This window comes from Cavia porcellus, unplaced genomic scaffold, assembly GCF_034190915.1.
Source record: "Cavia porcellus strain 051 isolate PalLab524CR breed Dunkin Hartley unplaced genomic scaffold, mCavPor4.1 scaffold_9, whole genome shotgun sequence".
NCBI lineage: Eukaryota > Metazoa > Chordata > Mammalia > Rodentia > Caviidae > Cavia > Cavia porcellus.
In genome coordinates, this window is record NW_026947492.1 from 41,292,502 (window position 1) to 41,398,425 (window position 105,924).

The 105,924-nt window shown below is 39.2% G+C and overlaps 1 long non-coding RNA gene across 1 annotated transcript; it reads right to left on the minus strand.

The window, feature by feature from the left end:
* Positions 1 to 16,396: 16,396 nt before the first annotated feature.
* On the minus strand, positions 16,397 to 62,309 carry LOC134477556 (uncharacterized). The gene is made up of 3 exons (XR_010049571.1): positions 62,138 to 62,309; positions 17,385 to 17,461; positions 16,397 to 16,580 (listed from the first exon to the last, which is right to left on the minus strand). It is a non-coding gene; the product is annotated as an uncharacterized LOC134477556 (long non-coding RNA).
* Positions 62,310 to 105,924: the final 43,615 nt, after the last annotated feature.

A 105,924-nucleotide genomic window follows, 5' to 3' on the forward strand; every position in this document is an offset into this window, starting at 1 on the left:
GCTTTTTCTTGGGTGGTGCTTAGCATTTCTCTAACTATTCTGCATACTTCTAGCTTCAGGTCATTGATAACTTCATTCCTGAACTCATCTATGAGGCTCTGGAGATAGTGCTTTATGTCTATTGGTGCTGTGTCTGCTATTGCCTGTTTCTCAGGATTGGGGACTGAGGAGCCTTTCTTGTTGCTCCCTCTTCCCATATTCTTTGTTCATTATATGCAAGCATATATAGGAGGCCCAGCTTCCTTCCCTGTCAGCCACAGTCTGATTGAATTGCGTCGGCTAGGTGTTCCTGCCCACCACAGCACACCAGGGAGTTACAGACCCGGCAGCCTATGCGGGGCCTGCCCCTCCAGGTCAGCCTACCTAAGGCTTTACCGCTAGGGTGCACCTCTAGGCGCTGGACCTGGGCTGTGCTAGCCTCCTGGGTCTCAGCCAGCAATGTCACATAGGCTAGGCAGTGCTCACCAATCCCACTTGTGAGGAGGATATGTGACTGAAGTCACTACAGCGCCCTGTTCTGGCAAGTTTTCCCGGTCCCAGAATGTCCTCTGTTGGAGCTTCCTAGACTGTGGAAGAGTCCCAGTTTCCCTCACTCACTGCAGGTCAATGCATGGCTCCCTGCCCGTCCAGCTCTCAACTCCGTTCACCGATGCCTGTTCTCAGAGCTTTTGTGTGTCTCTCTCCCTGCAGCACTGGTGGCAGGAAACCCAAATCGCAGCTTCCAATGGTGCGGGCTCCAGCTTCCACGCTGAGGCTTTATCTGTTCCTGTTATAGCACCAGGGTTGCATTCCCAGTTGGTTTCTCTCAGCCCAGTTCATTCTTGGGTCAGCAGGGTATATCTCCTCTAGCTTAGGATTCCTCACTCCGCACCATTCCTGGATTCTAAGCTGGGTCTTGCAGAGAGCCTCCGTAGCTGCTGCTATCTGTCCATCATGTTCTCCCGGAACAAGATTCTTGATCTTACCATTGTCCTCTCATGGAGCAGTGGTCAGTGCTCGCTGCACAAGTAAGGGGATGAGATTTGAAATCACAGTTTTAAATAGCTATGCAGCAATTTTCTGCATTTGTTGAGGACATTAATCACAACACAAGGAAAGAAGGAACAGGGTGGATGAAGGGCTGAATGTTGAATCAGGAGTGGGGATATAGCTAAATGGTACAGCTTGCCTAGCAAGCATGAGGTCATGAGTTTGATTACCAGTATGGGATGGTGGGGGAAGGAATCTGGGAGGAAATACTCACCCCTCATTAGCCTGCTTTTTTAAACCCCAAAATCCATTTTATTTCAAGAAGAAAAAGAAAAAAGAACTGAAACAAAATTTCAAAACACGTCAATCAAGAGGCAACAATGGTACATACATTGTGCATTGTCATCCCCAAATGATTCACCCAGAGCACAAAACACCTGCATTCAGTTGTCCAAACAGTACTGAGAAATCAGTAATATAATATCTCAATTCTTTTTTAATATACATATAGTCTGCTTTTCAGAATCTTTGCTCAGAATTCTCTAACTAATGCCAGGAAGACATGCAGAAACTCTGAAATTAGGTACATGTCCATGGCCTCTCTATGGAATTTTTTTTTTTTGTCTTTTTTATTTTTATCGGTACCAGGGATCGAACTCACGACTGCCTGCTTTCAATGCAGGTGCTTATGCCGCTGAGCTAAATCCCCGGCCCCTATGGCCTCTCTATGATTAGATATTGACGATTACTAGAAGGTGAACCTCAATTTGTCAGATTAGACAAATATGTGTGTTCTGAGAAAGCTGAAAAGAGTCCATGATAAACTGAAGTAGTTTCCTCAAGTCAATTATCTAACTATACAAGTACTTACTATGGAATGATAGGAAGAAAAGAAATAAAGAAGAAAGGAAGAAAGAAAGAGAGAGAGAAAGAGAAAGAAAGAAAGAAAAAAAGAAAGAAAGAAAGAAAGAAAGAAAGAAAGAAAGAAAGAAAGAAAGAAGGAAAGAGGCAGTAGGACCATATTGCTTTCACAGAACCATAAAGGAGGTTTCCTTTTAAGGCACAAAGATCTCATCTTTATTCTCTCTCTGTGAAGAAAAAAATGAACCTCTTTCCTCTGGTTTTTAGTGTATCAAGATAAGCACAATTCTGGTTAGAAAATTCTTCCCTGGTGCTCATTCCCAGCTACCACCACCAGACAAGCTTCCAACCTAAGCTGTCTAATATGATAAGCACTGGACATATGAGCATATAGAACACTTAAAACATAGCCAATAAAAATGGGGAAACAATTTTAAGGATCAATGAATTTAAATTTAGTAACCAATTCAGTCCTTGTGAAATTCTTAAACATATTCAGAACAATTTATGTATGTGAGTATGCTGTTTCACCTGTAAACTTTACAAAATCTAAGCACCAATTAACTATTTCCAGTGAAAACTTAAAATTTAAATTAAGATATGTCACAAATATAAAGACATACTAGAACTCAAAGGCTTAGTATGTATCTTGAATAACTATTTGTAAGAGGACAATCTATAATCATCCACTAGTGATTTCTGTTTATTTTTTTCTTTGAAAGTATGTATTATTTTTACCCATTTTCTGTTTTGTTTAGTCTTTCTTTAAATAAAGTTCAAAAAAAAAAGACATTACAGTACCCAGTGCTGAGCCCAGAGTGTCATGATGTGAAATCCAGCAATACTATTATTCTTTGTTCAGAATGACTTTAGCCTGCTTTAGTTTGTTTAATCTCAACATAAATGAAGATACAGATAACTGCATGTATGTTTAAGTGTATAAGATTGATAACCATATTACTAAGTTTTTGTTGGATAGTTGAACAGAACTGTTTGCAGTCTCACTGTTTGAACTCCCACTTTATATGTTGCACTTTTGTGTCTTGAACAACTATTTGTAAAAGGACAGTATGTAAACATCAACTAGTGATTTCTTTTTTTATTTAAAGAGAAAGAAACAAAAAATGGAGAAAAAGGGTAGAAATAACACAGAATTACAGAAAAATAAACAGTAAGAAATCACCAGTTGATAAGTTACATATAGTCATCTTAGAAATAGTTGCTCGGGTTACAAAATTAAAGTATGTAAAGTGACATTCAAATAGTGACACTGCCAACAGTTCTGCTCAATGATCCAACAAAAACTTAGTAATATGGTTATCAGTCCTACACACTTCTTTTTTATCTTAAAGAAGGTAAGATTAAACATATCAAAACAGAACAAAACAGTTCATAAAGAAAGAATTTAAAGAAATACAGATTTCAAAGCAAGCCCACTGGAGATCTTCACTGTCTATCTTATTGTCTCTAGTTTTCTTCCAAATAGTTGGCCCATCTTCACACACATTGAATACATACTGCATGTTATAGAACTAATCAAATCATTACAGGATGATGAAGGCTTTTTAGGTTTTCAAGATCTGACATTGGGGAAGATAATAATGACTACTATAATGTCTCTCATTCTCTTTGTAGTAGCTGTCCTTATCTTTACATATGCTGAAATTGAACTTAAGAGACTAGACTAATATCACTCTGAACAGTGAATAATAAATAGTATTGCTAGATTTTATATCATAATGCTATAGAATTAGCATTGGGTTTCTTAGTGTCTCTTCTACAGAGTATCTGTTCATTACATCTTGCATTATAGAATCTGTTCCCATAAATACTTTAAAAAATTCTTCCCATGTGTGAATTTCTACATGTATATCTATCCTCTCTGTATTATAGGGAAAAACAAATAATCATAACAAGACAGCAAAATAAATTCCTAGAAAAACATGCAATGAAAAAGACACATAAAACCACACTATTAGGTGATCTACCGTAGATCCTATGCTTTCTCTTGTTATTTTCAATAGACTTGTCCACATCATCAGGCTTAATATAGTTAAGCATAGTATTACATACATATTTTTATAAAAACACAACTTTGAAAACATTGTAGGACTTGAGAGTGGTTAATAATCATATCTTTTACATCTTGTCATCTTCAGAGTAGTTGCTGCTACTTTTAGACTTGATATTATCAAGCATACCAAATTCGAATAAAATCAGTCAAGGCAAAATAGCAGTCTAACAAACCAGATTCAAATAAGATCAGTCATAGTAAGACAATTTAAGTAGCACAGGGTTTCAGTTTAAGTTAATAGAAAATTAAGGATAGTTACCATGGTATAACCTGCTATTTTTGGGTTAGATGTCTGTGCCCTCAAATCTAATATGACTGGAACAAAATAAATTCAAACTAAAGAGAGCGATAAGACTACTGTGACTTTTAAATCCAGATACACCATTAACAATGACCTCTGATTTCCCTTTTTAGGGTATTTTTCATCTTTCTCCTTCTCAGGATGCTTTGTATGTTTTGGGTCTCACTAGACTCTTTAATTTTTAGATTAGGGTGCAAAGCCCATTGTCTATCTGAGTGTTGCTGAACCTTTCTACCCCTGAGCTTGATCTTGAGCTGTACTCCTTTACTCACTAAAGTTATAGGGTTTTCCTTCCTTCCAGCTGTGTAGATCTACACTGTCCAAAAGTGTCATAGCTTTCCAATCTATCTGTGGCTGCTGGATGAGTTATCTCTATTTCTCTCTGGTTTCCTGTCGCATATAGCTTTGCTTTCTCATCTTTGATTTTCAGTTTATTAACCCTCCTTCGGGTTGAGTGTATTTCCCATTCAGAGCATCTCAATGGAGCCTGTCTCCTAACCTACTGTGCATGTTTTTTTTATTTTAGTGTATCAAGGCTATCTATATTAAAGATTATAGCTTACTGTCTCTGCCTCATGTCTGCTACTCCACTTTATTGCTATAATTTGTCCACCTTACTCCTTCATTCCACTGTCTGCCCTGTTTATTGAGGCCTCTCTGCCACTGTTGCTGGAATCCTGGTTTCCCTTCCTCTCTCTCTCTCTCTCTGGAATGTCCTTCAGCACCCTCTATAGGGTTGCGTTGGTGGCCATGAACTCCCACAGTTCCTCCTTGGAAACATCTTATTTCTCCATTAATTTTGAGTGAGAGTTTTTTGGGTACATCAGTCTTGGTTGCAAATTTTCTTTCAGGGCTTGGATTATTTCCCCCCAGGCTCTTCTCAATTTGAGAGTTTGTGTTGATAAGTCTGTTGTTATTTTGATAATTTTTCCATTGTAGGTAATCTGCTTCTTTTCCCTGGCTGCTTTTAGTATTCTGTTCTTTTGGTGGATTTCTGGAATCTCGATTATTATATGTCTGGGTGTAGATCTGTTTTGGTTGTACGTGGCTAGAGTTCTGTATGCCTCATTTATCTGGATACCATTTCTTTTTCCTATGTTTGGGAAGTTTTCCTTTAATATATCTGTGAATATTCTTTTTAGTTCATTTTTGGTTACTCCTGCTTCCTCACTCACGTGCTTTATTCTGAAGTTATATATCCTTTTTTCGTCTTTGAATAGCCTTTGAATTGTTTCTTTCTGGTTTCTTATTATTTTTAAGAGGTCTTTTCTTTCACAATCATACATCATAAATCTCTCTTCAAGTTTCAAAAGGCTAACTTTAGTTTCTGTCAACCCATTTTTGCCAGTTTTCAATAGAGTTTTTAGTTTCCTGGTAATCTCTTTGGATCTGTTTCATGTATTCTAGGTTATATTTAAATTCTGCATCAGTGGTTTCTCTTTCTTTTATGATTTCCTCCATTCTTCCATCTATATTCTTTTGGGAGGGGCTTATCATTTCTTTAATTAATCTCTTTATATCTTGGATCTGAAGTACCATTTTAAATTCATCTATGAGGTCATGAAGGTATTCCTTTATACCTGCTGATAGTGTGTCTAGTATTGGATGGTTACTGTGCTGGTTCTCTTCTGTATTTACTTCTCCTGGGCTTATTTTCCCAGGTTCGGCAGCTGGAGATTTTTTTTTTCTATGTCTTGTCATGATTCTGGTTTCTTTCAGACTGGTGTATCCTGGGTGTCTCTGGCCCTCTCCATATTGCTTACGGTCTTTTCGAAGCATGCTGACTGGAGTTTTTGCTGCCCTCCCCAATTTGCTATTATCTGAGGTACAGGCAGGGATGCAGGGATGGTGCAGGCTAGCCTTCAGCCTCTGTGCCAGTCAATGTACCTTGACTGTACATTACAATGTACTCTAGGTTGTACCTTGTGGATGTCACAGTCACGACAATTTTGTATCTGCTTATTGGGTCCCAACCAGAGGCGTAGTTCAGTCCCAGTAGGCCCTGCCAGCTCTCTCTGCACCAGGGGCAGCCCAAATCCAAGCTTCCCTCCACCAGACTTTTCTGCACTAGGGGCAACTATCTGACCTCACTGCAGCGTGGGGCTCTGCCCAAGTCCAAGATGCCCTCCACCAATCCTCTCTGTATCACTGACACCACTGTGGCACCAAGCTCTGCCCAATTCCAAGATGTCCTCCAGCCAGCGACAGCAGCCACAAGACCCAGTCCCTAGCACTCACTGGGAATCAATGTAGATCTTCCTCTTGGGTCCACTGCACACTGCACCGCGTGTATTCACTGCATTCCCAGCACAATGTGGATCAGTCAGAAAACTGCACGGTGTCCAGCTTCGGAGCCCAGGAGCTTCTCCCAGTCTCCTCCGGCATGGCCAGGTGGCTCTGGCTGCTTCACGGGGCCTCGGGTCTCAATTCCCAGCAGTCACCAAGAGCCAATATAGCTTTTCCCCTTGGATCCATTGCTCACTGCGCCGCATCCTCCCATTAAGGGTCCAGGATTCGCTGACTCCGGTTATCGGCAGTCACAGTCTCAGTGCAACTTTGGATGTCCAGGCATGCCTAGTACAGTGTGGAATGGGGCTCAGTGATGTCGGGCTTCAGCTCTCCACCCACGTTTTTCCTTCGTCTTCCTAGTTTTATTTTTCCCTTTGGTTACCGCCTTGGGGTTAATAAGTCATTATCCATTTGTCTGGCCCTCTCCATGTTGTCATATTCTAGCATCTGATCTGATTTCTCTGCAGAAACTCTGCACCCAGTCCCCTAGCAAGCCACCATTTTTTTCTCCTATGAAAAAACTAGTGATTTCTTACTGTTTATTTTTTCTCTGAATGTATGTATTATTTCTACCCATTTTCTGTTTTGTTTAATCTTTCTTTAAATAAATTTTTTTAAAAAAACAAAGGCTTAATATGAAAAAACCTTAAATATTTTATTAATAATTTATATATGTATTACATTTATTGTCATATTTTTATGTATCAAGATAAATTGGGATTTAATAATACATATTTATATTAATTTTCTTTTTTTACTTTTTCAATGCAACTACAACAAAATTTACAACTACGTAGATGGCTTGTGTAATATTTTTATTGGGCTGTGTTGTGCTAAAAAGACAGTAACTTCCAAGTTGGTCTCTAACGTCCAGTGATTCCAAATTTTCTCTGTCATCTCTTTTGCTAGAAATTCTCCCTCAAACTACTCCTCATAGGATAACTTTCCACTTCATGTCTCCTGGTTCCCCGTTTTATTCAATCCAAACTTTCCAGCTCATAGTTACGATTTTCTAACTTTAACTTAGCTCCATACAACCCATATATCCTCAGAGCCTCACTGGCCTCATCAGTGCCTCTCACAATCATGCCATAGTCAGCCTCCCTGTGCCCAAGACTCCTGTGCCCAGCTTTCTAGAAAGCTCCTGAAACAGATGCCGAGCCTCCTCAGTGTTTTACATCCCTCAGTGACACCTCTGCTGTGCTTCATAAATGCCTGTGAACAAGCAGCCGATACTATAATAAACCCTAATGAAAGAGGTATGAGGACAGACAATACAACTCTCAGGCATTGATACTTCTTCCTACAAATGTTTTTCATGTGGTAAGCAACCACATATGGCATGTCATCTTATGTCATTTGTGGAAAAGACACACCTTAATTAAAGGCTTCATTTACCAAAAGCGTTTGTACAATAAAGTTTCCTTTATGGGGGCGGGGGGTTAAAGCAGTCACTTTTACAGGCAAAGTTATTATCACTCTATCTAAAATAACACTTAGCATTGTCAAGGACAAAAGCAATCCTTACTAAGTACCATTAATATTCCCTCAAAACGTTTTGTCTCCACTATTGAGATTTTTCAGTAATTTGCTTTGTAATGCAAGTGTTGAGCTAATATGTTTTCAGAATAAATCTCCTTATAAATTTGTCTAAAAGAGTTTCTCTCAACCTCTAATACATACACAGTCCTCCGTTCATTTTATTAGAAAAAGAGGTACTGAATCCTAAAAATGTGACAGATTCTGTGCTAAGAGCAGGGATAGAACCAGCAGATTGATGTGCTCCCTACCCCAGAACCCTTTTTTTAATGAGTAACAATAGCACATATGGCATTCAGTTTGAGAAGCATAATTATAAGAGAAATACAGGATACTCTGGGCAAAGAGGCCTCTTGAAGAAAGGCACAGAGCCTCAAAACTCTGCATTCTATGTTTTAGAATTGTGCATGCTAGAGGTCTGCTGTCCAAATCACACCTATAGTTCACAATACTGTATTGTGCATTTAAACTTTTGTTTAGAGGATAGACCTCGTGTTATATGAAGACTAATACAGAGAATAAGATTAAAGGATAGACTAATTATACTTCTCCTAGCTACTTCAAGTACAAATGGTGTCCCACAAAACGAAGAACATAATTTAACTTGCAACTCAAATAATTATGCAAGTAGTTTTCTTTGAGTCAACCATCAGAATTTGACATGCAACAGAAGTACTTTATGTATGCATTCCATTTTGCCAAAAAAAACATTATGAAAATGAATAGTAAAATGTTGTGATTTTTAAAAATTGATAACATTACAGCTTAATCTATATCCAGGATATTTTTGAGTAAAGTCAATTTGAGTTTTTGGTGGTGGTGGTGGGGATAGTGGTGGTCCTAGTGGGTTGTGTTTTTTAACAGGGAAAGCATAGCTACAGGATTTGGTACTATTTGCAGTTTCAGGACCATTTCATTTTTTAGTTGAAGCTTTACCTGTTCTGTTGTAGAAGATAACTCTAGGAGCAAGACCTCCCTCTTAGGCAAATTCAAATGACATTGTGAAAGGCCACAGAATGTTTGGGATAGAAGAATCAGGATCTTCAGGTGAATTCCAAGGAGACAATTAGATCCTCCCAGGATAAGCCCTTTCAACACCACTTTTCTAAGTGTGGCTCCACAACCAGGGATGTTAGGCAGCAATATGGTTTGATCATTATGGGGACAGAAAAAAAGCAATGAATTCCACTGGTTTCTTTGTTTCTTCATTTACATAATTTTGCAGTTTAGGGAATGAAGGATTGATTTTTTATTGTATAGAAATCTCTAATAATACTTATTTTGAGGTTTTAGATTGTACAAGAAATAGTCTGGCCTGTTCTAACCAGGATTCAGTTAGTTCAATGGAAAGTGGTTTGTCCTGACTGAATTATCTTACATAGCACATAGTTGTTAAATTAAAACTTTAATTATGGCATTAGATCCCCAATTTTAAAATTAGACTGAGATTTCAAATATCATTGAAACCCCCATGGAGGGTTCAGGTCTCCTGCCCAGAAATATGGCATGACAAAAGACAAAGAGAGAGAGAGCTGCAGTTGAAGGGGCTCTGGGATGACCAATTGTTTCCAGTGGAACGAAGGGCCAAGAGTCAGAGTGCCCAAGGCTTTTATGGTCATCACAGCAGTACACAAGGGAAGAGACACTTTGCAGGCATGGCATGTAAGGAAAAACAGAACAGTCATGTACCAGGTACAGAGGCCCCCTAATTAGTGGTTTAACTGATAATGCCTGAAAGGCAGACACCTTTGCTACCAGGAAGATATAATTCTTTCAGTCTCATGGCCTCAGCTGAAATGCTATCTCATATCTTATTCTTGGAATTTCGTAAGCTCTTGCTTGAGCCTCCATTCCAGCAGTTAGTTGCGGGGGGGGGGGGGGGGGGGATTCTGACCTACTTTGTTACAATGAAACACGTCTGTGCCTCAGCTGGACTCAATCACATTCTTTTGACCAATTAAGGGAGCATCTGCTTCTCTATAGCTAGCCCTGCATATCTCAGTAAATAAGGTTGAAGTAAAGGTCAGGAAAAGATAGAGGCATGGGGCTTCATTTCTCAGAGTAATGCAGCTTGACAGTCTCCCATTAAATATAATACACTGAAGTATAAAAATCATGATTAAAGTAGTAATAAAAATACTACATTTCAAAATGAAATTATAAATAGTGAAAAAGGATGCCAATATAAGTACAGACTGTGGATATGTACTGGGTAAGTAAATCTCTAAATATGATGATATTCCACAGCAGATGAAAGAGAACATTACTCAGTGAAATACCACCATTGCTGCCTGGGAAGTTGGCCTCACGGCTGAGCAATCCATTCAACTGCAACATCCAGTGCTCTGTGTTCCACATAACTTCTCAACACAAGAGCAGTCAATGCTCTTGTCCCACATTCAAACAAAGCCCAATGACTTTGTGTTAAAGAAACTGATTAATCTAATCATTCAAAAAGATTAACAATGTCTACATATTCATGGCTCAAATTGTTTCATGGCAAAATAATCAGTCAAATATTTCCAAAGTTTATACAACTAACCCCTTCAGGAAGGTAGCCGTGCACTGTAGATAAAAATGGTTACATATATGCAATTTGGGGAGGCATTCAGTATACATGGTTATTGTCAAAAGTGTGAAAGTAATCATAGGTGACTTTGGAAAATTACTCATACAGAGGACACCTAAAAACTATAAAATTATTGCTATCAACATATGTTCATAGATTTTTTTTGAAAACACCCTCAAACACAGTTATCCTAAAATGTTTTTGTTTCTTTTTTTATAAATCACACATAAATATCTGATTTATTTTTCTGTAGTCTTAATAAAAATACAAATTTTAAGGAAAAATGGTTATGTACTATAATCAGCCTCTCTAGTCCTCAGTTTCCTTATACGTTATGCTGAAATAATGTGATGACACCTCCTGCCACAAAGTATTGAAGTTTTAAAATGATCACTTAGCAGAGTTCTTCGTGTATGAAAAACACTCAATAGATATAAGTTATTATTACAATTGTTAGATTACAGTTATATTATTATTACTATCCTCATCATCTCCTTCCTTCTGAGATAAATCAGCAATGAGAACAGATTGTATAAAGAAACAAATTGAGGCAGGAAGTGAAAGTGAAACTAATTATATATCATAGCATCTTTTCGGAAAAAAAACCAGGTCTGGTTGTGGCTTGCTTTCAAATAAGGAAACTGAGGCAACGAGCCATGGAATTTTAGACCAACGTGCATTCAATGTGAGTCAGTAATACAACCTGGAACCAAGCCCAGAAATAGAGTTTCTGCGGATTATTATTATGAGTTCTCAAATTTCATCAGGTCATATGAAGTTTCCCAATAATAAAGTGTCCTACTTTCTCTTCCTAAAATCAGCTTGGAGAGGCTCAACCAAAGAAAGGCACATCTACTCGCGACAGAGGGTTTTAAAATAAAATACATTTAAATATCATAATTCTTGATGAACAATTCTCTGAAATATGTTTGTCATCCCAAATTGCTGTCATGGAGCCTCAGAGTCTTGGTTAACATATTGAACCTTCAGTGGTAGAGTCATGCTTGAAGTCCTGGATTCAACCCCCAATAAATAATAATAATAATAAGTAATGATAATAATTACTAATAATAATAGTACTAAGTTGGGCCTAATTCACCCTCTCACAACAAAAGTACAGGTCATGGGCAAGTGTTATGTGATAATCTACTTGGATAATCTACTTGAAACTACAGCAATCACTAACCTTAAACACCTTCACTTGAGATTTGTTTTTAATGTGATTGGTCCTTATCCTCTCTGATATCTAAGATACATAATAGATGCTAACGAAATACTAACTTAAGTTCATACTGCTTTTTTCTATTCTCCACTATTAAATTACTAGATTTAAATTAATTGAATGCAACTGTGCTCCTATTACCATAGATATTTAAAATCAAAACTCAGTCTTTAACCTAGTGTGTTAACCTTTGCTGCTTTAGTTCCTCCTGTTCTTCCCATTGTATCATCCCATCCCGTTCTCATCCCATGTAGTCTGGCTGATACTGACACTCTCAGATGAAAAAGCGGGTACATGATGCTGGGCTAGATTATCAGAGTACATTTTTCTAACTCAGTAATTGACTCAGAAGATATTTCAAATGTGGTCAGTGAAAAACAAAGAATTTTCTTTCCTGAAGCTGCTAAAAAAAGAAAGGACACTTTTCTACTGGGTTTAAACCCAGAACATGTGACCCTATGACTGAGCCTGTGAATAAAGACAACACAGTACAGCACAGCTCTGAGAAATGGAAAGAAAACCCATCTTGTGATATTGCTTGGTCATTTAGCAGTGTTCAAAGCTGGCTCTTCCAATCTTAATAGTTAATCAGTTTTCCTTATTAAAAGTTGCCAATTTGAGCTTCTTTATTTGCATATTTGTTGTTGGGCTTGACCAAGGTATCAGTTTGCTAGGGCAGAAATACCAAAATATTGCAGACTGGACGACTTAGGCAATATAAAGTCATTTTCTCATCAGTCTGAAAGTCCTAGATCAAGGCGTTGGCAGGTTTGGCTTCTCTTGAGGCCCCTTTCTTTGATGAGCACCTTCTTGCTATGTCCTCATGGGTCACTTTTCTATATATACATATCTGGCATCTCTCTCTTTTTATTTTAAAGATAGTAAAATCCAACAAAACAAAACAGAACAAAAACAATCAAAAACTAAACAGCAAAACTGGTACAGGACTTCAAAGCAGGATACTAGGAAAACAACAATAGCTACCTTAGTATATCTTGTTATCTTCACAATAGCTGTCCATTTCTGGGGTCTCTCTTCATGTATACAAATTTCTTCTTCTTATCAGAGCATCAATCAGATTTTATTAGGTTTCATCATAATAGCTTGATTTTAACTTAATCACCATATTTTGAAGTATTGGGGATTAGGCCTCCAACACACGGATTTTGAGGGGACATGATCCACACAAAATAATTACTAAGAATTAAAAAAACATTTCAGAAATACAAAAGAAATAAAATTATCAAAGAAAATAAATGAAACAATTTGCGAGGCATCAAAAATATGCATTTCTAAATCAAAAAGAGTCCATTAAATTTGCAGCGTAATGTAACAAACCCTCATCTAAATACATGATTGTAAAATCAAAACAATAAAGAAAATGAAAGACCTAAAAGTGACTCACAAAGGAACAAGAATCATACAGACTTCTTCAAGCTCTAGACTTCTCACAGAAACACTGAAAGCTGGAAGACAATTGGATATCTTCAGCAGTCAAAGAAAAAAAGATGTACAATTATGAATTCTCGACCCAAATCATTACATAAGTTAAACACATGATAAAAATTTTTCCGAGCATTCAAAATTCAGAATTAGTTTTTCATCTGAATTTTTGTGAGCTGTTGAGGCTATGGCCAATAAAACAAAGGAATAAACCAAGCACAAGGAAGATACAGCCTTCAAACTTTTAAAGCAGAGAGAAAGTTTGAGAATAATGATAGTCTGGCACCCTAAGAACCATCAAGAGTTTTGACCAAGTCTTCAAAAATGAATTAGTGTGTGACACAAGCAAACAATTCCAGAACAAAAGGGAGTGAAAGCTTTACAAGACAGAAAATATAATGACAATTCAAAACCTGGCTCTGTCCTAGTTAAAATAATCTTCATTTTTAGACTAATCCCATAAGCAAAGCACAGAAGGCAGTTATACTTTCAAAACAAAATGTAAACTTTACCAGTCTTGACAATGCAGAAGTTTAAGTGATGACAGTCTGGATGTAGAAGCAGGAAAAAGAGCTGAAAGGCACAGCAGGGACACGCACGCTCCATCCCACAAGGCAGAGGATGACACAAGGCCTTCTCGTGTTGAATAAGGAATATAGTATTTAAACTTATAACTTAAAGTTTCAAAGGAAACTGACAAAGAGCAATAAATTAAATAGTTGAAGGAGTGGGAGTGTAGGCTGGTTAAACAATAGTTCAGTGGCAGAAATTCAACAGCTAATATCTTAAACTCATCAGTCAAACTAGAAATACAAACATAATATTTAGAGATATGGGAATTAATATCCAAAGAAAGAATAAAAAGATAAGAAATGGGTGTCCTTGGAGAAAGGACAGAAATTACGATAGGGTGCTATAAGAGATCATGGTTTTGTTTTGTTTTTGATACTGGGAATTGAACTTATGACCTTACACTTGCTAAGTGGGTGTTGGGCCACTGAGCTATGCTCCCAGCCCCATGGCTTCTTATTATGAAAACTTTGTACTATTTTTATTTATTAACAGAAGTAAATTAGTTTGTACATTTGTTTTAAATTTGGCAAAGCATTTTAAAGTTTTCTCTGGAACCACTGCTGAATTTAAGTCTCTGTTTCAAGAATAGATCCTGATCCTCATGGGCTTCTCCTAGCTCCCAGTGTCAGAAAATCCTTGGGTACAATCTCAGTCTTTATCCGTGAACACCATAAGCCATGAAGTCTTCACGATCACCCAAAGGTCAAGGGCATTTAATAACAGTGGGTGCTTATATGGTAGCTTTCATCTGAAGACTGCAAGGATGTTACAACATTCCTTCCCCATGTTTCGGTAGAGGAAGTAGGAGCCAGGTGCTATTAACCCCATTACACATATGGGAAAACTGAACCAAAGAGCTCTTATAACCAACTTGCTAGGTAGGTTCTGTCACTCAGAAATAAGGGGATGACTGCTGGGCCTCAAGACTCTTGTGATTCTGGGAGATTTAACCTTGTTTTGTGTGGTTTGTTGTTTTATTTTGTTTCATTTCATTTCATTTCATTTCGTTTTGTGTTCAAGACCTGAAAATGGATCTATCTAAAGACAACTGTGAGTAGTTTTCATTGTGAGCTTCACCTTTTTCCTCTTCTAGTGATCCAGGGCCGTAAGAAAGGCATAGTTCATGTGGGCAGACACCTACTGATTCACTAAATTGAAGAGAAAGGACTTGTGAAGTCCCCTATAAGCTTCTAGTTCTATGCTCAATGTCAAGGAGAATTCAAGAAAGAATAGAATTAGTGCTCATTTATCAATATCTTATACTTTCTTTGGACTTGTAAAGTACATACATTGAACTATTGTTCAATGAAAACCAAGGTGCACTGGAAGAGAGAAACAGAACAGTAAGTGTAGTAAGATTTTGAGGAAAGATAGGTGAGTAAGAGCTTAAATAGGTATTTTTTAAGCATTCCTCTCGGCCTTCTCTTGTCTTTCCTACCTTTAACAATGTCACTGATAGTATGCCCAATATCTGAAAAATCTTTCAACTTTTTGGTATTCATTTTTAAAAAGTATCCTTAATTGCCAATATAGACACTTTTGCCAGTGAAATCCTCCTCTCTCTACAAAGTTTCATCTGGAATATGACAAAGCAGAAGTGCAAGTCCACCCCAGATGGAATACCAGCCAAGCCAGCTGGGGAGCAGTGGGCCATCAAACTGACCACCAGAGAGCAAGAGCCCACGTGGCCTTGGATCTTACTAAGGAAGGAGGATATTACATTCTCCACCCTCCTGTCCCCAGGACGGAAAGCCAAGACACAGAGAGTCAGGACAAACACTCAGCTTCATTACTGAGAAGCAGGAATACTTCTTGGCCCACCTCCAACTAGCACTCTGGACCAGGAAAAAGGAAATTACATGGATTAACACATATCACCACTACAACACATCTTATCCATACATCAAAAGAAGTGGCGGGGGAGGGGGAATATGCAGAACATAATACAGCACAACGCACTAGTTTCAGTGTGCTGAGCCAGTCCTACAAGCTTTAGACTCTCCCAGCTTCTCGACACCTTCCCTGTACCAACCTCGTCTTCCTGTTGCTTGCTCATTCACCTAAGTGTAAATATTCAAACTCTGGAACACTATTTCCTCTCAAGACAAGACTGACTATGCAAAATCAGGGAAATCCCCGTCATCATCCTCCTCAGAACCAGCAACAGCGCTGGGAGGGAAGGCTATGGCACCTGGATGGCTCAGATTTTTGGGACCTTCTCTGGGCAGCAGCACACATCCTAAGCATGTTAAATTCTCCTGGTGTTTCCAGACACAACCTGTTACACATACCTTTGTGATATCCTAGCAATAGATGACTGGTGTTATCACTAACAACAAGGTGCTAGTAGTAAATACTTTACTAGTTGTGACTAATATCAAAAGCGTCATAACTACATTATCATTATTAGTAACGATATTAAATTTGACTACTTGTTTCCTAAGAACCCTTAAAAATTATGAATTTCTCATGACCTCTCTGGAAATAAAAATAAAGTGTCCCAGACATGATATTTTTGTCATTAATAAAATTTAAAACTGAGGTTCTACTCTGCTGCTCTTGTAGACGGTTCTTACAGCTCCAGAGTTTCATGGTCTCACAAGATCTGGGCTCCCTCTAATGGTCATTTTGGTTACAGCGAAATTTCTCAAACAGCCAGAAATCCAGTGTTTGCTGTCTCCTCTTAGAACATAAATAGGGTATATTCTCTTGGACATGGCATCTTCTTTCGATCTAATCACTGGAAAAGAAGTGAAACAAATTTTAAGAACATATGTGAACACTGTTTCAGTAACTTCTTTAGGGAGTTATCACTTCGGTGATAAGAATTTCATTCTAACGGGCAAAATTACAGGTGAACATTAGACAGATCTGGAGCACCACAAGTATGAAAGAACCTGTACTTCATCTAATTCTGTGGTGAACCTGATCTTCTGTTCTTTCTATGCGTCTTGCCAGGGCACACGCTACCTTCTTGAGCCTGGCTCAGCCATGAGTCAACTGAAGTTGAAAGTGAGCAACACATCTCCTGCTCCTGGGTCAGAACTGGAGAGGAGGTCTCATCATCCTTTTCCAAGGCATTGTGTATTCTTAATTTCCTACTCAATTAATTATTCAGTTTACTGAAAGCAGATGAATTACACATGTGTAATTTGTCCCTAAAAATCTAAATGATAACAAAAAAGAAAAAGTCACTATCTTTAAGCTTACTTTAAGTATTGAATTTCTACTGTTGATTCTGAAAATGATTCAACCAACAGGTCTGCTGTTTAAGTATGGATTGTATCCATTTGACTCTGTCCCTCCTGAAAACTGCTTCCAGAAGCACATTAAAAGTATTTGAAAGGACAAAAGAAGGGAAGATAAGATCAGAGGTCAATGTCAACATATTTAGGGAAGACAGAAAACATATGGAAGTGTCAGGAGTGTGAGACTTAGGAGGGAGAAAACCGAACTCTAAATCACCTGCATTAGCAGAGGATGCTAATTTGAATTTCACAAAGTTTCAGCCACAGACCCTGCAAAGGCTCAATGATACAGTTACCTGGTTTGAAAGATAAGGTTGAAGATAAAGTTGAAAACATTTGGTGGCTCCAGCATCTCCTAGGATATTTCCAGCAGCTGGAAGATAAAAGAAAAAACAGGTAGAGACTCACACTTGAGGAGCTGTTATTAGCCAGGCTGGAAGGAGCATGCATCATGTCAGACTGAGTTCCACTGGCCAGAATTTAATCACATGGCATGGCTTCTTGCAAAGGAGGCTTGGAAAAGCAGTCAAGCTTTTTGTCCAGGAGGAAAAGAAAATTCTAATTGCTAGAGTAAATTATAGTTCATCAATGACTGCATCACCTGCATGTTCATATGCCTTCTCAGTATCTTAGCATGGGATGTTCAATGAATTATAGAATTAGAAAGGCTTATTCCTTAGGGAACTTACTCTATGTGTTTAATCATAATACTATCTGGGGGGCTTATTCTGCATCAACCATGCATTTAATTACTTTACATTCATAAATTATTTAATCCTCACAATAACCATGTAATATATGTATTATGACTATTTCACAGATAAGAAAACTGAGGACCAATGAGGTTATATAATTAATCCTGGTCAGATAGAAACCAAATAGCAGAGCTGAGATGAGAAGCCGTCAACCAGTTCCAGAGCCTATCCCGAAGAATGTCCCCTAAGTTATCTCAAGATTGGAAAAAGCAAATACCTATCCTTTTTGTCAGGAGCTGCCCTGATACAGTGTTTGCAGTTCTAGATAGTGCAGTAGCCTCTGCAGTGTGAATCTTAACTTTCTCCATCCCCAAAGCGTTTCATACTCTTTTCTAGAGCAGCAGTGATTGTAACCATCAAGAAAACTATTCAGATTAAAAAGCTACCTTCCTGGACCACAGTCAGGCTCCAATAGTATGCAGGGCACAGTAGGGGGAAGCTGACCACCTTGGAAATCCATTGGATAAAAACAACTGAAAACAAGTCCTCAAAGAACACTATTAATGACAGCAGTCAGAACAATGGAGCATGATACAAGTGGGTAGCATTTATTGATTGTTTCATTTACATCTATCATTGTTTGTTGGTTAGCACCGTTCTACTAATAAATATGATTAATGCTTACTACAATCTTGTGACTTATGACATAATCCTACCATTATTATGACTATCATTTTAGAGATAAGGAAACTGAGACTCAAAGACATTAACTTAAGTAAAAACATACAGCTAGTGACAAACCAAGGACGTTACTATGGAGAGGTATGGTATTTGGCACATGAAACATGAATAGCATGGGAATTCAGAAGAAAATTAATAGTGTCTGGGAAAAGAGAAAACAGTTTGGACTCCACTGAGACCTTTTCCCTGGTTGTGTATTTGTGCCACTTCTGGAATGAAATCGAAACGGAAATGCAGAATTATCTATATATATACCAACACATATACTAGCATTTGTGTTCATAATTATATTATTTCAATCTTTCTGTCATCCTTCCAGGTATCATGATCCCTCCAGGTATTATGATCAACATCTGGACAGAAAGAACCTAGACCTCTGAAGTCAGGAAGAAGCAGCCCTGATAAGCACATCAACCCTCCCAGGATGTTTTAACAAGTTGAATATTTGTGGTTGCGCCTTACCTCATATGTCGATATATACCATGTACATACGTGTGTACAATGCTTGTATGTGATTGAGAAAACATATAAACTTGGGTTAGGTCACCATATTCTATTAACTGTCAGACCTAAGGCAAATTGTTTATTCTTTCTGAAGCTTAGCCTTCTTCTCTGTAAGAGAATAACTGACTAGACTAGATTGTTATATTAAATGCATTTGAAATTTCTTCATAAATTAGAGAATTTGATTCATAAAAATAAGGTCAGTGTATATATAGATGTACAGAATGCATCCTTTAATGACTTCCCTGAAATTTTGTCTCGTTATCTAGGCTTGTGTTCTTTATCTCTCTTTGTTGGCTCATGGAAGCACATTCAAAGAAATAATATTAATGCTGCCTTTTAGATGTGCATAATTTTCAATCCTTAGAAACTGTGAGCTCTTAGGTGAGTCATCAGACAATACAAAGAGATATGTGGCACATTAGTCATTGATAAGTCATGGGGTATCAATCATAAACACTGATTCAAAGCTACCAAATACCAGCCTAATTCAGTGGGGCCAGCAACCTGATGTGCCCGAGATGGACCTGAACATATGCTGTATTCATTCTCTATAATGTACCACCATGATGGGGTATATTACAGCTGTCTCTATGGCTTTACTCAGAATGACTTCCAGGGAAAGATACATGGCAGGAAGAGAGACCTAGAACACTCCAGCAGAGGAAACCACAGCCCCGCTGAGGGACTTGTGCTTTCTGATCCATTCATTAAGAGCTCACAACACGAAAGAACCAATGTCCTCTAGGAAAAAAAAAACTGCTCACTAATGGATGAACAATACACTTTTTTCTATTTTGTGGACAAAAAAGCTGCAGCCAAGAGGAGTTAAATAACATGGATGAAGTGTCTAGGACAGCACTCTATACTTGCCATTGTGGCCATGACTTACCAACAAATAATCACAGCTCAAAATAATCACAGAAGAAGTGTCCCTGAAAAATTTGAGAAGAGTCTGTGATTCTGTTGGCAAAACCACACCCAGATAGACCACGCAAGTGTACCAAAGACTAGCAACTGTAGCTAGAGATAAGCAGACCTGCCTCTTCCTCGTCATCTCTTCCTCACCACTCGTGCTGCTCACTGCCTGCAGCTGCCACTGGTCCCAAGCTTCACTAATGAACACAGTGAACTGCAGACTGAGAGATGGGACCCAGAAGATTGAGAAGAGATGGCCAAAAAGTGAAGAGGTCTCGAGGGAAAAGAATGAAAAAGAGAAGCCATTTGCTTTGCTTATCCTAGTAGAACATGTTGACAGTGTCACAACAGAAAAACTAAAGAGATCTGTAGCACTGATATTTTGCAGAAGAAAACACTTCAGTATAAAATTTAAAATTATGATACAGTTAGACCTCTGAAACAAGTATCTTACAATAGAATTATATGGTTCCACTTCCCCAAAGGTTTTAGCAACATAATGCTCACCTCCATGTAGGATAAAGTAAACATGGCAGATTATTAAAAAGAAATGAATTCTCTAGAGCAAGAAGGGACTGCAGCAACATAAGATACTGAAGGTATTCTCTCAGTGGTTGGAGGGAGCAGAGCTACCTGAGACTCATCCTACTATGTGATCCAGTGACCAAATTACTGACACCACATCCCCTGTAGCTGCTCTTCCTCTCCCTCCTGTGACAGCACTGCCACAGGTTAAGGGCCCAGAGTGCTGAGTGAATCTATCTCTCTTTCTTGGCCTGCAGAGACCAAGTTCCATGAAAAAATCTAAACACATTGCCCAGCAGTGTGAAAGGCCCTACTTCCTGGCAGTGGCATGGGATGAGATGTGACTTTGTTGCAGAAATCAGTTAGCAAACCAAATGGAGGAGCCTTTGCTCTGAGAAGTTGGAAGGCAACTGTTTATTATGCTAGCAGGCTGGTGGAACTAAATCAAAATTACCAGCTCTAACTGAAAGTGAACCCGAAATATATGTACATTTTGTAAGCAGGAAATACAAAAGCTGACAGCAGGTTATCACATAATTGGTTACATGAATCAAGTTTTATGTGACTAGGCAGGTTTGTTCTAGGCAAATGGTCAGAGGAGTCACAAGATAAGAGAAATAGGGAGTGACCTTCAGCCAATGGAGTGGTTGAAACTAAGCATGTCCTTGACTAGCTTATCTCAGTTAGACAGTCTTTGAAAATAAAATATATTTATATGTGAGATAGTACAGGCAGTCCGTGTGGATGTGGTCAGACTGAATCAGGTTGGATATCTCAAATTGTAGCTGACATCACCATTCAAGGCTAACTGAGTCTAATGGTCTGATTATGTGGTGGGCTGAGTGAGCATATCTTGTCTTAACAGAGCATCAGGCTGTTGATTTTTAACTTCTGTCACAAATTCTTGCAGTCATTACATCTCTGATGGCAAGGCCAGCTGGAAGACAGTGAGTTCACACTCTGCACCCCTCCATTACATTCTGGGCAGGGAAGCCAGCTGGAAGACAGTGAGTTCATGCTCCTAGCCTCCTCCATTACCCATTGAACAGCAAGGACAGGGCTGGGGAAAATGGCGGCGAGCTAGGGGATCGAGCGAAGAATCTCTCCAGAGAATTCAAACTCAAAAATAAAAAAAGACAGCATGGAGAGGACCAGACAAATCGATAGCGATTCTTATTAACCAAGACAGTACAACTGGAGGATTTAAAGTCGTGCTGAGACCGGAGGCTACAAATCCCGCGCCCTTAAATCAACAAAGACTCGTGGACCCAGCACGAAAAGCTGAGTTGCTTTTGGAGACCGCGGGAAACTGAGACCCAGATCGAGACTCCAAGTAGCAGCCAGTTCTGCACCGCTGCACCAGAGCGGATGTACAAAGCTCTGGCGATTCATATCTAAACGGTGCACAGAAATCTGACCAGTCAGCGCTGAGCCGCGAGTGGAGGAAAAGTGGACAGCTTGGTGTGCGGCAGTCCCGGAACGAGGACTTGCACCGGACCCTGGTGAGTACAGAAAACCCCGCCGCTGCTGGGTTTGACCAGAGAACAGCTGGCCCGCCACCACGGGGAAATCAATAACACAGAATCTGGTGCAGACATATTAGCCTGGCGGCAGATATCGCAGCTTAGTGACATCACCAGGTCGCCCTGTAGGGAGGGCTGGTGGAAGACATCTTAAGTCCTGGCAGAGCCTGATTACTTGTTGGCTTCAGCTCCACACAGAGAACTTAGTGGGAGCCATCTTTGTTTTGGGCAGATCTGCTTTTCTGGTGCACCTATCACAGAGAGGTTTGGAAGAGAACGGCTGGGACCTGGGCAGAATCCTGTGCCATTACCCAGCTGCTTCTGATTCAAAGAGAACTGGCAGGAGCTACTGGGGCTAAACCAAGCCTCTGCTTGGGGCCCAATAAGCAGATACAAAATAGTCACAACTCAGTGACAACCAGAAAGTACAGCCTAATTTATGAACTAACTGACACAGAGGCTAGAGTCTAGACTGTACTGCCCCTACATCCCAGCCTTCCCCAGATAACAGCAAATTGGGGAGGACAGCAAAAACTCAAGCCAGCACGCTTCTGAAAGGCCCTAAGCAATTCGGAGAGGGCCAGAGAACTCCAGGACAGTCTGAAAGAAACCAGAAACATGACAAGAGATAAAAATAAAAAAAAACCTCCAGCTGTTCAACAGGAGAAATTAAACCCAAGAGAACTAAACACTGAAGAGAACAAGCACAGTAACCATCCTCTACTCGACACAGCATCAGCCGAAATTAAAAAGTACTTACATGATCTCATAGAGGAATTTAAAGATGTACTCCTGATCCAAGTGAGGCAAGATATAAAGAGATTAATTAAAGAAATGACAAGCCCTGCCCAAGAGAACACAGATGGAAGAACTGAGGAAATCAGAAAAGAAAGAGAAGCATCTGAAGAAGAATTTAAGCATGACTTAGAATACATGAAACAGATCCAAAGAGAATATCAGGAAACTCAGAACTCCATTGAATATTGGCAAAATGCCTTGACAGAAACTAAAGACAACCTTCTGAAACTTGAAGAGAGATTTAGGGCTTATGAACGTGAAAGAAAAAGCCTCTTAAAAATAACAAGGAACCAGAAAGAAGCAATTCTAAAACTGGAAGATGATAAAAAGATACATAACCTAAGGATAAAGAATGTGAGTGAGGAAGCAGGAACATCCAAAAATGAAATACAAAAAATATTCACAGAGATATTAAAGCAAAATTTCCCACGTATAGCAAAAAGAAATGATATCCAGATAAAAGAAGCATACAGAACGCCAGCTACCTACAACCAAAACAGATCTACACCTAGGCATATAATAATCGAGATCCCAGAAATCCACCAAAAAAACAGAATATTAAAAGCAGCCAGAGAAAGGATGCAGGTTACCTATAACGGGAAATCTATCAAAATAACAGCAGACTTATCATCACAAACTCTTAAGTCAAGAAGGGAGTGGGGAGAAATATTCCAAGTCCTGAAGGAAAAAAATATGCAACCTAAGTTCATATATCCGTCAAAACTCTCTCTAAAAATTAATGAAGAAATAAGATACTTTCAAGACAAGGAGGAACTGTGGGAGTTCGTGGCCACCAATCCAACCCTACAGAGAGCGCTGAAGGACATTACAGAGAAAGAGAGGAAGAGATATCAGGATTACAGCTACAGTGGCAGAGAAGCCTCAGTGAACGGGGCAGACGATGGAATGAGGGAATAAGGTGGACAAATTATAGCAGAAAAGTGGAGTAGCAGACATGAGGCAGAGACGGTAAGCTAGTCTTTAGTAGCGACAGCTCTGAAACTATATTAAAAAAAAAAGCAGAGGTCATTGCTAATGGTGTATAACGATTTAAAAGACACAGTAGTCCTAGTGACATATTTAGATTGAATTAAATTTGTTCTGGTCTGTCCACTCATATCAGATTTGAGGACACAGACCTCTAGAACCAAAAATAGCAGGTTATACCACGGCAACTATCCTTACTTTCCTATTGACTTAGGCTGAAATTCTGTATTACTTACATTGTCTTACTATGACTGATCTTAATTGTATCTGAATCATAAGACTATTGGTTGGCCTTGACTGATCCTATTAGAAATCGGTATGCGTGTTAGAATCAACCCCAAAAGTAGAGGAAACTACTCTGAGCATGACAAGATGTAAAGGATATCCATACTGGTATGAATCAGTAACAGCTCTCAAATACTACAATGCAGTCAAAGATAAGTTTTTATAAAAATAGGTGATAGTATGTTTAACTATAATAAGCCAGTGTTGTCGACAAATCTATTGAAAATAACAAGAGAAAACATAGTAGCTACGGAAGATCATTTATATTATAGTTTTATAAGTCCTATCCATTGCATGATTATCTAGGAAATTGTTTCATTGTCTTGTTATGACTTGGTTTTCCCTATAATACAGAGAGGATAGGAACAAATACTCTGAGGAAGAAACCTGAAAAACCCGAGGCTTATTTTGTAGCATTATAATATAAATTCTAGCAATCTATTGCTTGCTGATTAAAATGACTATGGACTGGTTTCTTCAGCTCAACTTCAGCATATGCAGAGATGGGGACGGCTATCACAAAGAGAATGAGAGATGCGATGGTAGTTGGTATTGTCTTCCCTAATTTGGAACTTGAGGACCTAAAAAGACTCCATCATCCTGTAATGATTTGATTAGTTCTATAATATGCAATAAGTATAGAAAGTGGGTGAAGTTAGGGACAACTATTTGTAAGAAGCTAGAGACAGTTAGATAAGGTAGATCTCCAGTGGACTTGCTTTGAAATCTGTACTACTTTAAATTGTTTTTTATTTTTTTTTTAAATGTTCTGTTCTGTTTTGATATGGTTAACCTTATCCTCTTAGAGATGTAAAACAAATAGGTGGGACTGATAATCATATTACGGAGCTTTTGTTCGGCCATAGAGCAGAATGGTTTGTAGGATCATTTTTTTTTTTGAATGTCATTCTATATACTTTAATTCTATAACCTGAACAGCCATTTCGAAGATGACAATTTGTAACTTATCAACTGGCAATTTCTTACCTTTTGTTTGTCTGTAATTTAGAATTATTTCTACCCTTTTTTTTTAATCTCCATGTATTTTTTTTTTCGTTTCCTTTTCTTTAAATAAAAAAAAAAAAAGAAGGACAGCTGGAAGAATTTAAGATTGATAGGAACCCCAAATCCTAGGACAACAGTCAGTGCACAGATGCACACATCTTTGGAGGACAAAGTAATCAGCAAGGCCAGTAATTTGGAAGCATCTGAAACAGTGGCAAGGAGACAGGAATTGGACTCTGGAGAACTCTACCAACAGAAGACCAGTCCCAGCCCCCACATCTAGGTCCAAGATGGGCTCCATTCCCAGCACATCTCTGGGATGTAACATGGACAATATCACAGAACTATAAACACCAGAAGAAGATAGGTTCTTGGGATAGCTATAAAGAACCAACTGCATTTGGAGACATCCCTGAGGAATGGACATTTTCTTTCCCCCTTTGCAAGAGGCCTCGGTGTTAGTGGTAGAGTTATATGTCATAGGAGGTTGGCAGGCATCAACATAGACAACAAATAAAAGAAATAAGAGAAGGTGGAGAATGGCAATATACAGAGGTGAGGTGTGGCCCCAAACCCCCAACCCACCCAGGACAGGTCTGGCAAGCAATCGGCTGGTTCAAAGGACAGGCTGAATTGATAGCAATTGAGGTACAAAAAGAAACTGAAAACTTGTATCATTTGGATGACTATTCAGGTCTGGGGTCAGTGGTCTGAGCATCTATGGAGAAGATAACAGTATACTATGTGGCAAATATGGGGGATTTCCTTCTGTCTTGGTTTTGAAATCCAGTATTATTCTCACTGTTTTGTTTGTTCCAATTTGTTGTTTTTCTTTATTCAATGTTCTGTTTTGACTGGTTTTATTCTGTTTTGTTTGGTTTGACTTTGCTATGTCTGATAGAATGAACAACTATTGTGAAGATATCAAGAAAAACTATGGTAAACATTATTGATTTCCTATATGCTGCTTCAAGGTTCTGTATCAATTCTATTGCTTTGCTTTGATTGGCTTTATTCTGTTTTGTTTTGTTCTATTTTGTTTTGTTTTGCTGGGCTTTACTACCTTCAAAATAAATTAAATTTTTAAAAATAAAGGTATTAGAAAAGATACACATACACAAAAAGAATAGAAGAGCTAGGAAAAGATGGAAACAAAAAATGCCCGACATAGGAAAAAAAGGTAATCCATGAAACAGATCCAAACAAATATCCAGAAGATTACAACCTCCATTGAAAGTATATGCAACAATGCACTTTGCTGTTTGCAGTGGCCTTGAATAGCCACCCTGCCATGCCATGCTGCTGCTTGGAGCCAGCTGAGCAGGGACTAAAACTTCCAAGAATTATCTGAAAATCTGGTGAAGTTTCTTTTGACCTTTCATGTAAAGAGTTATCATCTACACAAAGGAACAAGTCTCACTGGGGGTCCTGAGAAGATGGTGGATCAATAAGTAGCAAGGTAAAGAGCCTATCTGAGAGAAACAGCTTAGACACTAGAATTACCACCATTGAGAAGACCAGATGAAAGGAGAGGGATTCTCAATACCCAGGAAGAAACTAAGGAAAAAGAAAAAGAAAGAAAACAAAAACGTGGCAGAAGGCTGGAGCCAGACATGCTCTCACCCAGAGCCAGTCCAACTCGAGGTCATGGCACTCTCACCAATGCTGATCTGACTTTCAATTGAGGCACCCTCACCAGAGCCACAGTTGTGCTGAAGTTGGGGGTTGGCAAGCTCAAGGGAGAAAAGAATTGGCGTGGAGACCTTCACTAAGTTGTGGTGAGTGCTCAGAATTTGGTCGTCCCACAGGAGGAGGGAGACCGGCTGGATGACATATTGGAATTGGGCAAGGCGGGCCTGAACAAGGAATGGCAGTGACTTCAGTTGGCTGCTACCTGCCTAGATCAGATTGGTGGGATCTGCTTGGGCTGGATCATGCCCCCAGGACCCAATAGCCAGGGATGAACTCCCCGAAGTTGTCCCCAACTGGTTGCATCCATGTGACACACACTAACATGGTGAAGGTCCCTACTGCTTGGCTGGCTCAGAGAAGAGGGGCCAGCTGATACACCTCAGTGACCAACAACACACTGGAGAGGGCAGCAATCCCTAGCCAGCATGCTTCACAATAACGATAACCAGGGGTTGGAAAGGGGTTGGGACGTCCACCATACACCTGAATGGAAGAAACCAGAAACATGACAAGAGAAAGCCTCCCCCCAACCCAGGGAATATGGGTCCAGGAGAGGTAAATACAGAAGAGATCGAGGGCAGCAAATATGCAATATCCAACACAGCATCAGCTGATAAAGAAATATCTTCATGACATTATAGATGAACTCAAAACTGAAATGCTAATGCAAGTAAAGCAAGATATAAGAAGATTAATAAAAGAAATGCTAAGCACTTCTCAAGAAGACCCTGAGGAAGAATGGAGGAACACAGGAAAAGGAGAGAAACCTTTGATGAAGAATATAAAAAAAAAAAAAACCGTAGAATACATGAAACAGATTCAAAGAGATTACCATTAAAAGCTGGAAGAAACTAGAGATAGATTAACAAAACTTGAAAACAGGTTTACAATGTATGACCACGAAAGGAAAGAAATCTTAAAAATAACAAGGAAACAGATAGTAACAATGCAAAGGCTAGAAGACAAGGAGAATCTATAACTTAAGAATAAAAATGTGAGTGAAGAAACAAGGGTAAACACAAAGGAAATATAAAGGCTATTCACAGAAATAATTAAAGAAAACTTTCCAAGCATAGGAAAAGGAAATGAGATTCAGATATATGAGGCATACAGAACTCCAACCAGCTACAACCAAAAACAGATCTACACCCAGACATAATAATGAAGATCCCAGAAATTTATCACAAGAACAGAATATTAAAAGCCATCAGAGAAAAGAAACCGATCACCTATAAAGGAAAGTCCATCAAAATCATTACAGACTTATCAACACAAGCTATTAAATAAAGACAAGCTTGAACCAAAATATTCCAAACCCTGAAAATAACCTCCAACCCAGATTGATGTACCCTGAAAAACTGTCTCTAGAAATTAATGGAGAGCCAGATAGCTGGGAAGATGGCATCTTGATAGGTAGCCGGGTAGTGATCCTCTCTGAGAAAAACAACTCAGACACCACAATTTAACACCATAGAGAAGACCAGATGAAAGGAGAGGGATTCTCACAACCCAGGAAGAAACTGAGGAAGAAGAAAAAGAAAAAAAAGAAAGAAGGAAGGAATGAAAAACGTGGACTAAAGGCTGGAACCAGATGCACTCTCAGCGGGGCCATTCCCACACAGTGCTGTGCGTGCCTTGAAGTCTGATGACTCACAGTCATGCTGAAGTCACAGTTGCCAAAATCAGGGGTTGGTGAGCCCAGGACCCTTGGTGGGAGGCTGTGATGCAATGGAGAGTGGAACCAATGTCCGGAGCTACATTAACCCATGGTGAGTGCTAGGAATTGGGTCCTGTGGAGAGAGGTGGCTGGCTGGAGGACACATTGGAGTTGGGCAGGACAGGCCTGAACCCAGAACCACAGTGCCATCAGTCAGCCACTCATGTCCCAAAGAAGACTGGTGGGATCTGCTTGGGCTGGGTCACGCACCTGGTCAGGACTCAATTGCCAGGAATGAAACTGTCCCAAACCTGTGACATCTGCATGGCAGAGATTAATGTGCTGAAGGCACTCACTGGTTGACTGACTCAGAAGAGAGGGGCCAACCCATAGCATCCCTGTGTGCACCTCACAGATTAACAGTAAACTGGAGATGGCAGCAATCCCCTAGCCAGCACACTTCACAAAAACCATAAGCAATATGGAAAAGGCCTGAGACCTCCACCATACACCTGTCTGAAAGAAACCAGGAACAGGACAAGAGAAAGAAACAAGAAAAAGCCTCCAGTTTCTGACCCAGGGAAAATCAGTCCAGGTGAGATAAATACAGAAGAGACAGAGGGCAGCAATCATGCAACACCGGACACAGCATCAGCGGACATAAAGAAATACTTTTGTGACCTCTAAAATGGAAACTCTAATTCAAGTGAGGCAAGATATAAAAAGATTAATAAAAGAAATGCTAAGCACCTCTCAAGAAGACACAGATGGAATAGAGGAACCCAGAAAAAGAAGAGAAACCTTTGGTGAATAATATAAACAAAATCTAGAATACATAAAACAGATTCAAAGAGATTATCAGGAAATTAAAAACTCCATTAAAAGTTGGCAAAATTCCTTGACAGAAACTAAAATTAGACTTTCAAAACTTGAAGATAGATTTGCAATGTGTGATAGTGAAAGAAAAGATTTCTTAAAAATAGCAAGGAACCAGGAAGTAACAATACAAAGGCTAGAAGATGACAAGAGGATCTATATCTTAAGAATAAAAAATGTGAGCAAATAAGCAGGAGTAAACACAAATGAATTATATAAAGGCTATTCACAGAAATAATTAAAGAAAACTTCCCAAGCATAGGACAAGGAAATGATATCCCCATAACTGAGGTATACAGAACTCTAGCCAGCTACAACCAAAACAGATCTATACTCAGACATATAATAATCAAGATCCCAGAAATTCATTACAAGAACAGAATATTAAAAGCCATCAAAGAAACAGATCACCTATAAAGGAAAGCCCATCAAAATCACTACAGATTTCTCAACACAAACTATCAAATTAAGAACAGCTTGAAGCAAAGTATTCCAAACCCTGAAAGAAAATAACCTCCAACCCAGATTGATATATCCTGAAAAATTGTCTCTCAAAATTAATGGAGAAACAAGATGCTTCCATGACAAAGAGGAACTGGGGGAGTTCATGACTACCAATCCAGCCATACAAAAAATACTGAAGGACATTCTAGAGAGAAAAAAATAACAGAATTCCAGCAACAGTGGCAGAGAGGCCTCAAAGAATGGGGCAGATGGAGAAAAGTAGACAATCAATAGCAGAAAAATAGCATAGCAGAGATGAGGCAGAGAAGACTGGCTAGAATCTCTAACACAGATGGCCTTGATACACTAACAAAAAGAAACACAGGCAGAGTAGATCAGGAGATAGGGTCCATCAAGACGCTCTGAATAGGAAAGGTAATCAACCTGAAAGAGGGTTAATGAACTGAAAGTCAAAGATGAGAAAACAATGCTCTATGTGATGAGGAGCCAGAGAGAAATAGGGTCAGCTCATCCAGCAGCTGCAGATAGGTTGGAAAGTCATGACACTTCTGTGCAGGAGAGAACAACTCAGCCATGAGGAGGGAAACCTTGAGGTTTTGGTAGGTAAAGGAATACAGCTCAAGATCAAGGTCAGGGGTAAAAAGATTTGGCATCACTTGGGTAGATAATGGGTTGCACCCCTAATCTAAAATCTGGGGGAGTCAGTGGAACCCAAAATGTACAAAGCACCTTGAGAAAGGGAAAGTGGAGGAACTGTCTAAAAAAGGAAGGCAGAGGACATTGTTAATAGTATATCAGGATTTAAAAGCCACATTAGTCTCTTGTTCAGTTTAATTTGATTTTATTCTGTTCTAGTCCGTCTACTTGTACTACATTAGAGGGGACAATTGTTTACACAATTTTATTAGGTTTGGCTTTGTTCTCTCTTTTGTTAGATTTTATGCTTTCAGATAGCAAGGGCAGCTATTTTGAATATAATTGGAAATATTATGATAATCATGGTTTCCTACTGTATTGTTTTGAAGTATTATAAGTCATTCATTGGTCTGATTTTATTTTGTTTTGTTTGATTTTATTATGTGAGATGATATGAACGCTATTTTGAAGAAAACAAGACATTATAGTAGCTATTGCTGATTTACTATCATCTTGTTTTGCAGTCCTACCATGCTTTTGTTCTTCTGTTTTGATTGGTTCTATCCTGTTGTGTTTTATTTGATTTTATTACGTGTGATGTTATAGACAAATTTTTTGAGGAAAATGAGGTATTATAGTAGCCATTGTTCATTTCCTGTTATTTGGTTTTGAAGTCCTGTAACGCTTTCATACTTTTGAATGTTTTTTACTATATTGTTATGTTTGATATTATTGTGTGTGAAGGTATGCTCAACTTTTTCAAAGAAAAAAGACATTATGTTAGCTAATGTTGATGTCCAGTTGTTTTGTAGTGAAGTGCTGTGTTGCTTTCATTTTCCAATTCTGATTTGCTTTGTTTCATTCTGTTTTATTTTGTTCTCTTTAAAATAAAAAAACTAAAAAAAAAAAAGATTTGAGGGCACAGACAGCTATCCCAAAAATAGCAAGATATACTATAGTAACTATCCTTAACTTAAACTGAATCTTTTCTATTAACTTAACTTATCCTTTCTATTAACTTAAACTGAAGCCCTGTATTACTTACTCTGTCTTATGACTGATCTTATTTCAATCTGGTTTGTTAGATCGCTATTTTGTCTTGACTGATTTTATTCGAATTTGGTATGCTTGATAGTATCAAGTCTAAGAGTAGAGGCAACTACTCTGAAGACAACAAAATGCAATAGGATGCCTATTCCAGTTTATTTATTAACTGCTTTTGAAGTTCTGTAATTCTCCAATGTTGTGTTTTTATTAATATTGCTATATAGTGCTATGTTCAATTATATTATGCCTGATGATATAGACAATTCTATTAAAAATAATGAGACATCATAATAACTACTATAGATCACCTAGTATTATGGTTTTGTATGTCTTTTTCATTTCATGTTTTTCTAGGAATTTGTTTTGTTGTCTTGTTTTGATCTGTTTTTCCCTATAATACAGAAAGGATAGGTATAAATGTAGAGATTCACGCATGTGTAGAACTTCTAAACAGTTTACGAGAATAGGTTATATAATGTACAATGTAATAAACAGATACTCTGAAGAAAAAGAACACTAAGATACCCGAGCTAATTCTATAGTGTTATGATATAAAATCTAGCAATACTATTATTCTCTGTCCAAAGTGATATTAGTCTATTCTGTTTTGTTTAATTTCAACATATGTAAAGATATGGACAGCTATTTTGAAGAGAATGAGAAATATTATGACAGCCATTGCTGACTCCCCTATTGTCGGTCTTGAAGACCTAAAATGCCTTCATCATCCTGCTCTGATCTGTTTAGTACTATTTTGTTCAGTATGTATTCACTGTGTGTGAAGATATGATCAACTATTTGGAAGAAAACAAGAGACAATATGATAGACGGTGAAGATCTCCAGTGGTCTTGTTTTGAAATCTGTGTTTCTTACATTTTTTTTTCTTATGATCTGTTTTGTCCTATTTTGTTATGTTTAATTTTACCCCCTTTAAAATAAAAAAAAAAGTTAATGGAGAAACAAGATGTTCCCATGACAAAGAGGAACTGGGGGAGTTTGTGACCACCAATCCAACCCTACAAAAAATACTGAAAGATATTCTAGAGAGAGAGGGAAAAAATACCAGGATTTTAGGAACAGTAGCAGAGAGGCCTCAATGAATGGAGCAAACGGTGGAATGAAGGAGAAAAGTAGACAACAAATGGCAGAAAAATAGCATAGCAGAGATGAGGCAGAGAAGGTTGGCTATAATCTCTAACATAGATGGCCTTAATACACTAACAAAAAGAAACACAGGCACAGTAGATCAGGAGATAGGATCCACTGAGATGCTCTGTATAAGAAATATAATTAACCTGAAAGAGTATTTATGGACCAAAAGTCAAATATGAAAAAATAATGCTCTATGTGTCAGGGAACCAGAGAGAAATAGGGGCAGCTCATCTGGCAGCTGCAGATAGGTTGGAAAGACAAGATGCTTATGTGCAGTGGAGAACTACTCAGCTGTAAGGAAGGAAAATCTGGAGGCTTTATAGGTAAAGGAATATAACTTAAGATCAAGCCCAGGGGTAAAAAGGTTCAGAACCACTTACGTAAATAGCAGGTTGCCCCATAATCTAAAAACTACCAGACGTTAGTGGGACCCAAAATGTACAATGCACTCTGTGAAAGTGAAACTGGAGAAACTGTCTAAAAAAGAAGGCAGAGGACATTGTTAATAGTGTATTAGGATTTAAAATTCACATTATTTTCACCACTCTGTTTAGTTTGATTATATTCTGTTCCAGTCTGTCTACTTGTACTAGATTTGAAGGTATAGACAGCTATTCCAAAAATAGCAGTATATACTATGGTACCCATCCTTTTCCTATTAACTTATTCTGAAGCCCTGTATAACTTACACTGTCTTAGTATGACTGATCTTATTTGAATCTGGTTTGTTAGATTGCTTTTTTGTCTTGACTGATTTTATTCAAATCTGTTATGATTGATAGTATCAAGTCTGAGAGTACAGACAAATACTCTGAAGACAACAAGATTCACTAGGATACTCTGGTTTGATTATTACCTGCTTTTGAAGTCCTATAATGTCTCCAATGTTTCGTTTTTATTAATATTGTTTTGTACTGCTATGTTCAATTATACTACACCTGATAATATAGACAATTCTATTGAAGATAATAAGAGACATCATAGTAACCACTGTAGTTCACCTTGTATTGTGGTTTTATATGACTTTTTTGTTTCATGTTTTTCTAGGAATTTGTTTTGCTTTTGTTTTTCCCTGTAAGACAAAAAGGATAGATATACATGTAGACTTATGCATGCATAGAACTTCTAAACAGTTTATGAGAACTGATTGTATAATGCACAATAAAATGAATGACTACTTTGAAGAAAAAGAGACACTAAGGTACCCAGTGCTGATTCTGTAGAATCATGATGTGAAATACTATTATTCTTTGTTCAGAGTGATTTTACACTGTTTTGCTTAATTTCAACATACATGAAGGTATGGACAGCTATTTTGAAGAGAATGGAAAACACTATGACAGCCATTGTTGACTTCCTTATTTTCTGGTCTTGAAGACCTAAAACGCCTTCATAATCCTGTTCTGATCAGTTTTATACTATGTTATTTTGTATGCATTTACCATATGTGAAGATACGGACAACTATTTGGAAGAAAACAAGAGCCAATATGATAGATAGTGAAGATCTCCAGTTGTCTGGCTTTGAAATCTGCGTCTTTTACATTGTTTTCTTATGTTCTTTTTGTTCTGTTTAATTTTACCCTCTTTAAAATAAAATTTAAAAAAAAGAAAGTATATGCAACAGATTGAACAAAGAAAAGGGCAGAATTTCAGGTCTGGAAGATAGAATTGCAGTTAGTGAACATGAAAAGAAAAATATCTCAAAAATAGAAAGAGACCACACAAAACAATTCTACAAGTGGAAGCAGAGAAGAATAACAGAAGACTGACTGGGATCAATGAGAAATCTGGAGACACCACAAATGCCATCTCAATCATAAATATATATACGTCTAATACAGGAGTACCCAACCATGTAAGACAGTTATTAGTAGACATGGAAAATCAAATAAGCAATAACACAGTTGTAATGGGAGACATCAATATCCCATTGTCACAGACAGACAGATCAACTAGACAGAAAATCAGCAAAGAAATATCAGAGCTGAATCAAACCTATGAACAAATGAACTTAATAGGAAGAGGCCACACCCCAAGGCCCTGCTCCCACTGAGTGAGCATTGGTGAACCACAGCCTCATCCTTCTCCGCCATTCCAGGAGCAGTGGATTGGAAGAACCCAGGTGCCTAGTCCAAACCACTACACCAAGGGACTGGCAGCCTGTGCAGGAAGCACCTGGAATGCGGCAATGTGCTGAATCAGAGGAACGCGGGAAAATGTCAAGGTGAAGAAGCAAAATACAATGTCAGGCCTCCAGCCTGCACAGAACCATTCAGAAGACACAGACATAGTAGAATTAGAAGTCACACACCTGAAATTCTCAAGAGAAGTAAACAACTGAAGTAAAGAAACAAGTTAGTTCTTGTACTGTTCGGTTAATTTTGCATGCCTACATCTGACGGTCTAGACAGCTAGCTTGAAGATAACAAGAGGCATTATGGTAGCCATTGTTAATTTCCTATGATTTTATTTTGAAGTTTTGTATGTTTTTATTGTTTTGTTTGGTCTGGTTTTATTCTTGTTATCTATTTTGAAGATAACAAGATATATTTACAGTAGGCATGGTTGATTTCCTATTATCTTGTTTTGAAATTCTGTACTGCATTCATTGTTTTGTTTTGACTTTACTCCATTTTATTTTGTCTGGTTTTATTCTCTTTAAAATTTAAAAAAAAAAAAACTGTCTTAGTCCTAGGGCCTCCAGCAAGAGAGCTGTGAGATAAAGTGAAGAAGATAAGATCCCAGATTTCCCACACAATTTGACAGTGCTGGGCTGTCCTATCCTTGCATCAGGGAAGCTTCTCAGGAGTGGCTCACACTGAGGGAATCAGAGCCAGGTGGAAGAGGGGAGTCCTGGACCTCAAAAGACAAAAATAGCATCACATGGAAGGGCTTCCAAAGATGCTGTCAACCCCTTGACCTTCAGCTCTAAACTGACATGAGACTTCCTCTCCCAGGAAGCAGCAGTTAGAAGAGATTAAGATCTAGGGTGGTTCCATTAATTACTTTTTAATCTTTATCCTTTTAATTAAAGGAAAAAAAATAGCAGGATATGTTATAGTAACCCACTTTGACTTTTCATTACCTTGATTTAAAGCCCTGTATTACTCTCACCATCTGGTTTTTAACTGATGTTCCCCTATTCTGTTTTGCTGGATAGTATCAGGTTCGAAAGTGTAGGCATCAGCTGTGAAGATAATGAGATTCATTATGACGTCCATTCTTGTTGACTTTTATCTACTTTTGAAGACCTACAATGTCTCCAATGTTTTGGTTTTGTCGGTTTTATTCTTTATTGTTTTGTTCAATTGTATTATAACTAACGATATAGGCAATTCTATTAGAGATAGCGGGAGGCATTATGGTAACCATTGTTGATCACCTTGTATTATGTTTTTGCATTATCTATTATGTCCACCCTTTTGACTTGACCGATTCTGTTCTGTTATGTCACATTTGGTTTTACTCTCTTCCAAAAAAGTAATAAGAACCGTGGGAGCAATGAAACCCAAAATGTGTAATAGTCATTGTACAAAACAGAGGAAAAGAAAGTGCTCCAAACTATATAACTGCATGTATATTTAAGTGTATAAGATAGAAAATGATATCACAGAGTTTTATTGGATCAATGAACAGAACTGTTTGCAGTATCATTGATGGAATGTCCACTTTACAAGCTTTAATTTTGTGACTTCAACAATTATTTCTAAGATGACAATATGTAATCCATTAACTAGTGATTTCCTACTGTTCATTTTTTTTCTGTAAATCTGTATAACTTGTACCCTTTCCCTGCTTTTTTTTCTTTTCTCCTTAAATAAAATTTAAAAAAAAATTAAAAAAAAAAAAAAAAGATCTAGGGTGGTCCTGTAAAGCAGATGCCAATAACTTGGGACTTTCAGCTATGAAGGTCTATTAAGTGTTCCTTTTGCCTTCTAAAAGGAAACCATGGCACAGAAACTCCAAGACATGCCTAACCTGGACAACTCTGGGCCTACCTGCCAGCCCACAGGGTAGCTTTACTGCTCTGGTGGTCCGTGCTAGGGTGTAACATCTCCAGCCTCTGCTGACCAGCCATGGAGATGTGTATGTGCTTCAGTTTAAGGAGCTGCAAATTTGTTGTGAGAAGCAAGTCTCCACAGCCTGGTGATGCACAGGTCTACAATCTTCAGTGTTTCAGCCATCGCCATAACTGACATAAACATGAACATGGATATAAGAGAACATGGGACAGACTGTGTGAAATGAAGTCTGTAATTAAGGAATTCAGAGGCTGTGATTGTCTTATCTGTTAGGCATGTTGAGGCCATAAGGTATAGGAATTGGATAGATCCTATCGACTTGCTGCCCATTATACTTTGTGTGGCCTAAGTTTCCTTTCTGAGCCTCAGACTGTTCCACAACAAATGGATAATGTAAATATATTGATGATGTCTCTGTGGCCACACTATTGAGGAATCAGTTGAGATAATGTCTGTCTGTCTGCGTAGCTGCTACTATTTTTGCTGTTATTTCCAAATTTAGCTGGATATTTTTGAACAATTAATTTCATTTCTCTGGGGCTACGTTGTCTAGAAAATAAACAAACTGAATTTCCAGGACTTCGCACAGCTCTAACATCCTGCCATGCCCCAAGAGAGCAGTTATTTGTCCATGGTCATCTTAATCATCAACTTTGGGCACTGCATAGTTCTGTTTTCCAAGTGTGGCCTCAGTTTCCCTCACACTTCCTTTCCTGTTAAAAAGAGCTGAAGTTTTCTGGAAGGTGAGCACAACTACATTTACTGGCACAGTAGCTGTGACATCCAGATGTTGAGAAGCAATAACAGGCCGTTGGCTTTGCAACTGGTGCCACAGCACATCCCTGAAATGTGAGAAAAGACCCCATTTCTTCATAGAGTTACAGACCTACAGACCTTTCTATGGATTAAATGGAATAGTCTCTATCTTGTTCCCACTTCCCTGCTTTTTCCTCTTTTTTGCTTGTTCATTCATTCTTTCCCATCCATCCTATGCCTGTGCCCAACTAAAGCAGTGTAAGGCAGAGCCATGGAGTTGGAGACAAGAAGGTGAATCTGAGTGATTTTAAGAGATAATCTTGTCAGGAACTAAGTCTGATGGGGTGTGGAGGAGGGGAACAATCCGGGCTGGCTCCAGCATTCCTGCCTGTGGATCTGGGGAGCTGAGAGTAGCATTCTTGGAGACGAGACCTCAGGAGCTTGGGAGGAATAACAGGAGCTTGGGGTCTGGTCTCTGGTTTGCATCCACACTGAAGGATCGGAACATGGCTGCTCTGGAACCGGAAACCGGGAGAGAGCCAAGATTGAGAAGCACTGAAAAGAGGTGATGTGGGAGTGGTGGTATGCAGGGCTGTTGAATAGAATGAGAAAAGGAAGAATCTCAGATGAAAACCTCAGGGAACACCAGAAATTGGAAGCATGCAAAGGAAGAGAAACCTATGAACAAGACTGAGAAACACTGAAAAATCAAAGAAAGCAGAAAAGACAAAGGCTGAGGGAAGAGAAAGTTTCAAGAAATGAGGAATTGCCATGTCAAGTGCAATTGTAACTGGGATGTGAAAAAAGCTTTCAGTGTACAGCAAGGTGCCCTGGAGCTCTTGGCTGGAGCAGTCCTGGGGAAGTGACTGGGGACCTGAGACTACAGAGGGCTGAAAAATGAGTGGAGAAGTGGCACTGGAGGCAGTGTGGTGCCAATCTCCACAGAAGATCAGCTTCAAATGCAAGAAGAGCAGCAGGTTGAGCTGCCCTTGTTGATGTAAGGAAGATCACAAGTTTCCCAAGAGCCAGAGGGGTGTTTTGGAGATATGAACAAGTGTCAGCTGTGTATGGTGTCACAAGTCTGTAATCCCCGCAGTGGGGAAGCTGAGGCAGGATGATCACTATAAATTTGAGGCCAACCTGAACTACAGAGCAAAACACTGTCTCAATTAAAAAAAAAAAAAAACAGCAAGCATCTGATATTTACCATTAGCTCCAAGATTACTACTTCTTAAATATACAAACGCTAAAACCAAAATTCACAGTTGCTGCCTTTTGATAATATTAGTTATAGATATTTGCACAAAGATTCAGATTATATTAAATATTTGCATACATATTTTTTCACCAGCTTCCTATTACAATTTGCAATGTTAGTATTATTATCTCCATCTGATGACTGTGGTTGAAACAGATTGACTCACTTGACCATGGGCACACAGCTGATGCAAGACAGAACTGGGACCACGTCCTATCTGACTCCAAAGCCTGTTGCCCCTCCGTTTCTCACCACTTGATACACATGTGCACACATGAGGCAGGAATCAGAGGAAGATGGCATTTGTGAAGTTCATGCCAACAGAGGTCCTGCTGAGTACCTGTTGCTCTGCAGAATACCACTGAGTAGTTTCAAGGGTACTCCTGACACTGCTGCTTTCAATGAGACAAAAACCAAGACTACGTGAGTCACCACCTCCCATCCCTTCTCAGACAGTTACTAGGAGAGAGTCCTCTAGCAGTCGTCACCATGATGCATGTATAGCAGCACAACACCTCAGGAGGGAAGTCTCCCGTGCCCTCCATTGTTTCTAAAAGGTGACCTTGTGACATCAGTAAGATAATTTTTTCAGCTCAGCCAAAACCAAGAATATAAATTTTATTTTTCTGAAACCACAGGCCAAATCAGAACTCCTGGCAGTTTTCCATGGGTAAGTCTTATATAAATTGAATTGGGTACCCTATGGACTGAGAAATATAGCCTTAAAGTATATTAATGCTCAAAGAGAAAGCAGTGTATATATATACGAGGATGTAGCAGTGTGTTATACATGTAACAATATTGCAATTGTTAATACGTGACAGCAATATCAGGCACAAATTCAGCAAGGCCATCAGAATAGACAATTTAAGGTTAGACTGTAGTGTGGTTCAACACCACCGAGGGGCCTGACTAGGGGGTGCAGCAACCGCAGTAACCGGCAGTTCACCAGATTTCTACTAATTTTTCTGGGATTATGCAGCATCCTGCCCTAATCCTACTGCAGGTTTGCTGGGATCATCCAGCATGAATCTGGGCTCTGTTTCCTTTATCTACCAGTAACAGAAGAGTCACACCCTGAATTGAACACTTCCACCAAACTCTAGACCTCAGAAGATAATTGGATAATCACAGGCTTGAAATTACAAATCAATCTCTTTTTCTCTCTCTCTCTCAATTGTTTGTTTTTCTGTCTTCGTGAGTGTGAAAAATTGTTTGCAGCTTTTTTTGTTTTGCTTTGTTCATGTTTTTGCTTTTTCTTTCTTTCTTTTCCTCCTGTCCTCTTCAGCAGTTTCCTGAAACTTGAGAAATTTACCTCTATCCTTCAGCCTTATTTCTAACCTCTTTATTTTCTTTTGTTTCTCCATTTTTTTTTTTATCCCTTTTAAATTTTCTTTCTGGGGCCAGGGATTTAGCTCAGTGGTGTAAGTACCTGCCTGGCAAGCACGAGGTCATAATTTTCTTTCTAGAGGATAAAGTCATTCTGTTGGGTGAATATTTATGGCATATAATTTTCTGATTTGTTATAGAACTATAGATTTTGTCATATAACTGTCAGATCTTGATCTGTGTTATTATGTATGATTCAATTAAATGTGGCAAATTAGAAAGGCAGGAGAGGAAAAGAAAAAGAATAGAAGGGAAAAATGGAAATAAAATTATTGTAAATAGGAAGGGGAAGAAAGGTTGAATGGAAAAGAGGGATTGTCTCAAAAAAGAAGAATCGAGACATATCATGTACAGATACAAATTTTGTATAATGAATGTTATTCTTAAGTATACCTAAAATGTATCAATAAAATTAATCTTTTTTAAAAGGTGGAAAACTAGTAATAGTCACAGTTTGTCATTTTCTAGACTGTGATTGATGCTGTTGTTATTATTAATTGTACTACTTCAACCATGGTGACACAGTTGTGAGCAGTTGTTCTTCCTTTCATGCCAGTACCAAGACTGAAATAAACAGTCCCACAGGGGGTCATACACAATACCACAGGTCAGTTCCAAAGAAAGAGTGAGCAACAACTCCACCCTAATAAAATGAAGAGGCATGATCTTGGGACAGCTCAGAAGTCAAAGTTCAGTTATGCCTAGAACGCATCTTTGAAAAGTGGTCGTTTCCTAAAAAGGTCATACCAGTAATATAGCTATTGACCATAAGGAATTTACAAGCATCAACAAAGAAAACAAATTTTAAAAATACAGTGAGAAAATATGAAAAAAAGATACAGTCTCAGACCTCCAGCTCACCTAAGGCAAATCCAGGGGGTATTGAGATGGAAGAAATCAAAGCCACTCACCTGAACTCTTTACAATGGTTATAGCAAAAGCAACAAAGCAGATGATGAGATTCTAGAAAAAATTCAAATCAGAAATAATTAAACAGTTAACCAAAGAAATGATGACTGTAATGAAGGACATGGTTAGTTAATCTAGAGTTGAAACAGATTAAAATAAAATAGGGAAGCTTATTATTTTATTTTATTAAAAATAAAGCAGGAAAGTAATGGAAAGCATGAATGTCCAACCTAGGAAAGAACTCGATTCCATAAAACAGATTCAAAAAGACTTCCAGGAGATTAAAAATTCTATTATACATAGCAGAATCAACCAAAATGAAGATTGAATGTCAGATCTAGAAGACAGATTGGTGGTTATGATCACCAAATGGAAGACTTCTTAAAAATATCACAGGACTATGAAAAATCACTCCAGTAGCTGCTAGCTGATGTGAAGAACAATATAAGATTAATCTGAATCAATGAAAAAGCAGAAGACAGTAAGGTTTTGAAGTCTTGTATCCCTTATACTGGTTTGTTTTGATTGGTTTTATTCTGTTTTATTTTCCTTGGTTTTATCATTTTTAAAATAAAATAAATAAATAAATAAATACAAACGATGGGCCTTGGTGACCACCTGATGAGGTGGTGCTCTTTATGTTCATGTTTATCTGCAGGAAGGTGTAGGACACTCCTATCCCTTTTCTTTCTTATTCCCCCTATGGATTCATACATCATAGAGCCAGTTTGCAAGCAAGAGGAAGGGTAGCAGATTGTACTCTGAAAAGCAGATTTACAGTTGCTCTGTAGCATTGGCCTCTCAATGACAAAAATGCCAACACTCAACAAGTTTATGTTATGTATTTATTTCTTGATTCTGCTGAATGTCCCTATCCTATGTAACATGGTTTCCTACCATTTGGCAATACTAAAAGAAACCTGTGAAAATGTCTCCACAAACTCTATAAACTTGTTCCCATTGACAAACAAGGAAGGAAAAGCAGAGCAGCTGAGTAGCTTCTAAATTCACAAAGTTGTAAACTCAAAGATAAAGCACTTTTAGCAAACCTTGCCCCAACCCAGGTAGATTCCAAGTATGCCATATTTTGGCAGAAGGTCCTTATCATCTATGGTCTCAGGGCTGTCCATGGTGCCTGGTATATGGTTCACTTCAAAGACAAGATTGGCAAGCATGGTAGGTGGAGACCCAAGATCATGCTCTTTCCCACATATAAAACTGCTTTGTAGTATTCCTGATCAGTATAAAATATCCACTGTTCTTATATGTCTTTCCTTTCCTTAAGAATTGACAAATGGCCAGAGACCATCTTATTCCAAAGGCCCCTATCCTAACCCTGGCAGTCCCCACACAGAACCTCTCCAGGGGATCTTTGATTCCTTGTTACTGAAGACTGTCCCTAAAAGAGCTCCTTGACTCATTCTATCCAGATCCTTGGCCTCTCTGTGGGTTAAAAAAAAAAGACATAATATGGATGATGTGTCAGGTATTAAAATTTATGCTTTGAAGCAAACAAGTCCCAGACTTTGCCCCAACTCAGCAACACATTAACATGTTAGATTACTGGTTTTCCCAGGGAGCCTGCTGCACACTTACTCACCCACAAAGTCAAAAAATATTTATGGAGTTTGTACACAATACAGCAACCCATGTTGGTCACTGACTCAGGCATTTGGGAAAACGATTATTCATTTACTCATCCAATCACTCCACGCGTCTACTAACCACTCACTGCCAGGATAACAAATAAGCTTCATTTCAGTCCAATACCAGTTGATCAGTTTCTCTGCTCTGAGAGGGACTGTGAGGTCTTGTGCAGGCTTGGTGGGGATACCTATGGTGAGTTCAGAGGAGGTCACTGTTTACTTCCATGTGCCTGGCACACAAAAATAGTGTAAACATTCCAGTGGTAGATAAGCCTTATTCCTGGTCATAGGTTTACAGCAAGTAATTTTATTCTTTAAAATTGAAATCAAGACAAATGAATGGACAAAAACTTTCTCAACCATAGTATCCCCATTTTTTGTGTACTTCAGGAGCAAACCAAGGACATTTACCTGACCTGGCACATGCAAGTGAAGATTTGGATCCTCATTAATTTACCAGAAATCTCAGAGAATGCATCTTTAAAATGTGTTTCCATCTCTTTTATCATCCTTTGCTCTGTTCCATTTCAGATGGTGTTTCCTGTGCTTCTGGCCTTCCATGGCTTTACAGGGGACACATACAGAGTCATTTTTTCTTCACTGAGTTTGTTCAGTTGTCTCAGTTGTAAAACAGGAAATAGAAACTATAATTGCCCTTTCAGAAATGACACCAGGGATATAGGTCAGTGGCACAAGCATCTACCTGGCAAGTACAAAGTTGTGAGTTCAATTCCCAGTACCAAAAAAAAAAAAAAAAAAAAAAAAGGAGAAAAAATGACACCCTGGAGTGAGCAGCATTCTTGTGATTCACCATCTCAGAACTAACAAGGATACAGCTGATGACTACAAAGAGGCAGAGCTCTCGGTACTGACTGTCCACTCATAGCTAAGTGAGTCCACTCATAGCTAGGGTCTTGTTCCTCTCTCCCTATTTACTTCCAAATCTGTATTTGAGAGATGATGGACAAAGGGAAGAAGCCATGAACTAATTAGCCCATTAAAGGCATTCAGCCAATTACCTTGACTTCCTTAATTTCAAATGGTAAACTCAAACGTATGCTGAAGATCTGACTAGTATGGCTAAGTCTACATTGGGAAAAGAAGGATGAGATAACTTTCCTATTTACAAGAAGCTCACAGTCTAATTGGAGACACATTGCGACCATACTTGTATAAATGTCCTGACATGGCTGGTCACTGCTGTGCACACTTGTTTTACAAAGAGGTATATAGAAAGAAACCCACTGAGTGAAAAAGGGTGTCTTCTAATCTCTAATCTCTAATCTCTATTCTCTATTCTCTATTCTCTAATACAGATCCTGGCCAGATCTCGACCATTCTCTTGGCTTTCAGAATCCATCTGTCCATATATGTACATACTCTCAGAGCCTATTTCAGCTTGGGTATTTCTTCTGCATTCCTAACTCAAATAACTAATTGCCTCCCTGGTATTTCCTCTTGAATGTCTGACACCATTTTAGAATTCATATGCCTAAAACACCCCTAATCTTCCCCCACAAATCCTTATACATTAGGTGACATCTAAACCAGAGTCATTTTTCATTCTTCTCCCTGCTCACTTCCCACATTCAACCCACCATCAAACCACCTCACCTATATATGTATCTGACTACAGTTCTTCATCTAATCTCTTGGTACCCTCTCCCAAATCTCTATCATCCTTTAAGTCCTACTACAATTCTCCAGTAAGGATCCCAGTCCCATTTTTTTGAATATTTTCCCTATTGATCAGCAAAAGGTGAGACTGAAATCTTTAAGGAATCTAAAATCTCAATAGAAACTCAATAGATAGAGATGAAGATAGGGACAAAGTTGTCAAGTAACAGACCTATGAAATGTAGCCTGAAAACCTGTCTCACCTTGTCTTTGTTCATCTTGTCCCTCTTTGGGTTTTTGTTACAGGCTGTTCCTCTGTAGCCAGGCTCCATGAAAGCTGGGTGGCTCTGGCTCACCAATGACATTTTCTCCAGCTACTCTAGTTCTCTCCTTTGTGTGATAATAGCTATATTGTTGGAAGATATTAGGTCCTCTATGGCAGAAACTATTAAGTCTTATCTTTCCTAGTGTTGTACTTCCCCAAAAAGGCTCCTGAGATGAAAAATGGGGCAAAACCCCTGAGATGGAAAAGATGGGGCAGAACGACGTCGTTTTTAGGAAGAAGTGCTTTTATTTTAGCTGGCCCAGCGACACAGTGCAGATGGAATTTGCAAAGCTGTGCAACTGAGTTAGAATTTTGACTGATTTTTATAGCTCATTTATGATTAGCTCATTGATCATTAAGTACATAGTGATGAGAAACAGAAATAAGGTGAGCCTTTGTTTTCCTTTGCTTGAGGTCAGAGGCATTTCACAGTGGGTGGTTACCCAATTCATGGCCCTTGGTCTGCCAATTCCAGGAACATTTGTCTCTCATAAAGGGAACAATGGTTGATACAGCATCATTTGTCTCTTACAAGGGGAACAAAAGTTGACATAGCACACAGGTCACTAAGGTGGGGGGGAATGACGCATTACAGAACAGCATAACGCCGCGGTCAGTTAATTTATAACTATGTGGTTGGTGCTTGGTTACTAGGGTAACGAGCTCAGTACAGAATGACAATATTGCTAATAGATATCTTTTTAAGTAACTATTTGTTAATTATCTTTTAATCAATTATTTTAATTTTTCAGCATCTTAGTATAACACCTAGTTCTCACCACTCGTTTATGTTGTTGATACTATTTCAAACATAAAAAATCTGACATATGGAGTTACTTAGGAAATTTATCCAGAGAGAAAATTAGGATATGGGTTCTGTGCAGTTTTTAAGCTCTAGTTCTTAACTACTTCTTACTTTCTCTGAGATTCCAATGGTAGTTAAAATCTTGTACTAATCTGGGGATTTAGCTCAGTGGCATAAGTGCCTGCCTGGCAAGCCCTAGATCATGGGTTCAATTCCTGGTACAAAAAAAAAAAAATCTTGTACTTGTGTGACTTTCCACTTTCTTGTATCCCCCCCCCTTTTTTTTTAACCAGAAATCAAACTCAGGATCTTGCATGTGCCAGGCAAGTGCTTATGCTGCTGGACAGCTATGCTTGTCCCCCTAATGCCTTGCTGAGAAGTTGTGCTACTGGGGGGAAATGATGTTTATCTCTCCTACCTATGGGCACATAACAGATCTGCACTCTGTGAAGATGAAACCAGTGAAGACTCTTAACCTTTTTGTTTTGGTTTGGTTTGTTTGGAGTTTTTGTTCATTTGTTTTGCTTTGTTTTGTTCTGTTTTTGTTTTGGTACCAGGGATCAAACTCATGACCTTGTGCTTTTCAGGCAGGAGCTTATGCCGTAGAGCTAAATCCCCAGCCTAACTCTTAACATTTGTGGTCTGCTATATTAAACTAGAGTTTTGCAGCTGGGATATAGCAGTTCCCTTTCTTTAGTGTTTCTATTAAAGTTTTCTGTCCTGGCAGGCACAGTGACTTATTCAACCAGCTCACCTGCGCCACTTGCCAAGGGCTCAAGCACCTCAGTCTCTGGAACATGGCCTTGTTCTTCCTCCTCCTGGGGACTGGTGCTGTGGTACCTGTGCTCTCCCTTACCCAAGTCATCAACAGACTGTGACATCTATGGGACATGCTATGGAAAGGACAGTTCAGTGCTTCTAGGGCCAGAAATTTTCAAGACATTTCCCCTTTTGCCATGTATTCCACACTGTGTTTCTGCTGGTTTACTCTGTACTCCCAGATGCCAACCAGTGACTATACAATGCCCTTCAAAATGGGGATCTGAATTTGACACTTTGAGCTTCATTGTTTTTCTGATAAACGCAACTATCATATAATTAACCTGAAGAAATCACAATCAACTGACAGATGCAAAAATGTTCCCCAGGTTCTCTAGGACCAAACTTAGAGAACATTAATTCCCCAAATTCTTAAACACTCAGAAAAAATTCTCAACTTTCTTATCAAAGTTGGTTTTTATAAAGGTCAACAGACCTTTTATAAAGGTCTGAAAATGTTACTTTCTTTGTTAGAATTAAGTTATCATTTCTCTCAAATGTCTCTAAAATGGGGATAAGGAGTCATAGGTTGTATGTTAATGAAAATAATCATGATGACAGATACTCACATTTATTGAATTGTAAGGCTATGTCCCAGGCCCTGTGCTGAGCATTTTATATTATTTCATAAGCATATTATATTATTTCAACTAATTCTATAAAGTAAATAACATTATCATGCCATCTTACAGATGACTCAAAGGCTCAGTCACTTGTCAAAAGGCAACAAATCTAAATTCTGGACTTGAACCTTATTCTAACATTTATATTCTTTTTTAGTTTCTTAATGCGTATGCATAGTACAGTACATTATGTTTACATTCCTTGTGGGAAGATGGTACATGTACATAACACATTTTAATTCCTTTTTTAAATTCCCTTTCCCTTCCCACCCTCTCCCTTCCACCCATCTCTTGATCCCTTCTCTTTCTTTTTTTCTTTGTCTTTTTTTTTTTACATGTTTGCAGTCATAGTGCTTAAATTCCTTATGTGGACATTCTTGACAGCTCTCTAGTAGTTTTTAACATGTTTTGCTTACATACTAGTTTCATAGTGTGTAATACATATTAATCATTTACCAAAAAAAGGAGGGGGATATGTAATCAAATTAAATTGGCATACATTGAATCTTTTTTAAATGTAATAGATTTTTCTACTGTAGGATTTGTCAAAAATTTTACAAAATCAATGTGTGTTGTTAGTCTTTATGAAGAGAATGACAAGTACACCACTCCCTAGCCTTATTTGACCACAGAGCCTGGTTCTCCTGAAACAATTTTCATCAATCTAATGTTCTGCAGAGCAAAAGATTGCATGACTCACAGCTCCTTCCACATTTAACCCTTGCAAAACCAGCAGACTTTTCCAAATTACCAGCACAGAGATTCATGGAATGATACAATCTGGGGAGTGCTCACCTGTGCTTACAATAAGTAACTTTTGCTTAAGACCTGGAATCAGAAGGGCCTGTCCCAGTTTTCTTGTCATAATTGTCTCCTATCACTGCAACAAACATTTTGAGAATTCCACATGTAGGAAACAGCTATGGCAGTTCCCAAAGAGATATCAGAGATGGTCCCTGTCTCAGGAAGCTTATAAACTAATGGATCTTCCATAGCTGGCAGCTTCCACAATACAAGCCCTTTCTCGCCCATGTGTTCAAATTAGAAAAAAGCAAAGGACCCAACCTGGAAAGTGGACAGAACCATGGGCATTTTAAAACACATACTGTCCTCCCACTTGATGCAGTCAATACCATGAATAGTTTTCCCTGAAGGTTCCGTCAACCAGACCATCAATATGTGACCCTATTTGGAAATAGGGTCTTCTGGATCTTATTAGTTAACACGAGGTCATACAGGATTGAAGTTGGCTCTAAATTTAATATAACCAGTGCTTATACACACACACACACACACACACACACACACACACACACACATACACACACACACCACAGAAAAGGATGAATGTCATGTGAAAATAGCAGCACAGTTTGAGGTCATGGTGCCCTAGGAATGCAAAAGATTACTGACCATCCCAGAAACTGGGAACAGATCCTCCCATGAGCTTCCAAGACTCAGCCATCATTTAATTTCATCACCTTCTTAGTCTCCTGAGTTGTGGGAGAATAAATTTCTGCTGTTTTAAGCTGCTGATTGGTAGGAATTTGTTACAGCAGTCATAGGTAACTAATACACAAACACACACAGAGATGCACAAAGACACACATGCATACTCTCACCCCAGGACACTGCCATCCTTGTACAGAAAATATCTACTCAAGTACACAGGGTGGCCCGCCAATTTGAGATGCTTCTTTAGCTTCCACTTAGTTCTCCCACTGACTCAAAGCCACACAGAGAAGCAGGCAGAAGAAGACTGATTGCCCTGCAGTGTACCAGCAGTGTCAACACCTGAGATTGCCCCATCAGCCCTAATCAAACTGAGACAAGAGACCGCCCTTTTTAAAGAGGAATTTTGTATTCTTGATCATCTTCAATCTTTACCTCCCTTTTCTCTTTCCCATGATCATTTCCACATCTCTGAAAAGTCTGTCTCCATCTTCTACCATCTCTTCATTTTACTCTTTAAATGAATTTATAGTTTGGGTTACTTAATAAGAGAAATTATGGCATATCCAGCTTTATGTATCTGACTTATTTAATTAACACTGTAGTCTTAAAAGCCATCCATTAAAAATGTAAACATTTATAAGCTTTTCCTCATTAAAACACCATCTTTATAAAGTGATGGATTTAAAACAAGGAAGGAGAAAGGTTTTCTATCTTGGAACAAAGCCTCATTTGTGGTTTTTCCTTTGGTGAGTAAAAGAAAATCATTGTTGAAGACACAAAAGCACAAGCATTCTGTGGCCAATAAAGTGGGGGGAGCGGCACAGTGACGCTCTTGGGAGGAGCCCCAGCTCATAAAGGCTGGCAGAGATTTGCTATAGTACTCCGCAAAGGACTTTGGAGGCCAGACAAGGCCACCAACATTTTAAAAGTAAGGCCAGCTGTAGGGCAATTCACAAACCACTAAAAGTGTTTATTGCCAAATAAAACCCAGATCTCCAAAAACAAATAGAAACAGGTGACTCTCAAGGCTGGGTTTACTCTTCAGTCACTAAACAAGTACTTTCTGAATACCTACTGTGAGCAAAATAAAAATGCTTAGAGAAAGGAGGGATAGGGTAACTCTCAGTTCATCAGGAAAGAGTTTAAGAAGAGGGGAAAATCTCAGTGCTTACACACCTAGATGTGGGGAGTAATTTCCACTTCAATCTGTGAGTCGTCAAGCATGTCTAATATCCTTTAAAAGTCTCAAGAGAAACTACACATTTTCCAAACTAGGTGACTGACCACAGTATTAAAAAATTCCATGTCTTCCAGAATAACCAGTGTGACTTTCAAAATGGTAAGTCATATGAGATAAATTATTTTACAGTTTTACCAAAACCATGTAAGACTCTTCTGCATGCCATGACTGGAGAAATGCCTTTGAAGTCCTGACTTGACTTCAGAGAAAGTTCATGGCTCGAAGGCCCATTGACAAATCAACATCCAGTATTTCTCCCAAGTCCAGTGAGCAGAAAATAACTTTAGAGGAGGCAGATGCACTGTAAGGAATGGAGGAAATAAACAAGGCTAACCGTAAGTAGCTTTCGAAAAGTTGTAAAGTTTTGTAAAATATGGGAAGTTACAAGGCTGGAGAAATAGAATTGTACAAAATGTGTGCTAAAGTTGTTTCTTACATACCAATTAAGAACTGTGAAACAGCTATGCATGAATACTGGAGTGGAAGAGTGCATAGTGGGAGCTATGTTTCTAATTTTTGGAGGAAGAATTTGTGGGTAAACAGAGAGAAGGCTAGAATGAGTCCATGTGGCGATGGACTATATTAGGTCCCTAACTCAGAATGAGTTTTGTTCTGGAAGAACATTCAAAAGTCAAATTCATACTTAAGTCCAACAAAGTGAGTCTTACACAATTTGACACAAATCTACAGTATAAAACATAAAAAATGCACAAATACAGTGTCTCCAACTGTACTGTACTGCAGTATACCACCACACTACGGAAGCACACAATAAGCACACACAACTGTGACAATGTCTAGTAAACGTGTGAGTTACTGTTACAATTTGTTTGCATCTACAAATGTTCATAATGCAAGGTCCTTCTCATCTGTGAAAGCTCATAACTTGGATGATTGTAAGGCATGGACTTACTATAGTTAGACACATGAGTTAAAACTCAGGCTTAGCTTAATACAAATATAGCTGGAGAGATACAGAAATATGCATTATGGATGGGCTATTATATGTAGACACATTTTTAAAAATCTCTGTGAAGACAGTGAGAAGCAGTGACAGTAATAACGAGCACATCCACTGATAAGACCCATGGTTTCTAGTACCATTCTGTAATAGATTTCTTAGAAATGGCTAATTGTAAGGACGGTGTGATATTGTGATATAACAAGAGACACACACATTTATTTTATATATTTAATTATTTGGTCTACATTCTTGTTTCTGACATAGAGTTTCTGTAATTCCTGGGTCACAGGGGTAAGAAGAATCTTTTGTGATAATTTTCTGTCTTTTCTTCTGGTTCCTGACACAAGAGTTTCTAAAACCCTTAGATCTCCTAAGTGATGGACGGGATGAGAGGAACATCATATCCATTATGAGCCCTTTTTAACCATACTTAAGTTCATAAAAATGAGGTGACTCCTGGTGGGCTTCAGCATGGGATCTGGTTACCAGAGGAACCAATTGTAGGATTAAAATCCTACAATTTTCTGTCCCACCCCCTACTTCTGGGTGAATAAATTCTGGAGATTAGCTAATCAGGCCAATGTGTTAATCAATCATGCCTATACCCTAGAGCCTCCATAAAATTGCAAAAATCAGGGTTCAGAGAACCTCTTGGTTGGGGGATCAGCCAGGTGCTGAGAGAGTAGAAGCCTGGGAAGGACACGGAAGCTCCACACCCCTTCTGTGCCTTGACCTCTGTGTCTCGTCTCTCTTGCTATTCCTGAGTTGGATACCTTATGATAAGCTGATAACAGCAAGCAAACGTTTTCCTGAGTTCTGCAAAGCATTTTAGCAAGTTAGCAACTCTGAGGAAGGGTAGTAGAAACCCTCGATTTATAGCCAGTCAGAAGTATTTGAGAACTGGGCTTGTGATTGCTGTTTGAACTTGGGCAGTCTTGTGACTCTGACCCTTTAATCTACAAGTAGGTGCTGTCAGAATTGAATTTTGTGGTAGAATGTTCAACTGGTATGAGAAAATTAAATTGCATGGAGGGAAACTCCACACATTTGATGCTGGGAATACTGGAGTAGTTGAAAAAAATAAATTAAAGAAAAGGTCTTGATAGTTGGGGATGGAAATGCAGCCCAAGTTAAGAATGGAACAGCTTGTGTTAGAAAGGTTAGAAGCACTCAAAAAACAAAACACACTAAGATTTACAGGTTTCACCTAAAAAGTCCTTACTGACCTAAACCTGAACTAACAGAAGCAAGAAAATTAATAGCATATTGTTTTATACCCAAGTATAAAACAAATATCATGAGTCCATACTGATAAAAGTAAATGGCTAAATAAACAAATAGGGGAGACTCAAATGTTTCTCTTTTTTTCCAAGGTCCACACATAATATTTTACCATGATAAACACAATTACATTATTTTTCTAACACACTTAAATGTCCTTCTCATTATAAAATGGAGTGGCACATATAACATATGTATCATATAAGTTATATGTATACATAATTTACTGGTATATTTTAGATCTACATAATGATCATATTCATCATAGGGAATTTATATTTGTATATGAGATATTTTGATTTCTCTGTCTTTCCCAGTGCCCTCTATAATTTTTGTAGATATTTCCTCTTTAGGAAATAAGAGTTTAATTTCTCCCCTGCTCCACTTTTGAGTACGGACTGTACTTAGTGACATACCTTTAAAGAATAGAGTATGGAAAGTAGAGGAGGAGACAAGAAAAGCACCATTTAGGACAGATGATGAAGATTAGCATCAGTAGCAATAACCGTGTTCATAGCATGTACTCTAATACAATATGACGGAAAGAATACTTCACCTCTGTGATCTTCTTCCCCTACATCTATAACTCTAATTATGAGAAAAACACCCCACAGGCCCAAACTGAGGGACATTCTACAAAATATCTGACCTCAAAACTATCAAGGACATCAAAATGAGGAAACCCTAAGAAACTCATAGCTATAAGGAACTAAGGAGACACAACAGTTTTGAATGGGATGGAATGGGAAGGACATTAGTGGGAAAACTAGTGAAATTCAAATAAAATGTAGAGTGCAGGTAATGAAAACGTACCAACACCGAGTTCTTAGCTGTGAAAATGGGCCACAGCAATGTAAGAAGCACGTAGTAGGGCCGCCTGGGTGAGGGATATACGGAACTTTCCTACTGTCTTTGCAACTTTTCTATAATTCTAAGATTATAAGTTTATTTAAAGAGAAAAAACAGTGAGTTTCCTTACTAAGAGGCCTTGAACTTTGACCAATCCGTGCAGCAGTCTAAGAAGCCTGAAATTATCCAAAATGGAGAGAAACACTATAAACTCTGAAGAGAAAACTAACTTGCTCTCGTGTGTCTCAGGATCATTGCCTGTGCAGAGGACTCGCCCACAGAGCGAGACACAGTGGAGAGACACAGGGCTCTTCATGGGGGTGACCCTTATTTGTCTTCTTCCAAAGCAGTTTGCTGAAAGGGTGATCTAAGGAAATAACTTTACATCATAGAGACACTGGCCATCCATCTATCACTGACAAATCAGCAGTTCAGCCTAAAGTGACTGATAACTTGGGCTCTGGGATACAACACTACATCTAATGGATGCTGGTTTACTCTACCATGTGTGGTCGCATGCGACTGTACCCTCCACTCCAGGCTGGGTCACCAGTGCTCCAGGAATAGTGCCAGGTTTGGCCTAGGCACCCTGGGTAAGTCTTATCCCTGGACATATCTTCCTCACTGAGCTCTTCTTGTTCACATGAGAGAAACCTTAGCCCAGCAGGGATACCTTGTGTATCTCTGTATCTATAGTACACAGGATGAAAGAGGCTCTCAATAAATGTCTGGTGGATGAGTAAATGAAATAATGAGTCAACAAATATGTCAAACTTGCAGAGAGGATCAGGAAACGTGATTATCCAAATTGAATACAAAGCTCTTTAAAAACTCATCTTCATTCTTTTTCTCTTCTTCTCTTTGATCATCCTGGCTTTTAATCATGGGACTTCCCAGAAGGAAATAAAGCCAATTCTGGGAAGGGTTTGTTTTGCAACTGTAGTTAAAATGTGCTCTGTTACCACAGCCCATCAGCCGCGATTTATGTGGAGTTTTCAGTATACGCCATTCTGTTCTGGTTGCACAATACTGCACAATCCTATAATGATAATGTATGAGATCTTTGAACCTTTGAATCATTCCTACAGCTCTTTTCCTACAAAATGATATCTGACCTTGAAACAGTTGTGTCACATCATCCAAGTGCAAATGTTTATCAGCATTTTAGTGAGGGGGAAACTGAGGGTCAGGGATGGCTACCCAAGACAAACTAAGGTCTCTGTGCTGAGCTGTTCTGGGAGGGAAGTCAGATCTTAGCCCTTAATTACTTAATATCCTCTAAGACTAAAATGCATCCTTTCTCCCTTGTGAAATGCAGACTCTAGAGCCACTAACTAGGCTTCATAATAAGCTTCTCCATTTACTGTATGACTTTGGGCAAAGCTCCTCAGATCCTCTTGTGCTTTCACCACATCATAGTAATGTTACGAGGATAAAATAAGGACCTGCTGTCTGCCTGCACATCATAAGCTCACAAACATTGGAGAGTTAAGCTGTTTCCGCCCTTCATCATCGCTTGCCGGTCCTCTTGCAGCGCTCTCCTAACTGGGTTCCTGCCTCTCGTCCTCTTTGTTTCACTCAAGTTCCTAAGTGACTTTCCGTTCATAAATATGATCCTAAAGTCCTTCAGGGATTCCTAATTAGATCCACATGCGTTGTATAAAAACACTATCTACATCTGACGCCTCCGCACCCGGGCCTTGCTATTCCTCAGCCCATTATGTCCCCTCTCCCCCCAACCCCCTACACAGTTTATAGAGGGTAAGAAGGCGGGAAACAATGACGGTAAATGGTACCAGTGCTGTCTCAAAGTCAAGCTTGAACGTTCTTTTGAAATGAACAGAGGGAAGCTTGGCTGGTTGGCTGCGTGAGGCTGCAGGAAATGATGCAACTGAAGCAACTGTGTAGGCCAGGAGTGGTGTCAGTTTCTAGGACAGAATGACCGCTCAGTCTAAGAAGAGTGTCTTACTTTTGTTTTCCATCACTTTGGCCAACTAGTAATGCAGAAAATACATAGAGCCCTGCTATCCTAGGCTACATGCACTACGGACTTTAGATTTTAGCATTTCAGGCTGGTCTTAAACTAACTTTGTAGTCCAGGCTGGCCTCAAACTCACAGCAAACCTCCTGCCTCAGCCTCCTGACTGCTGGGATTCCAGGTGCACACTACCACACCTGGCGCAATAAAAGTAATTAATAAAACATGAAATAAAATTTTATTTCTACTTCATATACACTTTATACACATAGCATAATGGCATTTTATACAATATTTTTACTGCACCTGCGTTTTGAATGTGACCCATGATGTTGGTTGTGCAGTTTTTCTGTTGTACCAGGGATTATTTCAGTGCTCAAAAAGCTTTCCAGTTTTGTGACCACATGAGTATTACTTCTTGTTGGTAAGAATGTAAATTGAATTGGTACACTCATTATGAAAATCTGTAGGAAGATTCCTCAAAAAACTAAAACTTGTGTTTCCATTTGATTTACCTATTTCCCTCCTCAGTATCTTACTGAAATAGATAAAGTCATCATACCAAGGATGCACACATACCCACATCTATAGCAGCACAAATTACAATAGCTAAATCTTGGGAACAGCCCACATGCCATCAACAGATAAAGAAAATGTGGTATTTATGTACAGTAGAATGCTACTCTGTCATGAAAAAGGATACAGGAGACATTTTTAGATAAATGGCTGCACCTTGAGACCATAATCCTAGATGAAAAAATCAAACACACAAGTTTAAATATTGCATTGTTTCTCTTGTGTTACAAACCCAAAGTATAAATAATAATAAGCAAAATAGATATTAGGAAGTAGAAACAACTTGTTCAAATGGTGTTACAGTTGATACATTGTGTCAGTCTGAGAAGTTACAAAGTTTAACTAAGAGACTCAGCAGGGAGCCAGGATCCTTACTTTGTAAATATCTTCATCCTGTGCAAGAGGGGGGCAGAGAGATTTTGTGAGTGCTACATCTACCCTGGTGGTGGAGGGGAGCTTGTGTAGACTGTAAGGGAGGAAAAGAGCAGCTCTTGCTGCTTTTGCCAGCTGCTGCCTTGAAGTGTTGCCCCTGTGCCATGCCACAGTGCCTTGGAGCCTGCTGACTGTGGGCTGAAGTCTCCAGAAACTGTAAGCTAAATGAACCTTTCCTTCCTTCATTTTGGGTGTTGGTGTTTTGCCCCAGCAAGGAGTCAAAAGTAACCAAGACAAATGGGAAAAGGAGCAAGAGATGGGCGATGGGAGGGAAGGAAGGGAGAAAGGATTTAAAGGAAAAAATAACTGAAGAAAAATGGAAATAGAGCTTTTCAAGTGGGAAAGGGTAGAAGTATGGAGACCGGAGATGGGAAAGGAATTAAAAAAGAATTGAAATGTGAAATGTGTTATATACATTTACAAATCCCCTGTGATAAACATGCTAATTACATACTCCTAACATGTACTGAATTTTTTTTAAGTTTTAAATTTTGTATAATTTCAAATTTCAAATTTTCAGACTAAGGGTACTTAAGCTACAGTAAAACTAACTAATATACACATATATATCTACATATATATATGGTATGTGCGTGTGTATTCAGTAAATGTTTGTTGCATAAATAGATGGTCCCTACAAATGAAGATAATAATACCAAGTTAATAAAGCTAATGAGATAAAACAAGCTAGTCACACACACACACACACATGTGCACCTGCAGAGTAATGCATTATTAATGATAGGGCTGCCTTCTGAGAAGTGTGTAAGTGATTGGGCTATGTGAATAATTACACAGACCTAAATAATGCAGCTCAGTACACATGTGGGCTATACGGTGTGTACTACTGCTTCCAAGCTATCAACCACTACAGTATGTTACTGTATTGCACACTATTGGCAAGTACAATACAATGGTAAATATTTGGGTATCTAAAATAGAAAAGTAACAGCAAAAATGTGCTTGAGAAAGATTTTAAGATGATATGTCTATTCAGCCTCTCACAATGAATAGGATTCAAAGGACTGAAAGTGGCTCTAGGTGAGTCAAGAGTGAGTTAGAAGGTATTATAGAGGTTAGGGACACTATTGCACACAACTGGAGACTTTATGATCACTGTGGACTTAAGCTATCCTAAATTTATAATAATAAAGATTTGGGCTTCAATAATAAATTAGCCTTAGATAACCGTAATATTTTTAAGTATATTATTTTTATTTATTTTATTTTATTTGATTGGTATGAGGGAGTAAACTTACTCCCTTGTGCTTGCCAGGTAGGTGCTTATACCACTGAGCTAAACCCCCAGCCCAACTGTAATGTTTTTACTTTATAAATTCTTAATTTCTTTAATTATCTGACTCAGTTGAAACAACACTTAGCTTAAAACAAAAATACATTGCATAGCTTTCCAAAAATATTTTCTTCATATCCTTACTCTATGTACTATTTGTAGTGATTTTTAAAAATTTTTAAAGTGTCTTGTTAAAAGCTGAGGCACAAACATGCATCATCCTGGACCCACACTGGCTCAGGATCATCACCATTTTCCAGTCCGTGTCCTGTCCCACTGGAAGGTCATTAGGGACAGTAGTGTGTCCCATCACAGCCATGCCTTCTGGAATCTGTCCTCAAGGACTTGCCTGAGGCTGTTTTACAATTGACTTTTTTTTGTAAGTAAAGTGAATGCAGTCTAACAGTAAAATATATAGAATAGTAATAAGCCAATACTATAGCTGTTCATTATCATTATCAAGTATTACATACTGTCTATAATTGTATGTTATATTTTTATGCATCTGGAAGTGCATTATGTTTGTTTACACCAGCGTTATCACAAACACATCAGTAATGTATTTCATTATGATATTACAATAAATATGATATCACCAATTGATAGGAATTTTTCAGATCCATTATAATCTTGTGGGACCACAGTATGATAACATGCAATCCATTGTTGATGCAAGTCTATTTATAATGCTAGTGGCATCTACCAGAAATTTAGGTAGCTATGTTCAGCTTTACCCAAAAAGAACAAAAATACTTTACCATAAGTCATTCATTCACTCATTCAATCATCTAATAAGCATTTATTTTTATTCTTATTAGTACATGTTTGCAGTACATAATGACTACATTTCTTATAGGGAGTTGGTATATGTACATAAAACATCTTAATTTTTTTATTCCCTTATTCACCAGTAAGTGCATGCCATATACAAGGTATATCAAGAGGAAGACATATCAAAAAGATAAATAATATTTTTAAAGACATATATAAGCTAATGACCAAAGGCTATGAATTAAAAAAAAAAAGGATAAAGAAATTGAGATTGACAGATAGTGACAATTTTATGTACCAGAAAAGACTGTAAGGAGATAATATTTTAACAGATAATTAAATGGACTGAGGTATCATACAGACATCTGGTGAAAGAGTTCTAAGCTGAGAGAATAGCAAATATAAAGACCCTAAAACACCAACGTGTCACATTTCCTATTTCTTTGTGTATCTGGTAAATCCAGTAGTTTTTGTGTAGAAGCTAAACATTATGAATTTTAAGTATTGGCTATTGTTCTATAAACAGGACTTTTTTTTCTTATATGTAGACAAGTTACATGAAGTTCAGCTTGTTCTTTTTGAGCCTTGTTTTTAAATTGTGTTGATAAGATGTTAAAGTAATCTTTACTCTGGGGCTAGTATGGCCCTGTTTCTAAGGCAGGGCCCCTTCGAAGTGTTTACTGAATGCCCCCAAGAATTCAATACTACTTGCATATTAACTTATCAGAACACAAACATCTCCAGCCAGCTCTGAGAATGTTTCCATTTCTAAGACGACAACTAGTCATTTTTCACTCGGCCCTTGGAGTATTACTCTGTGTCTTCATAGTTTGGTTCTTAGCAACAGTCTCAAGGAAACCATCATGCAATTTCTATCTCTATGTTACTTGCTGATTCTCTTCATTACTCGGCCTTGAAATTCCAGCTGCCTCAGTTTCCCCAAACTCCATTCTCTGCTTAGCTAAGACTGAATTCTGTTTCCCTGCATTGCAGGCCAGAAAGTACTTCCAAGCAGCAATCTGAGACAACCATGCAGCTCACCATGTTTGTTTCTAGTACTCTGGTTTATAGTATAGAGTGGCTCCATTGCAGACAGTAGAGTGAGGGACAACAGGAATAACAATATGAGGCCAATTAATAAAATCCTAACGTAGTATACATAAAAACAGGGTTAGGGTTAGTCAGAAGAAGCTAAATTTTGGATATACTTTGAATTAGAATAAGATTTACAGATAAGAGATGAAGAAAAGAGTCAAAGGTGGTTCTAGGCCTTTGTGATAATAGCACCTGGGCCAATGATGGCATCATTTACACAGATGGGAAATATTCAACAAGCAGTCTTAACAATTGGGAGAATGATGAAAGCTTAAGTTTAGATATGACGAAGCTAATCTTCCCATTGTTTCCATGGAGCAATCATACACAGACAGTTGGTTACAGATGTTTGGCGAGTAGGGGAAAGGTCAGGATTAAAGATACAGATCTGGATGATAGAATGAATTGAAACCAGAAGGGATTATCTTGAAAGTGAGTGTTAAGCAAGACAGTGTTCAAGGCCTGAGGTTTAAGCAACTTTAACGTTTAGAAAGTAGCAAGCCAACAAAGCACTGTCACATCCTTCACAAAGTCGTGTCTTTTCTCAGTGGCATCTAGAACATGAGGTTTTCACAAGATACATGTCACAAATGCAGCCCTGAACAGCCACATCCTATGCCGAGTTGCTCACAGTTGGAGTTATAAATGTTCTGAACTTTGTCACTGTAATGGATAGATCATAATATCTCACTGTTGTTTTAATTTGCATTTCATTGATGATATGATGTGGAGCATTCATTCATATCCCTGTTGCTGTCTATATACCTTTTTTGGTGAGGTTTGTTATTGTCCATTTTTTAATCAGGTTGGTTTGCTTTCCCATTATTATTGAATTTTAAGAGATCTTTGCATTATTTTATCTAAAATCATTTGCAAATATTTTCTCCTAGTCTGTAGCTTTTCTTCTCAATGTCTTGACATGATGTTGACATGAGCAGAGGTTTTTAATTGTAATAAAGTCTTAATTATTTTGTCAAGGATCTTGCTTTTGATATCTATCTAAAAGTCATCACCTTACCCATTATTCTCTAGATTTAGGTGTTTTCAGGTTTTACATGTTATGTGTTTTATGTGAATTTTGTGTTTTATGTGTCTGTAATCCACTTTAATTACTTTCCGTTAAATGCATAAGATCTGTGACTTTTTTGCATGTGATTGTCCAATTCTAGTATGATTTGTTGAAAAGACCATCTTTTCTCCATTGTATTGCTTTAGCCGCTTGTCAAAGATCAATTGACTTTACTTATGTGTGTCTATTCAGGGCTCTATATTCTGTTCCACTAATCTACTTGTTCACCGTCTTTCCAATGCCACACTGTCTTGATCACATTCACAGTAAGTCCTGAAGCTGGGTAGTATGAGTCCTCCGACTGTGCTTTTTAATGAAAGGATGTTCAATCTGCCATCAACATGAAGAGCACACTTATCCATTTCTGCTAGCAGTTCTACCAGTTTTGCATATATGATGAATTCGTTAAATTGTGTTGAAGAATTGATCTCTTTATCATTATGAAATGCCCTGTTTAATCCTTGATAATTTTCCTGTTTTGAAGTCTACTTCATCTGAAATTAGGACAGCTACTCTTGCTTTCTTTTTATTAGGATTATCATGAAATATATTTCTCCATCCATCCACTTTCTTTTAACCTTATAACTTTATATTTCACTAAACTTCTCACCTTGTCAGATTAAAAAAGTTAGAGGCAAATTGGTTTACATTTTTAAAATAGATCCCCCACTTCCATTAAAAACAACGCAAATACAAGCAGGTTGTATATGTTACTGTTGAATTCACATATTACTTTAGTTCCCTGCTCCTTTGACCTTATTCTCTTTTTTTGTTTTGTTTTCTTTTGCTTTTCTTCTTTGATCACTGGCTCCAGGAGTGGAGTGGGGTTGGGACTTGAACACAGTGAGATGCTGTTTGGTGTGATTTGCCCTTGCTCAGCCTTGTACTCCACTCTCATCACTCCTACACGCAAAGATTGAGATTTAAGCCCCTGAGCCTTAGGACTGTCCATCAGCTTTTCTTTTTTACACTGGTATGGATGGAAAGAGGAGCCCAAAGTGAACAAATCACCTTGAAAATACAAGATGAGAAAGGAAAGTTCTATCCTGTCCGGTCCATGTAAAAAGGTATAACTGGTGTCATCAGACATACAGAGCTACTGTGGAAATGCCTTGGAAATTAGAGCCCAGAAAGCCAGTTCTAGCTTGAAATCTGTAAAACCTTTTTGCAGTGTGCCAATGACCCAGGCATAGTGGTGCAATCCAGTAATCCCAGCACTCAGGAGGCTGAGGCAAGAGGATCTTTGCAAGTTTGAGACCAACCTGGGCTATAAGGAGCTCAACACCAACCTGAACTGCTAGAAAGACCCTGTCTCAAAAAGACCCCCCCCAAAAAAAACCCAGTAAATAAATAAGAGAAAAAATGTTCCACTTTAAAGTAACCTGGCAAGTGGAGAATTGTTCCACAAAAACCCTTTCAAATGTTAATTGATATAACCAGTTGGCATAGGTAAGTGGGATTTAACTAGGGGGCTGTTCATAACTAGAGCTCAGTAAAACCAATGGTTAAGGATTTCTTTATTTGCCTAATTGTTATAGAAAATAATATTTAAAGATGGAATTGCAAGCCAGAAAGATATACACAGTACCCTCAACCATTCGGCAAGACAGACAATAAAACTAAGTCCTCACAGAGAAAAGTCTTAATCCACTACTGAGAAGAGGAAGTCTTAAATTTGGGTCTTTGGGCTTGAATTCTAACCCCTCTAACACACTTGCCCTTGGTCAGGTAGAACTGTCTCAGTAGACTACTAATACCTGCCAGTCTCCTCTTCCCAACTTGTTAAATATTATTTCGTGGTTGTCTTCCATTTATAACAAGTGCTACCAATTTTTCTTTCCAGGAAGTGGTTTAACAGTTTAAACTCCCACTGCCCGCCTAATGTAACAAGGCCACAAGGTGTACTCATTCTGCACAAAAGCTATACAAGACGAGCGCTGGCTGCATGGAGCAGCACAGTCAGTGCTTCCCAAGCTTAAAAAATGCACCCTGTTCCCGCCACCCTGCCCCCAGGATTCGCCTGCTCAGTAACTGATGACTACTCGGCTTTCTGCTGAACTCCCATAGTCTGCTTCTGCACTTCCTGCTTACAAACCTGTATAAACGCAGCCTGACGTAACGCTTTGGGAAGGATCTGCGGCAGCACGCCAAGGGTAATAAACAGCTACCTTCCTACTCCTTGATGTGCAGTTTCTTCCTTGCAGATCGGTACCTGTGCTGCAACGGTAGTACAAATCTTTCATGTGTATAATTTTAGCTCAGTCTAAAAATATGTAAGTAGTGACACAATGTAAACACCGTGACAATTATGAAATGTCTGAAGTTTGAAATAAGAGCTGAAGATGGTCTAAGAAGGGCTAAGCTTACTTTAGGTTTTCATATGTGCAGGATCCAAAGTCTGAAGGCAGGCATCAGGAGCCACACGATGCCATTACTGCTCGGCAAGGTTTTCACAGTTCACATAGAGACCACTGACCTGGCCTACTTTAATGAAATGCCCAGAGATGTCCAGATTCGAAGGTGTGCAGTGTCAATGTTCTTTCCCCAGAACAAGTGTAATGGATGTCAAAGGGCACATGCTAATTTAGATTATGATCACATAATGTTAACTTTAGCTTCATTAATGGTAGCTCTGGCAGCTATTTTGCAGAATATGGCACATTAACCTGCAGACTGCTGAAAACAAATCAGTGGAAAGGAAATTTTAAAAGCGAGCTAAATTAAGCATTACTTTTAAAGAACTTGAGCATGAGGAGCTCCCGGGGGCTTTTGCAGACAGACCCTCATCAAGGATCTTCTAGAAGAAACATTTAGTCCACTGATTTTGAGATGTTCACTCATTTGTGACATTTAAGATTATGTGCATGGCCCTACAATGAATAGCATGACAAAATTTATAAAACACAAAATCATAATTATGCAAAAGCCTGATTTTTGGCAGCAAAGGTAAACTTTATCCATGAGAACATCGCAATTAGATCCCTGATTCTGCTCAGAAAAATCCACAATCCTAAAATCGGTACAAATTGTACAATTTAAACTAGGTTTTCAGTGCCTACAATTGAAAGGCTCATCAAAGAACTGTGGTTGGAGGTTTAAAAAGTCCCGCTCTCCAAATGTGTCTGACAAGGAAGGGCAGAGAGACTAAGGTAATGCTGATTCTCAGCGGCTCAAACAGTTTGTGGGCTGCACAGGCCACCACAAAGTTACCCCGCCTGGTGCCATTTTCGACTGCACCGGCAACTCCTTTTATGCAGGATTGCAGACATGTCTACGCCACTTGAAACAACCATGAAACGGTCCAGGGAGATTAGTGAGATGCCAACGTGCAATGACACACCTACGGCTCCGTGTTCGTGGAAAACCCTTTTCAGCTGCTGTGACTTGCTCTGCTTGTTCTCTGTGCTAGCAGCCTTGTCTCCTGTTGTCTCAGCGATTCTGCTGGGCTCCTGGTGACCACAGAAGTCCCCGAGAACCACGCGGAGCAGCCAGATGTCTGGGCCGGGCTGGAACTGGGCCAGCGCTAGGGACCGGCGGCCGCACAGCAAGGCCAGCAGCCAGGCCACTGTGCTGTGCAAGAGGCTGCTGCCCCCTCACAAGCCAAGCGGAGTGCGCGGGGCCAGGGCCGCCCATCATTCACTTTTAACTTATATATATATCTTCATATTTAAAGTAAGTTTTTTGTATATAACATATGGTTGGGTCATAGTTTTGTGGTACTGGTGATTGCATCCAGGGCACACTGCCTCTGAGCTGCATACTTAGCCTGTTTGTGTGTTTGCTTGTTTGTTTTGAGGCAGAGTCTCCCACACTTGCCCAGGCTGGCCTTGAAATTATAATCCTCCTGCCTCAGCTTTCCGAGTAGCTGGGATTACATGCATTCACCACAATTCCTGACTAGGACTTCTTTTTTGACCCACTCTATCTCCATCCTTACTGGTGCATTTAGACCGCTTATATTCAAAGTGATTATTGATACAGTTACATTAATATCGACCGTATCTGCTAGTGTTTTCCATTTATTACTGTTTTTCTTGTTTTTAGTTTTTTTTTATTTTAAAGAGAAAAAAGAAAAAACAAATTGAGAAGCAAACAAACTTAACCAACAAAAACAGCTGTTTGTAGGTTTTCAGAACAAGATGATCAGAATTTAACAATGGTGTGATACTGCACATTGCTGTCTTCAAAGTAGTTGCTCAGGCCACTAGATACAGGAATAAAACAAAACAGTAAAATGGAACAAAACATTGGATTTTTAAAACAAGCAGAAGGAAATCCCCAACAGTTGCCACCAGGCACACTGCTATCCTCCAAGTAGATGCCCAGACCACTAGCCTCAGTCCTGCAAGGTCAGCCGAACAATACAAGCATGGAGCTATGCCCTTCACCTCAATTGCTATCATCTCACAGAAACCTCGGAATTAGACAGTTACTTGGGAGGGGTTGGGGTGCTCTTCTGGTTTCCGGCCTGCGCCCCAGCTGGCTCGCAGAAGCTGTGATTTGTTGTGCTGCTGAGTCTCTCATTGAGCCTGCTTCACAGGAAGGCATGGGTCTGCTTCTCCTCATTGTCCTTTTTCTTCTTTTCTTTTTCTGCTTTCTGTGGATTTAATTAAGCATGGTATTATCCTATTTCCTCTGCTCTTTTAGAATATTAGGTATACTTTATTTTTTTAGTAATAGCCATAGAGTTTGCAATATATTTTTCAAATTATCCAAATCTATCTTCAAATAACACTGTATTTCTTCACAGGAAGTGTAAAGACCTTATAGTAGTAAAATAATCCTCATTCCTCCCTCCCATCCATTATTTGTTTCATTTCATCATAATCCTACATACAAATACAACTCAGAACCCATAGGGGATTGGTTCCAGAATCCCTGAGGATGCCAAAATCCATGGGTGCTCGAGTCCCTTACATAAAGGGGTATAATGTTTGCCTATCACCTCCTCACATTCTCCTGTGTAATTTATCTCTTATAATACCTAATAAAATATAAACTGTGTGATGGATTGTGTTGTTTAGAAAAAGTTTTTACGTGTTCAGCACAGATAAACATTTTTAAATATTTTATCTGTAGTTGTTTGAATCCACAGATGAAGAACGCATGGATAAGAAGTTGTCTGGTTTTGATATTTGCTATTTACCTTTAAAGTGTACATTTTGCCTTGAGTCTGCCTTGTGCTTTTCTCTTAATAGCCAGACATAATATTCTAGGTAAAAAGAATGGTTCTAAATAAGTATTTAATAATGTAGTATGACATGGGGAAGGAAATATTGTACAGTCTTATAATTAGGTCTTCATCCTTCATCGAGCCTGTGCCTCTGGGCTATGACCTTCACATGTGCTTTTCGTTCTCCTTGGCTTAGGACGTGTTAGGACTAGAGTTGACTATTTTACTTCTCCCAAGTCAATTAGACTGCAACAAAACCCAAACAAGTCATTTCTCCTTAGTTTCTTCTGAGGGCATCCCTGCTAGGAATAGAATGCTATGGTGTGTTTTTGTGGGGGTTTTGTTTTGTACCAGGAATTGAACTCATGACATTGTGCTTGCCAGGCAGGCACTTACTCCGCTGAGCTAAACCCTCAGCCTGCTCTGGTTTGTTTTAAATGATTCCTATACGTTCCCTCAGCTGAAAACACAAGGGGACTGTTCTCCCACAGTTGCTGTGGGAACATAGGAGTAGGAGTTAAGACTCACAAAAGGGTGGAAGCCCTGGTAACTGAGTCCCTTTTGATCTCTCGGCCGTGTCACCTATTTGTCAATTGTAGTTTAAGCTTTCCTCTTTGGCAGTGGGTCCATGGAGTTTTTTACTGGAGTATTCTGTTCTGGTAAGTTGTGATTCTCTGTATATGCCCATCTGCCTCTGCAGTTTAGAGGCATGAATTTCCTTGAGACCTTACTTGTTTTATTTAAGAACACTTACCAATCTTTCAGCTGGTACCACTTATTACTTATTAGAATGCAGAAGTGATTTTAAGTTCCTTAGATGGCAAACTAGACCTCAGAAGTCTCCAACCCCTTATTTTAGGAGGGAATTTAATACAAAGAATGGTTAACTAGGTTTGGAAGAACCAAAAAGGCAAAATGAACAGGCTGAGGTATTAGAGAAGTAACAAGTGCAAAGATCCTACCATAGGATTGGGAAAACAAAAAGAAGAGGTCAAAATTATTAGAATCTACAAGCCTGGAGGATGGATCCAGGGGGGCTAGGAACCTATGAAGACAGTTTTTCTAAAGAAGAGGCATCGGCCCGGGAGCTGATTACCATAGGCAGAGAGGAGTCCTGCTGTGAGGCTGATTGAGCAAATGTTGCAGAAGGTGCTAACTGGACTCACCTGCTGCTGCCAGGGCAGACTGGCCTTGCCAAGGTGAAGAATGCTTGCTGGGGTAAGGTGTAGGAGGTGCCACAATGCCCTCTTCCTCCCCAGTCTTCCTTTAGCACCTCCTACTGGCAAAGCCTATTAGGAAGCAGCTGGCAAATGAGCAAACTGTCTGTTAGGGTCTGGGAGGTCCTTCAAAGAGGATGTGGACCTCAACTCACCCCACCAAAGGGGTAGGTTGTAAGTTTACTGACTTATATGGCAGAAAAGGATTACATAGTAGAGGCATAAAAAGATTTATTAGGCAGTGTTAAATGCTCAGAAAATAGAGTTATGGTGTGGGGGCGGGATTTTTCATGTGGTCCAGATGGGTGTTCTAGAATGTGTATTCCTACGTTCAGCTAGGTTACTCATTCGGTGGGCTGGGTTAGAATACAACCCATCTTCCTGCATTTGAAGTTTAGAGTTATGCTAGTCCCTCAGTAGTGCTGCTTCTTTGAGGATGAAGCCTGTGAGATTTGCTCATCGACAGTACCCTAGGAAAATCACACGCTTCATTTACAGGTGAAGAGCATGGGTTTATTGTTTTTTAAGAACCTTTAGGATTTTTTTATTTTTTGGAGTGAAGTTCCTGGGAGGGAACATAGCATGTGACCTTCAATAACTTGATTAAGTCCCAAAGCTGCAATTTTCTTCAAAGCACAATTTTTAAATTATAATTTTCTTCGTCTTTTTCTGCTTTTAACCTATCTTTACCTCTTCTATCCTGTCTTATAAGCCCCAGTGCCACATATAGAAAGACTGACTTAAAGCTGAGAAATAATATTTCAATAATTGGCCCACTCAGTTACTTTAAAATTACTAGAAACAGTACTGAGTTTGTAATAATCACATAATGCAGTCTTTTAAAATTCTTTTTTGAATAATCTATAGTCTCCTTTATTTATTTTTATGGAATATGAATTCCTACACCCAATGATTCTACCATCCTGTCAACTGATATGTGAATGGCCAGTGTTTGCCACCTGTTATTCTAGTCTATGGATTCTTAGCCATAAAACTAGAGTGACCTGAAATGAAAGCATTTTGTTTTATTTATTTATTTATTTATTTATTTACTTACTTACTTACTTACTTAGATGCGGTCCCGCTATGTAGTACAAGCTGGCCTCAGATTCACTGTGATTGTCCTACTTCAGCCTCCTGAGTGCTAAGATTACGGGCATGCATTCCCATGCCCAGCTGTAGTGCAGGAAAGGGTTTAATGTAAAAAAAAAAAAAGCTAATTATAGTGGAGATATTACCTTCATGTGTTGATTAGACCTCTAGCCCTCTTCCAACACTAATCACAAATCCTTTGCTCCATACGGCCTCTTATCATTCACATGGACTACCTCATTGAACCCTAAAACAACTTTTGGGAAAAACAGGGAGAAATCAACATACTCATATCAACAAAGTAAAAGTGTAAACCTCACAGAGGTTGTGAACTTATTGGTATGATCAAAAAATGCAATGAATGTTTAAATTTTTAAAGTTTATTATAGTAAAAGACACATTGGCATTAATCCCCATCAAATACCCTCTCCCTCACACACACATGTGCCAATATTTCTGCCACTTGCTGAAGCAGTCCTGGAAGCCTTCTTTGGTGAGTGTCTTTAGCTGCCCTGCCATGGCTGCCTTAATGTCCTAAATGAATTCCAAATGTTCACCTTTCATGGTCATTTTGAATTTGGAGATGAACCAGATGTTGCATGTAGATGAGGACAGGGCAGAATCATTTTACAAGCCTTCTTTTCCACTGGATGGCATTTGACAGCTCTGTTTGTCATATTTCCTTATTGTACTTTGTAAAGACACTCACAAAAGAGGACTTCCAAAACTGCTTTATAAAATGGCAAAAATGAGGGGGAAAGTATGTTGAAAGGGAGGGAAAACATTTTAAGAGTGATTAATAGTACTATTTATTTGAATGTAACTTTTTTTTTTTTTGTCTTTTTCCTTTTCATTGGTACCGGGGATCGAAATCACGACTGCCTGCTTGCAAGGCAGGCGCTTATGTCGCTGAGCTAAATCCCCAGCCCCCTTGAATGTAACTTTTGAAGTTTAAATATTCACCACATATTTTGATCATTCCTTGTAGATACAGCTCTAAATGTAGCTGAGCTAGTAATTAAACCCAAATCTTCCCATTCAAAATTCAGGGCTCTGCTTACTACACCAGCATGTCTTTGTATGAACTAGTTTGTTTGCTGCTGGCAAATCCACTGGAGAAATATGTTTAAAACTATTTCATACTCATCTCACCCAGGCAAACAGACCACCGGTAGCCAGCCCCTATCATTACATCCAACCACTTGACTGGACAGAGCTACATACTGCATCCTACAAGAACTTAATGCGGGGGCAGCCAGACAACCCAAATGTCAAACTAAGGACAAAAGGAAATCTCACAGTTGCTCATGGCTCTTTAACCAAGAACATCTGAGAACTACCAGAATGGCTGGTCTGGAAAGCACAAGTCTTCCTAGCAATGTGACATTTCTCCACCAATAGAAATGCCATAAAATCTACAGTTAATCTAAGCTGAAGCCTACCTTAGATGAACTAATTCCATAACTTCTGAAGTGTACAGAACAGTCTAGGCACTGATTTAGAGTTGCAATACCAGTCCCAGACCCAGTTTCCTGAGCCTACAGGTCTGGGCTGAATGCCTAGCTTAGCTGTACAGCTTTGCCAAGGAGATACTGTAGCAGTAAATTCCAATTTCTTTAAAATCAGAGATTTAGTTGGTTGCTCTGCATTTGATTCTCATTGCACACTCACCAAGGCACCCACAGTTGCCCCCCAGTGCTAAGAACACCTGTATCCTGATCCTTAAATGTTCTGGTTTGCAAATAAAAGAGGAAAAAGATGAGTGGTCCATTACTCTCCCTTTCACCACTCCATGCCTCAGATATACAAGGCACCTAACTGTGTCTCTAATAAGCAGAAGAGGGGATCATCTGAATGAAGAAAACTAATGTCAGTAAGGGAAGCTGGGTCAGACCTTCACTTCCATTACTGAAAACAGATATTTATAGGGTTCCATTATACACACAGGACACTGAGTTCATTAGTAAGGCTACAAAGGATATAACACACCTTTCTGTACATGAGTTATTTCCTTACCTTCCATTCCCAAACTGCAGATCAAACAGATCAATGAAAAAAAGAAGCCCTCCTTGAGAAATAAAGCATAACCTTTCATCTCAGAAATTTCAAAAATCCTTCTAAGAAATCATTAGACTCAACCCCATTCCACAATCTGTGGGCAGAAAACCCAACATTGGCCATAAACATTGCTACCTCTGTCTCTTCCAGTCCAACCTATCACAATCACCTGTTTAACCATTTTGCTTTACTCGTTTGCTTTTTTTAGCCAACTCTTCAGTAGCTGGACAGATATGCCTTTTATGAGAAAGCATCTACGTGACTGCAGCATGGCCTTTTCCGTTGGTAACTTCCCAAAGCATATAGAGTTATCTTGGACCAACTAACTGACATAATCAAGGAGAAAAGTAGCTTTAGTTTTGGAATTAAATCAAACTGAGTTCTCTGAGTTTATGACTTTCTGCACTATATAGGCAAGAAGACAAAACCCCATGTCCTTCAGGAACTCACAGGCCTCAAGATTGTCGTCCCAACCCTGGCACCTCCCTAGTCCTTATGGCGCATCCACAACACCAAGTTTTGGGAATAGACTTATCTGTTTTGCCTTATAAATTTCAAAGACAGTTTCCCATCTGGGAGTAAAATGTTTTAAATGTACTTTGCCCTCAGCAGTCTGAGCTGATCTTGATGCAATGAATGTGGACAAATTGGTGGGAAACTTTGGAAAGCAATTTGACCACTCCTCAAAATGCTAAGCATAATGGTTTCACTACTAGATATATACCCAAGAGAAATGTAAGCACATGTCCACAAAGAAACTTATACATAAAAAGTTCATAGAATCATCATTCCTAATAGCCAAAAAGTAGAAAAACTCCAATGTTCATCAGTATATGGACATGTTTTTAAAATATGTACAATATATCCATACAATGAAATATTATTCAGCAATGAAAAGCAATAAAGTACTGACACGCATTACAACATGGATGAACCTTAAAAGTATGCTTGTGGCCTAGTTCTAACCAATGTGCCTCCTTCCTGCTCTGTATGCACCGTTTCAATAGAGATTAAAATTCCAGTAAAGACTTTACAGTAAAGACTTAAGTTTCAGTTTCCTGTAATCCCTCCTACCCCCTTCCACCTATCTGTAATAAAATGTGCTGTTCCTTAAGAAACATTTAACTACAAGGAAGTTACAGGAAATACCAAGAAGCCCAGGTGCTATCAAACTGTGCCAAAGTTTGCAACATTCCTGTGGTTTTTTTGGCTTTAAAAACCCAACCCTTTAGCTGTAAGGTGCGCAGTCTTCCAGATTGGCTCCTGGAGGCTGCATCACCAGGCCTGGCCTAAAATAAAGCCTTTGCTCCCTAAATTTTAGTTTCTTGCTTCCTTGGATTTTATTCCGGGGTCTGAGCTATCACATTTGGAGGCTCGTCCGGGATGGAAGCAAGACCCCCAACTCAATTCTGAACACCTAAAAGTAAGTACTCTGGAGGGTTTGTTTGGACTGCTCAATTCGTACTTCGGGAGAGGATGCCCTCAATTTGGGGAGCAGGGACCTCCCGAGGACAGAGTCAATTGGTTTTTTGGATGAATTTCATCCGTTTGTGACTCTGCCCTGGGTGGGAAACCACTGTGTTGGGAGGGGACACCCTCAATTTGGGGAGCGAGGACTTTCTGAGAACAGAGTCAGTTGGTTTTTTGGGGGACGAATGTCATCTGTTTGTGACTCGGCCCCGAGAGGGGATGCACTCCATTGGTTAATTTGTTAATTCCTCCAGATCCCAAAATTTGACCAATTTTTGAGCAAAGGCCGTTTTTGCTGCAGCTTGTCTTATCTTGTATGTCTGTCTGTGTGTCCATTTGGTCTAACTGTTCTCCTGTTGGTTACCCCAAATCTAACAGAACATTCTCTCCTAGGAACCCCTTCTATGAGCCCAAAATGGACAAAGGGATTTAGATATTTATGTTCAGTGTTTTTGTACTTTAGAATTGTCTGCCTGTTTGAATTTGTTACTAACTTAGGGGTTCATTGCCCATTTCTGTTGCAGGATTCATATGGCTTATTAGACTCAAGGTTCATAATAAAAAATTATTTCCTTTAGCTCACCAAACTGTGCACAAAACAATCTTTGTTTGTGTCTTTAATGTTGTGGTGCCTTGTTTAATGTTTTAGTCCTCAATTGATTACTTGCAACCTTGGCATGCCTTTTAAAAAAAAAGGTTTTTTTCTTTCTGGGTAAAACGTAAATATATATATATATATATATATATATGGTTTTTAAAATCATATCAACTTTACCAAGTAAAAACCAGATCATACTGTAATTAAGCCAGTTAAAAAGGTTACAGTTTTTTAAAATACAGCATTTTAATGTGGTAAAAAGACATAAAATGATTAAATATGTTTTAGAATACTAAAAAGGTCCCTTCAAGGATTTTGTTAAAGGTTTTAATGTTGTCTAAAAAGCAAGAGAAAAAGGTAATTGACTGGTAATAAGTTTAAAAAAAAAAGGTGGCTTTGTCTTAAAGTAAAAGTGTAAAAGAGAAACTGCTTTCTGTGGCATGGTTATTGTTGGGGCTCTTAAGCAGCTTTATGTTGCAAATCAAGAGCAAAGAGCCCAACAGGATAATTTACAGTACTGTGAGTCTGGGGCTGGGAATTTAGCTCAGCGACATAAGCACCTGCCTTGCAAGTGTGTGGTCATGAGTTCGATCCCTAGTATCGATAAAAAAAAAAAATTCGTCTTGTACTGGAAAAAGCCAATCTAAATTTAAAAGAAATAACTATTGTACCTAATGTGAGTGATTATAGAGATAAAATACAAGTTCTTGCATGTGCTGTAGACATCTAGGAGATTATGTGGCACAATTAATTTTGTTACCCATGAAAAAGCCCTTTTTGTTAAGTATATAATTTCAATAAAACAATGGCCTGCCACGCGGCATCCTGGGACAAAAAGCGGTGTGCCATCCAGATGAAGCCTGCTCTCTGATCCAGAATGCCAAAACCGTGTTTTTCTTTTGTCCCACCCCAATTGGACAACCAGAGGTAAGGAGGTTCCCCCAGTATCGCCAGTTGTTCTCTTTGCAACTCAGTCGGCCCCACATGTTAGACAAAAATTGCAAAGGTTTGAGAGATTTGAGAAAATGCCCCTCAGCCAGTTAATAGAGATAGCACAAAAGGTCTTTGAGAACAGAGAGAATTTACAAGAAGCTACCAACAAGAAGATAACCAAGGTGTTAGAATTGCTCTATGAGAGAGAAACTAAAAAAAAAAAAAAAAAAAAGTACGGGAGTTTCTGGGGGCAGTTGGATACTGTAGGCTATGGATTCTAAATTTCACTGAAACAGCTCACCCCCTATATGACTCCCTTAAGGGAGAAACTCAAAATTCACTGAACTGGACTGATGAATGTGAATGGGCCTTCCAGCAGCTCAAGGCCCTGATAGAGGCCCCAGCCCTGGGACTCCCTGACATTACCAAGCTGTTCACCTTGTTCATAGATAAACTCAGGGGCATTGCCAAAGGAGTCCTAACCCAGGACATTGGCCCTTGGAAGAGGCCTATAGCCTACCTCTCCAAAAGACTTGACCCAGTGACCAGAGGATGGCCCCTGCCTGAGAATGCTAGCTGCTGTGGCAATGTTACTTAAAGAGGCTAAAAAATCTCACTTATGGACAGAAGATTTCTATGGTGACCTCCCACAGTTTAGAGATTCTTATCAAAACCCCTTCTGAAAAGTGGCTCTCAAACACCAGAATTCTACACTATCAGGCCCTGCTTCTAGACCCAGAGTCAGTGGTATTCAAGACCTCTTCAGCCTTAAACCCAGCCACCCTTATGCCTGACGACAACCCGGAGGTTCAGAGTGTGCCTCTCCATGAGTGTGCTGACATTCTCGAACTGCAGCAGAACCTACAGGCTGATCTCACTGACAAGCCTTTAGGAAATGCCAAGAACTATTTCACCGATGGGAGCAGTTTCATCCAGGACAGCAAACGAGTGGCTGGAGCAGCAGTGGCCACCAAAAAAGAGAACTTGTCTACACAAAGAAGGACCTGCAGTTAGCATCTCAACTTGGAGCTAAGTCCCTCACCCCAGGAGGTTGGTACCAATTACCAGACAAGTGAGTGCTGTTACCTGAGGCATTAGGACGTGAGCTGCTACACCAAGCTCACCAAACCACCCATTTAGGGGGAACTAAACTTGCTGAATTGTTCAGAACTTGGTTTTTCATTCCAAGACTCTCCAAACTGACCGCCTCTTTGAGCTCCAGATGCCCGCAGTGCTTGTTAGTCAACCCGACCAAAAGCTCCGCATTGGAGACCACCCAGAAATGAGGAACTGCCCCGGAAAACACTGGGAAGTAGGCTTTATGGACATGGTAAAATCTACTTTACAAGGACATCACTATCTCTTGGTATTAGTAGACACCTTCACTGGCTGGGTAGAGGTTTTCCCTACTAAGTCCAAGTCAGCCTATGGTAGCCAGAAAGCTATTGCATGAGATCATACCTTGATTTGGCCTTCCATTATCAATGGGGTCTGATAATGGCCCAGTTTTCATAGCCCAAGTCACCCAAAAATTAGCCCAGGCATTAAAAATTGACTGGAAACTTCACTGTGCCTATCGGCCACAAAGTTCAAGACAAGTAGGACATATGAACCAAACTATCAAGGATACTTTAACTAAGCTGTCTTTAGAAACTGGCAATAATTGGGTAAGCCTTCTTCCCTTTGTGCTGTTAAGAACTAGATGTACCCCATATGTTTCTGGAATTTCCCCCTTTTGAGGCTATGTTTGGAAAGCCCCCTCCACTGGTCCCGAGACTGTCAGAGACAAATTAGTTGAAGTAACTAACCAAGATCTCATTAAGTTCCTGCAGACACTCCAGCCTGTGTTGGCCTTAATCCACCAGCTGTTTAGACAAAAACACCAGGACCCGCCTTCAGAGATGCCACTCAAAGCACCCATCGTGCCAGGAACTTCTGTACTGGTGCGACGTCACGATCGAGACTCCCTCGAACCCTGCTGGGAAGGACCCTTCACCGTGGTGCTCAGTACCCCTACTGCCATCAAGGTAGCAGGAAAAACTGCATGGATTCACCATACTTACATAAAGCCACTGGAAACAGCAGACAATGAGGGACATGCTCAGTGGACTATACAACAGACTGGTCACCCCTTGAAGTTAAAACTGACTAAACATAGTTAGATTATACCAGTCATGAACTGCTTTAGCTAGCTTGCTTTTGCTCCTTCTATCCCACTGCTGGGGATTTTAATAACATTGATGCTGACCTTGCATGGCAGCCTTGGTCCCCTGTAAGCAAAGAACAATTGTTAAGATCTTTGTATGGGAGCCCCTGTGATTGCGGAGGGGGCTATACTAAAGGTGAAGACACCGGCTGGGGGGGGGGGGGAATTATACATACAATAGGAAAAAGGATCATGATCCTTCCCACATAAGTGATAAATTATATGCATATAGTCTTCAGACACATTATGGGGACAAGTTAGCATTTCTTGTTGCTATATTCTCAGTTACAAGGGGTTTGACTCAAATGTGGATGTGTAAGGTAAAGTCCCATGTGATACCTAACAAAGGCAGCCAGCCAGGGCCATGCCCTCAGAATTGTTCTTATTATTCAGAAATGCATTCCTCCTGCTATGACTCTGTACAAGTATGTATAGGCATAGATAGCAAAACTTACTTCACTGCTGAGCTTATGAGGACACAGGCTGGAAGTGCTGGAGGTGATTTGTCCACCAATCTGACAGTAATAGAAAATTCAAAGTATGCCCAAGCCTCATGTCATGGCACAGTTGGTGAATCAGTGTGCTGGATCAGGGTGGCCCCAATACAAGAGTCTGATGGGGGCGGCCCACAAGATAAGATCAGAGAACTCATGGTTGAGGAACAAGTCAAGCAGCTAATAAAAATAATGTTTCCCCAGATACATTACCACCCCCTTGATGCTGCCTAAATCACAGGGAGTTGATCTGGATGCTCAAACTTCTGATATTTTAGAAGCCACTCATAAAGACTTAAATGCTTCCAACCCAACTTTAGCTGAAGATTGCTGGTTACGCATGGCACAGGGCTCCCCCATGCCCCTTGCAATCCCCACCAATGTTTTTCTGACCATGCTGGAGGAACAAGATTACTTAAATTGTAGTGCTGGTCTCCCCTTTAGAGTATAACCAGTAGGCTTCAAGGACTGTCTCTGTCTCCAAGGAGGTTTTCATAATACCTCCAACATTGACATAGGGTTCGTTGTGTTTACTAATTGTAGTTCCATAGTTAACTGGACTATCTCCCTTTATCCCACTGAAGGACAAGTATTTATCTGTGGAGGAAATATGGCCTATACTTTCCTCCCAACTTACTGGACAGGGATATGTGTAACAGCTGTCCTATTGCCTGATATAGAGATATTAAATAACACCATAGCTGATTTCTCTCCTAAATAAAAAGATAAAAAAGTAATTAAACAGGCCATCCTCCAAAAATCAGATGGCATTAGACATTTTAATAACATAAAGAGATACTTATATATGACATAAATGATATGTCAGTTCCTAAAATTCTCTGGACCTGTCCTCCTTATGAGAAGCCTTTGCTAAACTCATAAATACCCTGTTGATTATATTTGACTCCTGTATACTTACTTAATTCTACAGATACCTTCTACTGTAGTCCAAATCTCAAACAAAAAGGCAAAACTTGACCTTCAAAACTCATAGAGACCTTAATATGGTTTTTCATGCTTTCAACAACAGAGATAACAATAACACTTGTGACGCTTGGAGTTCTGAGACAGGTAAACCGACACAAGGTGGAGCTGCCTGGGCCCCACCATGGACCATGCCTCAAATGCAGCAGAAGACACTGGGCAAGAGAGTGCACCATCCTGGCATTCCTTTGAGACCTTACCCCAGGGCTACTGGACTGTCCTAGCCACCAGAGAGTGGGTAAACCATCGTAACTTCAGCCCTCACAGGAAATGCCAACACTACCAGATTCATTGCTAGCAGATCTGCTTAAACTTGCTGCTGAAGACTGATGGGGCTCAGGGCCAACAACCGCCCCCTTTATAGGTGTCCGTCTCAGAGTCTAAGTCCCACTAAAAGTCTCAGGTAAGACATTCTCTATACTTGTGGACATAGAGGCCATATGTACAGGATTCTTCCTGAGTTTTTGGGCTGCTATATTAAATCCTCAAACTCTAGGGGGTATTGAGGGTCAACCTATGCCATTTACAAACAGGGCCTATTTTGTGCAGGTTCCAGACTGCTTCTTCCCAATCCATCCAGTGGTGCCAAACCTTCCCTCCACCACTCACTCTATAGTCCTAATTCTTAAAAATGCTTTTTATTCCCTTGTGTTTGTACAGGCTGACCCAGACACTGAGGTCTCAACAGCTTACACCTGTTATCGCTAGTAAACCTCTCCTCAGGGATATCCTACTCTGGGATGAGCTTATTCCCATTCTTAGTTTGGATTACATTACAGGCCACTCAAAGAGGGCAGTTCAATTTATTCCTTTATTGGTAGGCCTAGGAATACCAAGAGCCTTAGGTATGGGGCCAGCAGGAGTAGCGGTCTTCTCCCCCTTTCCGTGGGTTTGCATGACACTCTCACGTCCTTAGACAGCCCAAGGCAGAGTCTTTTGGACCACCCTGGGTTCACACTGAAAGGCTCTCACATCCTTCAGAGCTTTAAGCTCTCACAGGCAGAGCTGTTACTAAAACCCACAAGAAATCCACTCGTGGATCTCTGTGACGACTGAGAAATGTGAGCTTTGGAGCCATAACCACCATTTGTCCCAAAGGACAGGTGACGGCCCAACCTTTGGACCACAGCCCATTTCTTGCCTGATATTTCACCATGGGAAAAATCATGTATGCCTGCTCAGATATTTTTAGCTAACTCTGGGTGCTGCAAACTCTTCCCTCCTGCCCTCATGATCCACTGGAGGAGGTACCCCCGGTCTTTTATCCGTCCCCTCCTCCCTATCCCCAAAATTGATCCTCGCAGTTATCTCCTGCTGTGTGATCATCTTCACAGTAGGTCCTTGTATACTCAATAAAATAACTGCATATGTCAGACAACAAATGCAAGGCATAAAGCTAATGATGTTACACCAGCACGCCTATGAGCTCGTTCCCCAAAATCCCTAATTGGCCAAAGATTTGGACTCAGTCACAACATCAGAGGGGAATGTTGTGGCCTAGTTCTAACCAATGTGCCTCCTTCCTGATCTGTATGCACCATTTCATTAGAGATTAAAATTCCATTTACAGTAAAGACTTAAGTTTCAGTTTCTTGTAATCCCCCCACCCCCTTCCGCCTATCTGTAATAAAGTGTTCTGTTCCTTAAGAAATGTTTAGCCATAAGGAAGTTACAGGAAATACCAAGAAGCCCAGGTGCTATCAAACTGTGTCAAAGTTTGCAACATTTCTGTGGTTTTTTTGGCTTTAAAAATCCAACCCTTTAGCTGTAAGGCACACAGTCTTCCATATTGGCTCCCGGAGGCTGTGGCACCAGGCCTGGCCTAAAATAAAGCCTTTGCTCCATAAATTTTAATTTCTTGCTTCCTTGGATTTTATTCCAGAGTCCAAGCTATCACAAAATAAGCCACTCTACACAGTAAGTGGTCACAGAAGATCATGTTGTGTGTGATTTCATTTATACATGCTGTGCAGAATAAGCAATTTATAAACATAGAAACAGATTAGTGATTGTCAGAGGCTGAGGTAGAAGGGAGCATGGAGATTGACTGCTAATAAGTATAGTTTTAGGAATAGACAGTGGTTATCAGGAACAGGAGGCAGGAGGTAATAAGTTACTGTTTAATGGGTGCAGAGTTTCAGTTTGAAATGCTTCAGAAGTTCTGGTGATAGTTACACAACAATGTGAATGGAATTAATGCCCTGAATTGCATACATGAAATGGCAAAAATGGTAAATTTTAGTATATTTTACCATGATAAGAAATGTTGAAAATTCAAATATATTAATGTGTCAGGCATGGTATTGGATGCCTGTAATCCCAGCACTTGGGAGGCTGAGACAGGAAGATCACTCATGAGTTTGAGGATAGCCTGGCTACATAAGCAAGTTCAAGGCCAGACTACACTACATAGCAAGATCCTGTTTCCAGAAAACTAAAATATATTAACGTATCATTAACTAAAAATAACTTTTTTCAAGTGAGCCTTACCTAGGGAGATAATGAGATTGAATGACCGGTAGATCCCTTTTAGGAAAAAATAAGGCAATGAGAGATGAGTCTCTGGATTCCAAGATAACAAACAGAGGAAAAGAGATAATGGCACAGCTTTGAGGAATGGAAACTAACAGGAAACACTACTTAAAAAAGAGCTCAAGTCCCTGGCACAGACTGTGAACATCTTTCCATCCCATTGTCATGACATCTTGAATCCTACAACTATCTTTCTAGCTTTCCTGTCCAATCAAAACACTGCCCTATAAAAGCCATTAAAACCAAGCATAGTGTCACATACCTATAATCCCAACAGTTTAGGAAGCTGAAGCAAGAGGATCACAAGTTTGATTCCAGCCTGGGGATCTCAATGATATAGCAAGATTTTGTCTCTAAATAAGATAAATAAATAAATGAATAAAATAAACAAATAGACTAGGGATATACTTAGAGTGAATCATAGTATAAACAAATAAACAAAGAAGAAGACAAGTCATTAGTAATAAGCCCCACATCACGTCTAAAGAAAAGTAGGAGAGGTACTTGGAGAGCCTTCTACCAAAGGAGAGGCATGGACAAACGGAGTTGACCAGTTTTTCTTTTGTCCATATCCTAGTAAAGGACCTTGTCTTTCTTAAGGCTATTATTTAGTTTAGGAAAAAAAGTTTCAGGTTAAAGCTTGTAGATGGGCCAGAAGCAGATTGAAACAGTCTATGTGAAACTCCTAAAGCCAGTCAGCATATGTCCTATGCATCATGCCTTTATCCACTTTAGGCCTTCATAGATTTCTCTGGAGTGTCCTGCATTATTGGAGAACCAAAGTGGTATATTCAGCTTCTTACAAGGACAGAAGAAGCTGCCTTATTTTTCTTACTACATTTCTCTAGGAGGTTCCCAATGTCCACTGTTCCTTCCTTCATTCAACAAATATTTACTAACTGCCTCTCGGGTGTCAGACCCTAAGTCCTGGAGTTGGAGTACAAGCTGGCCCACATCCTCCCCTCGTGTTGCTTATAATCCACTAGTGTTCATGATATCTAGTGCCCAGAATCACTGACCGGCTACTCTTCAGTAGATCCTCAGGGTTCATATAAGGCATCACGGTGTGGTGGTACAGGTGTGGGATTTGGAAACAATTAGATCACAGTTCACACTTCAGCACTCTTACTTCCCATCTGTGCTACCTTGTGCAAAAGTATTAGCTTCCTTGGGTCTTAGCAGCTCACCAGTGAAGCATGGGTGATAACTGAATTAGCTATAGGGGACTATTGGAAGAAGGAGCCAGGTAAGGTATACGACTAGGTTGTATGGCACCAGGTGCACAGGAACTGTCCAGATATATTTATGTTAATAAGAACAATACCAATGCCCCAACTGGGAGTTTCAGAAAAAAAGCAAAGCCTGACAGAAGACACAAACTTATGGGGCAAGTGGTCTCAAGTTTGATCTCTCTACCTGAATCTTCAAATGCATTACAACCTTACCACCTCGGTCTTGCCAGACATAGAGTGGAAGCAACATCCATCCACTCCTCTCAGTGCTGTTGTTAGCTTATTTTAATTATTTCTTACAGATTTCTCTGAAGCTGAAAGTGCTAAATATTTGAAAGTAAAAATAAAAAATCCTATCATTTGGTAGAAGAAAAACACCAAATGAGGAGCCTGTCACTTTGTCACCAGGGATGTGCCCCTGCCACACCAGCTTCCCTTCTTTGACTCACGTTGAGTGAGATCAGTTCAAATAACACCAGCATTTGTTCTGTGATAAATGACATGCTGTCATTCCCACCCAGCTCCAGCCCAGGGAGGGAATCAACACAACATTTCAAACAACTGTGTTGATAAAATGTGCTTTCAGATTTTTTATAATAAGAGGTTGCATTGCATTCTTAATGTCGCGGTGCTCACACCCTGGTGTTATATTAGTCAGAATTCTCTAGAAAAGAAGACTCAATAGCATATATAGACACCATGGATTTATTTTAAATGACTGGGTTGTATGATTGTGGAAGTACAGCAAATCCACATGTGATGAAATAGAAGACCACTGACAGAATTCGCTTTTCTAGGGAGATCAGTAGTTAATATTGTATGAGTCCTTTTTCTTTTTTGTGGGTGGAGGGTGTGAGGGGTGACAAAGTATTGCTATGTACTCAGGCTGGTCTTGAACTCTCTGTGTAGACCAGGCTGGCCTTGAACCACTGCACCCAGCAGATGCCTGTGGATGTTAGGAAAGGTAATTTTTACTCATAGTCTACCCCATGTTAATTACACCTTAGAAAATCATCCAAGAAATACTTGTAATAATGTTTGAACAAATATCTGGATTAATAGCCTAGCCAAGTGGACCTATGAAATTAGCCATCATAAAACCTACCACCTAAGTGTGTTACCAGAACCTGGATGGTCACCATTATCTTTGCGAGGCCCACCTCCAGACCCCAGGGTTTCCTGACCCCCTCAGCTTCCTACATGTATGGTTCATACCTTCAGGAGTTTGTTGCTATCACCTACCAATGCATGTGTGAAACAGCCTGCTCCTGCCAGCCCTCTGATCTTCTTCTCCCCAGGGAAGACAGTACAATGTGAAGATGAGACCAGATTTCTCCATCTCTTCCTCCAATATAGTGATTCTTCAAGTTTGGTCCCCAGATCAGCAGCATCACATCAGCAGGGCACTTGGTAAAAGAGCAAAGCCTAGGCCCCCCTCCAGCCTACTGACACAGATGCTCTGCATGGGGCCCAGCAATCTGGATTCAATAAGGAGACTCTGGTGCACACCCAGCCTTGAGATCCAGTGGCTTACGAGGACAGGTTCAATAGGTGCTGCAGAAGAGAAACCCCTGGAACCTTAGTGTCCTTTCTCTTCCTTCATATTAGTGGAGATTTCAGAGTTGGCTCTCAGGATAACAGCTTTCCAAAGTGTGAATCCTGCCTACCATGGGAAATGCTTTAATTGCCCTTAATTTAGCCAATAATTTAAAATGATATTTTTTTCTAGGTTTGAGACCCTGTTGAAGATAAATTGACTGAAAACTGTGCTAAGACATTGGAAATTCTTCTCTTAATTCCTTTAATCTTCACACAGATCCCATGTAGCTGAAGTATTTGTGTTATTGTCTCCACAGATCAGAAAAGTAGCATGTGAAGAAATGAAGTCATTTGCCAAGGAATTGGGCACCATAACCACATCCCTAACAACCATACCTATCTGATGGGGAATCTATGTCTTCTAAGATGCTTACACTTGATCCTGGAGGCAGAATAGATCCTATGGTAAATGAGGGTGGCCTCTGGTGCCTATGCCTAAGTTTGGGCCTCCATGGGTTGTGGGTTGTTGGGTGTGCTTCCCTTACAAGCATTCCTCAAGGCCTTGACAGCTCCTACAACAGTACATTTCCAGCATCATTGAACCAAGTAATTTTTTACTGGTTTATGTTTGGGATGCATGATGTTGACATATATTTGGGGGAATTGGTGCATATGTAAATCATATCTTAGGGCCGGAGGTTTAGTTCAGCGGCATAAGTGCCTGCTTGGCAAACACAAAGTCATGTGTTCAATCCCAGCACCAAAAAAAAAAATCATATTTTGATCATTTTCAGTGCCCTTTCCCTCCCTCTCCCCTCCTACATCCCTCCCTGTTCCCCTGATCCCTTCTCCATCCCCACAAAGTCTGCCTCCCTGTCTCCTACCATCACACTTTTATTTTCTCTTTAACTTATTTATATTTGGGGATTTCATATAAGAAAGATGATGTGATATTTAATTTTCTGTGTCTAATTTATTTCACTTAATATCATGATACAAATAACATGAATTCATTCTTACTTATGACTATATAAAATTATTTTATTATATATACCAAATTTTTCTAATGCATTTGCCCATTGGCAGGAATATAATCTGTTTCCAGAGTTTATCTATTATGATGTGGCTGCTATAAACATGGATATGCATGTATTACTACAGTATGATGACTTTAACTCTTAGAAATATATACAAGAGAAGTATAGCTCACTCAAGTGGATTTTCTTTTTTTTTTATTTAAAGAAAGACTAAACAAAACAGAAAATAGGTGGAAATAACATACGTTCAGAGAAAAAAATAAACAGTAAGACACCACTAGTTGATGTTTATATATTGTCATTTTACAAATAGTTGTTCAGGACATAAATATGGAACATGTAAAGTGGGAATTCAAACAGCAAGACTGCAAACAGTTCTGTTCAACTGTCCAACAAAAACTTAGTAACGTGGTTCTCAATCCTACACACTTGAACATACATGCAGTTATCCATATCTTCATTTATGTTTAGTTTGTTTACTAAACAAACTAAAGCAGGTTAAAATCATTCTGAGCAAAGAATAATAGTATTGCTAAATTTCACATCATGACACTCCGTGATCAGCACTGGGTACTCTAGTGTGTTTATTTTAATTTAATTTAAAGAAAGACTAAACAAAACAGAAAATGGGTAGAAATAATACATACTTTCAAAGAAAAAATAAACAGTAAAAAATCACCAGTTGATGATTACAGAATGTCTTCTTACAAATAGTTATTAAAGATACTAAAGTGGAGGATATAAAAGCGGGGATTCAAACAGTGAGATTGCAACCAGTTCTGTTCAACTATCCAACAAAAACTTAGAAATATGATTATCAATTCTATACACTTAAACATACATACGGTTATCCATATCTTCAATTATGTTGAGATTGAACAAACCCAAGCAGGCTAATATCACTCTGAACAAAGAATAATACTATTGCTAGGTTTTACCTTATGACACTCCAGGGTCAGCACTGGGTATTTTAGTGCTTCTTTTTCTTTAGAGTATCTGTTCATTTCATCATGTGCCATAAGATCAGTTCTCATAAACTGTTTATAGATTCTATACATGCATGAGTCTTAACATGTATTTCTATCCTTTCTATATTAGAGGGAGAAACAAAACAAAGCAAGACAAAACAAAACATGTTCCTAGAAATGCATGAAACAAAAAAAACATATAAGACCATTGTACAAACAGTTCTACCATGGTTCCTGTGTTGTCTCTTGTTATCTCCAATAGAAGTGGGCTACATCATCAGACATAGTATAATTGAATATATCAGTACATAACAGTATTAATAAAAACACAACTTTCTATATAGTATAGAACTTCAAAAACTGGCAGTTATCAAAATAGAATGTGTATCGTAGAGTCTTGTCATTTTCAGTGTAGTTGGGTTTACTCTCAGACTTGATACTATCAATCATATCAGTTTTGAATAAAATCTTCTCTGCCTCATTTCTGTTATGCTCTTTTTTTTTTTTTTTTGCCATCAGTTGTCTGCTTATTTTCTTCATTCTATTTTCTGCTCCATTCACTGAGGCCTCTCTGCCACTGTTCCTGGAATCCTAGTACTTTTCTCTCTCTCTCTACATTGCCCTGGAGTATTCTCTGTAGAGTTGGATTGGTGGTTGCAAATTTCCCAAGTTCCTCTTTGTCTTGGAAGCATCTTGTTTCTCCATTAATTTCTAGAGACAGTTTAGCAGGATATATCAGTCTGGGCTGGAGGTTATTTTCTTTCAGGGCTTGGAATATTTTGCTCCAGGCTCTTCTTGATTTGTTGGTTTGTGTCAAGAAGTCTGCCATTATTCCAATGGGCCCTCCTTTATAGGTTATCTGTTTCTTGTTTCTAACAGCTTTTAATATTCTGTTCTTATACTGAATTTCTGGGATCTTGATTATTATATGCCTGGGTATAGCTCTGTTTTGGTTGTAGGTGGCTGGAGTTCTGTATGCCTGATATGTCAGAATATCATTTCTCTTTCATATGTTTGGGAAGTTTTCCTTAATTATTTCTGTGAATAACCTTTGCAGTTCCTTTGTTTGTACCCCTGCTTCTTCATTCACATTCTTTATTCTCAAGTTATAGATCATCTTGTCGTCTTCTAGCCTTTGTATTGTTATTGCTTGTTTCCTTGTTACTTTTTAAAATTTTTTCCTTTCATAATCTCACATTGCAAAACTGTCCTCCAGTTTGGATAATCTATCCTTAGTTTCTTTCAAGCTGATTTGCCATCTTTCCATAGAGTTTTTAATTTCCTGGTAATCTCTTTGAGTCTGCTTCATGTACTCTATATTTTTTTATATTCTTTATCAAATGGTTCTCTCCTTTGAGTTCCTCCCATCTTCCGTCTCTGTCTGCTTGAGGGGTGCTTAGTATCTCTTTTATTAATCTTCTTATATCTTGCTTTACATAGCTAAATAATTCACTTTTGAACTAATCTATGAGGTCCCGAAGATATCTCTTTATGTCCACTGACACTGTGTCTGATATTGCATGTTTGCTGTTCTCATTCTCCTTTATATTTACCTGTCCTGGATCAGTGTTCTCAGGGTTCGGACCTGGGGACTTTTTGTTGTTGCTTCCTCTTCCCATCTGTTTTGCTTCTTCTAGGAGGCCCCAGTTTCTTTCTTTATTGGTTACAATTCTTCTGAAACGTGCTGGCTCGTGACCCTTCCCACTGCTGTGTGCTAGTGAGTTGCAGACAGGGACAGCGTATGCTGGCCCCTCCCCTCCGGGACAGTCAAGCTGCTGTGGCCTGCACTATATTACTTTGTGCTGCTTCCCCTCTGGGTCATTCAAACTTCTGAGACTTCACTGGGTTATTGTTGTTAGTATGTGCCACCACTGTAAGGACTTGATTTCGGAAAACCTGTTGGGTCTCAGCCAGGTTGGGTGACCCAGGCCTAGCTCACTCCACCAATCCTGTTTGGGAAGGGAACAACAGATTGAAGTCACTGCTGCCCCTTGCATTTGCCAGTCCTGCCCAGTCCCAGAATGTCATCCGCCGGAGCCCCCCTTTCTGTTGAATGGCTCCACTTCCATCACTCACCACAGGTCAATGAAGGCACCCTGCCAACTCAGCTCTCTGTTCAGCTCTCCAGTCCCTAAACTCAATGTAACTGCACCTCCAGTGAGTCAAAGCAGTGGGACTTCGGACGGCTTGGCAAGTAGTGGCAGGATCTTGGATGGTCAGCAAATCGCCCTCTGGGTTGGGAACACTGAACTTTTATCTGTTCCAATAATGGCACCAGGACTGTATGTTTGGTTGCTTCTTCTCAACTTCATTTCTTCTTGGGATGAGAGAATTCATCTCCCTCTGTTTGGGGCTCTCCACTCTGTATTATGTTGAATTCTAAGTTGACTATGTCAGGGAGCCTCTGTAGCCAGCTGTTATCTATCCATCATCTTTGCTCCTCCCTTCAATTGGATTTTCAGTTTTTTTTAAAGAATCCTTATACTTACTCCCACCCTAATTGTACTAATTTACATTCCCAACAGCAACATAAAAGGGTTCCTGCATGCCGGCATCCTTCCCAGCATTTGTTATTATTTGTGTTCTTAAAAATAGCAATTCTAACTGTAGTGAGATAGAATCTAAGAAGCATTTTCATCAAACCTTTCCAATGCCTTCTACCTGCACTGATCAAAGCAGTCAAGGGAATGGTGGAATTGCCAAGTATTTCCACCGCTGGGCCACTTCCCTGCTCACAGAGCATAGCAGAGTGGCTTAACACTAAAGCTGATGCTCAAATGTTTAGTGGCACTTAGTGCAAAGCTGAAGCTATGTTCTCAGAATTTAAACAAGTACAGTAAGCTTTATATTTCAAGCAGCTCCAAAGACTGTCCCATTAAGCAAGTATTCTGATTAGAAATTATTAAGACGCTGCCATGTGTCCTACACAGGGCATGTTAGCTTTTAAAATGTAGAATTTTAAAGCATTTATTTTAAGAGTTGAAAATCTTATGATTTAACCAACGCATCTTCCCAGTGCCCAGGTCCCCTGATCATGATCCCTATCAGTTGATCATCCGACATTAGTTAGTGAAAACACACTTTCGGATTCTTGAAGATACTAGAACAGTGATGGTGTCTTCCCCAGGTCTCAGATCTGTGATTCTTAATACCAGCTGCACATCAACTCTAAGCTTACTCCAGCTTTGTGTAATATCACTCTCAAAATGTAGTCACCAGAACTGAACTCTATACTCCAGAACCTGTTCTGACCCAGAAAAGGAGCAGCAGAGTAAGCTTCTCCCAGTAATGAATTAGGGCATAAATATAAATCAAGAATCTGCCAAGATGTGTCTTCATATGGAGAGAATGGAGTCTGTTTCTGAACATATGCACATATACACCAGACACCTATGAGTTTGTTAAATAATGAAAAACATTTTAGGAGAGAACCAGATCAGCCTCTGCCTGCCAGGTGCCACTGCCAGAAGGCCCCTTCTTCCATACACACAGTGCAGGTTGAGGGAGACAGACAGATCCACTTCTGCCTACTGTGTTCTGCAACCAAAAGGCCATGTCATGCAGATGGCCAGTGTGGGCAAATAGAACCAGCAGATCCACCTTCATCTGGTGGTAAAAGCTACCACCAGAAGGCTTCTTCCTGCAGGCAGCCAGCAGAAGCAGGGACACACAGTCAAGAAATCCATGTGCATTCATATGCCACCACTGGAGGCCCTTGGATCCCTCAGGTGGCCATCATCTACTAGCAGAATCAGACAAACACACTCTTATGAGTCTGCCACCACCATGGGAGTCCCAGTGTAGACACACAGGTTGAGAGAAGCAGCCTAACCTCCATGCACCCCTGATCATCAGCACAGCCACAGTGTAGCTGTATAGGTCTGGAGACGCCTGCTCCACACCCTGCTATCTCCATGTAAATCTGGAATTAGAGGAACCCAGGTGCCTGTCTCATCCCCCTACACTGCTTAGGGGCAGCCAACACAGGAAGTGCCTGGGGCCCCACTACCAGCTTGTTGGGAGGAACCCAGAAGAATGACAAGATGAAGGTGCAAAAGGCAAACTTAGACCTCTAGCCCACACAGAATAAGTCTGGGAGATACAGTCATGGAAGAAAATGGAAGCCACACAACTGAAATCACTGACAGGATACAACTGAAGTAAGGAAACAACTTCATGAGATTGTAAAAGCAGTCAAATCAGAAAAAAATATCTCACATAAAAGAAGAAACCAAAAGAAAGAATTGTCCAGCAAGTCTAAAGAATTCAAAGACAATAAAGAGGAGCATAAGAAAATGACGGAAACCTTGAATGAATGTAAAAAGGAATTACAATGCATGAAACAGATTCAAAAAGAGATGCAGGAAATTAAAAATGTAATTGAAAGCTGACAAAACCTCTTGAAAGAGACTGAGATAGACTTTCAAACCTTAAAAATAGGAATGCAGCTAGTGATCCACAAAGGAACAATCTCTTAAAAATAGCATAGAATCAGGAAGTAACAACTCAACAGCTGCAAGATAATGCAAAGAAACATAACTTAAGAGTGATAGTTGTAGATGAAGAAGCCAGGGTCAACACAAATGAAATTAAAAGGGTATTCACAGAAGTAATAGAAGAAAACTTCCCAAACATGTGAAATGGATCTGGCATGCAGATAAGTGAGGCATATAGGACTCCAACTAGCCATAACCAAAGTAAATCTACACCCAGACATATAATAATCAAGATCCCAGAAATTTAGCACAAGAACAGAATATTAAAAGCTATTAGAGAAAAGAGACAGATCACCTATAAAGGAAAACCAATCAGAACCACAGCAGACTTGCCAATACAAACCATCAAGAAGAGTTTGGAGTGAAGTGTTTCAAACCCTGAAAGAAAACAATTTCCAACCCAGATTGATCTACCCAGGAAAACTATCTTTCAAAATTGATGGAAAAATAAGATACTTCTATGATAAAGAACAACTGAAGGAATTCATGACTACTAAACCAATCCTACAGACAGTGCTAAAAAATATTCTAGAGAGATAAATCTGACCATTGGAGCAGCAGCAGAGGAGATCACCAAACAAGACAGACAATTGAATGAAGGGGAAAAGTGGAGGGCCAACAACAGGAGGTAGTAGGGCAGAGACAAACCAATGTATGCTGGTTGTAACCATTAATGTAGATGGCCTCATGTCAGCACTAAAAAGAAACATGGAGAGTGGATCAAGAAACAAGACCAAATACTTATACAAGAAACACATCTAACTGGAAAGGAAATTCATAGACTGAAAATCAAAGGAGAGAAAACAATTGCTCCATGTGACAGGAGACACTCCCCACCAAAAAAACAAGGGTAACTTGCCCATCAACCACCTATTTGCACGTAGTGGAAAGCTACCCAGCTATAAAGTAGAATAATCTCAAGGCTCCTGTAGGTAAATGGACGAAACTAGAGATCATGTTCGTGGCCAAAACAGTTCAAACTCATAAGCATGAACCCTAGCATAAGAAACAGAAGGAGTTATTGGGATCCAAAAGCAAAATAATTAATGTAAGAGCAAAGGGGAGGAAACACCTGGGAGGGAAAGGTGGAAATTACTATCAATTTATTGTCTTATCTTGAACTCTTGCATTGCTTACACAATTTTGTTAGGTTTGGCTTTGTTTTGTCTTGTTTTGTTAGATTTTATGTGGTCAGATGGTAGGGGCAGCTACTTTGAATATAATGGGATATTTTATGGTAATCATGATTTCCTATTATATTGCTTTGAAGCCTTGTAATGCTTTCATTCATTGATTTGATTGGTTTTATTCTGTTTTGTTTGATTTTATTATGTGTGATGGTATGAACAGCTATTTTGAAGAAACATTATGGCAGTCATTGCTGGTTTACTAGCATCTTGCTTTGAAGTCCTATCATGCTTTTGTTCTTCTGTTTTGATTGGTTCTATCCTGTTGTGGTTTATTTGATTTTATTATGTGTGACAGTATAAACAAATTTTTTGAGGAAAATGAGATATTACAGTAGCCATTGTTCGTTTCCTCTTATTTGGTTTTGAAGTCTTGTAATGCTTTCATTCTCTTGAATGGTTTTATACTATATTGTTATGTTTGATATTACTGTGTGTAAAGGTATGCTCAACTATTTTGAAAAAAAGAGACATTATGGTAGCTACTGTTGATGTCCAGTTGTCTGGTTGTGAAGTGCTGTATTGCTCACATTGCTCTGTTTTGATTTGCTTTGTTCTGTTCTCTTTTGTTTTATTCTCTTTAAAATAAAAAAAAAACTTTAAAAAAAAGAAAAACATTTTCAGGACTCAAAAAAATAACTTTAAACAATATCGAAAAATGTTGCTGACCTTCACTCCTCTCAAGCTCCTCTATGACTTCCATAGGTTGTGGTGATTAGTTGGAAGATTCTGGAATCTGAAGGTGTAAAGGTCACTGAAGGAAATACCCCAGTTCCTCATACCTGAGAGCTGGAACATTCATAGCCACTGGGTTGCTGGGTAGAGGAGGAACTGGGAAGCTTCAGACTGAAAGAATACAGCCATGCTGGGGCTGGGGATTTAGCTCAGTGGTATAAGTGCCTGCCTGGCAAGTGCGAGGTCATAAGTTTGATCCCGGTACCAAAAGAAAAAAAAACAAAGATGCAGCCGTGCTTTGCAGATGGGTCAGAGTGTTTGAATGGGAACCTCACAGCATATCTTTTACATTTCTGGAGCAAGCTTTCTGCTTCCACAAGCTCAGAACCCAGTAGGGTACTAGCAATGTCTCATACTGAATCACTTGAGTCCCACCAAATTGGTCCCTTTAGTGGTGCCCAGATGTTTGGTTTTCTGTGTCTGGGAAAATCCAGGTTGCTTGAGGACGGAGAACGATTTTCTCCCTTCCCTTCGTACTTTTTGAAATTATTTGGATTAAATATATTATTCATAATATATTTTTTAAATTACACTTTCCAAATCACATAATTTTGGGAGGATGTCAAGATGGTAGGTAACCCAGAGACTAAAACTCATTTTAGTAATAAATTTCCAAGCACAGATATCTTGTGTGGCCACCCTAGAAGCTGTTGTATCTCCTGTTTGACCAGGGAGCTGAGATGCAGTTAAATGACCTCCATCAAAAGGACAGTGCCCCAGTAGGTTCAAAGAAAAATGCCATTAATCATAATAACGATTTGTACTTAGAAAAGGCCTTTCATCTATGTGTCTCAAAGCACTTAAGCCACCATTAATTACACCTCTGAGGGAGGTAAAAATTATTATGCCCATTTTATAGGTGAATAAAGGACTCCTAGGGGAGTAGGAAGGAATTATTGGGGCCACACAGAAGCCAATAGCTAAACAGGCACTTCCTGCCCCTCCAGGTCAGGCTGGAGATGTCCAACTTGTTTGCCCTTCTCTCTGAAAAGTCAGACTCTAGGAGAGAATTGAAGATGGTTTTGCAATGCTACCTTTAAGGGCCAGTAAAAATTGATCCTCTTAGCATAGGATCTTTTAAAAAACTGTGAACCTATTTGTGAGAAGCATTGATTTGTACATTAAAGCTCTGAGGCTTTAATTCCTGTGCCAGGAAGGCAGATGCTGTCAACCAAAAGAAGGAATAGAGAATAAGGAAGCTTGATTCCATGGTTCAGATCACCAGAATGTATCAAGCTGGAATTTACCATGTGCTGGGCTTTGTACTGAGTGCAAAGAAATATAGGACAGCCCTTGCCCTGGAGGAGCCAGAAAATGCATCAAATATAAAGGAATCCTTTAAATAATTCTCACACCATGGCTCCGTTGTAAATGGGGAACAGGAGCCACAGAGACTTTTTTGTCCTGTCTCTCTTTTTCCTCTTCTTCTTTTAAACCCCAATCACAGATTGAAAGTCCACTGGCCCAATGCAGAGTTCTTTTTCAACCTGCATAACCTACACTAAGCAATGTTACAGTACCATCTGGTGGATCTTCAAGGTATTGAATTCTTATTTTGCTAGTCAATCAGTAGTGATCCAACTGTAAAAATAGGCAAATGCGTTAATTCAGCCAATATTTGTTTCCCAAAACATTGTGACAGGCACAATAGCTACAAATATAGCCCTCAGTTTTCCCAATCTAACAAGAAATATAAATGTTATTAGGATTTGTGTTGAATTATGAATGGAAAGGCTGTGTTGAAAATAAATGTAATGGAAATTGAAACTGTTACCTGAAATGGAGTTCCTCCTAGAGGAGAAGAGTGTATACCATTCAGGTCAATAGAAAACAGAGAAGCCAGGTGTGGTGGCCCATGCCTGGAATCCCAGTGCTCAGGAGACCAAGGCAAGAGAATCTGCGAGTTCTAGAGCAGCCTTGGCTACAGAGTGAGCTCAAGGCCAGCCTGAAGTGCAAGGGAGACCCTGTTTCAAAAAGAAAAAAAAAGGCAAAGAAGGGAAAGGAAATGGAGAGATCCATTCCATATCAACTGCTTTTCTTCTAAGCCTACTGTCCCTTCTCTAGCTCCCCAAATTTCAAGCTGACCAGATACCACAAAACACACTCCCACCTTCAAAGTCACCAAGAGAGGAGGTAACTGTGGTGCATGAAAAAGAGAAATAGGTTACTGTCAGTAGTCCTGACTGTGAGCTCGATAAACCATATGAATTTCAACATTTTTAAATTGTAAATCAACATTATTTTTCCACATTTTTATTAGTGTATATGGTTTTACAGATTAATGGGCTTCACTTTGGCACATGTATGTATTCACCTACAATACTTTCTATCGACCCCTCATATCCTATTCTCCCCCTAACTTTAATTTGGGGGTATTCAATGTGCATAATATGTTTTGATCTAGTCATTTCCCCTGTTATATTCTGTCATAGCCCCCTCACACTTCTTGCCTTCTTGTCTGCTAGTAGTCTCCCTTGTATTTTCTTTAAATTGTCATATTATGACTTTAGGTTGATGGAGTACACAGCAGTGTTCCCCAAATGTATACAATGTGCAATGAGTAAACCGGGATAATTAACACAGCTATCACCTCAAGTGCTCATCGCTTCTGTAGTAAGAATATTCAAAATTTGTTTTCTTAGCAATTGTGAAATATTAAATCCATTATTATTGACCTCAGATAGTCACACGTTGTGCAATAAATCTTCAAAAACTTATTCCTTCTGACTGAAACTTTGTAGCTGTAGACCAAAACATTCACATTCCTTCCTTCTCCCAGTTGTTGACCACCACCTTTCAATTGGTTTCTACAATTTAAATTGTTTTAGTTTCCAGATATAAATGAGAGCATGCAGTATTTGTCTTTCTGTGTCTGGCTTGTTTCACTTAGCATAATGCCATCAGGTCTGTCCCTGTTCTCACAAGTGGCAGAATTTCCTCCTTTTTAAGCTCAAATAGTTTTGTATTGTGTGTAATGTCAATTAATATCAAGAGTATAAAGTACAAAAGAGTTTTATTTAATTTCTTAGGAATTGCAATTCAGGTAACATAGAGCCAGTTAAAACCTAGAGTGTCCCAAAGAGTGAACAAAGAGTTGAAATTTAAGAAGACAAAAATGTATAGTGAAAGTAATGAACCCATGGCACCTGTGTTGCAGCTGGTTGTTTGTTATCATGGAAAGCTCTAAAAGATTCACTATCACTGACCTATAAAATAATTAATTTGGGCAAGTGTTAAAAGTCTCTGAATCTGTAGTTAATTGACCATAATAGTTGCTGGATCCAATCTACAGCTGCAGGCAGCTCAGAGAACACAGTAAGCCCCTGACTTCCAAACATGCTCCACTCTGGAAGTTACTAAGTCAGATTTACTTGTAATCCAACAAAGCAAGCCTTACTCATAATTCCTGTCAATCTCATACAGTACACCTATGAAAGTTCACAACTCAGATGTTCCTAAAATCCAGGACTTACTGTATTAGAGAGAAAAGTTAATGTTTCCTGGCTGAGTCAGAATGAGTACTTCCTGTCACATGTTTCCTGTGTTCTACTTCGGAATCCTCTTTCCCCTATCAGAGTGATCCCATCTTAGTCAGAATTTTCCATGATTTCATATCACACACCACATTTTATTTATTCATTCATCCATTGATGGAATGAGCAAGATTTTTTCATCATTCTGAAATTCCATTTTTTTATTATTATTTAAAAATTTAAAATATCTGTCTTCCAAGATAGTTTCAATAATTAAATAAGATAATGACATCTTGGTTATTGCTGCCATTAGTCCAAGGAAGGGTATCCTTCACTGCAGAATCAATTGCTTCATGTTTGAGGAAAACTGCCTGTATGTTTCGTCATGGAATCATGTTGTCTTGTGGCAGACTAGTAAGAGACAAAACAGTTTTATTAAACTACTTTTGTGACAGAATTTAAAACTACATAAAGTACTTAGAAATAAATATAACAAAACTGTACCAGATAGTGATGGGAAAATATAAAATTTATTGAGAAACATTAAAGCTGAAACTAGTTTAGAAGTACACACCTTTATGCTAAGCTGGAGGATTCAATTTTGTAAAGATGTAAATTCTCATAAATCACAATCAATGCAATTCCAGTCAAAATCCCAATAAATTTTTTATATTTAAAAAATTGATTCCCAAATTTATGTGAACATGCAGAGGTAAAAGAATAGCCAAGATACTCAACAAGTCAAAGAAAAGTAGAAGGAGGAGGAAGACAATGAAGGACAAGCACTACCAAATATCAAGTCTTGTTATAAAGCTGTAACATTTAAAACAGTATGGAGAGGGCTGGGGACTTAGCTCAGCAGCATAAGCACCTGCCTGGCAAGCGCAAGGTCATGAATTCGGTCCCTGGTGCCAAACCAAACCAAAACAAGCCAAAAAATAAAACAGCATGGATTAGTACACAGATCAACAAACAAACCAACATAACAAAGTCCAGAAAGAAAATCTTGAATTATATGAATACTTAATACACAATAGAGGCAGTACTCAGTGGGAAACAGATTCTAAATAAGTATTACTAATAGCTATCTGCGAAGGGTAAGAAGAAGTTAACTCCAGATACAGTATATTCAAGACTTCAGTGTAAAATGACAAAACAATGCAGCTTTCAGAAACTGGAGAATATTTCTATGATCTGAGCATAAAAACTTTTTCTTGAAATACATAATATGGGAGTCCAGCATGGTGGAACACACCTGTGACCTCAGCACTGTGGGAAGCTGTGTAGGAAGGAGGACAGGTCTGAACCCAGTCTGGGCAACTTAATGACTTAGCAAGACTCTCTTTCTGTGTCTCTCATGGATTAGGTGGATGGATGGGTGGATGGATAGATAGATAGAGATAGATAGATAGATAGATAGATAGATAGATATAGAGATACATTTGGGATACAGCTTAGTGATACAGTCTTTGCTTATCACTATTTGCAAAGCCCTGGGATTCAATCCCAAGCACCGAAACAGAAGGGAAAGGGAAATAAGGGAAAGAAAAAAAAAGAAAGAAAGAAAAAGGAGTTTAGGAAGAAGGGGAAAAGAATGAAGATGAACTAGAATAAGACAGGAAGAAGAGAAAAGAAAAAGAAGCAAAATACAAATGTCAACAAATTTATGTAAATAAAAATCACAAAACTATGATTCCATTTATACATGCACAGTAAAATCATAGAGCACAGGTGCACACAAAACCACAAAGAAAAGTAAGACAATCTTTACCATACAAGTGAGGTTATAAATAGCTCTGGGGGCTGTGGTCTGATGGAAACCTCTGGAAGACAGTGGCATTCTATGTTTTTACACAGACAATGTTAGAAAAGGTGCCTCCTTTACGGTTATTTGACTTTGGACTTCATTGTTTGTATTTGTTAACATTTGTTAGTTCTCAAATTCTATGTTCACAGCTTTTGCATTTTTCTGTGTGTGTCATATTTGGAGAGGCTGTCAACGGAAGCTAACAAAGACAAAGCTACAGAAAAGAGCTGAAAAGAAAGCTGGGGCAGATTAACATGATACTCAGATAGCATGGCCAAGAGGCTAAAGGAAATAGGATGCTCGCCCTAGGAATGGGGAGAGGCAGGTAATGTCCAGCAGCTGTGACTTCCCAGGCAAAAGCTTGAGATGGTGCAAGAAAATCTGCCTGATTCCTCCAGTCATGATGGGGGCCGAGATGGTGATGTTGGTGCCAAAGTTTCCACTGGGCACAGGCAGGAGAGTAGCCTGAAAAGCCATTGTTGAGAGGCAGGTGTGAACAATGAGAGAACAAGAGAGAGATGGGGGAGTGTTTTAAGGAATTGACCTGTTTGGTTGTAGGGGCTGGCAAGCCTGAAATCTACAGGGCAGACTGGCAAGCAGGCAGTGTCTTCTATTCTTGCAGCAGAATTGCTTCTTTATGAAACCTAAGCCTTTGCTGTTAGCCTTCAACTGGTTGGGTGAGCCAATCAAGATTACAAAAGATAATCTGTGCTCCTTAAAGTCAACTGTTATTATACCATTAATTATGTCCACAAGCACTCTCATTGCAACATCTAGATAAGCTTCTGACCAAACAGCAGAGCAACATAGCCTAGCCAAGCTGACACATAAAACTAACCATCATAGCTGGGCAGCCCCTCTGGGCCTACACGAAGTAATTAAGAAAGCCGGGGCAGGAGCTGGGGGCAGGGGTGAAGGTGGGGAGCTGGAGCACGGGCCACACATTACTCTTCCATTGTACACTGAGGAAAATGAGGCATAGCCGTATTAAAGGGCCTTCCAAGCCTCCCCAAGGCTGGGTCTGATTCCAGGCCTCTTGACACCTAATGCCCTGCTCTTCTTTCCCTGCTGCACTAATCTGTCTTCCTTGAGTTCTGGGGCAGCCCAAGAATTAAACACAAACCTGCTAGACCTGGGCCCTAGACTGTTACTTTTTTTCACCCTCCTGATAAAAGCATTGGAATATTCCAGGACATTTATTTGTTTTATTATAGACTTTTCAACAGAGCTGTACTAAGCATGTGGGTTGCTAAATAATGCAAACTCTTGCATGAGTAAATGACATCTTTTCTCTCTGAAAACATGAAACACCAGCTATCCTATAACTTAGTGGTCTCTCCCTATCCTCACACAGTCTGAAGGCCTAGGCCTGCTATCAGATCGAAGACCCTTTTTGGACCATTTGGTGAGGCACAACATACTCATCCACTGAGTACACCCTCTTCTGAATGTCATGCACTGACTACCTCCTGTGAAAGGGAGGCCCTTACTTTGAAAAGCTAAGTCATACCCACTTGAGGGTTCAGATTCAACTGAGCCTGTTCTGACAACTAATAACCAGCAGTTGATTTTATTTTTTATTTAATTTTAAAGAGAATAAAATGGCAATTAAATGAATCAATAGTGATAAGACAGTTGGAAATCTATAATAATTACTAAGTTTATCAAACAATATAATTCCTCCGAATCAGCTGATTGCTCATGGGGGGGAGGGGGGAGGGGGTGGGGGGGATGGACGGGGGGGGGGGGCACGGGGGGGCGGGGTTCTCTCCCCAGCCAGTGCATCAGCCTTTGGAGGCTTAGCTTCCTTCCTTCCAATCCGCAATCTAGCTAGCTTCCAGCAATTGATTTTATACCAGGAACCAAATAATATCTCAGGAAATCATGAATCCTGATACAAGGGTCCCTGAACTGTGTGTCTGTTGGGGAGGGACATCCAGTAACAATGGAGAGCAGGCAGGAGTCTTCATGTGGGAAGTACCTACTCTCAGATTTTCCCTGGGAGCTGGAGTGAAGAGTGAAGAGTTTCTAGAGTTCAAGGACCAGCTCCCTAGCACTTCTGAAGGATATCTGTCCTCTGTACATTTAACACAGTGCAGCACCCAGAGAATGAAATGTACTTTCCCCTGGAGTGAGGGCTGTAGAACTTTGGAACATGAGAGAGATAAGGTGGAGAATTTTCTCTTCCAGAGAGAAGCAGCTGGCAAAGCTTAGTGGATCATAGGTCAGTTCACATCAATTCAGTTCCCTTCAATGAGCCCAAACAAATGACACACAGATGAACTCGTCATAGCAATTGTGTTGCTCAAATTGACTGGCTAATAGGAGAAAGGAAAAAATAACATGAGTAAGAAAATCTGCAGTGTTAAGGCTACAGAAAAAGTGCCATAAGAGCACCACTGTAGGGAGTCACATCTTGAACATTTGGCAAGGTGTAAGCAAAAGCCCAGAAGCATGAACAGCTTGACTGAGCTGGGAAAACTAATTGCGTTTCAAAGGTCAAAGAGTAGGAGGCCAGAAGCTGCAGGGAGCTGAGGCTGGAGGGGAGGAGGGACTGGCTTCATAGGCAAAGCTAAGAAAACAATTTGATTTTATTCTGTAGACTGTAAGACCCTATAAAAGGCTTTAGGTGGGAGTGTGACCCATTTATATTCTAAATCACAATAGATATCTGTCTGTCTCTCTCTAGGCTCTCACATTCCAGAGTGACTTTCTTAATTTACAAATCTAATGTTATTTGCATGAGCAAATGAATGAATGAATGCACGAATGAGAAGGATTCCAGGACAAGGAGAAGGATTGCCTAGCTGCACTGAGGATCTAGACAAAATAACCATGAGGTTGCAGAGACATTATCCTACTATGGTGTGATTTTCACCTGCAAACAGACAAGGCATATGAGCAGCAAGGACACATTTAAGAAATGGATACAGGGTAGAATTTGGCCACATCATCCCTAAGAAGAAAGGGTGTTGGCCAGAGATAGCTGTGATGACTCACCACTGGGTACATTTGGAATAGGAAGCATGTATTACACGGTGCCTGGTACATAGTAAGTACTAAATATTTTTGGACTTAAAAATAAAGAGCATGATTCAATTCATACTGAAAGATCAGCAGCCCAGGAGAGCTACTTCCTTGGAAAATATTTCCATTTTTAATCTGTAGGGAAATATAACCAGCTAGTCACTTAATATACTATATTGAGTATCTGCTTTAGTATTGTGTCCAATACTCAGCAAAGAATTAGTTCATAAATAATCCTTCTCCTTCATTGCTCTTGGATGCATGAGTTGGACACATTCACTCATTCATTCATCCATTTGATTAATAAATCTTTGTGGAGTCCCTGACATTTGAAAGGAATTGCAGTGTTTATCTCTTTAAGGACATACTTAGTCTTATTTGTAAGTTACTTGACTGCCACATCCCATTAACTAGACCAGAAGCCTTTTGAAGACAGGTGGACTCCAGGCAAAGTTCAGTATTTGCTACTGATGACTGAGTGCTTCTCAACTAACACAGCTGCTATAAGCTGCCTCTCTCTAATCACTAACCATGCCAAGAGGGATGCTGCTTGTCACCCAGCTCAGGTCAGGGAGGGGGAAATGGACTGACTATGTGTTTTGATCATTCCAAATGAATACTGCAGTAGCCTGCAAACCTTGGCCCAGTTTCAGACCCCAAGTTAGCGTGGGAAGTGCCATGTCTCAGCATAACCTGGCATCTACCCAACCAACATGCTAGCTCCCCAGTCCTTTCAGCCCACAGGCTCTGAGGCCATTAAGGCTGGCTGGAGCCTCTGATATTAATGAAGGATGCTCTCAGCACAACTGGCTCTGTTTCCTAGGCATCAGTCCCTCCCCCCACCCCAAGCAGCACAAATACACTGGCAAATGCATTTCCCTCCAGTATGAGGCCATTTCAAAGCTGCCTGATGGATAAATGGCATGGGAAGGATTTGTTTCCTCCCCCTCTCCTCTCTGTCTTCATCTCCCTTTCCACCACTACTGTCTTTCCTTCTTTTTCTTCCTTTTCTTTGTCTTCCCCTTTTTCTGTTTTCTCTTTTTCCCTTCTCCTTCTTAATCCTGTGCCATTTCCTTCCCTCGCTCTCCACCTCACTCTCTACTTTTTCATGTTTTGTTTAATTTTACCCCTGTTTCTCTTAACATAATTTTGTACATTTTGTCTTGTTTTTAAAATTGTTTGTAGGCTGGGGATTTAGCTCAGTGATATAAAGAGCCTGCCTGGCGAGTGTGAGGTCGTGAGTTCGATCCTCCGGTACCAAAAAAAAAAAAAAAAAAAAAATTGTAAAAGCACCAAGTCATTGGTATTTTCATATTTTTCCTGGTGATTCTAACATACATTCAAAGTCTAGAACCACTGACCAAACCCTCAAACCCTAAAGCATTTTGTTCAAATTTGTATATTTATATCAATGAAGGGTGAGGCCCAAGGTTTTGCATTTCTAGGAGGAACAAGCTCCTGGCTTACAGCAAGGGGTCAGAGGTTAAGGCCAGATAGGCCTGAACCAGGTAGATGGCTCTGAGATAGGAGAGAACCAGGAGGATGTGAAATATTTGTTTTAAATACAGAAATATATATTAATGTATAAATAAGGAGCAAAATAGAAGACAATCAGAAAAAAAGTTCAAATACTTCAAATTATATGTTTTGTTGTTTTAAAAATATTTTCATATATATGCTAATTTGCTTCATTTATATTACTAGTTTATCTTAGATCATTGAAAGTTTTGTGTTATGATGTTTTGGTTTTTTTATAAGAATCTTATTGGTTGGTGTCTTATACTTTGAGGATAACAATATGTAGAATATTAACTATTGTTACTCTCTTATTATTTTATTATGAAACTGGGTTTTTTTCATAAACTAAAAAAATAAAGAACATTTATATAACTAAAAATAAAATTTACATATTCTTAAAAATCTATAAAATTCTGAATCATTTATGTATGAAAGCATAAAGGCAAGGCATGAGTGGCAGTTGCCTTAAATTATTAAACCCAGAGAACAAAGAAGAAGTTCTTAATTTTAGCTGAGATGGAAAATAAAAGAAGAAGCCCACTGGAAAGGAAAAATGATAGATGCTAGACGCTGGAAATAACCTGTTGGGATCATCATGAGTAATTTGTGGGGCCCAATATAAAATTAAAATGTAGTATCCCTTGCTCAAAAATTATTAAGAATTTCAAGATATCACAGGAAGGCATTCACTCATGTACCCAAGCCCCTGGTGATCGTGACTGGTCATAGAGCCATGAAGCCAGCGCTGGGAAGGCCGAGTCAAAATCAGGATTTACCTGCTCTAGGACACTTCATGTGCTGCTCCTGCCGTCTCCTCTTCCCTCTGCTTTGCCCCGTAGGCAATGCTCTATGCTCAGACTTTCTCCCACTCTATTTCATTACAAGATTCTGGCCTTCTTATTTACTGAGCCTCTAGGGAGGCTGGATACCCAGAAGACCGAAACAGTGACTCTTGCTGTTCTCCACTGAGTCTCACAGAAAACTGCGCTTGCCTTTGCTGCATAAGCACCCCACCAAGGCAGAGCTGTGCTGCCGCCAGCAACATCAGTTAGTTTCCCTCTCATCCCATCCTCTCCCTGGATCTCTGCTCGGCCACTCAGACAACAGACTGTAAACAGAGTTCACAGCCAGTGACTCTAAGAATATCCTTAAATGATTATTTTTAGCAGAGTGTTTGACGGTCTAAATCAAAAAATAGATGAGACATCCCTGTGGGTTGGCTCCTGTCCCACACTGCTTTGCCTGACATTTGCCAGTCCCTTGTGTTAGTTGTGAGTTGATTACAATCCTAACATAGATATTTTCAGGTTCACGCTCAGGGTGCCTTAGGAAGGACTTGGAAGTCTCTTTGTGGGGCTAGCATACAAGCAGGAGTTCACACTTCCTGAAAAATGTGTAGTCAAACTGATTTTCTGGAAAAATATATTTTATCAAGTATTTATAATTCTGTTTTAAAATCCAGAAACTGAGATGCCAATATAATGAAAATCAAGCAGTGTTGTAATACTATCTACATATTACTTCAATTTACCTGCTTTGACTTTGCGTATGTGGTCCAAAGTTATAGGTAAATGGTAGGATATTTGGCAACTCGTTCTGCAGTTTTGTAGCTATAGAGGGAAATAAATAATAATTTTTTATGAAGCTAGTATGTATTGGCTTCTGTTTTAGAGAGAAGACTAACAGGGTGATGGAAAGACCCATCTTATAAGCCAAACAGCCTGAGTTTATGTGAAGCTCTGCCACTATGAACTCTATGCCTGAGTTTTCTCATCTTTAAAATGGATAGAATGATAATAATAGTGTTTTCCTCACAGGAGTCATAGATTAAGTCAGTTATTTCAGGTAAGGGACTTAGGACAGCACTGGCTGTCCATGGTCAGTAATCTGCTCAGATCTTCACAATAATCTTAAGAGGTAATATGTATTATTCAACTCACAGATTAAATAATTGAAGTTCAGAGTGGCAGAGCAGTTTGATCAAGGTCATACTAATAGTAATAGCTGGCTGTAATTTCAGGAATGCTTCAAATACTGCCCAACACTGAAATTCCTTAAGGTACCCATAGTTTAATACAGAAACTATGACTTGCACGCAAACAATCACTATGTACTTCTAAGTAAAGAGGCTAAAAGCAAGTTGCGGAGTACAGATAGTGTAGACCATCAGGCTTAAAGAAAGAACTCCTTTGGCCTTTCCCTAAGTAGGAGTGGCCTCTTTGTGCTCCCAGTGTGATGTGGGGATGCAAACAGCTTGCCTCCAGAGTCTTAGAGCACTGCAGAACAGCATAAAAGCCCAGCTCACAGCAACCAATCCTAACATCAGTGTTCCATATTATACCATTCAGTACCGTCCCCTCCCAATTCAGCCACTAGCCTACTATCATAACGTACCTCCCATAGTAAACAAACATATGTTCAAGGGAAACAGAAGAAACAAGAATTTACAGGCATCTGAATACGGGGCTCAGTTTTGCAGAATGCAAATGCAAATAAATGGTTTCATAAATTCAACAGTACTCATGGGAACAACAGAAGAAAACATTTAAAATAAGGCCTGTTGGGCTGGGGATTTAGCTCATGGCATAAATGCCTGGCTGGCAAGTGTGAGGTCATGAGTTTGATCCCCAGACCCCCCAAATAATAATAATAAGTGCTGTCCTCAAAAATAAGAAACATACCATACTGTGCAGCTGTCATACAGCTGGGCCACTGCAGGGACACTTACTTCTCTTAGAAGTGAAGAATGGCTCTTCAGAATATGAAAAATTAATCACAGGTTGTTGTTTTTTCCCAAACACCAGTTGTTTTTTTCCGGAGTCTGAACCAGTAAGAAGAGTTATCAAATGCTTGAGGATTACAGTATGAGCCAAAGATTGCAAAAGAGCAGCCAATCTTTCATGCTAACTGTGAATCTTAACTTACATCATTTTAGCAAAAGCAAGCATCAGCATTCACCACACAGGCCTTGGTCCCAATCTATCTGTCCAGCTTCTCCACACTCATCCTCGTGTATCTTTACAAGACGAATGCATACTTAAAATCTCTAGGCAGTTCATATTTGTTGAATGAATGACTGAAATAGTAAATATAACCACACCTCAAAAGGATCCATGCTGTCTTCCTCTTCTCCTCTATGAAATCCTCCACTAAAGACAAGATCTAATCAACTCAGACCTTAGCATCATTGTGAGGACCATGACAAGCCTCTGATCTAAAGCAGTGACTTTCCACCAAAGCTGCACATTAGAATCATGCTGTGCTCTAAGACTGTAAATCATTCCCAGAAAATCTGATGCTATTCAACTGGAAGAGGCCCATGTTTTTCTTAATGTCCATCTAGGAGTGATGATTTCTGGGAAACCACAGCTCTCAGGGAGTTGATGTCTATTATGGTTTAATATGAACAATCCCCCAAAGACTCACATGTTAAGCACTTTGCCCTCAATGCAGCAGTGTTTGGAGGTGATGATTACCTAGAATGCTAATGCATGAAGATACTGATCTCATTAATGAATGAGTTCATAGCTAAATGGAATTAGGCTGTAGATGCAGTTGCAGGAACTGGGTTACCTCTGAAGGACATATCCCATCCCCAGTCCCTTCCTCTCTCTCCAAATCTTTCTTACTTTCTGTTCCTGTCTGCCATGAGGTAAGCAGCTTCCCTTCACAATGTCTTTTCTAACTGGGAGCCAACCATGGACTGAACCTTCTAAAACTATGAGCCAGTAATATTAAGCCTTTTCTCCATACTTGTGTGTGTGTGGTATTTTGGAACAGTTATTAATGCAATGTCATTCTTCTGTGGACAAAAACTAGTGAGTGACAGAGCCAATAGATGAACTCATAGCCTACTGTGATAGTGCGTGCCTATAATTCCAGCAGTTAGGAGGCTGAGGCAGGAAGATCAAAGTGACTTTGGGTCCAGCCTGGGCTACATACTGAATTATAGTCCAGTCTAGACTACATTGCTAGACCCTGCCTCAAAACATACAAACAAGGGGCTGGGGATTTAGCTCAGTGGCATAAGTGCCTGTCTGACAAGCACAAGGTCATGAGTTTGATCTCCAATACCAGAAAAAAAAATAAATACATTTTAAAAATTTAAAAATAGATGAACTCACAACATCACTGAATCACTTGAACTTTTACCAGCTCTTTTGAGCTTAAAAATAACCTCTTTAACAAATGATGCTAGGAAAACTGCAGAAGGATATATTAAGAGCCATATCTTTTGCATTATAATCAAATCAAATCAAGATGGATAAAAGACCTGGATATTAAAACATAATAAATACTAAACCTGTTACTAAATCTGTGAAAGATAAAATAAGTAAAACTCTTGACACAAGCATAAGTAAGGACTTTCTAAACACATCTCTAATTGTACACACTCAAAAATATCAAACATCAAATTACAAAACTTCCACACAGCAAAGAAAACAATCAATTGGTGAGGGATTTAGCTCAGTGGCATAAGTGTCTGGCAAGTGCGAGGTCTTTTGTTCAATCCCTGAACGCAATACCTGAAAAAAGAAAAGAAAACAATCAATTGTTTATGGTCTTCTGAATTAAAAAAAAAAAAGATTTTTCCCAACTATTTCTCCAAGGGCTATAAAGAACTAAATAAAATAGATCTCCTAAAAACAGAACCGTATAAAAATTAGCATTTAAAATAAATAGATTTTTCTCAAAAGGAGAATCACAACTAGCCAATAAGTATATGAAAAAGGTGCTCAGCATCTTCAGCCATCAGGGAAATGCAAATCAAAGCAACACTGAGACTTCATATTATCCCAGTAAGAGTGGCTCTCATCAAGAACTCAATAAACAAATGGTGGCAAAGATGTGGGAGAAATGTTAAACCTTATATGCCATTTGTGGTAAATGAGTACAATCAGTATGGAAATCAGTATAGAGATTTCTCAAAAACTAGAAACTGAAATTCCATTTGTCCCAACTATATCTCTCCTGGATATCTTCCCAAAAACATTAAAATAATAATATAACAGTGAGACACTCATATCCATGTTTAAAGCAGCGCAATTCACAATAACTAAATTATGGAAACACCCTAGTTTTCCCCATCAATAGATAAAAGAATAGAGAAAATATGATATACATACTTAATGAAGTATAACTCATTGAATCTTGAAGCTATAGTGTTAAGTAAAATAAATAAGGCACAGAAGGTTAAATATCACATGGTTTCTCTTATTTAAAAAAACCCAAAATATAAATAAAGTGTAACATAACAGAGAGAGAATAGGAAAGAGGGAGATAGACTCTTTGGAGATGAAGAAGATCTGGAGAAAAGGAGGGGAAAGAGAGGAAGTGAGGCTCAAAAATGATAAAGATTTTATAAATATAATATATAGTATATGTGTATTATATATGTATATTCTGAAAATGAATTATTATGTATCACAAACATATACAACAAAAATCTTTTAGAAAGAGGTTTTTACTTATCTCTAATCTAGACTTCTCATCTATATATTTATTTAGCAAAGAGTCACTTAACATGTGTTTATCAAGTGTTAAATATATGGCAGTAAGCAAAGCAGTGTCCTCTAGTTTGTGAAGAGGGCATTATAAGTGGTCAGATCGGATGAAAAGGAAGGGGATACTTTGAGTGGTGAGTCTGAATGACTCACCTAGCCCGGGGCAGTCACTGATGGTTAGTCTCAGGAACACAGGGAGTCTGCAAGGAGTGACCCCTCTCCATTGGAGCTAACAGTTAGAAAAGAGTGCTGCAGTACTATGGTCTTCTACCTTATGCTCTGCTATTCTTACTTAGCATAATGGTTTTCGTCCTCATCCAAGTAACTTCCTAGACACAGGCTCAGTGATGCAGGAGATTGTCAGGTAAGGCCAGCAGGCTGGGCAAGTAGGTATGACCTGTCAGTCACAGAGATCCAAGATACATGCACAGAAAAAAAGTTCACAAGCACTTGGACCAATTAGAAAATTCAATTCTTTTGTGCAAGATCAAGCAGATTTTTGGTAGGACAACCTAAATCTAATGTCAGTCTGAGGAGTAAGGGATACAAAGAACCTCTACCACTAACCTCATGGTCACTATAAACTTTCTTTGTGGCCTGCGTTCATTCTTCGAAGTATACGTTTTTTCCTACCTCTAATAAATGTGGTCTATCATGACTTCCTTCATGACAGAATGGCCTTAGTCCTCCAGGAGGTACTTTTATCTCACTTTTTCCTCTTTTACTTGGCTCAGTCTCACTCTGCAAAACCAGATTCTTCCTCACTCTTCACTTTTACTTTTTCAAGTAAACTTTGTCACCACTTTTTGCCTGTTTCACTCAATTCTTTAAGATGAGAAAAACCTGGAATCCAAGTCTCAAAGGAGATGTGAGC